The sequence below is a fragment of the Podarcis pityusensis genome, assembly GCF_964106645.2.
Source record: "Podarcis pityusensis genome assembly, chromosome: 8".
In the NCBI taxonomy this organism is placed as follows: Eukaryota; Metazoa; Chordata; class Lepidosauria; order Squamata; family Lacertidae; genus Podarcis; species Podarcis pityusensis.
In genome coordinates, this window is record NC_138033.1 from 13,967,115 (window position 1) to 14,107,531 (window position 140,417).

The 140,417-nt window shown below is 46.3% G+C and overlaps 4 protein-coding genes across 12 annotated transcripts; 1 reads left to right on the forward strand and 3 right to left on the reverse strand.

Moving 5' to 3' along the window:
- The first annotated feature begins 17,467 nt into the window (after window positions 1-17,467).
- Window positions 17,468-57,156, forward strand: PHLDB3 (pleckstrin homology like domain family B member 3). Of its 4 annotated transcripts, none has more exons than XM_081018862.1 (16): window positions 17,470-17,644; window positions 31,795-32,066; window positions 34,458-34,598; window positions 35,006-35,146; window positions 37,633-37,761; window positions 38,489-38,644; window positions 39,461-39,571; window positions 40,483-40,569; window positions 42,479-42,577; window positions 44,758-44,851; window positions 46,050-46,218; window positions 47,621-47,708; window positions 49,211-49,267; window positions 51,729-51,948; window positions 54,649-54,734; window positions 56,081-57,156. In XM_081018862.1, the coding sequence occupies exons 2-16, from the start codon at window positions 31,842-31,844 to the stop codon at window positions 56,213-56,215; spliced, it is 1,938 nt and encodes a 645-aa protein (XP_080874988.1). In that variant the 5' UTR covers window positions 17,470-17,644; window positions 31,795-31,841; the 3' UTR covers window positions 56,216-57,156. The 4 variants fall into 4 exon arrangements, with proteins under 4 accessions (XP_080874991.1, XP_080874988.1, XP_080874990.1 ...); XM_081018864.1 differs by having other exon boundaries at window positions 17,471-17,644; window positions 35,009-35,146; XM_081018863.1 differs by lacking the exon at window positions 17,470-17,644 and adding an exon at window positions 17,771-18,059.
- A 3,159-nt stretch (window positions 57,157-60,315) lies between these two features.
- Window positions 60,316-64,505, reverse strand: LOC308484304 (chemerin-like receptor 1). The gene is made up of 2 exons (XM_081019123.1): window positions 63,989-64,505; window positions 60,316-61,755 (listed from the first exon to the last, which is right to left on the reverse strand). The coding sequence occupies exon 2, from the start codon at window positions 61,745-61,747 to the stop codon at window positions 60,704-60,706; it is 1,044 nt and encodes a 347-aa protein (XP_080875249.1). The 5' UTR covers window positions 61,748-61,755; window positions 63,989-64,505; the 3' UTR covers window positions 60,316-60,703.
- A 12,819-nt stretch (window positions 64,506-77,324) lies between these two features.
- Window positions 77,325-92,816, reverse strand: LOC308483017 (ly6/PLAUR domain-containing protein 3-like). Its single transcript, XM_081016548.1, has 5 exons — window positions 92,638-92,816; window positions 84,026-84,157; window positions 83,401-83,571; window positions 82,419-82,559; window positions 77,325-81,646 (listed from the first exon to the last, which is right to left on the reverse strand). The coding sequence occupies exons 1-5, from the start codon at window positions 92,699-92,701 to the stop codon at window positions 81,117-81,119; spliced, it is 1,038 nt and encodes a 345-aa protein (XP_080872674.1). The 5' UTR covers window positions 92,702-92,816; the 3' UTR covers window positions 77,325-81,116.
- Window positions 92,817-105,883: 13,067 nt separating this feature from the next.
- On the reverse strand, window positions 105,884-127,682 carry LOC308484330 (ly6/PLAUR domain-containing protein 5-like). Of its 6 annotated transcripts, none has more exons than XM_081019181.1 (6): window positions 127,454-127,621; window positions 109,934-110,054; window positions 108,789-108,926; window positions 107,740-107,925; window positions 106,872-107,000; window positions 105,884-106,357 (listed from the first exon to the last, which is right to left on the reverse strand). In XM_081019181.1, exons 2-6 carry the CDS (start codon window positions 110,010-110,012, stop codon window positions 106,071-106,073), a joined length of 819 nt encoding a protein of 272 aa, XP_080875307.1. In that variant the 5' UTR covers window positions 110,013-110,054; window positions 127,454-127,621; the 3' UTR covers window positions 105,884-106,070. The 6 variants fall into 6 exon arrangements, with proteins under 6 accessions (XP_080875307.1, XP_080875305.1, XP_080875304.1 ...); XM_081019179.1 differs by lacking the exon at window positions 127,454-127,621 and adding an exon at window positions 115,878-116,135 and having other exon boundaries at window positions 106,872-106,997; window positions 109,934-110,050; XM_081019178.1 differs by lacking the exon at window positions 127,454-127,621 and adding an exon at window positions 115,878-116,010 and having other exon boundaries at window positions 109,934-110,050.
- Window positions 127,683-140,417: the final 12,735 nt, after the last annotated feature.

Genomic DNA, 140,417 nt, shown 5'->3' on the forward strand with positions numbered 1-140,417 from the left:
ATATCTTCCCATGAAACATTTGGTCATTCCACACTCATCAGTGCATTTCCTCATTACTTTCCAAATCACAAAAAGTCTGAGTTGTTTATTTATTGTGTTTACTCTAGTGTATTTAAATATTCTTCCATTATTAGTTCTGGAGGGGAGTTTCCAAAAAATCCCCTATTGTCAACATAAATGTCTTTGTCAGTCTGGAGAGGCAGAATTGCTAACTCACGTACAGTGGTACCTCGGGTTAAGTACTTAATTCGTTCCAGAGGTCCATTCTTAACCTGAAACTGTTCTTAACCTGAAGCACCACTTTAGCTAATGGGGTTTCCCGCTGCTGCCGCGCCGCCGGAGCACGATTTCTGTTCTCATCCTGAAGCAAAGCAAACCTGAAGCACTATTTCTGGGTTAGCGGAGTCTGTAACCTGAAGCGTATGTAACCTGAAGCATATGTAACCCGAGGTACCACTGTACTTACAAATTTCTATTTTTGTTGTGATATATGTAACATTTTTATCTACAGAGATTCCCAGGCCGATGGGATGCTTTCTGTGTTTGCTTACTCGTTTCAAATTAGAATATGTCAGCATCTTCCAGGGCTGCTAAATATTGTGGTGCAGCATGTAAATATTACCAGGGAATAATTTTAGCAAATTCACAATTTTGCTCTCTATGCCCTGCAATACAATTACCAATCCGTTTATTGTGATGGGTATCTGCTTTGTTTTGTTTGGTATTATTTTATATATTTATACAAAGTTTCTGAATATTGGTCACAGAATAGACCATTATAAATAAATGGACTGTCATTTTTTAAAGGGATTGGTTGTACTTTAAGAAACCAGCCCTGGTCACATATACACCAAACATTTCAAGCACATGGCATCCTTCAAAGAATCCTAGGATTGAAGCTGGTTAAGGCTGCTGGGCATTGTAGCTCTGTGAAAGGTAAACTGCGCATTTATCCTAATATTCATATTTTTGCAAGCAATTTTGCCCATTTGTTCAATCAAGCAATCTCCCCCAATTCATGTTTTCTATTCATTAGCACGTGCATTTTTCTGCAGTCTTCCCCCTAATGTATGCACCTTTATACACTGTTCTTGGTTGGAGAACAGCATCACAAAATTCTGAGAACTGCAATTTTCAAAGGACGGGTGTGTTACAGTGAAGAATTAGGCCACCTCACATGAAAATGCAAACCCTATTCCAAGACACTCATCCATGCCCAAAACAAAGCTCCATTAAACAGCGTGAGACTTACATCTGAGCAAGGTTTTGCACTGTGCACCCTACGTTAATTGCTCCCTTTGAACAGCGCAGCATCCTTCAGAGTGCTTTTTCTGTTCTCTCTTTATTTCCCTCTCCACGTTACCATTTTGGCCATGGAGACGAATTTGTCTGCCAGCTTCTCACTCCATAATTCCAGCGGAACCACCCAGTGTTGTCACCCATGGGGCAATTGGGGAGAGTTGTGCTTTTGCATGCCGACGGATGTCCCGATTGTATCTCACAAATGGATTGTTTTGAACATGCAGAGAAGTGTGTCCTGCCAGCACGGCTCCCATTCATTCCCATGGGAGGATGGGCAGAGATGACCACCAACTCGGATGGCTGTTAAAGGAGGTTTGGACAAATGCATGGAAGATTATGTTTCATTTCACTTTTAACTTGTATACCACCACCTTTCTATATTACTAAACGCAAGGCGGTTTTCAAGTCAGAGAAACAACAAAATACAGTGGTACCTCAGGTTAAGTACTTAATTCGTTCCGGAGGTCCGTTCTTAACCTGAAACTGTTCTTAACCTGAAGCACCACTTTAGCTAAGAAGCAAAGTTCTTAACCCAAGGTACTATTTCTGGGTTAGTGGAGTCTGTAACCTGAAGCATATGTAAACCGAGGTACCACTGTAGACAGCAAAGATCACACACCTAATCACAATCTGATCCAATACAAAAAAGCCATAATAAAAACATAACTTTAAAATAAACAACTTATATCAAAAAAGCAATATACAATAATCCATTAGAATGCAATTGTAAACAGTGGCTGTCTTGTCTATGATGGCTATGTTCTGCATCCACAATGGGAGGCAGCTATGCTTCTAAAATACCAGTTAAATGAGAGGGCTCTTGAGCTTGAATCCTGCTTGTGGGATTCCCACAGGCTGGCCACGCTGGAAATTTATGCTAGTTTAGGTGGGTCATTGGCCTCATCCAGAAGGCTTTTATGTTCTTATGCTCAAAACCCAGATTAAGTGCAGGGGGTAGTGATGAAGGAACTGAAGGTAAAATCAACAAGGTTTGCTTTTGTGATTGGTGGCAATTTGTTTGCCTGAGTACTGAAAGCGAGTGTGCTGTGCTCCTTGCCTCCTTGCCTGGTTTTATATAAATATATATAAATTAGAAGCTGGTGGGAAGCTGTTTCTCTCCCCGCCTTCTTCCCCACCTGCACAACTTTCCCTAGACAGGCCCGAGTTTCCCAGCCATTTCCCAAGGGAAACCAAAAGGCAGCGAAACAAGAGCAAAACCAGGCAAGATCTGGCATGTTTCGATCTGCCATCAACTCAGCGTAGCTGGCTTGAGAAGGACGCGAGTTTTCTGTTATGTTTTGGTTTTTTCCCACAGCCCAGGCGGTGAGATCCTGCAATGCCTTGCGAAATTGTTTCAGGGTCTCATTTCCCCAGGGGCTGGAACGAGAACCTGGGATGAAGGTTCCCACCTTTGATCTGCACCAGTTGGCCTGGGACAGGGATGAGGAATCTGTGCCCACCCACCCCCCAGTTAATGTTGGACTACAACCCCCATCAACCCTGGGACTATGGGTCATTGCCATGCTGGCTGGGGCTGATGGGAGTTGGAGTCCAACGACATCCGGAGCGCCGCCACAGGCTCTCCATCACTGGATTTGTTTGTTGCTGAAGCTAAAGAAATCTGAGTGGTTTAACAGTTCATCTGTCTTCCCAGGGAATTGTGGGAAATGCTGCTGTGTGGGGAGACTAGGGGCCTCCTACCAACTCTCAGCATCCTTAACAAACTACATCCATACCCTCCAACATTTCTCCAGTGAAAATAAGGACGTCCTATTCAACAACAACAATTTTACTCCACCCTAGGTAGTCCCAGCCACTCTGGGTGGCTTCCAACACATATAAAAACACCATTAAACATTAAAAAAAACCTTCCCTACACAGGATAACTCCATACCCTCCAACTTTTGTCCAATGAAAATAGGGACGTCCTAAGGGAAAAAAGGGACGCGGGTGGAGCTGTGGGTTAAACCACAGAGCCTAGGACTTGCCGATCAGAAGGTTAGCGGTTCGAATTCCCAAGATGGGGTGAGCTCCCGTTGCTGGGTCCCTGCTCCTGCCAACCTAGTAGTTTGAAACCACATCAAAGTGCAAGTAGATAAATAGGTACCACTCTGGTGGGAAGGTAAACGGCATTTCCGTGCACTGCTCTGGTTTGCCAGAAGCGCCTTAGTTATGCTGGCCACATGACCCAGAAGCTGTACGCCGGCTCCCTCGGCCAATAAAGTGAGATGAGCAGCGCAACCCCAGAGTCGGCCACGACTGGACCTAATGGTCAGGGGTCCCTTTACCTTTACCTTTAAGGAAAAGCAGGACATTCTTCTGGGATTGAATCAGAAACCAGAATGGCTTCTTCTAAGTCCAGGACTGTCCCTGGAAAATAGAGTCACTTGGAGGGTCTGTACATCACCCAGGATTCTTTGGGGGAAGCCATGACTGATTGAAAAGGCATGATACTGCTTTAAAGGAATGCTGCCTGCAGCTGATGAAGTCCAACAACGTAAGAACATAAGATGGTCTTGCTAAATCAGGCCAATGGCCCACCTGGTCCAGCATCCTGTTCTCACCTTGGCCAACCAGGTGCCTGTGGGAAGCCTACAGGCTGGACTTGAGAGCAACAGCACTCTGCCCATCAGTGATTCTCTGCAACTGGTATGGAGAGGCATAATACTTCTGACACCGTGGAACATATTCATCATGGCTAGTCGATAGTTTGGAGGGCCATAGTTCCTCTACCCCCAGGTTAGAGAAATTTAGCTTTCTCTCCCCCCCCCCCCCCAGCAATCCTTTTACTGTGATGGCTAGTGTTATGTACTGAGTTGAATAGGATCCAAAATGCCACAGTCTGATTGGTCCTAGAACAATAGGATCCAAAATGCAGCAGTCTGATTGGTCCTAGAACAATACGATTCAGAATGCAGCAGTCTGATTGGTCCTAGAACAATGCAGCAGTATGATTGGTCCACAGGAGCCACCCAATCCAGCTCCAGATGGAAGTGAATCCACAACCTGATTGGCCTACAGGAGAATCCCGGAATTAGCCAATCACGTGCAGCCCATTGTGTAACTAATGTATATAAAGCAGATATTGTGGGGGAACTTCCATTCCTCCTCACCACTATGAGCTGAATAAAGAGCATGAAATCCACTCTCGACTCTGAGTATATTTCAGCTAGGAATGGAGCTTCCATGTTCAGGGGTAGTATACCACAGAGGACCAGACATTTTCCTGTTCCTCACGCATCGTGGAGAGAGACAGCAGGAGACAGATGTCACCATCATGCCCTTGGTGAACTTTCTGGGGTGCGGTAAGCATTTGAAAGCATTGCTGGGTATCGTATTGGCAATCGGCTCACAAACATTCAGTCGAAGGGCGGCTCAGGGCTCTGCAGACTGTGAGTCACATTGCCACTGGGATGGTTGAACGGGAGCAGCGGGGTCACGACCCTGATTGCCGTGTCGCCTCCAGGACTTCCATGAATTGGGAAAGGGCCGTCGCTCAGCAGAAAGGCATCTGCTTTGCATTCGGAGATCCTGGGCTCAATCCCCGATGGCATATTGGAAGCAGCACTGGGAGAGAGTCCCAACCTGGAACCCTGGAGAGTTTCTGCCAGTCAGTGTAGGCATCACTAGATGGACCCAATGGCCTGACTCAGTATAAGACATGCCCTAACTGTGGCCAAGAGACTGGTATTGATGAATTGGAAGAATAAAGATATGATCCCCGTTAATCAATGAACTGACGGCATGACAACACCTGCACCATGTGAACGGATCGCTTACAGACTTTTCTGAAAATTTATTTATTTGGTTTTTCAAATTAAAATTTTACAGAGGTCTATCAAACATAAATCATAAAAACAAGATTCCAAGGAATCTTTTGGACTTCCATCCTGCCCTTTGTGGGTCCTATTATTAATCATTTCCTCCCGCGTCTTTTATGATATAAATCCATTATGTCCTGAATTCAACCTACAAGTGAGATTCCAATCCTACTAACGATTTTAGCTGTTTACAATGGTATTTCAGATGTCATAAATTATTCTCATTCCTTATTAAAATTTTGGTCTTCCTGATTTCTAACTCTTCCGGTCATTTTAGCCATTTCAGCATAGTCCATTAGCTTCATCTGCCATTCTTCTCTGGTAGGGACTTTATCTTCTTTCCATCTCTGGGCCAATAACATCCATGCAGCCCGCTTATAGGCTTTCCCAGATAAATATATTGACATTTGGAATGAGTTTATACAGAATATACTAGATTATTAATAATCATATATGTATTAGGACAGTAATATTATTCATCTATCTATATATTTCTCTATGGAAATGCAACTGATTATAGCTACTGCTTCATATTATATATTTCTTATTTTTTCACTTTTCTTCTCCCTCTTTTTTCCTTTTTCCTTTCGCCACTTTATTTTCTAAAACTGAAACTCTCTTAATAAAATATTGATATTATTAATAAATGCAGCTGCCAATGTTACATGAATCACAGAGTCACGGGCTTGGAGGAGATCTTGTAGACTCTCTGGTCCAATGTCCATGGTCGATGCACGAGATGCTGAGCTAGGGAACCCGCAACGGACGGCTGCCCTCCCTGTGCCTGTAGGCTGCCAGCAAGGGAGAGCCCATCAGCCCTGTAGCTAATGAGTCCCATTGTCAAACTGCTCTCACCATCTTCAGATGGAATTATTACATCCTGGGACTTACCGGGTAAGGAGGGACCACAGGAGTCAGCCAAGGAAGGGTAGTTTGAGAAACATTGACTGTAATGCACCATGGCTGGGGACAGAGTTAGTTTAGAAGGGCAGGGAATGTCTGCGCTGACCCGCTGTTTGGGGGTCAGCCCCAGCAGGGAATTAAAATTCAAACTTCCTGACAAAATATTCCAAGGAGACAGGAAATGGTGGAGTTGAGATAACCCACAGTGAGGCTTTTGGGTGGGATGGAGAGGAAAAGAAAGCAAGTCTCCGCCTGCATGTACCTGTTGTCATTTTAAGCACTTGTTTTCGTGTCCTGGCTGATCCTGTTCGCCAGCATGCTTACTGCAATGCTCTCTACGTGAAGGTGAGCCAGAAACTACAACCAATCCAGAATGTGGCAGCTAGACTGGTGACTGGGAGTGGTCACCGAGACCATATAACACCGGTCCAGAGAGACCTACATTGGCTCCCGGTACGTTTCCAAGCACAATTCAAAATGTTGGTGCTGACCTTTAAAGCCCTAAACGGCCTCGGTCCTGTATACCTGAAGGAGCGTCTCCACCCCCATCTTTCAGCCGGGACACTGAGGTCCAGGTCCGAGGGCCTTCTGGCAGTTCTCTCGCTGTGAGAAGTGAGGTTACAGGGTACTAGGTGGAGGGCCTTATTGGTAGTGGTGCCTGCCCTGTGGAACACCCTCCCATCAGATGTCAAGGAAACAAACAACTATCTGACTTTTAGAAGACATCTGAAGGCAACCCTGTTTAGGGAAGTTTTTAGTAGCTGATGCTTTTTCGTTAGTTTTGTTGGGAGCTGCGCAGAGTGGCTGGGGAAACCCAGCCAGATGGGTGGGGTATAAAAAAGAAATAAATTATTATTATTATTACAGTGGTACCTTGGGTTAAGTACTTAATTCGTTCCAGAGGTCTGTTCTTAACCTGAAACTGTTCTTAACCTGAAGCACCACTTTAGCTAATGGGGCCTCCTGCTGCCGCCGTGCCGCCAGAGCACGATTTCTGTTCTCACCCTGTAGCAAAGTTCTTAACCTGAAGCACTATTTCTGGGTTAGCGGAGTCTGTAACCTCAAGCATATGCAACCTGAAGCGTATGTAACCTGAGGTACCACTGTATTACAGCTAGAAATTTTTGGAGCAGTGGGCGATGAAGAGCTTAAGGAACCACTGAGGGAAGAGTTAGTACAGAAACCCTACAACACACAAGCAGAAGAAGCGTTAAAAAATGCATTAAATACCGTAGTTCTAATGGGCTGCAGGCAACTAAGTCGTCCTCAGTGTAGACGCATTGAATCAAATGCTAGTCATCTCCATTACTTTCAAATGTTCTGCTCTAGGTATGACTACAGTTGCAAACAACCCATCATATTTATTTTTAATAACTTGGGGCTGCTACTCCTGCTCGATAACTGCACTTACCCCGTTGCTGTTTGCCCCACTTACCTCCCTTTACACCCCACCTGCCCCTTACCTTTCTCCCCGCAACTTTCCCCAAGCCCCTCCCCTCTCATCCCTAGCCCCACCCCTTTTAAAGAAGTGAGGAGGCACTTGACAGAGCGGTTTGCTAAACTGCTGTGTGAAGCGCCTCCCCTCCCTCCATTAAACAATTTGCATAGGCTGGCTTGCTGTTTCTCACACCTCTTCATTCCTAGCTTGATGCCCTAACATTATGCTGGTTAATAGGGTGGGTGGTTGGGGGGCATGTCAATGCTTTTCCAGAGAAGCTTGTTTGCCATGTCCCACCTAGTGACTGAGGAACGCTCAGATAAAACTCTAAGGAACCTCTCTAGGGTTCCCCGCAGCACAGTTTGCAAGCGCCAACATGCGCCTCAAAACAACACAGGGACCTAGAGCTATTCACGGGTGCTGTGACAGTTCCGGTTTCCCTGACTGCTGGGAGTTCCACCCAGCATTCCATCTCTGCCGGAAGGATTTCTCTGTCTGCAAAGACATTGTGCTTCTTGAGCGGTGCAATGCATTGTTGTGACAGAGAGGAGTGGCTGTTTTTGTTCAGGTATTATTTCTGGGTTGGAGGCAGACAGGGCGGAGTGCTCTCCCTCTTTGTGTGTTTGTGTGTGTCCCACAGGGCGATCTCTCTGTATCAGCAGAATACCTGCTTTTACTGACATTTTCTCAGGTGCGATGGCCCTTAGGCCCCAGATCTGTTTTTCTGACCAGCCAGTGTTTTGGTTTTAGCCATGGACCGTGCTGTGAGAACAAAGATAACCGAACATGAAAGGACAACAAACAAGACTCTGATATTATCCCAATGAGTCTGCAAAGAACACAGGAAGCACTAAGTCAGATGACTTGTTCATCTGGTCCAGGACTGCCTAACACACTGACAGGCAGTGACTCTTCAATAGAGGTCTTTCTCATCACCTGCCTGTACCGCACGGTTGGGGAACCTGTGACTCTGCAGGTGTCTCTGGAGTCCTAATTCCCATCAGCTTCAGTGTGCATGACCAAAAGTAAGGGATAATGAAAGCTGCAGTCCAACAAGATCCAACAGGTAAGATCTGTTCAGCAGTGGAACAGTCTCTCTCGGGAGGTGGTGGACTCTCCTTCCTTGGAGGTTGTTATGTACTAAGCTTGGATCCTAGAACAATAGGCAAGTAGGATCGTAGAATGCAACAACTGATTGGCCTGCAGGAAAAGACCAATCAGGCTCCAGGAGGGAAGCAGAATCAGCCAATCAGACGGGACTCAATGTGTAAATAATGTGTATAAAAGCCTGAGGTTCGGGGGCAATTCAATCACTGTTTTGCAAGCTGCAATAAAGAGCATGAAATCACTACACGACTCTGAGGTTCAGAGGTTTTTAAGCAGAGATTGGATGGCCATCTGTCATGGATGCTTTAGCTGAGATTCCTGCATTGCAGGGAGTTGGGCTAGAATCTAGATGACCCTTGGGGTCCCTTCCAATTCTGCAATTCTGATTCTAAGTTCTGGAGAGCCACAGTGCCTCTGTTCCCTGTTTTTACTGAATCCATCTAACTGGAGATGCCAGGGATCGAACATGGGACCTTCTGTATGCAAAAACATGCACTCTACCACTAAGCTACCTGCATCACTGTCCACAGATTTGCTCTAAAGGTCCCTACTCCCCAGACAGAGCTACAGTTCGCAGATTTCCTGTAAAGAGGGATGCATTGTTAAGGGACTCTGGAAATTGTAGCTCTGCAAGGGGAATAGGAGCCTTGCAGAGCTACAAGAAGTCTCAGCACCCTTAACAAATGACAGCTCCCAGAATTCTTTGAGGGAAACCCATGACTGTTTTAAGTGGAACATAGCGCTTTAAATGTGGGGTGCCAATAAACTCTACTCTCTGCCCTCTCCCTGAGAATAGGGGTGGGGAACCTGTGACCCTGCAGCTGCTGCTGTACTCCAATTCCCATCAGCCCCCAGGCAGCATGGCCAATGGCCAGGGATGATGGGAGCTGTAGTCCAGCAAATGTATGGAGGACTGCAGATTTCCCATCCCTGCATGTCAATCTTTCCAAATGCCAAGCCTAAGAACAAATATTATTTCAGCCGATATAGCTTCTGGCAGAAGAGTTATATAATGAAAGAAGACAGCTTGAAAATGTACACACACAGAAAACCCACTTCAGGAAACTGACAGACATTTATGGCACTGAGGTTTATCAACTCGATTTCCCACAGGCTGCAAGACTCAGCCAATAGGCTACCAGTTCTGCCATCAACAGAATCAAGTGGTTCAGCACTTCCTGGATTGTACTACTTTGGGTGGCGGGGAGTTGCATATTTGAATACTCCCTCATTTTAAAAATTATTATTCTCTTTAAAAAAAACCACAAAAAACTCGTCCATCTGGAAAACCAAAATGTCAAGGACAAGCCTAACAGCACGCAAGTTTTCTATGTATGTTTTCTGCCCTCCACCCTATAGATGAGCAATTCCAACATGCCACTCCCCCGCCATATGATCTAGTCTGAAGTGGTAGAGTCCAGGCAAGGTTTTCAAACAGTGGGAGGCTGTAACGCTTCTGAATACTAGTTGCCAGGAACCACAGAGGGGGAAGAGTGCTCTTGTGTTCAAGTCCTGCTTACAGGTTTCTCACAGGGAACTGGCTGGATTAGATGGGCCATGTGCAGTTCTGCCATTTGCAAACTGTTATGTACTGAGTTGAATAGGATCCAAACTGTAGCAGTCTGATTGGTCCTAGAACAATAGGATTCAGAATGCAGCAGTCTGATTGGTCCTAGAACAATGCAGCAGTATGATTGGTTGGCAGGAACCACCCAATCCTGCTCCAGATAGAAGTGAATCCACAACCTGATTGGCTTACAGTAGAATTCCAGAATTAGCCAATCATGTGCAGCCCATTGTGTAAATAATGTATATAAAGCAGATACTGTGAGGGGACATTTATTCATTCCTCCTCACCACTATGAGCTGAATAAAGAGCATGAAATCACTTTGCGACTCTGAGTATATTTCACTGGCGACGAAGGTGGGATCCCGCTGAGCTGACCGCCAACTGCCGCACCGCTGCCTCGCACCGTGTATCCAGGCTTCAGCTCCGGGGCACAAGGAACTCAGAATGGCAGCCAACAGCAGCTTCTCGCCATTCAACCCAGCATCTGGAGACTGGGAAGCGTACGCCTCCCGTTTCACCTTCCTCCTAGAAGCCAAAGGGGTCACCGACGAAGAAGACGCCAAGAAGAGGGCGATATTCTTCAGCGTCTGCGGAGAGGAGACGTTTGAAATCGCCCGGGCTCTCCTTGCGCCTGAAGACGTCGCTACTGTTCCATACAAAACAATAATGGAACAGCTGAAGGGGCACTTTTCACCGCAGCCCTCAGTGGTGGCTCGTCGAAATGCCTTCTACGCAAAGCGGCAAGCCCCTGGGGAAACCATAACTGGGTTTGTGACCTCTCTCCGCCAAGCCGCCCGGTTCTGCAACTTCTCAGAGCTGGAGAACATGCTTCGTGACCGCCTCGTCGGTGGCCTGAAGGATGAGAAGCTGCAACGACGCCTCTACGCTAAGAAGGACCTAACGTTCCAGGTCGCTCTGGAGGAGGCCCTGGCAACAGAAGCTGCCGAGAGGTCGACCCAAGAGGCACGGCCGAGCCTACCATCCCAACCGAGGGTCCACCATGAAGACCTCACCGACGACTCAGGATCCGACAGGGAGGAGGTGCACCGAGTACAGCAGCGCACTCAAGCAGCGCACAGACCACAGCTGCCTCGACGAGAAGGAGGGAACTGCGCAAGCTGCGGGGAGAGTCACGAGAGGAGGACCTGCAGTTTCCGCAACGCAGAGTGCAGGCAGTGCAGAAAATCGGGACACATCGCCCGGGTGTGTCGGGCTCGGCCCACCCGACACCAGGCATCAGATGACCAATCCAAGAGCCCCAGGTCCCGGGGCCCAACGCACCAAGGCAACTCGACGGAGCTCACGGACTTCCAGGTATACCAGTTGCCCCACCCCAACGTAGAGAAAATTTATGTAGAGGTACAGATAGAGGGGGCCCCATGCCGCATGGAGCTTGACACGGGTTCAACTCTATCCATAATCTCGGCAAGGACCTTAAGGAAACTGTGTCCCACTGGGGGTCCCAAACTCAGGCCGGCCCCATTCACCCTCCGGGACTTCCAGAAACGTAAGGTCCCCACAATGGGGGTGGGGACCTTCAGGGTGCAATACCGAGGGCGGACGCGGCAACTGGACTTGCTTGTGGTCAAGGGCCCCTACATTAGCTTACTGGGATTGGCATGGTTTGGACCACTGGGGCTAGCTGTCACCGGGGTGAACCACACTAGCTTACAAGTGGACGTGGACGCCATATGCAAGGAATTTCCAGGGGTTTTTGATGGGAAATTGGGACAGTATACGGGCCCCCCCATTGCGCTACAGCTTGACCCCGCAGTACGACCGGTCAGGCTCAAGGCCCGCCGGGTCCCGTTCGCCTTGAAACCCCGTATAGACGAGGAATTGGACCGACTCGTAGAGCAAGGAGTGCTGGAGCCGGTGCCTAATGCTCCCTGGGAAACCCCAATCGTCACACCCGTCAAGCCTAATGGTTCGGTCCGCATCTGCGCAGACTACAAATGTACCATAAACAAGGCCCTCACGGCCCACGCATACCCAGTGCCAGTGGTCAGCCATGTCCTTGCCACCCTGGCTGGGTCGAAAATTTTTGGCAAGCTGGACTTGGCCCAAGCATATCAACAGCTGCCAGTAGATGAGGCCACAGCAGAGGCACAGACGATTGTGACGCACAGAGGAGCGTTCAGGGTAAAGCGGCTGCAATTCGGTGTCAGCGTGGCACCAGGCATATTCCAGAATATAATGGACTCTCTCCTTAAAGGGATTCCTGGCGTCACCCCCTTCTTCGATGATGTGTTGATTGCCGGCCCCACACTAGAGGAGTTTGAGGACCGCCTCCGCACCGTTCTGCACCGTTTCCAGACGGCGGGTCTCAAGGTGAAGCGGGAAAAATGTCTACTAGGAGTGCCTCAGGTGGACTTTCTGGGATTTATGGTGGACGCAGAAGGGGTCCACCCGACTGGGGACAAGGTACGGGCCATTTGTGATGCCCCAGCGCCCAAGAGCAAGACTGAACTTCAGGCCTTCTTGGGACTATTGAACTTTTACCATTCCTTCCTTCCCCACAAGGCGGCGGTAGCGGAGCCCCTACACAGACTCCTGGACAAGCGGGCCCCTTGGGTGTGGGGCCAGCGCCAGGAGGCCGCATTCCAGGCAGTCAAGGACTTGCTTGTCTCAAACTCGGTCTTGGCACACTTCGACGAGAGGCTGCCGGTGGTGCTAGCATGCGACGCCTCACCCTATGGCATTGGAGCTGTCCTGGGGCACCAACTCCCGGATGGAAGAGAGGTACCGGTGGCGTACTTTTCCCAGACACTCAACACAACCGAGCGGAACTACTCGCAAATCGACAAGGAGGGTCTGGCAATCGTAAAGGGAGTAAAAAAATTCCATGATTTCTTGTACGGGCGGCCCTTCACCGTGGTGACTGACCACAAGCCGTTGCTTGGCTTGTTTGCCCCCGAAAAGCAGACCCCCCAAGTGCTGTCTCCTCGCGTCCTCAGGTGGTCAATTTTCCTTGCCAGCTACCAGTATGCACTGATTCACCGACCTGGGAAGGCGATGGGCCATGCGGACGCCCTCAGCAGGCTACCACTACCGGAAACAGGCCCTGACCCAGCACCTGCACAAGAGGTTATGAGCCTGGAGCTGCTTCCCGACCGCCCCATTCAGGCACAAGAAGTTGCACACCATTCCAAGAAAGATAGGGTCATCTCCCGGGTCCTGGACTGGGTGTGGAGGGGATGGCCCAGCAGCAGCCCCGGGCCAGAATTCGCCGGCTACACAACCCGCAAACATGAACTGTCGGCTCACAAGGGGTGCCTGTTATGGGGAAGCAGAGTCGTTGTTCCCCAGCCCCTCTGCAAAAGGGTCCTCACAGCCCTACACGAGACACATCCAGGGGTAGTAAGAATGAAGGCCCTTGCCAGGAGTTATGTGTGGTGGCCGGGGATCGATGGAGAGATAGAGGCCTGGGTCAAACACTGCCAGGCCTGCCAAGAATCCCGCCCAGATCCCCCAAGGGCCCCAGTCCAGTCCTGGGAGTCCGCCCGAGCACCATGGTCACGCCTGCATGTGGATTTCGCTGGCCCCTTTCAGGGGAAAACATTCTTCATAGTGGTGGACTCCTACACCAAATGGCTGGAAGTCGCACTGGTACCGTCCACTTCCACGTCCGCAGCCATCCGGGTACTACGCAGGCTGTTTGCAACCCACGGGCTCCCTGACACTCTCGTCTCAGACAACGGGACTGCATTTACGTCAGGAGAATTCCAAACCTTCACAGCGCAGAACGCCATCCGCCACATCCGTTCGGCGCCGTTCCACCCTGCCACCAATGGCCAAGCAGAACGCATGGTGCGGACCACCAAGGACACCCTTCGCCGCATGACGCAAGGGGACTGGGAGTACCGCCTTGCCACATTCCTTCTAGCACAGCACCCCCAGCTCAACGACTGGCCGGAGCCCCGCTGAACTACTAATGGGTCGGCGCCTTGCAATCAGATTGGACCGCCTTCACCCCGATAGAGCTCAGGATGAGGTAGTGGTGGGGGAAGGCAGGAACCCCCGGACCTTCGAGGCCCAGGACCCAGTGTACGCAAAGAATTTTGGGGCAGGCCCAGCATGGGTACCCGCCACAATCACCAGGGTCACTGGCCCCGTGTCGTACGAGGTGCTAACGGATGGGGGGCAATGCTGGCGCCGCCACTGCGACCAGATACGGCGACGATTCCCGGGAGAAAACCAGGAGGAGGACAGGTCAGAGGAGTCCCAAGGGAACAGCGGGGCAGTGAGGCCCATAGAGCAGGAGGGGCCAGCAGGAGAGGCAGAATCAGTAAATACAGAGAGGACCCGTGAGGCCGAAAGGACACCGGAACCAGAACCACGACTGAGCGAGCCGGTTGCACCAGACCAAACAGCCGCATCACAGCCAGCATCCTTGGAACACGAGCCAGAACCCGGAGCCCGGACCAGGGAACACCCCAGGCCACAACGCACACGTAGGCCGCCGGCATACCTTGAGGACTATGAATGCGACCTCCCGGGCAGGACTGGAACTTAGAGGGGAGGGGTGTTATGTACTGAGTTGAATAGGATCCAAACTGTAGCAGTCTGATTGGTCCTAGAACAATAGGATCCAAAAGGCAGCAGTCTGATTGGTCCTAGAACAATAGGATTCAGAATGCAGCAGTCTGATTGGTCCTAGAACAATGCAGCAGTATGATTGGTTGGCAGGAACCACCCAATCCTGCTCCAGATAGAAGTGAATCCACAACCTGATTGGCTTACAGTAGAATTCCAGAATTAGCCAATCATGTGCAGCCCATTGTGTAAATAATGTATATAAAGCAGATACTGTGAGGGGACATTTATTCATTCCTCCTCACCACTATGAGCTGAATAAAGAGCATGAAATCACTTTGCGACTCTGAGTATATTTCACAAACAAACCAGCTCATTAAATAGACCACATTGTCCAATCGCCTTGCAAAGAAATCAGGATGAATTTTTAATTTTCTTTTTATTAATGCATTTATATGCCACCTTTCCTCCAAGGAGCTCAAGGTGATGAACAAAGCTCTTTCTCCCCTCTTGCTATATCCTTGCAACAGCCCAGTGAGGAAGGTTACGCTGAGACATTGTGACTGGCTCAAGATCACACTCTAACCACTACATCACATTGCCTCTCCAAAACGTTTGCTTGCTTGTTTATTACATTTGCATCTCTGCCTTTCCTCCATGGAGCTCAAGACGGCAGAATTGGTTCCGGTGCTATTTTTCTAGAAAAAGGGATGCCAGAACTCACTACGAACACTTTCTTTGTTCTCTTAGAATGGCAATAGCACCTACCTGAGAGGTGCCGGAACCGAGTTCTGGTGAGTTCTAGCTGAAAAAAAGACCTGCTTTTATCCTCACAACAACCCTGTGAAGTAAGTTAAGCCAAGAGACAAAAATGCCTGGGCCATGGTCACCCAGTGAGTTTTATGTCTGAGCTGGAATTTGAACCCTGGTCTCTCAGAACATAGTCCAATACTCAGTCTGCTACACTATGCTGGTTATGAGTTGTTGTGTATTTTAAGGACTGTGCTGGCATCACACCAAAGCAGGCTTTGTTGTGTATTTTAAGGACTGTGCTGGCATCACACCAAAGCAGGCATTTACATGGGTGTAAATGATCAGTAAGACATAATGACTGAAATGTGTCTCTGAGCACAGACAGAGTGCCTTTCCCCTGTGCATCACTGTGCAAAACTGCCAGCAGCAATCTGAAGGGGAGGGACAGGTGAGTAAATGAGAGGGTGTTGCTTTCAAACCACCTTCTGCCCTGGCATAATTGGCATCTGTCTCATTAGGAAATTAACCACTGTGGAGCGAAGGGAACGGCAAGACTGAGAGGTACTCCAAAGGTTTTGAACTTACGAAGCTGCCATAGCGTCAGGCAGACTGTTGGTCTCTGTCTCTAGCAGACGGTTGGGAACTCTCCCGGCAGGGATAGCCAACCTGGTGCCCTCCAGACTTTTGTTGGACTACAACCATCCTGGCTGGGGCTGATGGGAGCTGGAGTCCATCAATGTCCAGAGTGCATTACGTCATCTGTCCCTGCAATCTAACCCTCAACTCTCTGAAGTAATGATCTTTAAGCCAGGGATTCAATTTGGGAGACTTGGGCACAAAAGACTCGCACTGCCATTCAACCACTGTCTCTTCCTGCAAAAACAAAACAAACCAGCTTAACCTGTTGAACGTCTTCCTGCCAAGCAGTGTATTAACGGACAGCTGCTGCTAAATCTTTGTGCTGGAGATTCTGGAGATAAATCTGCGAGCCTTGGGCATACCAATGACATGTTCCACCACTGCACTACAAGAGAAGCTTCACCTGCTGAACGTCTGCCTGCCAATCAAGTTATAGAATCATAGAATGGTAGATAATTATGAAAGGCCCTGTGTGAGAAGCAGGGCAGAGAGAATCTTCCAGGGTGGGAGGCTGCGGTAAGAGGGGGGAAGTGCCCAGATGTGAGCTGGGATGGCCTGCCTCCCTTTGTGTGCATGAAGAGTAAAGATACAATCTTCATAGAGGGTTTTGTATTTTACTTTTCTTCTTCTTCTTCATTTTCTTTTCCATGCTCTTTCTTTCCAATTCTTACTCTCTGTTTTGCTTTTATTGTATTCTGAAACTTTTAATTAAAAACCGATCATATATATATAAAAAGAAAACAACCAAGAAATAAAAGGGTTTTGGCACAGCTGGGAAGGAACAAAAGAATAGTAGATTTTACTAAAATTCTGCTGCTGCTGTTAATAATAATAGTCAGGGGTTGTTGTTGTTTTTAGCAGAACTCAGGGGAACTGAGTTCCCTTACCTTTTAAAATTTAAATAATAATTATCTTTTGCCTGCTGAGGCTGGAACCCAATGCCTGAACCAAAAATCCACCTATATCTGTAATCAATAAAGTTGCGGCCATTTCTAATCCAGATCATTGTCTGCTTGAGTTTATTAATCACATTTTACACTTAGCCACTACGGGGTGTGTGTGCCCCCCCTGCAACAAACGAACTAACTAACTAACTAACTAACTAACTAACTAACTAACTAACTTCTGGTGAGTTCCCCCACCATTTCTCCCAGAAAAAAACCCCCACTGACATTAGTAATAATAAAAGGGGCAGCTGCTTTCAGCTGGGAAAGCTTCAAACTTCTGCACTCGTGGGATTTTCCTGGTTTCATTATCTCAAAGCTGGTTCCCTGCAGACCGGGTGCCCCCCCCCAACCGCCCCGCTTCTTTCGGCCTCTGATGTCACAGCTTTTGTTTTTCCAAAGCAAAAGCCAAAGCCAGCGAGCAGGGTTGTAAAACTTGTTTGAACACCAGGAAGGCAGGAGGAGAACCGCTTGCAGGCTCGACATTGCAAGCGGAAAGTCAGCAGAAGAAGCCGTTCCGGCAGCTCAGCGCACGAGGGGTCTGCGCGCCCGCGCGCGCCTTGGAGCCGGAGGGGGTCCTCTCTGTCCAATAGCCCGAGAGCATCGGGGGAAAGCCTCCCCGTCAATCCAGGTGAGTGATAGGCAGCTAGCTGTTAGAGTTAGCAAGGAGCCAGGGTGGTGCAAAGAGGAAGGCAGGAGCTGGGTGACATAGGCAAGGGAACGATCCAGGATGGGGGCGGAGCAAGGGAGGGACACTCAGGGAACCAGGAAGGACATTAGGACAACCTGGGAGAGACACCCATCATCATCTTCGTCACCATCATTTTTCCCTATCTGGAATCACAAGGGACAGCATCTGTTTGGACTGCGGGCGCCCTCAAACTTGGGATCTTGTTTTTCACTTATCTGTGGTCTCTTTTCCTGGGATTGACTGAAGACCCAGGCGCCGGGGTCACCCCCTGCCCTCCACCCCAAGAAACTGAAGGTTTTGCTTTGGGACAGATCCCCCCTCCCTACACCCCCGGAGTGACAAGGCCCAGAGGAAAGTGAGTGTCAAGAAGTGTTGACCTTGGATTAGTGGGGAAGGTTGTGTGGCTCCCCCCCCCCCCCTCCCGGGGAGGAATAGGGAGCAATGTGCTTATTGTTGTCGTTTTTCTGGGTTTGTTTTCTCTCCAAATGGGGGGCATTTTTCCTGCTCCCCTGCAGTCAAGTTTAAATTTGGGGAGAGGGGCAGGAAAGGGCAAGCAATAGGGGGCTAGTCCCCCCCCCCCAATGTTTGGAATCTTATCAAATAAAGGCTAAAATGACTTTCAGGACAGACTGAAAGAATCTGAAATGGTGGGAAGCTGGTGGAAGCCAACTTTTTTCTTTCTTTTTGAACTGTGACAAAACTTTCGATTGGTGCACGGATTGTTTGTGGGATTTGCAGTCTGCAAACACCATGGGGGGGGGAATCCATATAGGAATTGGGGTGTGTGTGTGCAGAGGTTAAGAGTGTCAGTTCTATGGTACGCAAGAAGGGTCTCACAATATGGGTTGTGGGAAGGGATTGTTTTTAGAAGCGAGTGGGAGTGCTTTTCCTGGAAACGTTAGGACCTGGTGTGTGTTTGTATCACTTGGGTGGTGCAGATAGGGGTTAATTTTGGAGGGGTTGAAGATCAAGAGCGTGCCAGGTACAGGGAAAAGGTCACCGGTGTTGCGCCATAAGGAAGTGGGGTTGGACGTGAACCAGAATAGGATCTTTCCTGCTTGTCTGGTGCAGTGTACACACTATACCATGGGTAGGCAAACTAAGGCTGGATCCGGCCCAATCACCTTCTAAATCTGGCCTGCAGAGGGTCTGGGAATCAGCGTGTTTTTACATGAGTAGAATGTGTGCTTTTATTTAAAATGCATCTCTGGGTTATTTGTGGGGCATAGGAATTCGTTCATTTCCCTCCCCCAAAATATAGTCCAGCCCCCCACAAGGTCTGAGGGACAGTGGACTGCCCCCCTGCTGAAAAAGTTTGCTGACCCCTGCACTACTTGCACCACTTCCTGCACTTGGCAGAGAGTCCTGGGAGCTGTCGTGTACTCTCTGCAGTGCTATAATTCCCAGCACCCACAACAAGCTACAGTTTCCAGGATTCTTTAATGGGGTGGTGGGATGTACTTTAAATACACAGCAAAAATCAGGTCAGTGCAGCCAAACCCTTATGTTGTACTCCACTGTTAGTTTATGGCAGGCGTGGGCAGCCCATGCCCAAATGTTATATGGCCCTCGGTCTGATTTTGGAAGCTTCTTTGCAAGTGGTCAGCTCAGACCTCTGACAAGTGCAATCTGGCCTTCCCCTGGACATTCACTGGATGCGGAGGGGTGAGAGAGAAGGGGTGGCAAAAGGGGTACCCCTGCCTCCACTGGCTTTGGCCCTGTCCACAGTTGACATGCAGCCCCCTACAAGGGGAATGCACAACCTCCAACATTTCTCCGATGAAAATAGGGACGTCCTATTCAGCAACAACAACAACTTTATTATTTTATACCCTGCTCATCTGACTGGGTTGCCCTAGCCACTCTGGGCGGCTTCCAACATATATAAAAACATAATAAAATATTAAACATCGGAAAACCTCCCTATAGCAGGGCTGCCTTCAGCTGTCTTCTAAAGGTTGTATAGTTAGTTATCTCCTGGACTTGGGAGGGTCTCATAACTCCATACCCTCCAGCTTTTCTCTGATGAAAACAGGGATATTCTAAGGAAAAGCGGGACATTCCAGAATCAAACAGAAACCAGGATGGCTTCTGTAAATCCGGGACTGTCCCTGGAAAATAGGGATGCTTGGAGGGTCTAGGAATGCGGCCATCGGCTCTGACCCACCTCTGCTGTCAAAAGCAACATGGCACTGAATGCCAGTTGCTGGAAATGGCAAGTGGGAGAAAGCAATGTCCCATTTTTCCCAGGAGTCTTGCAATGACGAAAGCACACGGTACACAGTTAAACATGGAAATCGCTCTGATGGCTTTGAAAGAAGACTAGACGGATTCATGGAGGAGAAGGCTTATCAGTGGCTACTAGCCACGATGACAGTGCAATGCCTCCACAACCGAAGGCAGTCGTGCTTCTGAATGCTAGCTGCTGGAAACCACAAGAGGGGAGAGATGCTGTTGTGCTCAAGTCCTGCTTGAGGGTTTGCTACAGGCATCTGAGTGGCCACTGTGAGCACAGGAAGCTAGATAGAGGAGCCATTGGCCACCCAAGCCAGGGCTATTATGTTCTTAATCAGCTAGGATCTCCCTAGTGGGACCTACAAAAGAACATAAGAAGAGTTTGCAGGATCAAGTCAATGGCCCATTTAGTCCAGCAGCCTATTCTCACAGTGACCAGCTAGATGCCAATGGGAAGACCACAGACAGGTCCCTTTTAGTTCCACAATTCCATGCGTTGCAGGCAAGTTTCTCTCTTACACAGAAGGAAATCCTTTCTGACACTTGATGTGCCGTGACACACAGATAGATGGATGCACCGCTGGTAAACTGGGAAGTGTTTAAAAAAGGAAAATCCGGACGGCTGTGTTAGTTGATATGCAAATGCATGCAGATTTAATGAGTGAGGACCCCATTCAACAAGACGCATGATTAATTGACCAAGCTGTCTTCTGTCAAGCAACAGCCAAAGCAAAAGCAAGCACACGTAACACTCGTTCTCTGCGGGTTTGGCAGAATAAACTGGGAGGTTGGATGGTGGGTTTTCCTTCTTCCAAGGGCTAAGGGAGTCCAAGGGGTGCCGTTTAAGACTCCAGGAGAAGGCAAGGAGAACCCTTTTGGGTTATGTTTATTTATTTAGAGCATTATTATTATTATTATTATTATTTTATTTTAAACCTGCTTTTCAGTTTTAAAAGCCTTCCAAAATGGGTTTCATGTGACTGCTTAAAATACCATGGTGCCTGCTCACAAGCTTGCCATCTGAAAGATAAGTGATGAAAGGAAAATGGGTTGGAGAGGGAAGGGGGCGAAGCAGTTTTTATTGCAGTTATGACAAAGAGTGTGTGTTTGTGTGTGTTTTAAGAGTATTTGTTAGGATTTCTTTCTTTTTTTACTTGAACCCTTCTAGATTTTGAGATATTCACCTACAGTAGTGTTTCCCAAACTCGGGTCTCCAGCTGTTTTTGGACTATAACTCCCACCATCCCTAGTTAGCAAGACCAGTGGTCATGGATGATGGGAATTATAGTCCAAAAACAGCTGGAGACCCGAGTTTGGGAAATGCTGACCTAGAGGGTCTGGCTCTGTTGTTGTTGTTGTTTATAGTCATTTCGTCGTGTCCGACTCTTCGTGACCCCATGGACCAGAGCACGCCAGGCACTCCTGTCTTCCACTGCCTCCCACAGTTTGGTCAAACTCATTCTGGTACCTTCAAGAACACTGTCCAACCATCTCATCCTCTGTCGTCCCCTTCTCCTTGTGCCCTCAATCTTTCCCAACTTCAGGGTCTTTTCCAGGGAGTCTTCTCTTCTCATGAGGTGGCCAAAGTATTGGAGCCTCAGCTTCAGGATCTGTCCTTTCAGTGAGCACTCAGGGCTGATTTCCTTAAGAATGGATAGGTTTGATCTTCTTGCAGTCCATGGGATTCTCAAGAGTCTCCTCCAGCACCATAATTCAAAAGCCTGGCTCTAGGCTTCTTCTTTGTCAGATATGAGGCAGAAACCTAGCAGGATAAGGGCCCTGTTTGCTATGAACCCCTTTTCTCTCCTTAAATAGTCTGCAAGGCAATTTCCTTGTGGATTATGAACAAACAAATATTTAAAAATTATTATTACTCCTCTGGGTTTTGACCAAGCTCTTTCGCACCAGAACACTTAGAATTGCCAGATTTCCCATTTAGCCCTGCTCCGGTGCCTTCTTCAGCAGTGTACAGCACAATCCTGACAATATTCCTTATTTATTGATGTGTAATTTTTGCTGTCCTGACAGACGCCTCATTACTTTTATTTTCTCTGCACTGTTCGTACGCAAGTCATTTTCTGCTTCAGACAGCCTAGAGGCAGTAAGGCTGCAATTGTTTGTAAACTCAGAAGTAAGACCAACTGAATTACTCCCAAGGAACTGGGGTTAGGATTGCAGCCTTAATTTGCAGGCATTAGCAGGCGATAATGCTAAATCTTAATGCTGTGAAAGCCTTGCCTTCTTTCTGCAATTCAACCTGCCACTCAAGCCTCAGGAGCAAGATAATCTGTTTTCCCCCCTCCTGTTTAGTTGCCAACCCACCTTATCTGAGGCTGCGCACAATGCTGCACATTTAAAGCACATTCCCCCTCCGCCAAGAAGCCTGGGAACTGTAGCTCCAGCTCAAAGAACTATAATTCCCAGCTCCCTTGACAAACTTCATTTCACAGGTTACTTTGATGGAAAAATGTGCCTTAAATGCAATTTGAACGTATGGCGTGCACATAGTCTGCATTGCCAACTGTTCTTTGTTTTCATTTTGGTGTCTGTGCTTTTGTAAAAGGGTTTACAGTATGTATGATGTTGCTACCTTTCTAAGCTGCCTTGAGGGCCCTTTGTTCGGAAAAGCGAGGTGAAGAAAAGGATAAATCAATATCCCATAAGAATAATTATACTCAAGCCATCAGCACAGATTAAACATTCACCTACAAACACCGCCTCCCCTTGTTTCTTAAGCAGAGGGATTTATACCTTTGCCACGCATGCAAACAACATGGGGCCAGTTTTAATCCTTCATAACAAAACGCTCTGTCAGCATGTAGATCGAATCAGAGTTGGCCAAAGATGCTTCAGAGCCATCGTCACATGCAAAGGATGCTGTTGCAGCTTTAGAATTGTGGTATCTTGCCACTGAGGAAAGAGAGGGAGGAGAAAGATGAGCTAAGAAGGAGCATGTGGAGGAACACATGTGAAAAACTGTACAAGTGTGTCTAGTTCAGCTGACATACAAGTTCCTATTCAGCTCAGGACCAGGTTGCTTGAAAGACTGCCTTATACACCCTGCAAATTGGAAATTGCAAGGCCGCTCCACAGTGACTCAGAGCAGGGCTTTTACTGTGGCTGCCCCTGTTCTGTGGTACAGTGGGACCTTGGTTTTAAAACGTCTTGGCTGTCAAACATTTTAGAAGCCAAACGTCAAAATCCCGGAATTGAATGCTTCCTTTTTCGAACATGCTTTGGAAGTTGAACGGCTTCCAAGGCGCGTTTCTCAATTTTTTTCAATTGAATTTGCCAACAGTCCTTTGATCCTTGGTTTTCAAACGTTTCGGAAGTCGAAAGTTCTTCCGGAATGGATTATGTTCAAAAACCAATGTTCCACTTTACAGCGTTCCTGCTGAGATAACAACAGGTGGCTGCTATCTGCACTTTCCAGAAACTATTAAAAACAGTTTTGCTAAGACAGGCTTTCTCAACTGGATAAATGGGTCCTTACCATGATTGCCCAATTGTTAGGGCTGTAGTCTTGTTTTAAATGTATTTAATAGAATCGTAGAATTGAAGGGATCCCGAGGGTCATCCAGCCCAACCCCTTACAACGCACGAATCTCAACTAAACCAGTGTTTCTAACTGCTTTTAATTGTCTCGTATGTAAATCATATTGAGATGGTGGTTTAGAAAACTTTAAATAAATTATTATTATTATTATTAATAGCAATAACTATTTATGTATCCAGGTGCACAGATTGTAATGTGGGAACACCCTGCGAGGGCTTCTGGCACCCAGGGATTGTATCCAATTAAGCAGAGCTGCTAAAAAATTACTGGAGCTAAATTGGCCATGCCCATTGATTCCAATGGGTCTTCTCTGAGTATGACTAATGTTGGACGCAACTCCAGGCTTCTGCCCCATTTTCATGTAGTTTCTGCCGAGTCCAGTCTCCTTCCTCTCTGTTTGATTCCACTTCTTCCTTCTGGAAAAACAGGACTTAATAAGGCGGGCCCCACCTAATTGTGGGTGAGGCACTGAGCGAGATTGCTGACAGAAGAACTTACATAAAACAATTTACGTTTCTTACCATATAAAAGAAGCCGTGGAGGAGGAATGTTTGGGAAGGGTTAGCAACTTGCTACATATGTATGGACTAGTCTGCTAAGACTGTGCCCTCTGCCAGCCCTCACCCACCTGGCTCTGCCTGTCTGCCTCCTCCGCCTTAATCTCAGTTTTGCCCAGCTAAAATCCCCATGCTATTTTTCTAGAAAAAGAGGGGCCAGAGCTCACCATGAACTTTCCCCTTGTTCACCTAGAATGGCAGTACAGTGGTACCTCTGGTTGCGGATGGGATCCGTTCTGGACCTCCGTTCGGATCCCAAGGTTTCCGCAACCGGAGGGATCGCTTTTGCGCATGCGCGGGTGGCGAAACCCGGAAAAATACTCCTGGGTTTGCCACATACGTATCCCGAAGGATATGTAACCGAAGGTGACCGTAAGTAGAGGTACCACTGTAATGCCCACAGAAAGAAATTGATGTAGACCGATTTTTGAAAACAAATGGATTACAAAAAATCTCTCAAGAAAATAAATTAATGCTGAACTATAAAATAACTGAACAGGAGGTAGAAGGCGCCGTTCAGAATATGCAATTAGGTAAATCTCCAGGACCAGTAGGTCTTTATATCTTATCCAGACATTAAACAATGCTTTCCTGACAATATGATTTTTAAATGCTTTATGTGCTTTGACCTTATCATACCACAAATATGCATGCCATCCAAATACATTATTAAAACCTTCTAAGTCCAAAATGTCTGTGTTTTCAAGAAGCAGCCATTCTTTCAGCCAGCAAAAAGCTGCTGATTCATAATAAAGTTTAAGGTCTGGCAGGGCAAATCCACCTCTTTCCTTTGCATCCGTTAGTATTTTAAATTTTATTCTAGGCTTCTTGCCCTGCCAGACAAATTTAGAGATATCTCTCTGCCACCTCTTGAAGCAATCCATTTTGTCCAAAATTTGCAATGTTTGAAAGAGAAATAACATTCTAGGCAATACATTCATTTTTATCGCAGCAATACGGCCTAGCAGTGAAAGCTTCAAATTTGACCAAATTTCTAAGTCTTTTTTCACTTCAGCCCAGCATTTTTCATAATTGTCTTTAAATAGATTCCCATTTTTTGCTGTCATGTTAATCCCCAGGTATTTCACTTTCTTAACCACTGTTAAACCTGTCTCATTCTGAAACCTCTCTTTCTCAATCACAGTTAAGTTTTTCTCTAAGACCTTTGTTTTTAACTTATTCAATTTAAATCCTGCAACCTGACCAAATTCTTGAATCAGTTCCAAAACCCTTTTAGTACTAGATTCTGGCTCCTGCAATGTCAATGCTAAGTCATCTGCAAATGCTCTCAATTTGTACTGTTTAGCTCCGACTTGTATACCTTTAACCAATTGGTCCCTTCTAATCATATTCAGCAGGACCTCCAGGACCGATATAAATAGCAATGGGGAGATTGGGCAACCTTGTCATGTCCCTTTTTCTGTCTTAAATTCCTCCGTCACCACGTTATTTACAATTAATTTAGCCTTTTGTTCTGAATAAATTGCACTTATACCGTTTTCAAAGCCTTGGCCTACCCCCATCCCCTGTAGGTTCTTCTTCATGAAACTCCAAGAAATATTGTCAAAGGCTTTCTCCGCGTCCACAAATATCAAAACTGCCTTGGTATTTATATTCACTTGTAGTTTTTCTAAAATATTGATTATGTTTCTCACATTGTCAGACAAATGTCTACCCGGGAGAAAGCCTGCTTGATCTTTATGTATCTCTTCCATTAGGACTTTTTTTAGTCTTTTAGCCAAAATGTCTGCAAAGATTTTGTAATCCACATTGAGCAGTGATATGGGGCGGTAGTTCTTAAGCTGGGTCTTTTCAGTCTCTATTTTCGGTACAAGTGTAATATACGCTTCTTTCCACGACTCTGGTGCCCTTTTCCCACCCATTATTTTGTTACAGACTTCCTTTAAAGGTTGTACTAGCCATTCCTTCAAGGATCTGTAGTATCTAGAAGTCAGTCCATCCGGTCCTGGAGATTTACCTAGTTGCATATTCTGAATGGCACCTTCTACCTCCTGTTCAGTTATTTTATAGTTCAGCATTAATTTATTTTCTTGAGAGATTTTTTGTAATCCATTTGTTTTCAAAAATCGGTCTACATCAATTTCTTTCTGTGGCCCTTGTGTATATAGTTGTTTAAAATACCTCTGGAAACAATTTCTAATCTCAACTGGGTTCTGTATATTCCTTCCTTCCACTTCTAAATTTGTGACAGTATTTAGTTTTTGTCTTTTTTTCATTTGCCAAGCCAACAATTTCCCACATTTATTAGCCGACTCAAATGTCTTTTGTCTCATTTGTTTAATTTTCCATTCTATCTCCTGATTCATCATTTTCATGTATTGTACTTGATATAACTTTATTTCTCTCAAAATCTCTTGCGACTTTGGTTTTGCTCTCAATTTCTTTTCACTTTCCTTTATTTTCTCCAATATTTTATCCTTCTTCTCATTTTGGATTCTCTTCTTTAATGCATTCTGTTGTATCAAGAACCCTCTCATAACAGCTTTGCTTGTGTCCCAGATTACTCTTTTTTCAACACTGGTGTTCATATTTATCTCAAAATAGTCTCTCAAGGTTTTTTGGGCCTTCTTAATGACTTCTTCATCTCTAAATAAGGCATCATTCATCCTCCATCTGAAGGAGCCGGTTGGTGTTAGTTTCATCTCCATCTTAACAGCATTATGGTCGGAGCAGGTTTTTGGGCAGATTTCCACTTTTCTTGTCTTTGGTGCCATTCCTCTAGTTAGCCATATTTGGTCAATTCTTGTCCATGTCAGTTTGGCTTCAGAAAAGAAGGTTCCCTCTCTGGCCAGGGGATTCTTTGTTCTCCAGATATCAACTAAGTCCAAGTTGTCTGTCATCTCAAAAAAGGTTTTCGGTAGTCTACCATCCATGTTGTATTTTCATGCTGTGAACCACCGTGTGATTTTCAGATGAATACAAATAATAATAATAATAATAATAATAATAATAATAATAATGACAGCACAATCATTAACTCTGCAGCAGGTTTTTGGGGTGAGGGGGTGGGGTGGAACGGCTACAGGCCTGGCCCAAGATTATTCCCAATTTCCCAAACTCCAGCTCAAATCCCGCTTTCAGGCCCTCTCTGACCAAATGCAAGCAGAAAGACGTGTCATTACAAAGGCTGGGAAGAGACTCAGCTTCTTCCTCCTTAACCTCACTGCTGCTTTTGCAGAACTCAGCAGGCAGGGGAGTTGGCTCTGCTTATTATTGGCCCTGTCTCCATCTGCTGTTGACCTCCCTACCTTCCCCACTGCCTGTCCCCACGGGGACTGAACCCAGGATTTTCTGCATGCAAAGGATGCCCTTCCACAGTGCCCTTCTTCATTTGTGAGCTGGAGCGATGAGAAACGAAGTGTCTCTGAAGGCACACTCTGGCTGTCGGCAAGCCCTTGTGCTGCCTCAGCAGACCTCCTGGCTGTGTTCAGTTCCTTTTCACTGGCATCTTACCCGCTTCTGTGGAAAAACCTGACCTTGCTGTTATTTTGGTCCGATGTGAAAGCGTCTCTTAGCGAAGAGGGAAACAAGCCGGGAGGGAGAACTAGGAGAGATAAGTGGGCTGCTGAAGTGGTGGGTCTCTGCCTCCGCATTCCCACTTGAGGTAGTGACAGCCCCAGCTTGGAAGGCTTTCAAAGGGCACCAGACAAGTTCATGGAGGAGAAAGCTATTGGATGACTACCAGCTGCAATGGAAATGCTCTCCACCTCCACTGAAGGTGGCACTGGGCATTTGAAGGAGGATGCAGCTGTGCTGGGGGGCTTCTTGTGGGCATCTGGTTGGCTGTTGTGAGAACAGGATTCTGGACTAGATGGGCCTGCGGCCTGATCCAGCAGCCAGACTCTTCTTAAGTCGGGCACCCCCAAAACTCGGCCCTCCAGATGTTTTGGGACTACAACTCCCATCATCCCTAGCTAGCAGGACCAGTGGTCAGGGATGATGGGAATTGTAGTCCCAAAACATCTGGAGGGCTTAAATTCTCTCACCAGACATTTAAAGCAAACTTGATGTTGCTATTAGGTCATCAGTTGCATACCCACCAACATTTCTCCGATGAAAATATGGACGTCCTATTCAATCATCATCATGACCACCACCGCTTTTTTCTGAGGGGACGCATACCCCTAAGCATTTTGTGAATCTAAGTTTGGCCTCAATGAGGGACGGTATTTGAATATGAGTAGGAAAATGAGAGTACCCCTAAACATTTTTAAAGAAAAAAAGCACTAATAATAATAATAATACCCCGGCCATCTGACTGGGTTGCCCTAGCCACTCTGGGTGTCTTCCAACATATATAAAACCATAATAAAACATTAAACATTTAAAAAACTTCCCTAAATAGGGCTACCTTCAGGTGTCTTCTAAAGGTTGTATCATTACTTATCTCCTTAGCTTAGGGGTCCAATATCACTCCATACCCTCTGATGAAAATAGGGACATCCTAAGTGAAAGTGGGACATTCCGGGATCAAATCAGAAACCAGGATGGCTTTTATAAATCCAGGACTGTCCCTGGAAAATAGGGACACTTGGAGGGTCTACAGTTATCTAAGAGGTTCATACCTTCCCCCCCTCCCCCGACCCCACATATCTTGCAGAGGAAACATCTTTATTATTCTCACACCAATGAAGACTTGGCCAACCAGAGTTCCTCCTCTGCTATTACACAGGAAGCTGCTTCAGACTAGGCCAGACTGTCTGGCCCAGTGCTGACTACTCTGACTGGCAGCAGCAGCTCCCGAAAGGTGTGAGGCTGTGACACTTTCCCAGCCACTCTTTTCAACGAAAGCGGCTGCTCATGTGTCACCAAAAAATCGGAAAGGCGTCACCAAAGAAGATGCCGAAAGAGGATGCAGATTTGCATGGAATGTGCGCGTGCTGATGTTTATGTATGGATGCAAATCTAGAAATATTTAATAGACTCGAATGAACAGAAACAATTTCATTTTCTGCCTCAGGCAATGAAATATCTTAAGCCAGTCCTGTCGCCGATGTGGTGTGTAATGTCCTGCCCTGTGTACGTGAGCACAATATACCTGTCAGGGATAGGGTGTCCCATGTCTGGGGTGCAAATGTGGCCCTGCAGGACTCTCTCTATGGCCTCCACAGCTCAATCTAGGCCACACCTCCTTTCCTCAAACCACGTCCCTCAGTGACCCTGCTTCCAGAAAGTGGTGTTGGGGGATGAGTGTTCAGACCCCTGGGCTCTCACTTGTGGGGTGCCTCAGGGTTCCGTCCTCTCCCCCATGTTTTTTAATATCTATATGAAGCCGCTGGGAGAGATCATCAGGGGGTTTGGGCTGGGTGTTCATCAGTATGCAGATGACACCCATCTCTACCTCTCTTTTAAATCAGAACCAGTGAAGGTGGTGAAGGTCCTGTGTGTGTGCCTGGAGGTGGTTGGAGGATGGATGGCGGCTAACAGATTGAGGCTGAATCCTAACAAGACAGAAGTACTGTTCTTGGGGGACAGGGGGCGGGTGGGAGTGGAGAACTCCCTGGTCCTGAATGGGGTAACTGTGCCCCTGAAGGACCGCAGCCTGGCAGTCATTTTGGACTCACAGCTGTCAATGGAGGTGCAGGTTAATTCTGTATCCAGGGCGGCTGTCTACCGGCTCCATCTGGTACGCAGACTGAGACCCTACCTGCCCATGGACTGTCTCGCCAGAGTGGTGCATGCTCTAGTTAGCTCCCGCTTGGACTACTGCAATGCGCTCTATGTGGGGCTATCTTTGAAGGTGACCCGGAAACTGCAATTAATCCAGAATGCGGCAGCTAGACTGGTGACTGCGAGTGGCTGCCAGGACCACATAACACCGGTCCTGAGAGATCTGCATTGGCTCCCAGTATGTTTCTGAACACAATTCAAAGTGTTGGTGCTGACCTTTAAAGCCCTAAATGGCCTCGGCCCAGTATACCTGAAGGAGCATCTCCACCCCCATCGTTCAGCCCGGACACTGAGATCCAGCTCTGAGGGCTTTCTGCCGGTTCCCTCATTGCGAGAAGTGAGGTTACAGGGAACCAGACAGAGGGCCTTCTCAGTAGTGGCGCCCACGCTGTGGAACACCCTCCCATCATATATCAAGGAAATAAGCAGCTATCCTATTTTTAAAAGACATCTGAAGGCAGCCCTGTTTAGGGAAGTTTTTAATATTTAATGCTGTGTTGTTTTTAACATTCGATTGAGACCCACCCAGAGTGGCTGGGGAAACTCAGCCAGATGCGCGGGGTATAAATAATAAATTATTATTATTATTATTATTATTATTATTATTATTATTATTACATGTCTGTTCCTTTGCCTTTTAACCTCAGGTGGCAAAGATGGCCAGGAACCACCAACTCCAGTTGTTGCCCCCGTGCAGGGGCACCATCTGGAGGGAGGCAAGACCCCCCTAAAAAATTCAAGGAGAGGATCAGGGCCCCTCAGTATTCCACAGCCTGTCAGGCCCCGCTCGGCTTTCCCACAGCTGTGTTGGGCCTTGCCAGGCCTACCTGCAGCCAGCAGAAGGCTGCACTGGCCTGCACTGTGTCTCGAGATGCCAAGGGGACCAGCGGGCATGGCGCAAGGTCACACTGGCTTGCACAACATCTCCTGACACTACGGGGACTGGCACAGTTTAGTGGAAGGTGGCACCGGTCTACCCAGCATTTGGAGATGCATGGGACGTCACAGGTGACATGTGGCATCGCATGTGCATGCTGGGCCCCTTAGGGGCAATTTGGCATTGGTGCATTCAAGGTAAAATGATGCCCAGCCCTGCCACTGGATTATCTTGGGCAAAGGAAAGGCGACAGCAGGCTGAGAAGCAGTTGGGATTCCCTTGGCCTTTGGTGCAATGGGAATTTCCTTTCCTTTCCGCTTCCAGGCTCCTGGTAAGCTTTTCTCCTTCTTTCCCCTAAAAAGAATGAATTGCAGGGAGTCCATTATGGGATGCTGACTTTGACATATGAAGTCCCTGATGGCTTGGGCCCAACTTATGGTAATGAGTTGCAATAAACAGGGCTTGCCTTCTACCTTTGCGTAAGACAGGAAGGGGAAAATACTTAGCATTCATGGGGTGTGTTTCAGAAGTTCAGGGCATTACACCTGTTTTTCATGCCTTAAAATACTTGTACCACACCTTTGGGGTCCAGAATGTACTAAATGACAGATAATGCTTTTTAAAAAAAAATTACACAAAGAAAAGAATGAACAACAGCAAGCTAAAACCACACTGCAACAAAAGGCACCCCCTCACTGTCGCCAAATCCGCTTTGGGCTTGGGGAAAAACTCAGGACAGATTTATGGGGTGCCTGGAGGGGAACACCGCCCCCGCCATGCAGTAGAAATCGTTCTGCTCATGCAAAGCGCATCTTAGCTCTACATTAAATGCAGCCCTTGGTGACACCAATCCTTTGGCAGTTATATATCAGGCAAAAACTACCTCTGTGGCACCTGTTGAAGATCATTTCAAGCAGAGATCTTTATCCCTGTCTGTACCTGTGTTGGATTTGAAATTGTTTTCATGCATGAAAGTGTTTCGAGTTGTTGTTTTTATATACACGGAACTGTTTCTCCGTTGCTTTTCGCATGCGGGATTATTTTTAGCGTGGCTCTTTCCTGCTACGAAACCGCGGGAAACGATTCCTAAACAGAATCACAAGTCAGTAAAGAAATAGACGACGCTGGTGACTAAATAACAAGGGGTCTTTGTTATTATTGTTTATCCTCGCAGCGGATATCATGCCTTGTTGAGTGGTGGTGCTACAGAACTCGGATGCCATGGGGGTGCTGAGCCAAGCAGAGCTGTGCCCCTTTTCAACCAAATCGGAGAAGGATCGCCTGGAGGATATGCCCAAGTGCCAGTCACCAGACAAGGAGGGGTCCCCAGCTCAGTGTAGCATAGAAGATGCCCTTTCTTTGGAAGGCGGCTCCAGTCCAGGTGGAAACTCCAGTGACGGGATGGAGGAGGATGAAGCCAGCAGCACAGAGAGTGCCCAGAATGGGGTGAGTGGCAGCAAATGTCTAGGGTCTCATTTCTCATCTGAGGCTTAATTGGCTTTTGAGCCTTTTCCTTCATCAAGTGGGAGAGGGGTGTTTTTAACAGAAATGACAGGGGTAAATATGCATATGTATTTGCTAGGGTTGCCTCCTCTGCTTTCTCTGGTCGCCAACCCCATATGCTTTGCAAGCAGAAGGTCCCAGGTTCAATCCCTTATATCCCCAGGCAGGGCTGGGAATGTCCCTTGCTCAAAAACTTGGACAGCTGTTGCCAGTCAGTGTTGACAATACTGAACTTTAGACGGACCAGTGGTCCTCCTTGGGACAAGGCAGCTCCCAATATTTTTCTTTTAATCAAACAATGGGTAGAGAAGTGCAATCGTCTCTAAGCGGAGCACAAGAAATGCAATACAGAAAAGGTAGTTAAAACCACTCAATCAGATACTCTGGTTTCTCTTCAGATTGTACAAATCTTTCACCTTTTACTAAAACGACACAATCATACTTCAGCTAATGGGGGGAAAGTCTTCAGTAGACGCCGGAAAATCAACAGGGATGAGGTCTGCTAACCCCAACTAGAAGGGAGTTACATAAATTTGGGCCCACAATATTAACCGCACGGCTCCCAATGAATACAAACCATGCATCCAAGCCATAGGGGCCACAAACAGTGACCCAGAAGATTCAGTGTTGGGGCAGAGATTGGGTCTGCCACTGCAAATTTTTGAGCATTAGAGTTATATAGTTTGGGAGGAACCACAGCTCAATGGTAGAGCATCTGCTTTGCATGGCTACTGTGAGGACAGGATGCTGGACTTGGTGGGCCCTCAGCCAGATCCTGCAGGACTCTTCTTAAGTTCTTATGTGGCAGCTAACCACAAGCCCTTTTGCCACTGGTGCCTAAAAACCATTTGTCTGCGTGTTGCTATAGAGAGGGAAGTGAGCAGGTTTTTCATCCTCCCTCTATGAAGCTCATCTGTGTGGAGAATGGTCAACACCTCCTCTTAGTTTCCTGCTATAGTCGTACCTTGGTTCTTGAATGGAATCCGTTCCGGAAGTCTGTTCAACTTCCAAAAACGTTTAAAAACCAAGGAACTTCCTGCACTCAATCGGAAACCACGGAAGCCGTGTCGGATGTTTGGCTTCCAAAAAACGTTTGCAAACTGGAACACTCATGTCTGGGTTTGCGGCGTTCGGGAACCAAAATGTTCAAGTTGCAAGGCGTTCGAGAGCCAAGGTACGACTGTATGTAGTCACTGGAAGGATTCCCAAGACAGAAGTTTTTTTTTTCCAGGTATGGTTAGGTCTTCATAGCTCCTAGTTAAGTACCAATTGGACAAAGGGGTAAAGGATGGGAGCAGGGCTGGGAGGAAGAGTTCAGAAAGAACAAAATCTCTTCTCTTGCGAAGGGACTAGTGTTAATCTCTAGCCTTCCAAGCTGACTTTTTCAGTTTCAGTTTTGCAATCCTGGTAGGGAAACTCAGCCACACCTTTTAGCACAGTTACTGGGATACACCTTAGCTCAGTGCTGGAGCACCTCATTTGAACAAAGATGCAAAGATGGTCACTGTTTTGATTTGCACCTGGTACCTCCAGTGAAAAGGAAGTCCATGGTTAGATGCAGCAGCAATGCTTCTGAATACCAGTTGCTGGGAAACACAGGAGGGGAAAGATGCTCTTGTGCTCAGATCCTGCTTGCAGGCTTCCCAACTTCTTCTTAAGTTATTTATTTATTTCATATTCTTTATTGAAAAATAAAAAAGTACAAAATTACAAGTGCTCAAAGTAAAAGAAGACACAAAAAGAAGAAACAAGAAATAGTACCCATGTAGGAAACAAAACAGAACAGCAACAACAAAAGATATTGTGTACATTACAAAAAAAGGGGGGGGGGTTGTTATTGTAATTAACCAGACCTTCATCTAATATGGCATTTATAACAAATATCATTAAATTTGGCCATGGCAAATCTGTGTTTGTACACAACTTGCTCATGTGCAGCAAGTTTGTACATATCTTCAATCCAATCATTAAAGGGAGCTGCATTTTTATTTTTCCAGTTCATCAAGACCATTCTTTTTGCCGTAGTAAGGGCACATAGAGTCCCTTTGTTAGATTCCATGTCTTGCGTATATAATTCAAAAAGATATGTTTGTCTGCAAATTTAAGATTGCTCCATACAGTCATGTTGATTGGCTCTTATTACCTCCTGCCAGAATTTTTTCAAAGTAGGACGCTGAAGCATTATTCTCGCCACATCTCCAGCAGCTAGATATAGGCCCTTCTTAAGCTCTTACGGTGCAGGGTTCAGAACCACCCACAGGGTTTCGTTTGTGCGAACGCAGCCTGCACGTGTACACGCAAACCCTGATTTATATATTGTGTTTCCCTTTCCAGTACGAGAGTCCCCAAACAGGAAGAATCGGCTGCAGCACGAAGGAGAAGCAACTGCGGCCAACTCATGCTGTGAGCAAGATCTCGGCTCTTGAGAATCGGATCAAGGAGCTGCATCACCGGAAGAAGGAGGTGAACATTGAGGTACGCCTCAGTCTCCTACAATCCCCTCCCTGTTTCGCGAGGAAAGGGGTGTCTGATGGGTGACAATTGGCACCTGTAAAACCGGTATGGTGGAGGCACCACACCCAGGCAGGTGGGGAAAGGCTTGAGGCACGTCACAGATACATAGAGAGCAGGACCTGCTGGTTCCACAGAACGGGGCATCCCTCGCCGCGCGGTGTTTAGTTCCCAAGGTGCTCTCAGGAGCGTTCTCTAATGGTCAGATCAGATCAGGGGAGCCTGGAAGTTAGAACTTCCCCTGCATTCCTTGATTGCTCTTATCCCATGATTCCGCTTGCCCGTCTGCCCCCTGGTGGTTGTGTAGAGGTTGGCTGGCCGCCAGTCAGGATGTTTGGGCACCTCGCCTCTGACATGGCCCCCTTCCCCAGCAGATGGACCTGGAAGGAGCCTTGCTACAAGGAGAACTGAAGGAGGAGAGGCAGGAGCTGAGAAAGGAAGAGGAGAAGCTGCTTGAGCTGCAGAGGCGCCTCGTGGAGACGGAGCGCAGGTGCCACGCCGAAAGAGAGAAGGTGAGGCCTCCTCTCTTAAGTCTTTCTCTCGTCAGCCTCCAGGAGCCTCTTCAGGCTGGTGATTTATTGCGGGTGTGTTTTGCAACATGTGGATTTCTCCTGCTTTTGTTTGTTCTGAGGTGCTCCTTGGATGCCTCTGCATGATTGCTGTCCAGAAGGGTGGAAGTGCAACAAAAGTGGGGCAAAAATCAGCCGGGACATAGGATTGCAGAGTTGGAAGGGACCCCGAGGGTCATCTAGCCCAACCCCTCCTGCAATGCAGGAACATTTGTTATGTGATTTCAGTAGGAAGTTACAGGGTATGCACTGATTGGAAACAAAACTGCGAGTGCAAACAGTATTGAAAGTCAGATCATGTGTGGTCGCCCAGATAGCATCATCCTGACCTGAGGATGAATGGCACAGGTAGGATGAGTAGGATCACACCCTTTCTCTGCCAGCTCTGTTTTCCCTGCTGGGTAACTCTTCCAGTTGGATGAATCTTCCCTCCCATGTGATGGTAGGAAGGTCCATCAGGACTGTGGGAAGGGGAGGGAAGTTTTGCATTCTTCATCTCCCTCCAATCCCCCTTCTGCTGCTCAGTTGATTGGTGAACAGGTGAAAAAAGCTGGTGGAGGATGGACTGCAGAAAAAAGTTAACCTGTATCTGGAGCTTCCTGTCCTTCTTACTGCTCTGCTGATCAATGGGAGGGTATGTTGTGGGTCATGTAAGATCAGGCACTGGTCCGGAAGCAGCCCGGGCAGTGGACCGATTGCACACCTCTGATCAGAGAATGTGCAAAACGTAGTCGACATATGCACATTCCCCAAGGGCAGTTGGCGAGTATGTCTGTTGATGGAAATGTACATTATTCTCTCTTCCTGGAAAGATTATATGCACATTCCCCATGAGGCCTGGTGAATGTGCACAATGGCCAGTTGCTATGCACATTAACCTCTCAGTGCACATTCCCTTTAAAACACGCACACGCATGTTATGGATATATATACCTTCCACTCAAGGTAACTGTTTATACATCTGATGAAGTGCACTGTCGTCCAGGAAAGCTTATGCCATAATAAATTTGTTAGCCTTTAAAGTGCCATGAGACTCTTTGTCTGTATTTTGAGACTGAAACTGAAATTCAAAAGCTTTCTCATCATCCCTATTATTGTTCACTACTTTGGCCTTTTAGTGTTATATAATACAGTAAAGCAAAGCTTAAGTTGACAGAAAAGTGGTGTTTGGTCAAACGAAAACAAAACCCCACCACACCTACACACAGAATGGAGGAAGGACTGTAGCCCATTAGTAGAACATTTGCCTTATAGGCACAAAGTGCCGGGTTCAATTCCTGGCATCTCCAGGTAGGGCTGGCAAAACTCCTGCCTGAAAGCCTAGAGAGCCACTGCCAATCAGTGAAGACAATACTGGGCTAGATAAACCAGTGTAAGGCAGCTGTCTATATTCCTCCTTATGTTTTTTCTTGTCCTAGACTCAGAGAACTTAAAGTAGGAAAGGAACCCAGGGGTCATCTAGCCCAACCCCCTGCAATGCAGGCCACCCCCACTGTCTCCCTGCTTGTCTTAGGTCTCTCAGCTTTTTGTGTGTGTGGTAGGGGGAAGAAATGGCAAATGTTTGCGTCCTGCCCTGATGTCATTTATGATGACAGGTGCAATAGATATTTTCTTCCTATATGAATAAAAATGCAATGCTGTCATCAAGTAGCCCACATCACAGGACTTCTGCATAACAACAACAAGCTGTCGCCAGGAATATATATGCGTAAAAAGCTGTCCTTCCGAAATCTTCATAAGTACCTGTAATTAAATAGTGCAAGGAACTTAACAGGTAGCTGACACACAGGAGGGTGCTAAATCTCCACCTTAATGTCCAAAGTCTGCTCCTAGCAGAGCACAACACCTTGGTGATGGGCTGGGAGGTCAAAGTGCCTGAAGCAGTGAGGAATAACAGCACAACAAGAAGGAAGAGAACACAGGGAAGGAGGAAAATATTGATTACTTAGCAATTAGTTATATCTTTCCATTCCGCAGTGGGAGAAGAGGAAGGGCCATAGCTCAGTGGTAGAGCATCTGCTTTGCATGCAGAAGGTCTCAGGTTCGAATCCCAGCACCCTCAGGTAGGACTGGGAGGGACACCTGGAAAACCACTGCTGGGCGGTGTCACCAATGTGATGGACCACTGTGTCTGACTTAGCACAAGGCAGCTTCCAATCTTCCCATGCTGGCAAAAGTGATGGGTAGACTGAATCCAGGTGACCCTACCCTGAACTGCACTCCTGCCTGCACTCTGAAGTGTTGCAGCCTGGACTTCGCCTTTATTTCATCAGTGAGAACTTGGCCTCCCAAGCGGCGCTTATCGCAGCGCCGATCACAGTTGGGAAAGGAACGCCTAATCTGGTAACTTGCTAGGTGGAGCAAAAGCGGCTGGATATTTGCTGCCCATGGAGATGTAGTAATGCTCTCCCTGCCCTCTTTTTCGGCAGGAGAAGGCGCGGCTGCAGAGAGAGCGTCACAAGGTAGAGGAGCTGCAGCGGCAGCACGCTGAATCACAGATCCACCTGGACAACCAGCCCGAATCCATGCGGGAACGGATGCAGAAGCAGCTTCAGGAGGTGAGTGTGCAGCAAGGAGCTGCCAGAAACAGGTCTGGTATGGCAGCAGGTCAGATTGTGTGATTTCTCTCTTTGGTTGCTACCACTTCAGATTGCAAGTGGGGCAGATGGTGAGATTTGAAGGCATGCATCAAACTCTCTGCTTATAGGAAGATAGGCATCAGGGAGAGAAGGGCTGTAGCCTAGACTTTTAGGGAAGGGCAGTGGTTCACTGGCAGAACACATGCGTGCAAAAGATCACAGGTTCAACCCCCAGTGTCTCCAGGTACAGTTGGGAGACACCTCCTGCCTTGGGGAGCTGCTGCCAGTCAGTGTGGGTCGTGCTGAGCTTGATGTATAAGGCAGCAGCTCCTTGTGTTTGCATGTTTCTAATAGGGTTCTCTGTGCCGTGTGCACTTCAAAATGTGGTTTCTCCCAACCTACGATCTCAAATGGTGAAATCTAGGACAGGCTCCCCTAATTAGGGGGCTTTGAATTGCTATCAGCCCCCAATACCACAGCTGGGTTGGGTGGGAGTTGTGGTCCAAAACATCTGGAAGGCACCAGGAGGTTGGGGAAGGCTGGTCTCCACAATGCAGGCCTAAAAAAATCCAAGCCAGGAAGAAACTTCTACTGGCTTGCAAATTGTGGGAATCTGGCAGGTAGCATAAGTTCCCTGACCACTGGGTCCTTCTGGCAATAAGCAATGGGACCCAGAAGTCTATCTTGACTCTGGTTCTCTACCCAGACATCTGAGATGCTAGATGGAGCCCTGAGATGCTATGAAGATCTGGAGTTCCAGCAATTGGAGCGGGAAAGCCGGTTGGAAGAGGAGAAGGAGGCCATCTGCCAGGCTCTGGCCCAAGAGATCACTCAGCTGCAGAACAGCATCAACCAAAGGAAGGTAAGTGGCAGTCCTGATGACCCATAAATACAGTTCCAGGGTTTGTCTCACTCTGTAGTAGCCTTCTCTGACCTGGGGCCCTGACAGTGCTGTAGTGTTTTTCTTTTCAGGATGAGGAGGGACATTCCTATCCTGCCATTTTCATGTGCGCAGCATTTATTTCTTACACATTTATTCTTTAAAAAGTAGCATGGGTGGTTTTTTGTGTGCTCCAGGCTGCTTTTTCAAGGCAACGACAAACGGATCTGGTACTTCTGTTTTCCTTTTGTTTTCTTTTGACTGCACACTTAAATCTGGTCCAATCAGTAGATCAACAAACTGAAATTTTAGTTGCTCAATTGATGCAGGAGTCACCTTTGAACTAGTGGTGCCAACTTTTAATCAGAGGGATCAAGACTTAGAGGCTCTTAAGTATATTTTTGAAGGGTGTTATCTGTCTTTTTTTCCTGCTGTCATACGTATAAAATAAAGGATGAAAAAGAAGATGGCCTTTCCTTTCAATAAAGGAGCATTGTTAAAACTGTAGGTTAGCACACAATTTACCTGTCCATCTTTTGCTTTTGCTTTTTTTTAAAAAAACAAATGTTTAGCTTGGGGTATTCTGCACACGTGATAGTTAAATCTTTGAAAAGGGAGATGAGTCATCAGCTAAGCGTTATTTAATTAGTCAGTAACCTTGGGGTTGTGTTTTTGCTTCTACTGCACCTGACCACGACACAGGAGGGGCTCCCTGTGTATAATTATCCTAGGTGCAATAGAGCTCTGTGTTGCCCTGAAGACTGAGGATTCTAACCAGGTTCTCTCCCCCGTATCCAGAGGACGGTGCAGAGGCTGGAAGGACAGGCCCGTTTGACACAGGAGCAAATGGTGGGCGAGAGCCAGCGATTTGCGCAAGAGAAAGGCGAGGCCGTCAGGAATCTCAACGTGGTAAGGAATTCCCAGGAATCTCAGTGCAGCAAGGAATTTCTGGCTGAAAGCCAGGAAAACACCCAGGATCCCAGGTTCCCTCTCTTCCCACACCAGTCCACTTGCCATGCCCAACGCTAACAACTAATGCAAAGTCTTGCTTTCAGTTCCCTGCCACTAAGCTTCTTTCTGGGGTTAGAAACCAGAGGTTTTGGCTCCTAGACTTCAGTGGTGGCTGGTTCCCATTGGGACGGGTGGGGCAGAAGACAAGGAAAGCCAGCCAATGGCAATGGAGGAGACCAGGGGCTTTATTGTGAGGAGGGAGGGCACTAAAGACACCGAGATGCTATTCTCATACCTTCCAACACATCAAGGTGAAAAACCAGGGTGTGTGTCCACGCCGAGTCACGTTACGTGCATGAGATTGGGCCCCTGAAAGACACAGTTTTTCCAGAGCTGTGCTCCTGCATGGAAGCACAGTGCCCCGAAATGCATATTTTGGGGTGCTGAGTGAGATCACGGCCCCCCAAAAGCATTTTTTTGGGGGGAAGCAAGATTATGGCACCCAAAATGAGCACTGTGTTCTCACATGAAAAAAAATGGGTATTCCAGTTTTACTGGGACAGTTGAAGAGTACCTATTCTTTGTGGGTGAACCGACAGTAGGAAGACGTGGGGTGGTGGGAGGAGGGGAAATGAATGGGGCACCAGATCCGTTTATGGGTCAAGCTGACCTGAAGCAACATTTGCAACTGTCTGACAACATGACTTGTTGTCGAAACAAAATAAAAAAAATTCTTCCAGGAGCTCCTTAGAGACCAACTAAGTTTGTTATAGGTATGAGCTTTCGTGTGCATGCACACTTCTTTAGATACACTGAAACAGAAGTCACCAGACCCTTATATATATAACTTGTTGTCGTTCTTGGTGTAGGAGAAAAATCGCCTAATGGACATGGGCCCGGAGTATTCGGAGGAGGGTGGAGAAGACTCCTCTGAAAGTAAGCAGGGTGTCACTCAGGTAAGCCCTTTCAGGTGCTCCCTTTTGTCTCTCCATCCACCAGTGCCCATCTAAGACCAAATCCTCTTCCAGATGACCTGCTTATTGAGTGGTCATCCTGATTTGTGTGCATAAATTTTTGTGGGGAGGTTATAGGGTTTCTTGAGCATTCATTCTGATTTATTTTACAGGGATGTTTTGCAACATTACCTTGAGCAAATGTTATTTATTCCCCGCCTTCTGGTGCATTTCTTCATCATTTTCCTTACTGTAAAAAGTCCAGTTGTTTTTGGAAAAGGGTTTGTTTTACAAGAGCTCCAAATCTATTTTAATAGTGCGACTGGTGATGGGATCCCACCTGCAAATTAGTGACAGTATGAGAGTGACCCAAGTTTCCCATCAACCAGGATTGTGTGGTTTTTTTGTACCCAGGTGGGTGCACAATTCACAGGGGTGGCAGAGGGGGACCCCAGATCTCAGCTCTAAAGTTGCTGCTGTATAACAGGCAGAAATTCAACATTCCTCCAGCCTAGCAATCCCACATTTTAAAACATTGCCATTGAAGTATTTGCGTGGCTGTTTTAATTCCTGCTTTAATCTGTGCATTGTGTTAATGTATTTCTTTTAATTGATCTGATCTTACGTTTTTATTATTGCTGTGTTTTAGATTGCATTATAAACTACTACAGGATGAATATTATTATTTATTCAAAGTTACTTATTTATTCATTATCTATCTGTGCACCCGACATCCTCAAAGAAGCCCAGGCCTGCAAGCAACCATGCAGTAAAACAATGCAGCGTAAAATAGAATAGAATAAAATGGAATAAAATAAAATGTATTTAAAACAATCTGAAAACATTTAGAAAGGAGTGGCCTATAAAAAACTTGAATAAATGAATGGTGCAAATCTAAGGGAGGCTGTGCCTGTTGAATTTCTGCCTGTTGCATACAACAGAGAAACCAGGGCAAGAGAGAAGGTGCCACTCCTAGTTAGCCCCTTTAGTGCATGAACCAAACACAAGTGTCATGGAGAGGGGGGCAGCCTTCTGAAATTTAAGACCTGGTGCTCATTTTTTTTAGTACTCCCCAAAATGCCATCCTTATATTCTTATTCCCTGTTCAATCTGGACTCACCATTTCCATGTGCTGATCTGATTTTCTGCAGAAATGGTAAATCCATGTTAAATGGGAATATACAACAGAAAGTCATTTTGAGGAGTATGTTGTGTGGGCACCAAGCAAACCTATATTCAAGGGCTAGGGGTGACCTGGAAACTACAACTAATCCAAAATGCGACAGCTAGACTGGTTACTGGGAGTGGCTGCCGAGACCATATAACACCGGTCCATTGGCTCCCAGTATGTTTCTGAGCACAATTCAAAGTGTTGGTGCTGACCTTTAAAGCCCTAAACAGCCTCAGCCCAGTATACCCGAAGGAGCATCTCCACCCCCATCAAACAGCCCGGACACTGAGGTCCAGCTCCGAGGGCCTTCTGGCGGTTCCCTCCCTGTGAGAAGTGAGGTTACAGGGAACCAGGCAGAGGGCCTTCTCGGTAGTGGCGACCGCCCTGTGGAACGCACCTCCCATCAGATGTCAAAAAGATAAACAACTACCTGACTTTTAGAAGACATCTGAAGGCAGCCCTGTTTAGGGAAGTTTAACCAGGTTAAATTTGTGCGAGTCAACTCGGCCTCTCCAATCTTGCAGGGGAGGAGGGCAGGGGAGTCATGTAAACTACCGTGTATGCTGCCAGACCACATGTGAAAAGCTTGCTGGGACTGTGCTGAAAAATCTCACACCTTTTTGATTGGTTCTGGTAGTAAAAGCAACAGAGGATTGATTTAGTATTTCAGGGAGGTTTTTTTTGGGGGGGGGGGAGAAACACCGCTTCCATCCTTTTATCTGTGTCTGTCTCTCCTTGCAGCTCACTTTCACCCAAAAGACGGACCGGAAGGTCATTGTGTTGGGTTCCGACCAATCAGACTCCTCCTCCTGTGTCTTCTCCGTCCGCAGTTCTGTCAAGGTCTGTCTTGTCCTGTTGGTCTGTGTTGATTTTCAGTGTCTTATCTTCCTTTTATGTGTACAGACGTGATTCTGCAGCTGCGCTTCCCCCACCCACCCAACCTAGTGCCCTCTGGGTGTTAGCAGACTACAACTCCCAAACATCCATATGGCACCAGGTTATGTGAGGTGTTTGCTATAGCTCCTTTGGATCTGCATTGTCTTTGATGGGAGAGGATGGGGCATCTGCATCTTTTCAGGGTGCTTTGGATCATGGACCAGCAGTAGAGGCAGCAGATATCCAATGGCTTTACTGCTGCAGTGGAGGTCTGTTAGGGCAAATGGGACACATTCAGCAATCTCAGCCTGCCCTCATCCAATCCTCACATACCTGCCTTCTGACCCTGGCTGTGGTTCCACTTCCTGTTGCCCTCCTGCCCTACCAGTTCCAATGGGCACCAGCCACCACTGCAAGGTAGATTCTGGAACAAAGATGGCGTGTTGGCATAAGAACACAAGTAGAACCGGCTGGATCCAGCCCACCTTCCTGTTCTTGCAATGGAACAAAACCTGCAAACAGGAACCGAGCGCAAGAGCACTCTCCCCTCCTGTGGTTTCCAGCTGCTGATGTTCAGAAACATTACTGTCTCCGACTGTGGAGGTAGTGCATAGTCATAGTGGCTAGTAGACATGGCAGTGACTCATGGGGCAAAAGGACAGAGACTTGGGAATATGAGATTGCCCTTTGCTAGGGGAATAAAGAAGGCTGATCGCCGAAGAATTGATGCTTTTGAATTATGGGGCTGGAGGAGATTCTTGAGAGTCCCATGGACTGCAAGAAGATCAAACCTCTCCATTCTGAAGGAAATCAGCCCTGAGTGCTCACTGGAAGGACAGATTGTGAAGCTGAGGCTCCAATACTTTGGCCACCTCATGAGAAGAGAAGACTCCCTGGAAAAGACCCTGATGTTGGGAAAAATGGAGGGCACAAGGAGAAGGGGACGACAGAGGACGAGATGGTTGGATAGTGTTCGCGAAGCTACCATCATGAGTTTGACCAAACTGCGGGAGGCAGTGGAAGACAGCAGTGCCTGGCGTGCTCTGGTCCATGGGGTCACGAAGAGGTGGAAACGACTAAACGACTAAACAACAACAAGGGGAATATTTGGGCTGAGCCTTGCAAGGTAGTAGCAGGTGAACCAGGAGCCATGAGATCAGTCAGTCAGTCACGACTAAAGAGCAAATCGCAGCCAGAGGGCGAACCAGAGTCAGGTGTGAGGAGCAAGCTAGGATCAACAAATAACCCATAATTCAGGAATATGCTATTGCTCGGGCCCTGAGGAACTCTTGTTGCGAGTCTCAGCTGGCAAAGGAAACTCTCTCCCTGGCCAGAGGAATCCAGTGGTCAACCAGGGTAGGTGGAGTCAAAACCTGAAGGCATCTTCACCGCAAAGCTGTCCCCTGGGGTTTTAATGGATCATTCTATGGGGGAACTTCACACACAAAGCTGCAGCACCTCCCTCTGGCAAGGAATCGTTAACCAAACAACGAGAAAAGTAGAAACAAGGGGTTCTTTTCAAAGCAGAAATTTTTGAAGGCCTTGCCTTGGGGAAACAATTTGTAAACATTGGTTTATCTGCTGTGGAAGCCCCTGCACACTGTAAAGGATTTGGAGCAAGGGCACCCAGTGGGGTAGGAGAGCTGAAAATAATGCCAATATATTTCACATCTGGCACCCAATGCGCCCCCTTAGTTTCAGGTAGTATGTGGGCAGACAAATTTAAAAAGCCCAGGGCACAAATTTTCTTGGCCTTCTAGCAGCTGTTGTGCCTCATTTAGCAGAAGTGATTACTTGATTCTGACCAAACCAAGCCTCCTGATGCACAGTATATTTTGCTCTAAATCCTTCCATTGAAGGAACAAGTTAAGTTAGATGCCACTTGTGGCTAATAGACCCTTCTTCCACGTTGTTGAATCATTCCCTCTATTTCTGGTGCTCAACAGGTAAGTGCTGTTGCTTATGTGTGATGGATTTTACTGGATGTAATTCTCATAAAGTTGCCTAAGAAATTACCAGACAAACAGACAGACAAACGAACAAACAAACAAACAAACAAAAACCTGGCTCTTTTCAAAGCATGAGGGGAGAAGTGGAGTGGGAGCTCCGACCCTAATTCTTACCTTCCTGTTTTCTCTGCCCAGGGATCAATTGGATTGCAGAGGACCGCAAGTCTCCCCCGTAGGAGAGGAGAACGCCTCACGGCCAGGACTGCACAGCGCCCCCTCTCTATGCATGGTATGGATTATTATTATTAATTACCCTTCACCCTAAGGTTCTAGGGTGGGTTACAACAATCAAAGAAGGAGGTGGTCTTTCAGGTATTTGGGGCCTAAGTCAATTACAGCTTTAAACATGAATGTGAGTATCTTGGATTGGGCCCAGAAATGAGCTAGCAACCAGTTATTTGGAGTGGGCAGAAAGCATGAGACAAGGAAAAGGGGAAAATTCAAGGAATACTATTTTTGGAGGTGGGTGGGTAAGGTTCATATACATGACATTTTGGTTGCAGAGGTTGTTGTTATCACGTTAGCACAAAACTGACTTCTATCCAATGAAACGAAAAGTACAACACCCATTCCAGTAAACAGTGAATGTTATCCACCTTACCCATTGATGTGAAAAGCCACTTTCTCCTCCAAAAAGTATGGGCCAGCGGTAAACTCACCTTTGCAATCTCTTAAGACAGCTTTCCCCAACCTGGTGCCCGCCAGGCATTTTAGAATACAACTCCCATTAGCCACAGCCATCATGACCCTTGGTAGGGATGATGGGAATTGTAGTCCAAAACAACATGAAGCCATGATTTTTCCAGGGGGAGTCAACTCTTAGCCTTTAGTCAGCCATTCTTTCACTGATGGCATGGTTTGAACTTCATGGTGGCTGGCAAACAAACAAACAAACAAACAAACAAACCACACCTAAGCAGTGAACCAAGAGGTTTGAAATAAGATGTTTTACAGGAACTCGGTCTCTTTTATCTAAATGGTGTGGCAGGGAAACAAATGGACCTGTTATTTGTTTAGTACATTTATACTCCACTGTTCCTCCAAGCAGCTCAATGTGGTGTGCGCATGGTTGTCCCCTCTCATTTTAACCTCACAACAACCCTGTGAGGTAGGTCAGGTTGAGAGATAGTGACTGGTCCAAGGCTCTCCAGGGAGCATCCTGGCTGGGTGGGGATTTGAACCCTATGTTGTGGCCAATTATATCCAAAATTAGGATTTCCAGAGGGGGAGGGGTTGGGGGGTTATTGGGCCATAGCTCAGAGAGAGAGAGCATCCACCCTGCATGCAGAATTTCCCAGGTTCAAGTCGTTGCCAATCAGTGTACTGAGCTAGAGGACCAACGGTCCGTTTCACTGTCTTCTGATGAGGACCTTTTGGGAGATGCTGAACCAATCACTTTCCTTGGATTTCCTCCTCTCTCCCTCCAGGTGCTCTGGATCCCAGCATGCTGGCAGCACAGCTCTCAGGTGGGGGCAACAGGCCCTACCTAGGCAGCCCAAACCTGCAATATTCACGACTCAACAACCCCCTCTACCAGCTGCTGGCCGGCCAAGGAGCTGTGGGGCAGCTAGGAGGGTCCAGCCAAGGAGCCTATAGGTGAGCACATCCATTTTTTCTTAATCTCAGCCTGTCCCAACAAACACCTCCCCAGTTGACAGCTGCATTTTCCTTGGCATGCCGGCCTTCTCCACTCGGCAGGCGCCATTCCATTAGTACATTAAACCATGGGAGTCCACATGAGGCAGTGATGGCCCCAGACTTAGATGGCTTTAAAAGAGGATTGAATAAATTTGTGGAGAATGTCAGCGGCTATGTTCTTTTTTAAAAATATTTTTTATTAAATTTTCTGTTTTACAATTTAGAATATTCATTTAAACAACCTTAAAATATCAATGACTTCCTTTCTTCTTTTTCTATGGTTCATTTTGCATAACATAAATCCCTGCATATTTTACATAAACCTAACCTTTCAGTATTCCATTATTACATCCATATTTAAACTGTAGAATTTATCTTAATGCTGCCAACATTTTCAAGTGTATACAATTCCCCCCCCCCAATATATTCAATAAGCATTTTCCAATCTTCTTTAAACGTATGTTCTTTTTGTTCTCTTATTCTATTTGTTAGGTCTGCAAGCTGTGCATATTCCATCAGTTTAAGTTGCCATTCTTCTTTAGTTGGGACCTCGCTCGTTTTCCACTTGGGGGCTGACAAAATATGGGCTGCAGTGGTGGCATACATAAATAACTTTTTTGGACACCTGGGAAATTCCGTCTGAATTATCCCCAATGAAAAGGACACTGGGGTTGTTGTTGTTTTTTTTGGAAAAGTTCTTTTCAACATTTTTTTTCAATTAATTATGAATTATTTCCCAATCCTCTTTTACCCTTTTTCAGGTCCAACACATATGAAAGAAAGTACCCTTAACCTCATTGCATCTCCAACACTTAATCTAATTCAGTCTTACACATCTTAGCAAGTCTACTTGGCTTGATCAGTGAATATGTTCTTCCCTCCATCCTTTGAGGCAGTATGCCTCTAATACCAATTGTTGAGAATCGCAGGAGGGGAAAGAGCTGTCACACTCATGTCCTGCTTGTGGGTTTCTCCTTTGGTTGGTCACTGTGAGGACAGGATGCTGGACTAGACGGTCCTTTGACCAGATCCAGCAGGACTCATGAAATCTCCCACTTTCCCTCCTGCGGAAGAGAGAGAGAGGTGGAGAGAGGCACTGTGTCTCTTGAAATACTTAGAACTGTGTGTGGCCCTCCAGATGTTGATGCACCACCGCAGGGCAGCCAATGTGGTCCCCTCCAGATGTTTCTGACTACAGCTACAACATTGGCCGTGCTCTCTAGGGCTCATGGGAATTGTAGTCTAGTGACATCTGGAGGGACTAAGCATGTCAGCCAGTCCTGAACTACAGGCTCAGGCCGACACCCTTATAACTGCTTGTCCACTTCCCCTATCACTAACCAGAAATGTCTCCCGACAGCCTTGGGAACTGTGTCACCCAGTTGGCCGAGATGGAACGGAGGGTGCGGGAGGCCATGGCCGAGAGAGAGCGGCTGCTGCAGGAAAGGGTGAGAAGTCAGATCAACGAATTCCAGGCCAAGATTGTTGGCCTTCCTCTGGTTTCAGAATAATCCCTGGTATTTGGGGTGGGTGGGAAGATGTCATCCATGTATACATACCACAAGTCTCTCCAGCTATCGCAACACAAACACAAACATAAACACACACACACACACACACACACATTCCCCAATGTGTAAGAGCATGAGGACCAAGCTAAACATTATGTGCTTTGCCTGCATTTTTCTCTAATGTAAAAAGAGCTTGGGGGTGAGACAGAATTTGGTAGGGACCAAGGCCCAATTTGGTGGGGTGGGTGGGTTAATAAACTGACATGCATACTCAGGTCCAGGAAATCTACTGGACCTGATTCCCCTATTAGCAGCATTATGGGGTTCCGTCGCACAATATCACCCATATACTCTTTGCATATGAGGCCATAAATGCTAAAGCACCTAAATGCAATTCAAAGTTGTACAGTGGCAGAGCATCAGGCCAGGGTTGGGGAGATCAGGGTTCAAATCCTCACATAGCCATGAAGCTCAGGGGGAATCAGACTGCTCAACTACCACTAGATCTGGGTATGCTAATGGGTGTTGAAGTTGGGAACAGTAGAAGGTAGCAGTTTTCCTTCCGACCTGTCTCTGTCGCAAGGGACGGCCTTTCTGTTCTGCTGCAGTTCGGTTTCTGCCAGATGTGGCTCTCATAGCCTGCTGTTTCATGTAATCTGGGGAATTATTTATGCTAAGCTACGCAACTTTACAAATTTAAAATAATTAATGATGTAATGCTTTCTCTGCTATTCGTTTCAATGTAGAGGAAATCATAGAATTGCAGAGTTGTGGAAGGGACTGCCAAGGGACATCTAGCCCAACCCCCTGGAACGCAGGAATGTCAAAACATTGTTTAAAAAATGACCAGGAGTTGCATATTGGTTGCTATTCATTAGATAATTAATGAATGAATAGGCCTGTTAGCCACTTGTTACCGGAAGGGCTCCAAGCAACTTGCGGCACATTAAAAAAGAAGAAGAATAGGACTATAAATATATTGTGCCATGAAAACAAAACAAACATAACACAAAACTCCCCAGTAACAGCTGCAGGAAGTCTTGGCGATAGACCGTCAAGTCCAGAATCTAACATTAAATAACAGCATCATTGCTCTGCTCAACTCCCTTTTCTTTTCTTGAGACGGAACACCACAACATCTTGTTAGTAGTGAGGTCTAGCCGGTGGGCAGGCGGTGGGGGAAAGCGAACATAAATCAGAGTAACCTCAGTTGCCTGCCATGTGCCTCCGAGGACAAGGAAGTTGCAGGTTTCACTATGTCAGCTCTCTGCTCACGGAGAGAGAGCGTGAGGGGAGGAGTCTGGGAATCCGTTTGGTTTTTATCTTTTGCGGTTTGGGGTTGTGTGCATGTGCCCGTGTGATGTTTGTCTTTTTTGGGGTATGCCTGTGGCTGCTGGCGCTTCGCTGCCTATCACCCACTCAACACTCTTTCCTTGCAGGAGGCCAAGAAAGCAGCCGAGGAGGCAAAACGCATGGAGGTGCCCCCATCCACCAAGGTAGGAGAACTTCTGCAAAATCAAAAATGAGCTTTTACGATCCCTTTTCGTCTTTGGATCCCAGCGGGAAGGTGGCTTGCGCTCAAACGGGCTTTGCCAGGTCTAAGCCTAGAGCCTGTTGCAAATTTGCTTCTGGTATGCATCTTGTGAACTGGGAAGGACTTTGAGCATGCACAGAGCGCATTCCGGACAGCTATCCTACACATCAGGGGGATGGGGAAATGATTTAAGAATAATAATACTTTTATTGTCAATGTACAACCTGTGTACAATGAAATTAATCAAGCCTCCCTCCCGCAAACACTCAATCTCATTGCACTCTGTGTGCTTGTCGCACAACAATTCAGCTTTTTGATCAGAGGAGGTAGCTTCTGTGAACATGTGAGCAAGCCCGTGCTTCTTCCTAAGAGCTGAGTCAAACCAAAGGCTGATCTGCTCTTTGGCATTCTGTTTCCTTCAGTGCCCAAGCAGGCTCTTACGGGAAACTCACAAGAAGGACAGGAGTGTAAATAACACACTTTCATTCTTGCTGCCTTGCAGCTGGTCTTCGGAGCCGAGCTGGAGTTAGCAAATAGAGATCATGGGATCGTAGCCATGAATAGCCTTAGTTTACGTCAGGGGTTCCCAAACTGTGGTCCGTGGACCATGAGTGGCCCACAAGCATCCTTCAAGTGGTCCATGGCATGCCCTCATTAAACGCTCACATTGATTTTTCACTATTGCTTCTTTCATTTCTTACATTGTATTTCATGGGATTGCAATTTGAATTCTGTGAAATCAATGTTTCTGTGGCAGATGCTTTATTTTATTTTATTTTTTAAAAAATATCTTAATTGGCTTTTTATTTAAAAAAGTTTCCCAGTCCTGCTTGAAGATGCCAGAAGCAGGGATATTTTAATTAAGTATGTTTTAATGCCCCAATGGAACTATGACTGTATTTTAATTATTTATTGATTTTATAGTATAATAATAATAATAATAATAATAATAATAATAATAATAATAGTTGCCCCAGCCACTCTGGGTGGCTTCCAACATATAGAAAATCATAATAAAACTATAGAATGCTTCCCTAAGCAAGGTTGTCTCCAGATGTCTTCTAATGGTTATGTAGTTAAATATGACTTTGAAGGCATTTGGCATGTAAGTGGTATGTAAATCAATACATAATAAGAATAACGATAGTAATTTATTGCTCCCTTTGTTTCTTTTATTGTATTACAGTTTGAATTCTATTATAGAGAGATAAACAAAAGTACTTCTTCATGCAGCACATAGTTAACCTGGGGAACTCTCTTCCACAGGAGGCAGTAATGACCAACAACTTGGATGGCTTTAAAAGAGAATTATACAAATTGTTGAAGGAGAAGGCTATCAATGGCTACTAGCCATGATGGCTGTGCTCTGCCTCCCTGGTTGGAGGCAGTAATGCTTCTGAAAATAATAATAATAATAATAATAATAATAATAATAATAATAATAATAATTTATTTATACCCCGCCCATCTGGCTGGGTTTCCACAGCCACTCTGGGTGGCTTCCAACAAAATATTAAAATACAATGGTCTGTTAAACATTAAAAGCTTCCGTAAAGAGGGCTCCCTTCAGATGTCTTCTAAAAGTCTGGTAGTTGTTTTTCTCTTTGACATCTGATGGGAGGGCGTTCTGCAGGGCGGGTGCCACTACTGAGAAGGCCCTCTGCCTGGTTCCCTGTAACTTGGCTTCTCGCAGCGAGGGAACCACCAGATGCTAGAGGGGAGAGTGCTCTTTTCCTTTGGTCCAGCTTCCGGGTCTGTCACAGGCATCTGGCTGGCTGTTGTGAGAACAGGATGCTGGCCTAGATGGGCCTGATCCTGCAGCCAAGCTCTTCTTAGGCTTGTTCATTGTTAAGTATGTATCTCTGCTTTGAAAGGTGCTGCCAATCAAGGTAGGCGATGGTAGGTCAGGTGGGCTAACTCCAAAAGAAAGCTGGTGGATATATCTGTAATGTTTCACTTAAGGCCAGAATTTCATACCCAAAGTAACATCCCCATTCCGCACCAGAAACGCCGTTTGCATATAGGAAGTGGGGAGAGATGTGTTCTACAAGGCAGTCCAGCTTCAAATGCAAATTCTGCTCAGCTCCCACCCACTAGCCTGAGAACGTGAGGCTTCATTATAAGATTGCAAGAACAGCTCTGCCAAAAGTCCATCTAGCCGGTTTCCCGCAGTGACCAGATCAGATACTTACAGTCAACCTTTGCTCACATGCATTTCAAGCTTCTCTTTGCCTCCATAAGGACTAGAAACTTGCTTTGGCGAAAGCATAAAGCCGAGAACCTTAGGAAACTGAATTCTGTGCCCGGTTTGGCTTCTTGTGCTTACATGGTGCAGTCGCAGAGTATAGGCTGCTCCGAACGCACCCCCCCCAAAAAAAACCCCACTTCCAAATTTAACCCTTGCCATGCTTGCTGTCCTGCAGGATCCTAACCCAGCTGAGATCCAGGAGCAAAAACCAGCCACATTTGACCTGCGCAAACACCTGGAGGCATCGGGGCACAGCGTGGACACCTGCTCCCAGGTGCGGGTGACCAACAAGTCCTGCAAAGGATACCTGGTCAAGATGGGTGGCAGGATCAAGACCTGGAAGAAGCGGTGGTTCACCTTTGACCGTCAGAAACGTGTCCTGGCTTACTATGCAGGTGAGAAGGAGAGTCCACAACCGACCGCCATGTAAAAAATGCAAGGGAAGCATTGCTGGATCATGCCAGAAGCCCACCTAGATCAGCATCCTGTTCTCACAGTGGCCTGATCCAACAGGCTGGTCCTGTGAGGTTGCTCCCACTTTTTATGGCTTGGGTGGGGTGGGGTGGAAGAAAGGCTTTCTCACCTGGGAGCAAAACTCCCAAACATGCATGCTGTTGCGAATCTAGCAGTTTGAAAGCATGTCAAAGTGCAAGTAGATAAATAGGTACCACCCCGGCGGGAAGGTAAACGGCGTTTCCGTGCGCTGCTCTGGTTTGCCAGAAACGGCTTAGTCATGCTGGCCACATGACCCAGACAAACGCCGGCTCCCTCGGCCTATAGAGCGAGATGAGCGCGCAACCCCAGAGTCGTCCGTGACTGGACCTAACGATCGGGGGTCCCTTTACCTTTATTTCATTTGCATGCAGAGGTTTAAAAGACTCAATAAACACACAAGACGTAACCGGCTGTACTTTTGAATGAATAAGGTATACTATTCATTGCATCAAATTGTAGATTTCAACGGAAGTCTCATAAAGTTCAACGAAAAAAGCAGAAGAGCTTTTGTTACAGTTCCACAGAATCCTTTCACAGAGTCTAAGGCAAGGATTTCCGGAATATTAGCGTTGTTTCACCATCCATCAGTAGAACAGAGCCAGTGTGGTGTAGTGGTTAAGAGTGGTAGTCTCGTAATCTGGGGAACCGGGTTCGCGTCTCCGCTCCTCCACATGCAGCTGCGGGGTGACCTTGGGCTAGTCACACTTCTTTGAAGTCTCTCAGCCCCACTCACCTCACAGAGTGTTTGTTGTGGGGGAGGAAGGGAAAGGAGAATGTTAGCCGCTTTGAGACTCCTTAAAGGGAGTGAAAGGCGGGATATCAAATCCAAACTCTTCTTCTTCTTCTTCATCATATATAACCACTACTATACTATAAGATCCACTATCCTGTAATATTGCCCTTCATGTGGATTATTGGACTCTATGAACTGGGGACGTGGGTGGCGCTGTGGGTAAAACCTCAGCCCCTAGGACTTGCCGATCGTATGGTCGGCGGTTCGAATCCCCGCGGCGGGGTGAGCTGCTGTTGTTCGGTCCCAGCTCCTGCCCACCTAGCAGTTCGAAAGCACTCTTAAGTGCAAGTAGATAAATAGGTACCACTTTCTAGCGGGAAGGTAAACGGCTTTTCTGTGTGCTGCGCTGGTGCTGGCTCACCAGCTGCAGCTTCGTCACGCTGGCCACCTGACCCGGAAGTGTCTTCGGACGGCGCCGGCTCACGGCCTCTAGAGCGAGATGAGCACGCAACCCTAGAGTCGGACACGACTGGCCCGTATGGGCAGGGATACCTTTACCTTTACCTTATGAACAGACAGGTGGAATAGACACTTATACCTGTATGGACCTTATGCATGAACTGACTAGAGAATGAACTGATCCACTGGGTCTTCTGCTTTTTTTTGTTGAACTTTATGAGACTTCCGTTGAAATGAATAGTATACCTTATTTATTCAAAAGTACAGCCGGTTACATCTTGTGTGTTTACTGAGTATGTTTCATGTAATCATAGGTTTGTTGTTGAGATTTAAAAGACTGGCACCTTTAGAGGATGGGGTAATTTGGGGTTTTGATTACAGTAGGGTGAGCCTGCTTATCCCCCAATTAGCTACTTGGGTGGGGGGGGTGTGCTCATCTGTTATCGGAACCTGCTGCTCGTGATGGCTCTTGGCTCCCCCAGTTCTGAAAGCTATGTACTGTTGGAGTACAGTTGCTCTGCCTGCAGAAGGTCCTTGGTTGAACTCCTCCCTGGCTTCTCCAGTCAAAGGGGTCTCAGGCAGCAGAAATAGGAAAGAGAGCTGTTGCCAGCCAGTGCAGCAAGTTTAAGTCTCAATGGGCAGACTTAGAGCCAAACTGCATGTGGCGTTAATCATACGAGCAGCCTTTTCTTCTTTCAGAAATTGACAGTGCATGGCTCCAAACTGGATCAGGACCTTGGGGTGGGCTTTACCCCTTTGACTCTGCCACAGCACTGATCCAGATCCTGCGCAATTTGTGTTGCAGGGTGGGGTGGGGTGGCAGAAGCATCCATTTATTGCAACAAAGCACCTTCCTTTGATCTTGAAAGTCTGTCCACAGCATTAATCTCCCCATGCCGATTGAAGCTCAAACCGCTGGTATGTGTAGAACATACAAATCAAGTCTGTTTGCATATTTCTTATTTGGATGTGAGAATTTGCATATAAGTATAAAAAATGAAAATCATCATCATCCATGGGGAAAGCAAGTTGCTAACAAAAATGAAATCTACTGGAAAGCATATTCATCTCCCTCTCAGGCTCTTAAATTTCACCAGGCTTCCTCTCTTAAGCCATAGCCATTCACTTGTTTCACATCCATAAGGACTAGAAACTCTCTTTAAAATAAAAAAATAAAAATGAAGACATTAAAGTTTTGCAATCTGCAACCCAGTACTATTTTCCCTAAGGAATTGCAGCTGGCACCCAATCCTGGAATGTCTGATATTCCCTTAGAGAATGCCTCTATGCTTGTGTTGTGGAGGGGTCAATGTGATACACCTGAGAAATTCATGCCTATCCTCTGTTTGGTATTTCCCCTGCCACTCTCAGCTTCCTAATGTGCCCCTCTGCTTCTTTCTCGTTGCAGACAAAGAGGAGACCAAGCTTAAAGGCGTCATTTACTTCCAGGCCATCGAAGAGGTGTACTACGACCACCTCCGCAGTGCTTTCAAGGTACCCAAAAGCACAGACCCCCCCCTTAAAACTCTCTTCACCATGAAATCCCCTGATGCAGAGCATAGTTGGAACTAGTTGCCACAGGAAGCAGCAATAGCCACCAGCTCCGATGGCTTTAAAAGGGGATTAGACAAATTCGTGGAAGAGAGGGCTATTGATGGCTTTACTAGCCATTTGGAGGCAGTAACACTTCTGGAAACAGCAGGAGGGGAGAGTGTTTTTGTGCTTGGGGGAATCTGGCTGGCCCCTGTGAGAACAGGATGCCGGACCACATGGGCTAATGGTTCTTATGTTACTAAGTTCCATCACGGGCAAAATTCTGTGGCCCATATGCCAGCGTTGGGCAGGACCAGGGGGGCAAAAGTGTGTGGAGCCGCAGATGTGACCCTTAACCTTTGCATACAGTAGCCGCTGGCCTCTCTCCATTCAAGCAAATGGCCGGTGGCCTCTCTCTATTCAGGCAAATGGCGGCCAAAAGCATGTCAGGAAGTCACGGAGCAGGGGTCATTGAGGAGTGTAGATCTGGGGGTGAAGGTTTGTAAACTGGGAAGAGTTGTCCTTTGCCACCCTAGGTTCCTTTGGGCAGGATAATAAACAAATAACCAAACAAATGGACACATTCCAGCTAAGCAAAAACCACCCAAGGACAGTGTGAAGCAGGGCAAATGGGGGTGAGGGTGACCTAGGGAGAATCCCGGGGTGAAATAAGAGAGGCTAGGTGAGCCACTTTCAGTTCTCTGCCCCTTATCTACCCCAGTGTAATCTGGAGTAGGCTAAATTTATCATTATGGGGAAGGATAGCTACAGTAAAGATGACTGTGCTATCGAAAATGTTGTTTCTTTTTCAAACAATCCCAGTAATAAGTGGACTAAATTGCTTTAAAGAATGGCAGAGAGATTTGGCAAGATTTATATGGCAGGGCCAAAAACCAAGGATAATAACGGATAACGGAAATAAAAGAAAGAGGAGGGTTTGCACTACCAGACCTCAAATTGTATTATGAGGCAGCATGCCTAGTATGGCTTAAAGAGTGGATGATATTAACAAATGCAAATATATTAGATCCATTTTTTTATGGAGCTACAGAAATTGGGTTTGTGCAATGCATCTGCTCTAACCACTGAGATGTGGTTGCTTTGCAAAGCTGCTCTGCTGTAATTGAGCCTAGCGCTACCCCACAAAATGGCAATGAGGATAAAATGAAAGTGGGGGTAGGGAGGTGTTGAAAGAGACCACATGCCCTGCCTTGAGGTCCTTGGAGGAGGAAGGGTTGGATTTCGAAAAAGCGCATCATGAGAAAGTTTTGTGTTTCCATTGTTTTTTCGACTCTCCTCTCTGCCAGAGCCCCAGCCCCAAGATGACCTTCTGCGTCAAGACTTACGACCGCCTTTTCTGCATGGTGGCACCCAGCCCGGAGGCGATGCGTATCTGGATGGATGCGATTGTCACAGCAGCAGAGGAGAACGTTCGCTACTGATGGGCTGTGATTGCTGTGGACACGTGGCTCCCCATGCTTGAGTATGGGGCCTGGCACTTCTTTCCAAGGAGGACTCCTCTACTGTAAAATATGGCTCCTCCCCAATACAGAGACTGATAGCAAGACAGGAGAGGCCAAGTGTTTTCATGTTCGGTCAGAAGGCTGTGTGGCCTATCTGATCTTTGGAACAACAGGGTGGAATCCAAGTACCTTATAACAGGGTAATCAGTCAATAAGAATGGTTGGCTGTGCCTGTTTTGTTCATACAAATTGCCTGAATACTGTTGTTTGTTTTTTAATGGATCAGCTCAAAAGAGAGTTCTGAGTATCCCCTCTATCAGAAAAGACTTAGGACAATGTCTTGGCAGATGGAAATTCTTCTATAAATAAAAGTGACTTCCATTCCGAAGGATAAAAACCAACTTCTCTGGAACTTGTAGCTCCTGCCGAACAAAGCAAATCATCTGGACTTCATGTGGATTTTATGAGTTGGCTGGACGTTCCATGAGTCACAAGTAGACTCCTGCTGGTTTTGTAGAAGTCATGGCTTGCACTAGCCCCAACCAGCTGAGATTTGGTTCTGGTTGTAACCCTTAGGAGTACATCTTATTTCCATCATTGCTACTTGTTTAGACTCGATCAACCATGTGGCTTTTCCACCCCACCCCAGTAGTGTTTTTGTCACACTACGTTCACGTGGGTTTGACTGGATTGTGGAAGAGGTTCTTAATATGTGTGTTTGGGGGGTAAAATTCTGCTGCACCCCCTATGCGGAAAAGCAAGGCATCTTGCCCACGCTGTATAGACCTCCTAGTATTTATTGTGTGCTTTGGTCTTTCTTTCTTTTGTTGGAATACCTGGGACACTGCTTAAAGGGGCAACCATGTATAAAACTCTGGGCTATTTATTATGTCAACCTTTAAAGTGGAAACAGATCTGAATGTCACTCAAGTTATTCCCTCCTGCAATAAGAAGGTTTCACTCGTGATAATTAAGTTGCCCAGCCTCCCTCTCCCTGCAAACTTCTCTGTGTCGAATCCTGCTCTCCTCCTGCATCTGCCTGGAAGTACACCAGGCACTAGCTAGAGCCTATTTTGGTACCTACTAGGCGCTGTGGGTTAAACCACAGGGCCTAGGACTTGCCGATTAGAAGGTTGGCGGTTTGAATCCCCGCGACAGGGTGAGCTTCCGTTGCTCGGTCCCTGCTCCTGCCAACCTAGCAGTTCGAAAGCACATCAAAGTGCAAGTAGATAAATAGGTACCGCTCCGGTGGAAGGTAAACGGCGTTTCCGTGCGCTGCTCTGGTTTGCCATAAGCGGCTTAGTCATGCTGGCCACATGACCCGGAAGCTGTACGTCGGCTCTCTCAGCCAATAAAGCGAGATGAGCGCCACAACCCCAGAGTCGGTCACGACTGGACCTAATGGTCAGGGGTCCCTTTAGCTTTACTTTATATGGAATATCCAGTTGTTCCCATGACTACGTATCTGCCGTGCACAAGTGAATTATGAGACACCTGCCCAGGCCCTCTCCCCAACAGTGGGCTGCTAGTTTTGCTCCTCTTCAGTCTTTTCTGGTGCCTGGTCAGCTGCTTTCTTCAAGCACAGTGACAAGGAGAAGGAGCAGCAGCAGCTGAGGAAGGAGCGTAGCTCAGTGGCAGAGCATCAACTTTGCATGTACAAGGTCCAATCTCCAGGTAGGAGTGGGAGAAACGCCTTCCTAAGTGTTGGAGTGGCAGCAGTACTGAGCTGGATGGACCAACGGCCTTATTCAGTATTTATTTATTTCATAAAAGTAGTACGCCTCTTGAAAAAGAACCCCAAAGCAGTTTATAAGACAGCTTCCCACATTCCTGTGAGTGTCTCTGCCTCCCATGGCTCCTCTCATACCTCTCAATTGCCAGGTGTCTCAGTGATGCCTTTTTCCTGCCCATGCGGATGATGCTGCAGCTTGTGAAACACCACACATGTCACTGTGCAAGCCTCAGCAATCAGCTGATTGTCACTGTTTGCAAGGTCCACAGATGGCATGTCGCAAGCCCTGACAAACAGCTGATTGTTGGCCCTTGCACAGCACTGCACAGAGGGCCTGCAAACCCCCTTTGGCTCAGTCACATCTTTAACTGACCCCAAACAGCCTCGTTTATAGGCAATTTGCTTTCGCTCAACAGACTTTGCCCCTTCTCCCTCCTGCCCTCTCTTCGATCACAACTCCCTTCATCCCCCAATATGAGCCAGCAAAAGAGCTTCCTTCAACATTCCGAAAGGTTGGGGAGGTGAAAAATGTATTTTCCCTGAACTGTCGAAGAATTTTCATCCACCTCTGAAGAATATTCAGTGAAATGCATATACCCAGCACATAAAATGTCACCACCTACATATAGTGCCGAGAAATGGGGATGGTTTAGTCCAGGCATAGGCAGACTCGGCCCTCCAGATGTTTTTGGCCTACAACTCCCATGATCCCTAGCTAGCAGGACCAGTGGTTAGGGATGATGGGAATTGTAGTCCCAAAACATCTGGAGGGCAGAGTTTGCCTATGCCTGGTTTAGTCATAGGCCGCATTCACACCAAATTAAAGCACTATGATACCACTTTAAGCAGTTATGAACTCCCCAAAGCATTATGAGAGCTGTAGTTTGTTAAGGTCCCCAAGTCTCTTCTCACAGAACTTCGATCCCCAGAGTTCTCTGTGAAGTGGGATTGAATGTTAAACTGTGCTTGAGAATTGGTAGTTCTGAGAGGGGACTAGGTTCCTCCAAGCAACTCTCAGCACCCTTAACAATTTCCAGCTCTCATAATTCTTTGGGGGAAGCCATTACTGTTTAAGGTGGTATCATCTGGCTTGGTGTGAAGGTGGCCCTGGTCACTTGACTAGTTTTCTCTCTCCAGTAGCCCATTGCTGTGGGACTTGAACCCAGGCCTGTCCAATGAAGCTGAATGTTGGGAGATTCAGGACAGACTAAAGGAAGCTCCTTCATATATAGCGCATAGTTAAAATATGGAATTTTCTGACAAAAGGTGTGGTGGGTACCCAGCCACCAGCTGGGTAGCTTCAGTAAGCAATTAAGACGGTCAAATAGGTTTCTAGACATGGTGGTTATATTGGAGCTAGGTTATACTACCTATATATCACTGTGAAACTATGGTGGACTAGGGCTACTGTCCTTGCATCCTTGTTGCAGGCTTTCCTTAATAGGCATCCGGATGGCCACTGTGAGAACAAAATGCTGGATTAGATGTGACCCAGCAGCACTCCTTGAGACAGCAACACCTACAACAAAACAGCTCAGAAACAGAGCCTGCATGATTAAGACTGCCTGTCTCTCATTTGGGCTGGGGAAGCTGGATGAATAACGTGTTTTGTGCGCTAGGAAACCTTGAGCAAAGCCGTCGCTTAATCCTCGGGAGAGGTGTGTCTCTTTTGAGCAACTTCTACAATCCCAGGATTAGGAAGCCTGTTTGATGACTGTATTTAATAAATTTTTGCACCATCACAGGTACATTTTTAAATCACCCCCCTCTGAAGCAACTGTACTTTAAACCTGCTTAGCAACATGGCACGGAGGAGAGAAGAGGAGCGAGGTGCTGTTCAAAAAATCCAGATGCCAGCAGAAGTTCTAAGCATCCTTCAGGGGTAGGTAGACACCGCCCTACTTCAGACTGCAGCTTCAGACCACATGCGCTTCTGTCAACCAGAGCAGGTCTTCCAACTTTTTGATTCTGCAGGGCTGTTGTTGCAGGCATCTATTGCAAAAACACCTTAAGTCTCCAATGCTGACTCACCTAAACCCAGGAAGCCCTGGTTCCCTGGATAGTCTCACTGCTCAGGGAAGGGGGGGGGGAGTCTGCAATATCATGCAAACATTCTCCCCAGGTTTTTAAGGTTTTCTTGGTTTTCCAGCTTTGCTAAGCTGAACTTTGGAAATTTGTCCTCAATCCATTTCCAGAGCCTGGTTCTCAAAAGCAGAGCTCTGTTTGTCCCTCAAGTGACTCCACGTTTGCTTTCAGACCCAATGATAGGGCAAAAGACCACAAACAACCACACACACAAGTTATGTTCAGAGACCTGAGACTGTAAGAATCAGCATTCAGACTAAGCTTAGTAGGTATAGGGATTTATTCTAGAGTTCCTTCCTTGCCCCAGGGTGCACTCTCATTCTTCTTTCCAGAACTGCCCTTGCCCTGTCAGTCTAGTATAAATCCTGGGGTGGACTTATCTGTGCTTAGTCCAGGACATTATGAAAAACCTGACCTGGATAAAGAAATGGATCTGCCATGAACCTCACACCTGCTATCCCCAGTTGAAAGTGTTCAGAAAACATCACTGTGTACCACAAGATTAAATTTCATTCTACTCCGCAATTTGGGGGCAGAAACGGGCAGTCCAAAATTTGATTTGGTAAGGAATGTGATGGATTAATACTGTTTCAGCAAATGATGACTCATGGACCTCACAAGCCAACAAGTCTCCAGAACCTTGAATTTGCTCACAACACTCTATCAACCACCGTGGATTGGACCGGCTCAGCGACGGATGAAGCAGCTTCCTTCTGGTACCTGCTAGGCCTTCTGAAGGAGTAGCCGCTCTCTTCGAGCAAAGTTCTCCTGAAAGCCCCAGCCAAGTTGAAACGGCCGAGCTTCCTGCGGAAGTCCAGGCCCAGGAAGAAGTAAAGGATGGGGTTGGCACAGCTGTTGAGGTAGGCCAGAGAGGATGTGAGGGGAAGGCCAATGGACATCCCTTGACCCTTCACTCCCACCAGCTTGAGGATGAGGAATATGTGGTATGGTGCCCAGCAGAGAAAGAAGGTGACCACAATAGCCAAGATGACCTTGAAGGGTTTGTTGGAGCGAAAGGTGGTCTGTCGCTTCCTCAATTTCACCGTGATGATCCCATAGCAGACCACAATGATGGCAAAGGGAGCCAGGAACCCACAGACCAACCTCAGAAGATACAAGGCCCACTTCACTGAAACCTGGTCCCCCAGGGCGAGGGAACACTTGGTGCTCCCTTTCTCTGCTACCACTCTTCGGTAAAGATAGAAGGGGAGGCTTGCGGCAGTAGCCACAAACCAGGCCCCAGCAGCAGCCAGCCACGCCATGCGGGGCCCCCGGTGGTTTTTGAACCACACCGGGTAGGACACGGAAACTGCTCGGTCCAAGCTGATAGCAGCCAGGAGGAAGACGCTGCAGAACATGTTGAGGTACTTGATGAAGCTGTTGGCTTGGCACAGGAAGCTCCCAAAGGGCCACCCCTCGTAGAAGGCGTTCTTCAGCAGCGGCACTATCCGGCTGACTGAGAACAGGAAGTCGGCCAAGGCAAGGTGGAAGAACCAAACACAATTGACAGTACGTAAGACCTGGCGCCCTGTGATCCAGATCACGGTCCCGTTGCCGAGGGAGCCAAGCAGGAAAACCACGCTGTAGAAGAAGATCTGGATCGCGTCCATTATTTTGCTCTCTTCGCTTCTAGCTTTGGAAGGCAGCTGCAAGGAGACACTGGTAGGCCACAGGGCAGTGGCGTTGACGTCCATGATGGAACCTTTGAAAAGAGAGAGAAATGGGAAGTCAGGTGTTCCTGAGGCAGGTATGTGAACCTCGAAAGGAGAGGACTTGTGCCCCAGCAACATCTGCAGGGCCACAGATTAGCTGCCCCTGCTGTAGGTAACTTGAGAAAGAGACTTTTTAAAAATGTTTTTTATTATTTAAAAAAAATGGAAAAAGAGAAGAGAGAAGCAGAAAGAAAGAAAGAATTATCCTTGCGAACGAATGCTGAGTGAACTCTTCACGGATTCAAGCTTGCCTGTCAAGCTATGAAAGCCAATCAAAATGCAGCCCACACCTCAGATTCATTTCTTCAAATTGCCCCCCCCCCCTTGCCAATTCCTCAACCCCTCTCTGCATTAGGTAGGAACTTTGAGGAGCAGGAACAAATCATGGCAAGAAGGAGGAAGGTCTCCCCTCCCCTGCCCACAGCCCTCCATCATCTGAAGGGCTTCTGCATTTCCCAGGGACTGCATGCAGTCCAATACCCCAAAAAGCAGCAAACCCCAGAACCAGAAAAGGAAGTTTGATGAGAGACTTCTCTCCCTTCCTCTCACTTGCTATGTTGCATGGCCTTTGTAATAATAATAATAATAATAAATAAAATTTTTATTTATACCCCGCCCTTCCCAGTTCAGAAAACCGGGCTCAGGGTGGCTAACAACAAATTTAAAACGCTTAATTGATGCAACAAAAAACAGCATAAAATACAGTATAAAACGTGAATAACAATAAATTCAGAATTCAAAAATCAATTTAGGGGGGAAATCCATCCAATAAACATTAGATGATCACCAGGGCTAGCTGACTAAATTAGTCCTATTTGGGCCAGCGAGGAGACCAGGGGAGAATTAGCTGTGCGATCTAGAGCGGGTAATTTCTGTACACATTACTTGGCTGAAAAACTGCATAGCAAAATTCATATAAGTGCGTATCTAGAAGGAGAGCTGCATTTTGTTTTTCGTATTGTTTCACAATGTGCAAATTTGATACAATTTGCCTGTAAATGTGAACTGAATTTACGTCCTCACCCAGAAAACCAATTCAGCTCACATTTCAAGATGAGCCTACCTAATCTGCATTTTCATAAACAACATACAAACCCAAACACTACCATCCTTTGAAATTTATCTGAATTTTGCAATGCAGTTTTTCAGGCAAGTAATGCGTACAGAAATGCATATGCTAGGATAAGGGTGTGTGTGCAAATGCAGAGATTAATGAACACCAAATACCAAAATCCATTATAGTAGGCAAAATGACTTTGTTAGGGGGGGAAAGTGTCTATTGAGTGAGATTCACACTAAAACGCTGTTGGATTTTTAGAAGTTTTTTGTTTTAATCACATACTGATGTGGAAATGTGGAGAACTCGTGATAACAGAGGGAAATGACTGGGAGGGAGGGGCCTCAGGAAGAAAAGTGGAGGAAAAAAATCTGCCACCTGAAGTGTCTGTCTCACCTTGCCAAATGGTATCTTTCTTTTCCCAGAAAAAGGGAGTGCCTCTGTTGCTAGAGTAGTGGGAAATATCCATCTGCTTTGATTGACTTAGGCTGCGTACACATCATACATTTAAAGTACATTTAAAGCACCTCCCCAGTAGCCCTGGAAGCTGTAGTTTAACCCTGACAGAGCTAGAATTCTCAGCACCCTTCAAACACTACAATTCCCAGGATTCTTTGGTGGTGCGGTGCTTTAAATATATGGTGTTCATTCAGCCTATGGCTCCCCTCTGTCTCTGGCACAGATCCTTCCCAGTTCCGCCATATGAGGTTGTTTTTAATTGGGAATGGCAGGATTGGAACCCCGGACCTTGTTGCTGCCTCCACTCAGCTGAGCTTTCTCTACACGAAAGTATGAACCACATACAGGGAAAGTGAGAGGCAAACACTCCATCCTAAGCACACCGCTGAGGCCACACACCTAAATCACATTGGGATGCCAATATGACACACATTGCGATGCAAACCACAATGCAGACACAGCACAATGTTGGTGGCCACAGACCACAACAGAGGTGCAATCTATGCAGGGAAGAAACAATCTCGCCAGATGGACGATAAAAGCACATTTACCTTGCTTCAAAAGACCAAAACAACTGGAACAGCCGCAGAGACGAGAAAGACCATTGTGATGTGTTTTCCCTCACACTAGCTTCCATCTGATCTGAAAATGTAAGCTCTAGCAGGACAATGTCCAAGGAGATGAAGCATCTTGGACCCAACCCTTACCTGTCAGAGGTTGCAGGACTCTGGTCTTCTATGGTCCTTCGTTGGTGTCCTTGTGCATGAAACTGGAGACTTCTTGGTTGCTGCTTGTCTTCCTCGCCTGGCTAAGACCTTGGTCTCTGGCCAAGACAAAGATTAGCTCCTGATGAAAAGGGGAACTCGGTGATATGTTTACTTCATTTTGCGTGGAAGAGGGGGGAACACAGAGGCTGGTGTGTGTTTGGGAAGCTCTGCTTGTAGACCGAGATAACAGCGGCCAATTGACGCACCAGGAAAGGCAGGAAGCCCTCTAATGAAGAGTTCTGTGGAAGCAAGGCGAGGCATCAATAAAAAGAAAGAAAAAATCCAATTGCTCTCCTAAAGCTGCAGGGTGTAATGATTCATGGGAGACAGAGATTTCACCCGATGCTTGTCTTGAAGAGGAATTCTTTCTCTCAGGAGTGAGCTGTTCCTTTTGTAGTAGAGCGTGGGTTTGCAGAGTCGACAGTGGGCAGGGCTGGATGTGCACTCTTTGCAAAAGTTCAGCCAAGTTCTGCTACATGAAACAGCTGAATTCTGCAACCGGAATGCGAGCACATTTGCCTGATTTATTCCGTGTTTTTTTTTCCTTCTGCAACAAGGAAAAGCTGGATTCTGCAACTTGAATGAAAGCACATTTGCCTGATTTATTCTGTAATTGGTTTTTTTTTAGAAAACATTTTTTGCAAAATTCCCCCTAGCTGCTCTTAGTTATGGGCTGGGGAAGGTCCAGCCCTCCAGATATCACACATACAGAGACAATTCTTGCACGTTTCATTTTAGCTCACCCCTCCCCATAAGCAAATGTTGCTGAATGTGTCTGCATTGTACATATCCTGTAAGGAAACTCCTGAGTTGCAGGGGGTTGGACTAGATGACCCTAATGTTCCTTCCAACTCTACGATTCTATGACAATCAGGCCTCCAAGGAGGCAAAGCTGTCTGAAAGATATCGTACAACCCCCCTCTGCACTATACATTAAAAGCAGCATCATTCTAAAAAGTCCTAGCTTCCCTCAAAGAATTCTGAGTTCTGGAGTTTCTTAAGAGTGCTGACAGATGTTAGGAGACTTTATTCCCCTCACAGAGCTACAGTTCTCAGAACAGTTTAACAGTTCCCTGGCAAATGTTGGGGGTTGCAGCTTTCTGAATAGGAGCTTCCTAGCAACTCTCAACACCAGTATATCTGAAGGAGCGTCTCCCCCCCCCCCCATCATTCAGCCTGGACACTGAGGTCCAGCTCCGAGGGCAGTTCCCTCCCTGCAAGAAGTGAAGCTACAGGGAACCAGGCAGAGGGCCTTCTCAGTGGTGGTGCCCGCTCTGTGGAACACCCTCCCATCAGATGCCAAGGAAATAAACAACTATCTGGCTTTTAGAAGGCATCTGAAGGCAGCTCTGTTTAGGGAAGTTTTTAATGTTTGATGTTTTATTGTGTCTTCAATATCCTGTTGGAAGCTGCCCAATGTGGCTGGGGAGGCCTGGTGAGATGGGCGGGATATAAGTAATAAATTATTATTATTATTATTATTATTATTATACTGCCCAGAATAAATTACAGTTCCCAGGATTCTTTGAGGAGAAGCTATGACTCTTTAAAGTAGTATGACACTGTTTTCAGTGTGTTGGGCAGATGGGGCCAAAGAAACACTTGGTAATTTTACTAAAACTATGGTGCCAACACAAGGTGGCAGTTGTAGATTCAACAAATGCAACGTACACCAAATGAACAACCAGGACAGGAGTGTATCTGTGTTAGTAATGTTTGGTATGTCCCATTGATCCAGCAGCCCCTTCGTTCGCTCGGATACTTTATGGAAGAGGCGATGCTGCTGTTCCATTACATAATGAATGCATTGGAGAGAGCGGACTCGGGCTCTCTGCTAGAGTGCTTATTATTTTTATTTTAACATTTTAACATTTCAATGAGTTATACTGAAGGCCTCTGTGGGCGACTGATGTTTCTGCAGATGCCATTTTGATGAGGTTCTCCCATTCGTCCTCCCAATTCCTGGTGTCATAGCAGAGTCCTGTTGCCACAAATTCCTGCGATTTCAGTGTTTCTCGTTGCCAACGCAGTTTAAAGTTGCGTGTGTCCACTTCCCTGAGTGCACTAAACAACGTTTTTCTCAGGACTAGGTCGACATCTTGGACGCCCCACATGTACTGGGATGCAGCATGCATCAGGCAATTCCCATCCCCATTTGTCTTCAGGGGCACCAGTTTTTTAACTTCTCGACACCAGTTCAGTTTCTTCTGACGTTCTAGTGAGGTTTGAGTTGCTTGGTCAATAAGGGCCTTTTGAAGAATCTCCTGGAACTGTAGGCAAAATTGACACATTCGACATTTCAATTTTAAAATTTATTTCAAGGAGTGTGTCACAAACACACCATCGTTTCAAGCATTACAGATTTACAAGTATAAACTGTCAGATGTAATTCAATGCAGATAAGGACGACCCTAGAAAAGCAAACCTCCTTTTGACAGCTCTCACAGGAAACCGAAGCCGCTATCAAGTTTGACTGATAATGCAGCTAAATTGAATAGGCAGTCAAACTAGATAGCAGCTCCTCTTTCCTGTTCCTGTAATAGCTGAAGATTAGGCTGCATGTTAGAGCTATGAGGTCTGCTTGCAGTCTGAGGCTATGCACACATTTGTAACTTAAAACATAACTCTGTTTCCCCCCACTGCATTTTGAGTTTCTATTTTTAATGTTGCTATACGCACCGGAGAGAAAGTCAAGGATGTCTTCACTCGCTGTGCATTACCTAATTTGTTTTGTTGAGTTGAACTTCCTTCATTGAAGTTGTCCTCGGCGTTTGTTCATTGGCTGTTTCAAATGTACACACCTTAGCTTAACTGTGGCTGACATTTTCAAATCAGATGGAAGCTGGTGTGAGGGAAAACACATCAGACACGAGTCAGCCTGGATAGCTCAGTTGGTTAGAGCATGGTGCTTATAATGCCAAGGTTGCAGGTTGGATCATCCGTATGCGACAACTGCATATTCCTGCATTGCAGGGGGTTAGACTTAGATGATCCTCAGGGTCCCTTCCAACACAATGATTCTGTGATATAGAGTATTTCCAAGCAAACTGCAGGATGCACATGGGTTGGGGTCAATGCCATGTGTGTTCAGACATCATCACCAGTGTAATAAACAAAAATCTGCCCTTATTCCCTTATGGGGGACACAAGAGCCCTTTGTAGGTTCTCCATCAGTCGGAGAAAATAACAAAGGCCAACCAGAGAATATTGAGAAGCAAAGCAGCTAGTAAGTTTGATCTTTATTGATCTGTTGCAACAGGGTGCTCCCCTCACACGCAGGAAAGGAGGAGGACCCAGAACAAAGGTGTGCCTGCCCTTATATAGACATTTTAAATTCCCAGCCCTGGAGCTCAAGACCACCCCTCTATGCATCAAACATACATCACAGAAGGGGTGTAACCCATGTGTAACCCAAGACCACCCCCCACAAACACCATACCTACATCACAGAAAAAGTGGTCTACAACAGACATTTGAATGTCGTTGTTTTTCCTGTCTGTCAGGTTATCTGATAATGCCTTATCTGATTGCCTTTCCTGGTAGTCTGCCCATTCCTTTGAGATAGTGATTTCCCAATTCCTTAGACAATGGGAAGGCTCCCTGACCCCCTCCCTCCTTGCAGAGAAAACATTTGGTCAGTTTGGGAGTCAAAATGGTTTCAGGTCGGTCTTCCTGTGCTGATCTATGTACGTGCTTGGTTGGTACATTTATGAACATTTATTATATATATAAGACCTTAAATTTTATTATTACAATCAGCAACACACTGGAGCTGGAGTAAACGGTAATGGAGATTGTCTAAGGTCATATTCACACAATCCATATAAAGCACTATGATACCACTTTTAAGCAGCCAGGGCTTCCCCCAAAGAATTCTGGGAGCTGTAATTTGTTAAGGGTGCTGAGAGTCATAAGGAGAGTCCTATTACCCTCATGGAGCTAGAGTTCCCTGGAAAGAGGGATTGACTATTAAACCACTCTGGAAATTGTAGCTCTGTGAGGGGAATAAGGGGTCTTAGAACAACACACGGCACATTTTGCACATGGAAGGACATGGGAACAGTCCCTGACACCTCAGTGTGGCATGAAGCTCACTGGATGACCTTGGGCCTGTCACAGTCTCTCAGCCTAACCTACCTCACAGGGTTGTTGTGAAGGGAAAAAATAGTGGGGAGGGAGAACTGTGCATGTGACCTTGAGCTCCTGGTGGGATATAAATGCAATGATAAATAAGGGTGATATCTAAAGCTAGGAAAGCTTTGGTGCAGCTGCCTGAGCAAAGTCCGGAGCCCCCTTCAGCTGTTATGGAAGGGAAGGGGGAAGACCGCTAGTGCACAAGAGAAAGCTTTCCTAGGGTCTCTCACTGTTTATAAGAAAGTGTCATTGCATAGAGGGCTGATGCCCAAAAAACTGCAGCTGTTTACTTTTAGGATGTTTTGCCACAAACAAATTAAAACAAGATTACTCAGAGGTCCCCCGCCCCAGCATTCCCATGAAATGCCAACTTTTGGAGCTGGAGCTGGATGGCATGTGTTTGCAGGTGTCTGTGACTGACAGGCAGACTTGCCATGAATATGTGATTCACCTTGATTGTATTGTTCATGAGGATGTGGGTGGCACTGTGGTCTAAACCACTGAGCCTCTTGGTCTTGCCAATGCGAAGGTCGGTGGTTTGAATCCCCATGACAGGGTGAGCTCCCATTGCTCTGTCCCAGCTCCTGCCAATCTAGCAGTTTGAAAGCATGCCAGTGCAAGTAGATAAATAGGTACCTTTGTTACAGGAAGCTAAACGGCGTTTCCGTGGGCTCTTGCTTCCGTCACGGTGTCCCATTGCACCAGAAGTGGCTTAGTCATGCTGGCCACGTGACCCGGAAAGCTGTCTGTGGACAAACGCCGGCTCCCTCGGCCTGAAAGCGAAATGAGCGCCACAACCCCATGGTTGCTTTTGACTGGACTTAACCATCCAGGGGTCCTTTACTTACCTTTTAACCTATTGTTCATGATCCAGAGCAAAGCATCAAACTACAAAGGGGTGGGGAGCATGTGCCTTTTAAAACCTTGGAGATAAAATCTCCAAAGGGCTAGCCCACAACAACTTTCACGTACAGAAACTGGCTCAACTGACAGTTAAATATTTCTTCAATATTGGCAATAAGGAAGCATCCTTCATTGTGCCTGAAGGCGACAGGCTAGTTTAGAAGGTTGCTGGGCAGACCGAGTGACAGCCCTCTCCTTCAAGGCTTTGCTTCTGATGCCCAGCCCCCTTACAGTTACCACCTGAGGCAGCCACCTCCCTCTGCCTAAGGACAGCTCTGCCTTCAGTTGGAGGGATCAGATAGCAGCTGTTGGAAAAGACCCTTCTCTTCCTCAGACTCTGTGGGACTGCTGCCAGTCAGAATAGACAATAAATACCAGACCTGGAAACTCAAAACAGCCTCTGGTGATGTGGAAGGAAGGAGGTGGCAGCGCTCTCTGAAAGTTCTCTCAGGTCTGTAGAGAGACGCTCAAGAAGAAATGAGATGTCTCATTTGGTGGGCATCCAAACAGCATCAACCCATGCATCTTGGCAGGGGGAAAGAGCGGGGCAGTAAAATGGGGTCAAAACTGCTGGTGCTTGGCAGCAGCAGGTAATATTTGTAAATGGCTCCACCTCACCGGAAGACAGTGGCAATGGCTGCCTGATCATTGGAACATGTACAGAGAGAGAACCCAAAATTTATCGCTCTGCCAGAGCTAAGTAAGATAATTCCCAGCATGCCCTGCTCTAGGGCAGCCCTGCGGAGAGAAGATTCCCAGCATGCATTGCTCTTTCTCATACACACTTCTAGGCTCACAGTGCTCCAGGAGAGCTAAAGCTCAGTAGGAAATGAAACACCTAAGCAAGAAGCGCTCTGGGTTCAAGTTCACCTGCAGATCCTTTGCCCCTCATCACAGAAGTGATGGGGCAGGTTGGAGGCAGCCAGCGAAGACAGAAAGTCACTCCGCTTGTCCTCAGGAGTACTCTCATTGGACAGGGCTTTTGTTGGCCTGGAAAACAGGTCATAGGGTCAAGCATTGGCTTGAATTAACCCCAGACTGGTGTGCATGCAAAACTTGATCCCAAGATAAAAAAATAAAAAAAATCCCTTCCAGTAGCACCTTAAGTAGCACTAAGTTTGTTATTGGTGTGAGCTTTCATGTGCATGCACACTTCTTCAGATAGCGCATACCAATAAGAAACTTAGTTGGTCTCTTAGGTGCTACTGGAAGGAATTTTTTTTATTTTGTTTCGACTACAGCAGACCAACACGGCTACCTACCTAACTTGATCCCAAGACTGAGGGTTGGGGTTTTTTCTGGAAGGTTACATCTGGTACCCTGCTCATGCAATACCAACTTATTTTTGCTATCTTTTTCTGTGGTTCCGCAAACCTTCCAGGTAAAGAAAAAGGAAGTCTGGTTGCTCCATCACACTCTGTGAAACCTTCACCATCCAGGAAGCTGCTCCGTAGTTACTTCCTTTTTCATGTCCTGAGAAGAAAGCTCCTAGCTACCCTACAGTTGCGCCTCACAGAGAGATGCTGTGAACTCAGCGTGACATCCTCCCCTGGCCGCCCCATCCCAAAATAGCAAGGAGACTGCTCAGCTCTTTCTACTAATGGAGAACAGAGATGAGGGGGGTGTCAGTCAGACATGTGGGTTTGGTTGCTGGCTTCAGTCCTATATGAGCTTTCTGCTCACATGAAAAATCTACACCCAACTGATAGAGTAAATTGATAAAAAGGAGGAGCCCATCCAAGTCATAGATTATGATTTATTACACTTATTAGTCTCTTTCTCTTTTTACAAACAGTAAACAATACAAAAATTAAAACAACTATAATCTCAGAACATTCATGTACATAAAAGCCGATCTAACACATGCCACCCATTAAAGGAGGATGCAGTATCTAAAATTATCCAAATGTTTGGCTGAATAGAAATGTTTTTGCCTGGTGACTCAAAGTTGGAAGTGATGGAGCCAAGTGTGTCTCCCTGGGGAGAGCATTTCATAAGCAGGGAGCCACCACTGTAAAGTCCCCCTTTTTGAGTTGCCACAAACTGAGGTGGAAATGTGGAGAAGTGGACTTAAGATGGGGGGAAATGAGAAACTGAGAGAAACAGAAATGGTTGGAGTCACCCATCCATACCTGAAATTTCTGAAGATTGAACCTGAGAGCTACATACAGAGCAGATGGTCTCCAAGCAAGCTACAGCCCTTCTTGACCTTTGCCCTCTACAAATTGGAGCGGGACGGGGATGGTGACCAAGGGATGTTGCCTAGCACTCTCTCTCTCTCTCTCTCTCTCTCTCTCTCTCTCTCTCTCTCTCTCTCTCCTTGCTTGGGTGTAGACTTTTCACAGGAACAGAATGCCCAAAGACGGCTTTTGTTATGGCAAAGGCTTAACCCTAGGACCTTTTCCTAATGCTAGGGCTCTGCTCTGGGAGACATAATATATAAATATTACCCTTTCCATCTCATCACTACTGAGACGATTAATCTCAAACTACGCATGAGAGTATTCATATCAGATTCCCCTCCCTGTTCTCCCCATCAGTGTTTTCTTATCTCAAGCAAGGTACCCACAAGTCCTGTCGATGGTGGTGGTGTTTTAACCCTTTTCTCTCTGCCAGCACCAAACCACCCCTAAGCTACTCTTGAGTCAACTGGTACCCATTATCGTTCTCCCCGTGTAGCAGCCAGAGATAGAAAAGAGATGGAAGGGAGAGGGTTGAGATGCCTCTCTATCAACCCTCATCCCCAGATTAGTCTCTCAATCATGACTGCAGCCTAGGTGACGGCTTCAAGTAAGAGAGAGAAAGACAGAGAGAGACCAGGGGGAAGAAGAAAAATCCCAACACATGACTGGAAGTCCTGCTGAAGTCATGTGTAGTTTGAGCTTGTGTAACAACAGCCAGCCCATACACATCCCTATAAATAGGATGGAGAAGCACTTCTAGATCAAGCCAAGACAGCATTGCAACTCCCCCCCCCCATCATGCTTTGTTCTGTTTTGCTGGCCTTTTCTCTTCCTTCCTCTTTCTACCCCAGTTAGTACAGGGACATGGGAAGATTCCTTTTATCCAATCAGGCCAAGGGCGCATCTATCTCAGCAGTGGCCAAAGTGACTGGCACCACCAGTTCTGACTGCAACCAGTATTGGGGTACCCAATAGGCAGGCTAAGCAAGTGCTTAGGGCACCAGCAAGGCGGGGGCACACTCACACACATCCTTAAAGAAGAAGAAGAAGAATTTGATGTATGATATTTCAAAACAACAACAACAAGAAATCCTTATATAATAGCCATCATGGGAAAAGCCAGAACTTTGTCAGTTGTTCCAAGTTTCCCTATTTTCCAGGGACATTCCTGGCAGGGGTGCCAACCTGAATAAAATATTGTGGGGGGCCAGGTAAGCCCAGCCCCACATAATTGATTACATGACACAGTGTGCACACAGTATTTGAATGGGAATACCTATCAACCATGGGGGGGGGGTCAAAGCCCCCACGGCCCCTAGGAGTTGTCTCCAATGATTCCCGGATTTACAGAAGCTGTCACAGTTTCTGATTTGATCCCAGGATCTCCTCCCTTTCCTTGGGACATCCCTATTTTCATCAGAGAAATGTTGGAGGGTATGCTTTGTTAGACTTCATTACAGTGGTACCTTGGGTTAAGTACTTAATTCATTCGGGAGGTCCGTTCTTAACCTGAAACTGTTCTTAACCTGAAGCACCACATTAGCTAATGGGGCCTGCTGCTGCTGCTGCGCCGGAGGAGCACGATTTCTGTTGTCATCCTGAAGCAAAGTTCTTAACCTGAGGTACTACTTCTGGGTTAGTGGAGTCTGTAACCTGAAGCATATGTAACCTGAAGCGTATGTAACCCGAGGTACCACTGTACACTCTTCCCGCATTTCGCTGCTCTTCTTTTATAACTTTCCCCACATAAACTAGGAGGTGTCCTACTACCATAAAATGAAAGAATGTGAGGAATTCGCTCAGCTCCTGCTTGCAGGCCTTCCCACAGGCTGACCACTGAGACCAGGATGCTGAACTAGATGGGCCTTTGGTCTGATCCAGCAGGTCCCTCCTGACAGCCCCCTAACCACCTGTGTCATACATAAATCAAGCCAATCAGAGAGCCTCCAATGCTTTGCTTCTTTTCCAGATGAACCAGATTGTGGTAACTGGAATCATACAATTAATGCAGTGGAATAATGACAAATATATCTGCCAGTCCCTGCCTCAGGGATAGTTGGGGACAGGCAATACTAGGGCCATTGTTGGCTATGTCATGAGGGCTGATGTAATGCACCATATTATTTTTTTGGGTGGAAATCTGTGGCCCTCCAGATCTTGTTCGACTCCAACTCCCATCATCCCCGATTGGCTGATGGGACTTGGAGTCCAACAACACCTGGAGGATCATAGGATCCTCTCTCCTCTGATAAAGGGTTGTGTGCCGGGTGTGTTTCTCTGTCATTGTAAGCTCATTGGCTCCCTCCATTGGTGGACAGCATTTGGGCAGCAGCAGCAGCACAGTCTCTGATTGGTTGGCCCTGGCAGAGTTTCCAGGTACGTTTTTGGCATGTCATTCATTTTTACCCCCTTTTTGTATTTACCTTGTTGTATCTTTCCCTCTTCCTTAGCTAAGCACTCTTTTGATATTGCAGCCAATATGTTAGCTGATCTCCATTCCTGGCTTAATGTGAGCCTGAGATTGTTCAGCCCTCTTTGGGAGCTATTTGAATCTTGCCAATAATTCCTGCTCACCTTAATCCTTGTAAAAGTCATATAAATCAGGCTTGTCCTGTGAAGAATCACCCTGGGATTTGTTTAGTTTGTCTTTACCGGCATTTGACCCCATGAAAGGTTGTTGTGACCAAATTTGGAATAGCGTGCACAATTGGGAACACCCCATCCCAAGCTGTAAAGGTGCTGAAAAGAGCAAATCAAATAATCAGGGGATTGTGGAGCCTTCGCCATGAGGAATGCAGGAGTCTTGTGGGCTTTAACCTATGGAACTCCCTGCCACAAGATGCAATGGTGACTAGTTCCATTAGTTTTCAAGGGATTAGACAGATTCATGAGAGCTCATTGGAGCCTCTAACTTCAGATACAATATGTGGTGGGGTGGGGGCTATTTTTGTGGACTCCCTGGAGGCACCTCATTGGCTACTGTGGGGAGCAGAATGGTAGAGAATGGATCTTCTTATGTATTTTCCCATACCCTCGTTCTGTCATTAAACAGGGCCATTGAGGGATCTGGTGGCACCTCCCACTGGTGACCAAGGTGGGCTCTTTGGGGACCTTAATGCAGCAACCCTTGGTCAAGGTAAGCTGGTCCAGTGTCTGATCAGTGCCTGGTTGGGAGACCAGCCAGGAACTCTGTCTATGTTAACTTGAGTTCCATGGTGGAAGGAAAGGAAGTTATAAGCATAGTAAATAAAATGAAATTGCTAGTCCTTACTTTAGAAGCACTAATGGGACACACTGGGGTTGCCAACCCTTTGCGGACCATGGGCACACCTGCAAACTGTAGAAACTGTTAATGGAGGACACCACACATGTGTGCCACAACTAAATATGGACAAATTTGTCAATTTTATTTGTTTCCTTTTTTCCCAACCCGCACCAGGAGATTGGTGTGAGAATTACGGGTGGGTGGGGCATTATTTTAAGCCTTTCCTCTCTGCCAGCTCCGAATCATCCCCAAACTACTCTTGATCCAATGGGAAAAAATGACCAGTTCCCATTTCCACATCAGCTGCTTGCTAAAACAAAACAAAAAAGTATGCTTCCTGTGTTTTCTCTATCTCATTTTCCTACTCATATTGAAATATTTCCCCTCAATGAGGCCAGACTTAGATTCACGAAATGTTTAGGGGTATGCGTACCCCTGTGTCCCCCCAGAAAAAGCACTGTGTGCTTCTACCCCTTTCAAAAAAGGACCCAGCACCTGAGATCTAGCTAAACTTTTCTTTTTTTGATGATTGTGTTTGTGTCTCTGTGTTTATTTATATACATATACTAGTTAAACTCATGTCGAGACCTAAAACTTGATCAGGAAGTGGTTTGAATAGTCTTCTCTATTCAGCTTTGCTGGCTTGTGTGAAGTGTGAGGACGCAGCAGGGGTCTGGCAACCACAGGCCACATTAAAAGTGTTATGTACTGAGTTGAATAGGATCCAAACTGCAGCAGTCTGATTGGTCCTAGAACAATAGGATCCAAAATGCAGCAGTCTGATTGGTCCTAGAACAATAGGATTCAGAATGCAGCAGTCTGATTGGTCCTAGAACAATGCAGCAGTATGATTGGTCGGCAGGAGCCACCCAATCCAGCTCCAGATAGAAGTGAGTCCACAACCTGATTGGCCTACAAGAGAATTCCGGAATTAGTCAATCACGTGCAGCCCATTGTGTAAATAATGTATATAAAGCAGATACTTTGAGGGGACTTCCATTCCCTCCTCACCACTATGAGCTGAATAAAGAGCATGAAATTCACTCTTGACTCTGAGTATATTTCAAAAAGCAAAAGGTTTGAAACTGAACCTTGAGTGGGGGAGGCAGGTTTGCACTGGAACTGGATATCTGCAATTTCTACCTCAAGGAAATGGATCCAGCATTGCTCCATTTGCCAAGGAACTGTTCAAACCCCACTCCCATCCTGAAGCTTTGGTGTGTTTCAGGGGAGAACTGACAACACCTTATCAATGATGGTGGGGAACTTTTTTCAAGCCATTCCATTCTCTTCCATTCTGGACAACCTTCCAGGGCTGGTGAAGGGGTGTGGCTGAGGAGGGGACGAAGCCTAGGCCAGATCGATGTCTGCATTTGGACCCTGGGCATAAGATTCCTCACCCTGTTCTAGAACATAATCAGCACTCCCCTCTTTCTGTTCATTTCAGGTAAAAGTCAAGGAGCACTTTCTTTCAGAGGTGACTGCCCACCAGCACTGATCCTCTTACTGAGCTGTTCCTGATAAGCTTTTGAGCCAATGTGGTGTCGTGGTTAGAGTATCTGGCTATGACCACAGAGATCCAGATTCAAATTCCCAATAAGGCAATAATAATGCAGTGGTACCTCGGGTTAAGAACTTAATTCGTCCTGGAGGTCTGTTCTTAACCTGAAACTGTTCTTAACCTGAAGCACCACTTTAGCTAATGGGGCCTCCTGCTGCCGCTGCACCACCGCTGCACGATTTCTGTTTTCATCCTGAAGCAAAGTTCTTAACCTGAGGTAATATTTCTGGGTTAGCGGAGTCTGTACCCTGAAGCGTATGTAACCTGAAGCATCTGTAACCCAAGGTACCACTGTAATAATAATATCTTGGGCTTCTCTCTGTGAATCACCCTAACCTCTCTTACAGTATAAAATGAGTGTGTATATTGTCCTTGACAGCATAGAGGTCAGGAAAGACATAACATTGTTATAAGATTTCCGGGTGGGGTTTCTTCCCATGAGTTTCTTCGAAACCTGTGATCATGTATCTGCGAGTTTAGAATCTATGAGGAAACCTACTGAACCAGTCCAACTAGCTGTAAGATAAAGGCCCTAGCTGGCTAGTTAAGTACCACCATTTACATGTCCAAAAGCGTTGCCCTGTTGCCATAGAGACAAATGGCTGGGCCTTTTCCCACCTCACCTGTCACATCGTCCTAGGATGGAGAACAATAGGATGGGAGGCAGTGTGTGAGAGTTTGAGCTGTTGTTGGAAGCTGGAGACACATAAGCTTGTCTTCCTCAGTCCTGGACCCACACTTGTGGCTTGGAGATCTCCTTGGGAATGTATAGTCATGGGAAGCCAAGATCTACTGTGATTCCCCTCTATTCTATGCTCAGGCTGTATGTATGTATGTATGTATGTATGTATGTATAAAAGCATCACAGTCTCCATGGACCTTCATTCCATGGAAACCATGGGTTTGTTCTGGTCCCCCCTGGAGTCTCTAACCACTCAGAGATTGGGGTGCATGGAACAATACAAACAAGCTTCTCAACATCATTTCACCAGCCCATCATGTGAAAACCACTCTTTAGGACACAGGTGAGCACCCCGTGGCCTGTGCAGGCCTTCCTTGAAGTCTGATGTTGATTCTACCCAGCTCCCTTCCAAAATTGCTCCCTCAACCTGACCTGCCTTCAGCCTGCCACAAGTGGGCAGTCCTTCCTTGTAGCTTGATATGGGTCTCCCAGCTCCCCACACCTTTTATTTTTTTATTTTTTTAAAAAATGGTAGACTGCAGACTTCCATCAGCCAAAGTGCAATATCTTTATTTGTTCCACCTTCTCCAGCTCATGCTTCCCTTGATATTCCCAACCTTGACAAGAGAGGAATCAGAAACTAATTGCAATAGAAGACAAGCTGCTGATTCATTTACATGTCTAGATCCCTGAGGATCCCAAGAAACTGAGATCAGGAAGGACTGTGTTACACAGCAAAGGGTTGTCAGAGAGATTCAACAAGTGGCAGATATGACTTGCTGAAAGCATTATTTAAAAAGTATCGTCCAGGAGCTTATGGTTAAAATACTTATTCAGTACAATATTTCTCTTGGATGTGAGCAGCCCTTTTTGAAGAGGCAGCTTGGAGGTCCTTAGGAAAGTTATCTTAAGAGTCTGAGGGCTTTATAGCAAACGGAACAGTAGGAGTGGGAAACCTCTGGACCCCCAGCTGTTGTTCGACTCCAATTCCCATCACCCTTGAGCATTGGCCATGTTGGCTGGGGCTGATGGGAACTAGTGTCCAAAAGTCACAGCTTTCCCACCATCTTGTGTGTCTTGCCTGGCCCCAGTTTGGTGCCTCTCTCTTCCATTTCTGTGGTGTTTTCTTGAGAGAACTTTCTGATGTGCCGTGTGCCTACATTCCTTCCAGTCCAGACCCTCCAATTGTTCCTGTTTTCCAGGGACAATCCTGCATTTACAGAAGCCATCCCAGTTTCTGATTTGATCCCAGAATGTCCCATGCTTCCCTATTTTCATCAGAGAAATTTTGGAAGGTATGATGTTATCTGCCCCCCCGAGCCATCTGAAGGCAGCCCTATATAGGGAAGGTCCTTTTTTTAAGTTTAATGTTTTATTATGTTTTTATATATGTTGGAAGCTGCCCAGAGTGGCTGGAGCAACCCAGTCTAATGGTTGGGATATAAAGAGTAAAATTATTATTATGGAATAGGACATCCCTGTCTTCATTGATGAAATGTTGAAGGGTGTAGTCTACCACCCTTAATGGGCTTACTCTGCATTTATCTATTTACTATTTATGTTTATAATCTACCCTTCAAATACACAATGTGAGACTTGCAATAATATTTATATATATTAAAAAACACCACAAAAACATAAAAAGCTTTCTACATGTGGGAGAAAGGAGCAGCAACCTTTCCTACCACTTGGAGCAGGGCTGGGTAGCGTTTGGCTGTCCAGATGTTGGCAGACTACAACACCCACCATCACTGATCACCAGCCATGCTGGCTGAGGCTGATGGGAGTTGGAGCTCCACCACACCTGGAAGGTCACAGGTCCCCCCATCCCTGACTTATAGCTATGAAACTGGCTTCATTTTAAAGAACTGCTGGAAATCTGATATGTTTCCCATGAGAATATGGCATAAAACAGTGTTCCGGAAGAGACCCTCAAACATTTTAGCAGAGACAATTCCTAAATTAAGGGCTACTGTATGTGTATGTGAGTGAGGTGAGGTTGGGGGTGAGGCAACTATCTGAATCTCCTCCAAATGCAACTGATGGTCTGATCCGTTGATCTGGTGCTGCACTGACTTGGTCTGGGTTTAAATGTGTTTTTTGTTGGTTCATGTTTGAATCCAACAACAACTGGAGTTGAGTGGACTTTCCCCCTCAGCACCTCACAACGACCCTTCAAATCATAGAATCGTAGAGTTGGACGAGACACCAAGAGTCATCTACTTCAACCCCCTGCAATGCAGGAATCTTGCCCAATGATGATGATGATGTATATTCTCTGGATGTGAAAATATTTAATAGTCAGTATGAGTTTCTGAAAATTCTGCATTGTTATCATCATCATTTCAAATATACCCACACTAGTAGCAGCAGCACTCAATTCGGTGGCCGTCAGTATTTGACAGCCCCTGACTTCACTTTAGCAAAATTTAGATTAGCGTCATTAATTGAACCAGTCAGGAAAGTTTCCCTTGAACAGGTGAGAAGCTGAACTCAATATATTTCATATTATGATTTGCGAACTTGTCATATTTCAGGATCAAACCCCCAAGAGAAAGTGCTCCTAATTTTGAAATCTTGCTATTTATTTATCTCAATCTTTGCCAAGCTGTTGCCCTCCAGCTTGGATTACATGTGCTAGCTGAGGCTCATGGGAATTTCTACCCCAAACATCTGGAGGGCACCAGGTTGGTGAAGGCAGCTTTATTGTTTCAGCCCTAAACTGGGCCCAATCCTCTCTGCATCCAGGATTACAGATGTATTTTGAAATCCAGGATTAATAATAATAATAGTTAAATCACTGGGTCCCATATCAACAGCTCAGTCTTTTTCATAGCTTTGTGTTTTTGTTGTTAACCCAAAACATATTTTTTCTGACCTCTGTCAAATGCTAAAAAGATAAAATACTGGGAGGGAAAGGAAATGGAAACAGTGGCCCTTTGATCTAAATTATTACTGCTACTATGAAAGATTTCCATAGCATCTAGCTGAACATAAGAAGAGCCCTGCAGGTACAGGCTAAAGGTCCATCTGCTCCAGCACCCTATTCTCACAGTGGCCAACACTGGAGGCAGAACATTACCTTACCCTCCATGAAGTTGTCCAGTTCTCTTTTGAAGCCATCCAAGTTGGTGGCCTTCGCTAGAGATAGGGAGAATATATGCATGAGAGTGAATGGGGATGCACTGTTACTCAGCAATGCACAGAATTGGGAGAGGAAGGAAGCAGTCGCTCTGGCTGGTTCCTAGCCCAACTGATGCTCAAACGCTAAAAGTTGGAAGAGTTCATCATGGTTTAGGGCTGGGCGATATCTGGTTTTCAACATCGCAATACATCACCAAGTAGACATTGCGATATACGGATATATTCCAATGTCTGAAATAAGGATGGAGCTATGTAGAGGCATTGGCTGGCTTCACGGTTTTCCCCCCATTGCGATTTTTGCATAACACACACACCATGATTTGCAATATATTGCCAGATCAAAAACTATGAAGCTGATATCATGATATGGACTTCAAGCCGGTTTTGGATTATATATTGATATATCGCCCAGCCCTAGAATGGTTATATATAGACCTCCAGGAACTATTCATATCACACTCTGGAAAAGGCAAATTATCTTCATGGATTCCAAGGAAATCTGGCAGTCCATCAGACTATCTTGCCTTAAGACTTGCATTTGTCTGGACACAGGAGGCCAGCTTAGCAGCCGTCTGTCAGCCCCCAAAGCCCATATGAGATAATACAGCCCTTTGAAAACAATCTGATACTGTAGACTGATACAGGTGGAGCATAGGAGAGAGCAGTGCCCCTTGACCATGAGAGAAAACTTATTTGGTGAGCTAAAGAATGACTCAAGGTAAACACCATCGAAAAAGATGGGTACAAAATGGCTGCCATTGTATTGGCACCAAACACAATGTCATGAGCCCACGAAAAGGCTCGCACACAAATGGAACTCGACTTTGCTTTCTCAGTGCAGAACTGTCTTAGGATACACATTAAGCATAACACAGAAGAACTTTGCCTTGTAAAATGGCTGCAAGTTCCAGCTACCCCAAGTCATGGGCTACAAGGCGTCTGCCAGGAAAGCAAGGTTAAAAAAAATACGAAGGAGAAGTGTGCAAATAAGGGCATGCTTCCAATAAGCAAAGTGTGTTATGCAAGAGCATTTACCATGTGAACTGCAAAACTGGTGGTTTCAAAGCATGTGTAGGCAGAAGCCTAATTCGAGTGGGGGAAGTTGTATGAAAAGACAAGGGCCAAATGTATTTGGGCAGGACTGAAACAGCAAGGGGGAAAGGGAGGAGGTTGAACACCATCTCTTCTCCTTTCATTCAAAGGAGCAACCCAGCCAGCAACAAGGACAGGAAGACTGACCCCCCCAAGCCTGCAGCATCCCCCTTTGTATGATGTTGGCTCTGACGCCCTTCAACTTTCACAGCAGTGTCTCTGTTCCCATCTCTCACTGGGCTCTCACTGTGGTCATGATCATGGTCGTGGTTGTGGTCATGGTCGTGGTCATGGTCATGGTCGTCATGACTACTTGAAGGTGGGCTCACAGCAACGGAACGGATTGGCTTGCCGACCGTGGAAGGGGCTGGCGCACTGTTGCGAGTGTGTGCGGAAGTTGTGGTGGTGGTGGTGGCAGTGGTGGCAGCCACAGTGGCGTTGGTACCTTGCCCGGGCATGACTGCAAGTCGTGGGATCTTGGGAGCGAAGTAAGTTTTGTTGGAGAGGTCGACATTGCAGAGGCTTCCAGAGCAACAGGAACCCACGACAGTGATAGCTGGGCTACCTTTCGTGACCTTGGTGCAGTCCTCATCTTGGACGCAGCCCTTGAGGGGCCTAGTCAGTGAGAAGTTCCCTGGAAAAGATCGCGATGTTACTCATTTTGAGTTGTGTGTTTTTTTTAATATTGTAAACCACCCTGTTTTTCTCAGATGAAGAGTGGCATAGAACTTCAATAAATAAATAAAAATAACGGCAGCATGAAGAGGGGTAACTGATCTCTTTTGCACATGCTTGATTCAGCCCAAATCTATCCAGTCCAGTGTCAAACACATCATGAGGTCTGACCCTCTTACTCCAGTGTTTTTCTCTCACCCCAAAAACAAGAGGCATCAGTCAAGTCCTCCCTTGCTCTGGGGTACAACATACCCCTTAAACCAGCAAAATCAAGAAGATTGCTTACAGGTAAGAAACTCCAGCACTTGAGAGTTTTATGGAAACCCTCTTACAGAAACTCCCAGGCTACTGGATGCATTTTATCCCTTTTTAAAAACTCATTTCAGATAGGAATAATGCATCCACTCCTTCCAGGGTGGCTAGATATTGTACGGCTGCATGTAAAACTTGCCAGGGACTAATTCTAGCAAAGTCATAATTTTGCTTTTGATGCCTAGTGTTCTATTACATGATGCAGTTCCTAGTAATTGTATTGTTATGGTCCCGTTTTGTTTTGTTAGGTACTATTTTTATAGTTTCATTTTTGAATACTGCTGGTCCTTGACTGTCACAAAGAGATTGATCGATCAAAGCTCCAGCATCTGACCTGCCAAATTTCACCAGGCCCATGCAAATGCACAAAGGACCCAGATTCAATGATAGCTAGATTAGATCCCCGACGGAGCCCTTACCTGCTTTCATTGTGACATTTCCATGGAAACAGCCCCGGAAAGAGTCATAACATTTGACTGTGGTAGAGTTGTCCAGTGAACACTCATTGCCGTAACAGCTGTAACATTCCACGCCATTCGCAACCCTGGCACTCTCGTTACCTAGAAGCAACCAAGGATGCATATACATATATTTAAAAAGCAACAGGCACTAGCATGGATGAAACACGTGGCTGCATACTGTAAATCAAGCTTTGCCAACCTGGGACTACAACTCCCATCTGCTCCAGCCAGCATACTTAGGCGCTGGCCTAGCTATTCCAACAATTGAATCCTTGCTGGATCCAGGAATCAGGAATACAGCCTAACCCCAGCGGCATAGCTAGCCGGGTCAGGTGCCCACAGTGTCGCATGTGCCCTCTGCCCGGGGGCGGGGCAAGCCACCCATTGGGCGGGGCGAGCTGAGGCAGGGTGTGCTGCATCAAGTCTCGCCACTGCCCCCCCAGCTGCAGGGTGGCTGAGGGAGAGGTGGCAGGTGGATGCAAGCCCCATGCTGCCATTTTGGGCAGCGTGGAGCCTGCAGGTGCCCGAGCCACTGCGTCACTCCCAGGAAAGACGTGTGGCTTGGGCACGCTGCAGGCCCCACAGTAAGTGCTACCCCCTGTGGTGTGGCACCCAGTGTCTTTGCTCTTGATTCCAGCAATATAGTTTGTTGTTCTGTTTGGCATTCATTTTGGGCTGACTGCTTCTCTGAATTAACCTGAGAGGTAAAAATGCCACAGACTCACATAGCTCATAGCCATTTTGTCACCCCCTCAGAGATGACACCCAGGGCAGTCCGCACCCACCACACCTCCCTTCCTACGCCACTGCCTAACCTCCCCTCCCCAAACTCACAACAGTATTCTGACTCAACTCCTTGTCCCAACAGGATGAGAAGGTATAAGCTCCATTTCTCATCCAAAGGAGGACCTTCATTCCTGCATGGGGCTCAGATTCTCACCGATGGGTTCTAGCTCCAGGTTTTTGATGTCCAGTTTGGTGTTGCAGTGGCTGCTGTTGCACTGGTGCAGCTGAGAGAAGGCCAGAATGCCGTGCACATCTACTGCTTTGTCGTTGGTACCTGGCATGCCCAACCCACAGCCTTTTTCGCCAACCGAGAACTTCCCATGGCCTGCAAACGGGACAAGCAGAGGTTACACAGGGAGACAACAAAGAGGCACTTCCCAAAGGCTGATCTACTCAGAGGGCTAAACTGCACATTTCAAGGGAGCAAAAGGCAGGACTCTGCAACCTTGGGTGTCCAGCTGAACCAATTACTCAAATCTGAGCCAGTAGTTAGTAGTTCAGATTTCACTCCAACAGCTTCTCCCTGGAAGGTGTGAAATAGCTTGGTTCCTTTGAGCATGGAGCAATTACAACCAGCACCTCCTGTCCAACTTGGAACAGAGGAAAGGGACTGGAGTGCAGAACTTTTCTGGCGCTTCTTCTTTTGTGGAAGATAGAGATATCATCCTTGACCATCGCCATGCTGTTGGGGTTGATGGGATCTGAAGTCCAACAGCAGGAAGGTCACAAATTTCCCCGACCCTGGTTTAGAGACTGAAGATGACGGGCTGCCTACTCACTCCATTCCACAGCTGCCACCGTTTCCACGCAGACGTGGGTAGATGCCGGGCACTCCACTTTCTTCATATTCTCTGCATTGCATCCACCATCGCCCAAGTCGACGCAGCTGTGGCACTCCAGTGCCAGGGCATCTGTAAAGGAGAGGGCAGGGAGGGGGAAGATGCACAAAAATAAAAGTAGATTTACGATTCTCCTGTAGCAGAACTAGGATGTCTCTTAGACTGAGAGGATTACCAAGCCAAAAAAAAAAAAAAAAAAAAGAGTCATTTGATTTTCTCAATGGAAAACAAGATTGGCCCAGGTCATTGGCCCATCAAGTCCAGCATCCTGTTTTCACAGTGGCCTACCACATGCAGGACCCAGGAAACACAGCACTCTCCTTCTCCTATTGTTTCCAGCAAGTTGTATTCAGAGGCATTACTGCCCCACAACAACAAAAATAATTGATATCAAGCATTTCTGAAGAAATGATGTTTGATGAAAGAGATGGTTGTGAGATAACATTGCAACAGCACAAAACGATCCCTCCTTTGGCCAATGTAATGCTTATTTTTTTATATATTAAAAAACACACCTCCAGCTCTGTTGGTATCGGTTTCCCACACTACAAAAACATGTTTTTATAATTTGCAGAATGACTGGTGTTAAAAGAGCGGGACCCTTTACGCTGACATCTGACAACTTTCATATGTTCTGCCAGAAGACATTTGGCAAGAAACTCTGAAACAGATCAGATATATGGCTAGCTATAAAACTCAAGTACTCCCAAAACTTTGTAAGTTGTAAGACGTACTATGTACTTTAGCAATATTATTTATTAGGTAAAGGTACCCCTGACCCTTAGGTCCAGTCATGAACAACTCTGGGGTTGCGCACTCATCTTGCTCTATAGGCCAAGGGAGCCGGCGTTTGTCTGCAGACAGCTTCCGGGTCATGTGGCCAAGCATGACTAAGGCACTTCTGGCGAACCAGAGCAGTGCACGGAAACACAGTTTACCTTCCTGCCGGAGTGGTACCTATTTATCTACTTGCACTTTGACATGCTTTAGACCTGCTAGGTGGGCAGGAGCTGGGACTGAACAACGAGAGCTCACCCCGTTGTGGGGATTCGAACCAGTGACCTTCTGATCAGCAATCCCTAGGCTCTGTGGTTTAGACCACAGTGCCACCCACTGTCCCTAATATTATTTATTATTTATTAGTTCTGTGTAATAAAGAAGTGAGGAAAGTACAGCTCCAAGTGTATAATTAATTGATCTGTTCCTGTTTTAATACCAAACAGAATTGGACACCGATACAAATGATTGAAGGAGCATCTGGAGCAGAGCTTTTAAGATCTGATACAAAGTATTTGGTGGTGGTGGGGGGGGAAGCATACAGCACAGTCCTCTGTGAAACTCTGCCATCTTAGAACATGCACACATGGTGGAACAGGACTTCATTGTTGCTGCAACTGGGTCGCAATGTGTCCAAAAGGCACCAGCCTGAACCTTTCTCCCTGACGCCTGTTTTCTGTGTGCTGGAAGAGTCGATTTCAAACTTGCAAACCTCAGCATACTACACTGCCCTCTGCAGTGTGAAGTGGTACAGGGCAGGGAACATCTTACCACTTTACGGAACAAATAAACTAGCTCGTGTCTCTCCTAGCAAGCAAATTCCAGTGACAGTAATAGGGAGGTCAAAGGGGGACTGACAATAATCTTAATGGATTTTTTTTTTTTTTATCATAGAGACTTTCATCCAGCACAATTTGCAGATGGTTTTAAATATCTTATTCTCTGAGAGAGTATTTTGTTTGGTTGGTGAGGGTTTTGACAACCTGTGCTGCTTTTGTTCATTTTATATATTGGAAGGCACAATCCAATACTCCAGGGATGAGGAACCTGTGGCCTTCCAGATGTTGCTGGACTCCACCTGCCATCATCCCTGATCATTGGCCATTCTGGCTGGGGCTGATGGGAGCTGGAGTCCAGCAACATTTCCTGTATTCCCTGCTATACCCACTGGCCCAGGGGTAAGGCCCATTGTACTCAATGGGATTTACCTGTGAGCAGACCAGACATGTTGCCCTTGTAATTGTTTTGCTTTGCTTTACCTCATGTGAGGAACAACAACAACAACAACTTGATTTCTGTAGCACCCTGTGTCACAGGGAAGGCTAGGGCAGTGATAAACATGCACTAATGTGATAAAGAGGCAGCATAACAAATTGTACTCATTCTTTTATTTATTCTGTGGTTTCTTCTCATGAGCTGCCTCTGGAAACTGGGTTTATTGGCTCTGATAATAAACAGAGATCGGGAATTATTTTCTGCATAACAGCTCTGTTTGTTTACCAAGCTGCAACCATGTTGAGAATTCTCCTAGATGATTCTCTGATACTGCTAGCTCAGAGGTAGCCAAATGTCATCCTGATGTTTTGGACTATGATTCCCACCATCCCTGCCCACTGAGTTGGCCGGCTGGGGCTGATGGGAACTGGGGCACTAGGAGGGCCCCAGGTCAGCTTGCCCTGCCCTAAGCCTTTCCGCGGAACAACAGTTCCCTGGGAAAGGAAAATGGCCAATAAACAAACCAAGCCTGTGCTGTAGTTTGTGCTCTGTGTGGACTTTCCTTTTTTCTTCCCCACCCCTCTCTCTGGACAGGGCGCTAACACCAGGCAAATAATGTGCAGCTGAGCAAGTGCAGATTTCGGTTCCACGTCATGGGTGGCGCCAGTAGTCTGCCAGGTCAGGCACATGCTCAGGCCCGCAAAAGTGTGTCAGTGTGCTGCCTTTGTGTGCATACTTCCCCAACCTACAATCTGAGGAGGGTTGTTGTTTTTTTAAGTGTCATTTCACTTTATGCCTCATTCTCCTGTATTTTTGCCCCTTCGTCGGTCTCGGCTCTGCCTGCCCCTGCCCTCCCTGCAACGACCACCTGCAAATTGATCCTGCCTGCATTGCAGTCATCTTCCCTATCCACTCCCTTCTCCCAGCTCCTTCTTCCTTGTCTTTCCTCCATCCCTCTTCCTGCTGGGCCATGTCTGCTCCGGTTCTGAGAAGACCCCACCCTAGGGTGGGGCTAATATTAATAGAGACGCTCCCAGCTGTGTAAGAGCACCCCAGGGCCTGCCCGGATAGCTTTCAGTCACAAGCTCCACTGCACTCTCTGTTCTCCCCATGGCATCCACGGCTGCTCCTCCAAAACTCCAGGCCTTCTGGAAGGATATGAAATATGCAGGCCTTCCAAGTATCCCCATTTTCCAGGGACAATCTGAGATTTATAGAAGCCACCCCGGTTTCTAATTTGATCCTGGAATGTCCCGCTTTTCCTTAAGACATCCCTATTTTTATCAAAAAAATGTTGGAGGGCATGGAGTTATGAGTCCCTCGAGCCAAGGAGATACAACCTTTAGAAGACATCTGATATTGTGTGTGTGTGTGTGTGTGTGTGTGTGTATTCAGTTATTTTTTTCTAAAATAATTGGATGTCCCTATTATCATAGGAGAAATGTTGGAGGGTATGAATATGGGGTAGCTTGTCTTTGAAGGGGCACATTCCCAAACTCCAACCAATTGCACCTATCCCCTCAGGAGACACTCCTCACTGGCTGTGGCTTTGAATCCTCCTTTAGTGTTTTTGCCTGGCCGGAAGGTGCCTTTGAACCCTTTGGTTGACTGGATGGAGGACCAAGAGGCATGTGCTGAGAGCGTCCACAGAAACTGGTCCACTGCCCAAAGGTTAAATTATCATTTGTTGCTCTGCCCCACTTCTGCTTCTTGCAGCCCCACCCATCCTGGCATGTGGCTAGAAGGCTGCCTGGAAGGGAATGCGGCTGTCAGGCTGGGGAAAATTCCCCAGCTCCTGGTTTACTGGGCAGCTGGGTGTGTGTTGCAAAACATAATACCAGTGAGACTTGAATAATCCACCACTGTAATTCTCCCAGAGGCAAATTAAGCCCTGAGAGCAAAAGCCACTGTTTCCCTCTCTCTCTGAAAGCCAGGCTAAACATGCAGCTTTCCAGTTTTGTGGGACACCCTTTTTTTTGAGGGGGGGGGGGGAAGAAGAAGAAGAAGAAGAAGAAGAAGAAGAAGAAGAAGAAGAAGAAGAAGAAGAAGGAGGAGGAGGAGGAGGAGGAGGAGGAGGAGGAGCTGGAGGAAGAGTGGGTTAAGCAACTCCTCCTCTTACTGCTTCTCCACGCAAAAACTCCCCCTTCTGAAGCAGGTTTTGTTTACAACAAGCAAAATCAACCATCAGTCAAATGATATTGACCCTTAGTAAAAAAATTAATTAATTAAAAATTGAATGAGAAGAAACAGTTAGCATCAGTAAACCACAACCCCTGTCAATAAAGCCTCAAATGGCAACATCAAACTTTCTGTTCATTAAATGCCCAGTCAAATAAAACTCTTAGTCTGGTGCCTGAAACTCATCAGATTAGACACCAGGTGAGAAGCCCCCGGGGAGAGCATGCAGACAGGTTTATTTGTAATGGCTAGTGAAGAGCCAGTGCAGAGAAGTGGTTAGAGTGTTGTGCTGGGGCTTCAGAGAACAGAGTTCCAGTCCCCACTCAGCCATGAAGCTCACTGTGTGACCTTGGGCCAATCAATCACTCTCTCCCACCCTAGCCTACCCTCTCCCACCCTAGCCTAACCTACAGGGTTGTTGTGAGAAGAAAACTCTGTATGCTACCTGGAGCTCCTTGGAGGAAAGGTGGGGTATAAATGCGACAGATAAATACATGTTTGGCCCCATTTAATGCCAGTGAGATTGGGCAGCTGCTGAGAACCCACATTGCAGCAGGAAGGCCACTGGCAAAATGCTTCTGGACTCCCTCCGTCTCCTCCTCACCATAGTGACCTGATTTGTCACCTGCCTCTCACTCAGGCCCAGAGGTCAAGAGCAAGCAAGGGGTGAGGAAGAAGGGATGCAGTTGCCACTGCCTGGCGGCTCATTGGCTCTACTTGGCAAGCAAACAGTTGGCAGCAGTGAGGAGGTAGAGAAGCCACAGCAGCTGGCAACAGTGAGTCTGTAGACATGCAAACTCAGTGTGGCCCATGGAAGGTTCCTTTTCTTGGGAAAAAAACCCCTGGAACTGTCAATAAAAATGCTGCTTTCATTTTTTATTTACAAATAATCTATTCAAACAGGCCACAGGCGTAATTATAGACTTCCTTCTTGACCTTGACTTTTTCTCTTTGACATTTAAACAGAAGAGGACAGGCTGGGTTTGACCATGAGTGGCCTAAGCTGAAAGCTGTCCTCAGCTGTCTCTCTCTGTGTGGCACTCAATACAAATGGCCAAGCTGTAACTTACTGAGGGGCAGGGCAGGTCCTTTCATGAGGGAAGCTGCAACAGTTGCCTCGGGTGGCAAGTACAGTGGTACCTCGGGTTAAGAACTTAATTCGTTCTGGAGATCCATTCTTAACTTGAAACTGTTCTTAACCTAAGGTACCACTTTAGCTAATGGGGCCTCCCGCTGCCACACCAACACCGCACGCTTTTTGTTCACATCCTGAAGCAAAGTTCTTAACCTGAGGTACCATTTCTGGGTTAGCAGAGTCTGTAACCTGAAGCGTACCACTGTATCTGAACTGGCACCCCACCCCAGGACCTCCCAATTGCTTGCATCATTGACTTCCGGGCACTGCTGCCCCCGCCCTCCACCAGTGTCTGTGCTGCCATTGTGGTTTTTTTCAATGGTCGCTATAAACACTCTTTAAACATAGGGAGGGGAAAGCCTCAAGTACCATGTAAACATTGGAAGGGCACAAAAGGTCTCCCAGCCACCTTGCCCAGAATGCCTCACACTGTGGAAGGACCCCCATGGCCCTTCTTGAAGCAAGACACGGAGGGAGGGAAGAACCATCATTGGTTCTTTTGTGATGGCAAAAGCAGGGAAGGGATCAGGAGAGGAGAGGAAAAGGAGGGGAATAGGGCAGAGACAGAGGTAGTGCAATGCCTTGCACTTGCCCTGTTGAGGAGAGCCTAACTTAGCCATGTTGGGAGCTGTAGCTTCTGCTGGTGAGGAGAATCTTGCCAGGCTTTCGCTCCTCCAGATGTTTTGTGGTAAAATTCTCCTCACACATGGATGGACACTACAGATGTTCAGCGCCCTTTTAGGATTGTTAGGTCCAGCCTGATAAGCTCAGGTATTTCCTCCCTTTCATTTGTATCCTGCCTTTCTTCCATCATGGAACCCAAAGTGGCAGACATGTTGTTTCTGAGGCAGACTCCTATCCATAGCTGTCAACGTTTCCCTTTTTAAAAGGGAAATTTCCTTATTCTGAATAGGATTCCCCGCAAGAAAGGGGGAAAGTTGACAGCTATGCTCCCATCCAGGCCCTGACCAGAGGCAGACCTGCATAGTTCCAGCAAGGAGGTGGCCTTGGGTGCCTTCAGACCGTACACTGGAACAAGTCTGCGCTTGTTTCATGGCTTCCTGCTTTCGCCACACCTCTTGGCGTTCCCAAAGATGTGATGAGGATAAAATGAAACCCTTGGATGGATTCACAACCAGCCCCGATAGGCCTTTGTGATGGGTTGGGAAAAGAAACCTAAGCCAATCGTCTCCATATTGTGCCCTCGGTCAGGGCTGTTTAATTACCAGCCTTACGTTCCACCCTTCTTTTAAGAAGCTCATGGTGACAGACATGAGGCAATCCTCCCAATTTATCCTCACAGCAACCCTGTGAGGTAGGTTAGGCAGAGAAATTGTGATAAGGCGAGGAACTTGTGGATGTTGTTGAACTCTATCTCCCATCATCCCTGAGATTGACTGAGATGGCTGAGGCTGATGGGAGCTGGGAGTCCCAAAACATTTGAGGGCAAGGGACTGGTTCCCTGCCCTTGGCCTAATGCCTCACAACAAGCTTAAGAGCTAGGAGAGATCTGAACCCAGGTCTACCAAGTCAAACTTCAGTAGCCACTTACATACCATCCTTGAGAGCAGACAACAGCTTCTCCTACATCAAGAAGAGGTTACATAAGACTAGCCAAGGGTAATTATGGCCCAGACCAGAGCCATAATTAAGGATACAAGTTCTCCTGTGAGGTGGTTAGACTCATTGGTGGCTAACATTTTGAGAGGTTAAAAAGGTGCTCCCAGTTCATAAGGCCACATGCTTTTATTTTAACAAGTAAATTGTGTTAATGTGGCTGTGGGCTGCAAGCTCCATCTTATGTGTCCTTCAGTGGTGTAGTGTTAAATGATGAAGTGCAACAACCTTATTATTCTCATCAAGTTTTCATGACAGAGTAAAAAAATGGAGCAGAGAAGCTTTATACAGAGTGGGACCATTGGTCCATCTGGCTCAGCATTGTCCACACAGGCTGGCAGCATCCCTCCAGATTTTCTCTCCCAGACCTACTTGGAGATGCCATAAAATGAACCCAGGAACCTCCTGCATGCAAAACAGATGCTCTACCACTAAGCCACAGTCCTTCCCTGATGCAGGTCTTGATCCATGATAGACAGGTTGGTATAGATGCGTGTGTGCATGTTGCATACACAGCAATAGCATAATGTCCAGTGGATTATTATGCATAGTCTTCATAGAGTAAGACTACATAGGTTTGACTTGTAAAACACAATAAGCGTCCACAAAAGACCCCTATTCAGCTGCAATGAAGTGTTTAGCTCATGCTCAAAGCAATGAAACTGCTAGCACGAGTTAAGAACCCCACAGAAAATAAAAGAAATATCTGTTTGAATCTCGTTCTCTGACTTCCTCTGTGCTAATCTGTCACAAACAACTTGAAAGCCTTGTTATCGCCTCATTCACTTGTTGGAGCAAGGAAAGTCCCTAGGTTACTCTGGTACCCAGGTGACAGGTGCCATCATCACTCCTGCTCTGAAAAAAGTCCCAGATCTGTGCTTCCCTGCACCCCCCCCCCCGCCATTACTGGAGGCGTTATCTTCCTAAACAGGAAATGCGTCGTCTAAGATAAAGCTTTCAGTGTCGCATGTATGCGTTATCTAAACACAAGGTGTGCTTTATCTTTAGATTGCCATGATTACAACATGCTATACCATGATTACTATTAGCTGCCTCCTCTGATTACCAGTTTCAGGAAGCTACTGGAGGGGCAACTGCTCAGTTCCTGCTTGCCAGTTTCTCACAAGTATCTGGGTGGCCACTGTGAGGCCAGGATGCTAGACTACATGGGCCATTGGCCTGATTCCCTCAGGCTTTTTATATTATTGATGCAGTGTTTATCAATGAATCAACTGAGTCATATGATTATTCAGCTGAAATCTGGAGGGTTTCTTTAGTCCTCTGTAGGATTTAGGCATGTAAATAGGCGTATGTGATGTACAAATGCAGGCAATGCACATTCATGTCCCTCAATCGCATCTTCCATAATACAGGCGATAGGCTCTTTCTCCTTCTCATGCCAGACACTCTGCTATTGATATTTTCAATTCCTATTTCCCCCTACAGAGATCATGATGAAACATACACTTTTCACAGATCCTACAAGAGAGACCCTACCTGACTTCATCATCCTGGGCCCCCCATTCTAGAGCATTGCCACCCATCCAGGCCCACCCCAGATTCTATGGGGTTCCATGTTGGCATGATCCTGTTGTCACAGCCAAACGAATGAGTCTTCTATCACCCCTACCTTTCATGAAGAATGTCACCGCCACTAGAAAGACAGATGCATGGAGGAGAAAGTGAGTGCCCATTGCTCTGCTCGGTAAGTCCTCCAGGCCTTGTTTCAGATCTTCCCCACCTGTGCTGGGTGCGTCTTGCTGCCGTCAATGTCTGAAAGATGAAGCTAAGACATTAAATATGAGCAGACAGCTTGGGCGGGGCGTCTCAGGCTCCCCCATGAGACACACCTCCTCTAAGCTGCGTTGCTCAGTATTTCGATGATGGCCCAAAGCATCTCCACTCCACCCCGCCCTCCGCCCTCCTTTCTTCATGTTTCCTCTCCAGCCCAGGGCCCATCACTTCCCTTCCTCAGCATTTTAAGGCCGGTTATTGGGAAGGTGTCTCCATCGGGGAAACCTGAAGAGCCAGTTGTGGGATCTCTTTTGATGCTGTTAGCCCAGGGCTTCGAGGCAGGGGAAGATAATTGTGGGCAAGTCTGGGCAGTGAGCGGGACCTGGAGAAAGCACCGCTCTTGCAGAGGTTACAGAAGATGCTGTCGTAAGGCTACCCGGATAAGGAGTTCCACTGTCTCCTTGAGTGGTGCAGCATTGGGAGAGGGGGGCGGTTGGAAGGTCTGTCTGCTGGGCCCGGGGGTAACCCATGTAACGCGATCCAGGTCCGGTCCCGAATCCAAGGGTTCCGTGAGGAGTCAGTCCGACAGGGCCAAGGCAGGACACGAGGCAGGAAACCAGGCAAGGTCAGGCACAGGATCACAGGCAGGTTCTGGCAAACAGCAACATTGCTCCCACAACCTGGGGCGGGGTCCAGCAGCTTTTTATCTCTGTCAGGGTAACGGCTGGTCCTGGTCCCCCGGTGACTCACCTCCATGTCTTGCCCGAAGACAAGCACTCCTCCTGCGAGTACTCAGGTCTCTCCTTCTCTCAGACCTCAGTCTCTGCAGCTCGGGAGATGTCGGTGGGTTACTAGACCCAGGGGCCACCTCAGCCTCTCCTGACTGGAGCAGCTGTAAGTGATTGCCCAGCTGAAGGCAATGAGGTAATCCCCTCATCTGGAGCCAGGGCAGACTCAGGCCCCTGACTCGGCCCAGCTGGTGCTTGTTGCAGGGGAACCTGTGCAGACTGGAGCTCTTCGGAATCAGGCCCCAGAATAGGTTCAGATGCCGCCTGGGGCAAAGGATCCAGTGTGGACTGAGACTCCTCTGTCTCCGAATCCGAACCCGAGTCCCAGGCCATCACAATCTGCTTCCATTTGTGGCAGGGGCTTCTGACAGGAACATAAGAACCTGCTGGATTAGGCCTATGGCCCGTCTTGTCCAGCATCCTGTTCTCACAGTGGCCAACTTGCAAGCAGGATTCGAGCACAAAAACACACTCTCCACACACTGCAGCTTCCAGAAACTGGTATTTCAGCTATAGCATACCCTCCAACATTTCTCAGATGAAAATATGGATATCTTATTTAATGATGATGATGATATAGATATACCCTGCCCATCTGACTGAGTTGCCCCAGTAACTCTGGGTGGCATCCAACCTATATAAAAAACATAATAAAACATTAAACATTGAAAAAATACTTCCCTATACAGGACTGCCTTCAGATATCTTCTAAAGGTTGTATTACTATTTTATTATTCTATTATATATACCCCGCCCATCTGGCTAGGTTTCTCCAGCCACTCTGAGCAGCTCCCAACAGAATATTAAAAACACAATAAAACATCAAACATTAAAAACTTCCCTAAACAGGGCTGCCTTCAGATGTCTTCTAAAAGTTAGATAGTTGTTTATTTCCTTGACATCTGATGGGAGGGTGTTCCACAGGGCGGGTGTCACTACTGCGAAGGCCCTCTGCCTGGTTTTCTGCCTAGTTACTTATCTCCTTGGCTTGGGGGTTGCATAACTCCATACCCTCCACCATTTCTCCGATGAAAATAGGGATGTCCCAAGAAAAAGCAGGACATTCTGGGATCAAATTAGAAACTGTGACAGCTTCTGAAAATCCAGGAATCAACTCTCCTCAGCTGCTCCCCTGCTCATTCTGAATTTAAGTGATAAAAAGGAGGGAGGGAGATAATGTTGGAAAGGTATAGTTCTGATTTAGGAACAGCTTTATCTGCAGAAGCTTCCTAGTGGAGCTTTTTGTAGTATAAAGAGAAAAGTTTGTCTTCTGCTAATGCCTGTAAATGAAACAGTTTTTTAGAGGTGCAGCAAAAACCATAGGAAAAATTGGCAACTCCACAATGCAACAAGGTGACTCAGGTGTAGGAGTGGTCCCTTGTTGCTAAGGTGGTCCCTGCTCCACCTCCAGGATTAGTGTGGATGATTCTGCATCATGGAAAGAATGGGGCTGACTGCGTGTGACTCAGCACAGTCAGGAACTGTGATTCAGCACCTAATCTGATTGAGCACCTAACCTGATTCATTGGCCTCCACCTACGACTTTGGAGCATCATGTGACATACCGAACATGCCAGAACACATGCAAACACAGACCATCGCAGCACTCCCCCATGTGGTTGGCTGAACATACGTGATGCATGCCAATCTAGTGTGAGAAATTGGATGTGATGGGTGAACTGGGTGGACAAAATGAAAATGAGAAGATGAGTCAGGACAAGACAAAGGCAGTGTGTCTCTCTCTCTGTGTGTGTGTGTGTGTGTGTGTGTGTGTGTGTGTTGTTTAATAGTGGTTTTCACTTTTTACTGCCAAGGCTCTTACGCTTTAACAAGGACTCCTAGCCATGATGGCGATGGTTTGTCTCCATGATTGGTGGCAAGGGGGATGTGGGGTGTGTGGTCCACCCCGGGTGTCATGCCTGGGGTGTGTGTGACAAAATTCCCCTGGGCAAAACGGCATGGCAGCACTCGCCCCCCCGGCGGGTGGATTTTCGGGATTGGCGTGTTCATTGTCATGTAAATCCGTCCACTGTTTCGCAAATATGGCCAGCGATCAGACTGGCAGCCCCAGGCGGGTGGCGCTCGCATCCCCGGCAGGCAGTTTTATGCGATCGGTGGTTGGATTTTCATGATTGGCAGGTGGCACTAGCACCCCCGGCGGGCAGTGCTCGCACCCCCAGCTGGCCCTCCCTAAAAACAACCCTCTCTAAAAAGAAAAGCTCAACAACGTTGGTCAACATTCCCAAAAATTGCAATGTGTGTGGAGGGGGGTGCCAAAATTTTTTTTTTCACCTGGTACCACCTGGCCTTGCTACGCCTCTGGGGGGAGGAAGTAGTGCTTCTGAATCCTAGTTGCTGGAAACTACAGGAGCTCTTGCAGTTGGGTCCTGCTTGAAGGTTTCCTGCAGGTATCTGGATGGCCTCTGTGAGAACAGGAAGCTGGACCTGATGGGTCTTTCTCTTCATCCAGCAGGATCTTCTTATGTTCTCTTGCAGAAGTTTATAAAAATATGTGTTGGGTGGAGAAAGTTGATAGAGCCTGGTTTTTCTCCCTCTCTCGTAACACCAGAACTTGTGAACCCTCAGCGAAGCTGAGTGTTGGAAGATAAAAGACAGATAAAAGAAAGTGCTTCTCCACACAATGCAAAGGAAGCCGTGCTGGCCACGTACTTGGGCTGTATCTACACTGATCTGTAAAAACGTTATGAAGTATAACATTATATAACTTTCAATGAAGTTTTCCATTGTCGAAGGCTCACTGCTCTACAGCACCGTCTGGTGTCACATTTTAATACAGTGGTACCTTGGTTCTCAAACTTAATCCGTTCTGGAAGTCCGTTCCAAAACCAAAGCATTCCAAAACCAAGGCGCACTTTCCCATAGAAAGTAATGCAAAATGGATTAATCCATGGGTAGGCAAACTAAGGCCCAGGGGCCGGATCCAGCCCAATCACCTTCTAAATCCGGCCTGCGGACGGTCTGGGAATCAGCGTATTTTTACATGAGTAGAATGTGTGCTTTTATTTAAAATGCATCTCTGGGTTATTTGTGGGGCATAGGAATTCGTTCATCCCCCCCCCAAAAAAAATATAGTCTGGCCCCCCACAAGGTCTGAGGGACAGTGAACTGGCCCCCTGCTGAAAAAGTTTGCTGACCCCTGGCATTAATCCGTTCTAGACTTTTATAAACAACCCCTAAAGCAGCAATTTAACATGAATTTTACTATCTAATGAGACCATTGATCCATAAAATGAAAGCAATAAACAATGTACTGCAGTCACACAATCAATCAATCAATCTGTAGCTGAACTGGGTTCCACACAGCCACAAAAACAAAACAAAAAGAGCCACAAAAACAAAAACCCAAAATAAATAGCAAAAACAGGTTGACCTCAGCGTAACACTCAAAACAGAAGTGTGGCCCTCAAATCAAAAGCGTAACACTCAAAACGGAGCATGTTTGGCTTCCGACAAAGGTTTGTAAACCAGAACACTTACTTCCAGGTTTGCAGTGTTTGGGTTCCAAGTTGTTTGAGTAACAAGGCGTTTGAGAACCAAGGTACCACTGTAACACATTTTTAATGATATAAACAACCAGTGTAGATCCATTGTTGGGTGGCTTTAAAAGAGGATTGGACAAATTCATGGAGGAGAAGGCTATCAAGAGTTACTCGCCATAACGACTATGCTCTGTTGCTAATAATAATAATAATAATAATAATAATAATAATATATTATTTGTACCCTGCCCATCTGGCTGGGCCTCCCCAGCCACTCTGGGCGGCTTCCAACAGAGATTAAAAATACATTAAAATGTCACATATTAAAAACTTCCTTGGACAGGGCTGCCTTCAGAAGTCTTCTAAATGTCAGGTAGTTGATTATCTCTTTGTCATCTGATGGGAGGGTGTTCCACAGGGCAGGCACCACTACTGAGAAGGCCCTCTGCCTGGTTCCCTGTAGCTTTGCTTCTCGCAGTGAGGGAACCGCCAGAAGGCTCTTGGCGCTGGACCTCAGTGTCTGAGCAGAACGATGGGGGTGGAGATGCTCCTTCAGGTATACTGGACCGAGGCTGTTTAGGGCTTTAAAGGTCAACACCAACACTTTGAATTGTGCTCGAAACGTACTGGGAGCCAATGTAGGTCTTTCAGGACCGGTGTTATATGGTCTTGGCGGCCACTCCCAGTCACCAGTCTAGCTGCCGCATTCTGGCTGTAGGCAGTAATTCTACAGAAGGAATGCTTCTGAATACTAGTTGCTATTCTGCATACCGGGAAGGCAGAGTGCTCTTGCAAGTTCCCCACATGCATTTGGTAGGCTACTGTAGTACTGTAAGAACAGGCTAGTAGACTAGATTGGCTATTGGCCTGATACAGGAGGATCTTCCTATGCTCCTATGTTCCTCTCCACAGGAGAGGAAGCTATTCAACAGGTGAAGCTGCAATTCCATGCCTGGGACAGGAGCACCTGTGGAATTTCAGCCTATCACAAGGCTGTTGACAAAGTACAGTAACTCTGACCCCCTGCTCAACAAGAAGCTGTGTTCCCAACAATTCCACAACTCAGTTTTGGGAACTCCAGGATGTAAACTGGAAGAAATTTACATCCTAGTTGCCTAGACAGGTACTGTTGTAATTATAAACCTATCTTTAAATTATTCACTTTAAGAAAAACAGCTGGAGAGGCTTTTTTATTATTGTTACGGGCCCTGCAGTTACCTGGCTGGCAGTTAAATCTGAACTGGTTTGTCTTGCATGTGTCAATGTGTTCCTCTGGGGTTGTGGGTGTGTGGGAGATAGAATGGGCCAAGGCTATAATCCTGTGAACTTTTCCCTGACAGCATATCCAATTAGACTCATTCAAGCTGACTTCTAGGCTAATCTCATGCCCTACTTAACAGAGGCAGGTCGTCTGTTTTGAAGGACTCTCAGAGGACAATTCTCTGCTTGAAGATTTCCTCTTAAACTGTCCAGTTTAGATCTTATTTAAAGAGAAGGATAGAAAGGAGCAAAAAATTATAGATAAGTGTATAGTATTGTGGAAAATATGGGTCCAGTGATAATCCAGTGGCAATCTGGAAATGCCTGACACTGTTGGATAAGTTGAAGAAGCTGAACTTGTATAGATCTGATTACAATTGGGATGGGAAGTCACTGACATCCCTAGGCACACCATGCTCAACACATCATACTGGGTTGTTTTCAAATTTAGACTCCTACTTAGAGTAGGCCCATTGAAGTTAATAGACATGTCTGACTTGGGTCCCTTAATTTCAACAGGTCTACTCTGAGTAGAACTTAGTGGACTACAACCCTTTGCCTTTATGGGCCAATCCCAGCTATGGTGACCTTTTTGAAGGATTTCCAAGCTGGAGGTGGGTTGTGGGGCAGTGAAGATGCCACTATAGCCAGGGGTGGGAGAGTGATTCTCCTACTGGCTTCTGCATCTCATGGGGCCAGGTGGGATCTTGGGAAGGTGTGGGATTGCAGGCCCTTTAAATGGGCTGGCTCTGCCATTGGCCTCTTGCAAGTGCTTCATGGATGATGGAAATGGCACATTAACTATCAGGGACTGGCTGGGTGACAAGGAGTGGTGGGAAGTTTCAGCCAAGGAACTCCCTAGGGAAGCCACAGAGGAAGAAGGGTCAAGCCAAGGGGAGGGGTGGTGGGGCACAGAAGACAGATCAGAGGAGGGTGGAAGTCGGGAGGTGAAAGAAACAGGGGGCTTGAGTGAAGAAGAAGAAGAGCCCCAGGCAGGGAACTGGATGCACAGGGCCACACTTTGAGCTCAGGAACTGAAGGAGAGGACAAGGAGGGGCCAGATGGTGCCACAGCTTCACAGCAGCTGCCTGGTCTCTCTGCATTGAGCTCCCTTTCCCCTTTGACTCCAGAGTTTTACATGTGGCTGAAAAGAAAGGTAGACAAACTTGAGGCCCCCTCCCTCCACCTGCTGGAGTTTGTGCCTGCTTGGAAGACATCTGGAAGAGGAGGGTTAGGAGGAGGAGGAGGCGCCAAGAGCCAGTCTTGGGAACATCTTCACGGAGGCAGCTGTGCCTGAGTGATCTCTGCTGTATGCTAATTTCCTGAACAAAACTGCTGGCTTTACTTCGAGTCACTGAGTCTCCCTTCTGACCTGTGGATGAACCCACTTTCCTGCCAGCCCCTGACATCAACTCAACATTGACCCTTCATCAGTTACCAGTTACCATTTTCCCCATCAGTCAAGAGATTAAGGGTTGAGACCAGCAGGGGAACCTGTTGGACAGCTTCTGCAGCACCCAGAAAAGCACTCTTGCTTCCTCTAGCTCCTTCCTCCAACTGTTTTGCATCCAAGGCTATTTCCAGTAACTTGGTGTCTTCCTTCCTTCCTGATGGAAAGGTAATTGTTGTAATTAAGAGTCATTCTATCTGTTATACAAAACAGGAGGAAGTAGACCCGGGCTGAGGAACATTTCCCAGACACATTCCTTTGTGAGCAAACTTCTGGGGGCTGCATTCCAGTGGTGGGTAGGATCAGATGCAGTGGTGGTTATTGGCTATTCAGACTGATAGGACAGAAGACAGGGAGGCCATCGGTAGATGGAGCCAATGAGAGGCAAAGCCAAGTAATTCTATTTTTTCTCTCCTTCTCCTCCTTCTCCCTGCAGAGTTCTACAAGTAGCAACACTGAGCAAGTCTAAGAGAAATGTGCTGCAGAGAGTGCTACTCCCTGGGCTGGTTGTAGGTGGGAAGGGAGGCAGGTGGGGGCTCGCTGAGGGCAGATTGAGGTTGGTAAGGGATTGGTGCATTCCTCCTTATGGACTAGTCTCCATTGGTCAGATGTAAAAGTGGGCAGAACGATAGATGTGAGAGCATCAGTGTACAACCTCCCAATACAGGGTTGACTTCAGGTGTTTTCTAAAAGTTGTATAATTCTTTATCTCCTTGGCATTTGAAGGGAGGGTGTTCCACAGGGAGGGCACCACTACCTAGAAGGGCCCCCTCTTGGTTCCCTCTTAGCAAACACGTTCTTTCTTACTACTGTGAGGTACAACTCATCTCTTGCCAGAAGTCTGTCCTCAACAAAGTTAAGACCATGGTCCAAGAGGCCAAAGCTTTCCTGATGGCAGCACTTGCCCAGCCAATGATTTAATTTCAGTATTTCCCCCTCTCTTCCTGGACCACAATCTTCAACAGGAAGGAGTGATAAAAACCCACCCGTGCCCCAAGGCCCTTCAGCTTCCTGCTCTGTCTCATTTGCTATACATTGAAAGCTCTATCTGGCAGTATCATTTGTACCTACATGAATCAGTAGGAAGGGGTGGTGGTCAGTGGACTTTATAAAACTTGAGAACTTCTCTGTCTCAGTCCCTCTCAGTCACCTACCACAATCACACATCTCTTGTGCAGAAAAGGCAGGCGACTGAGTTGGATGGGACTGAACAATGCAGCATAAGATTTATAGGAACAGTATTTTCATTCTGACATCACAGATCCTTTGATGTAGTAGGAATGGGGAATCTGTGGCCCTTTGGATATTGCTGGGCTACAAATCCCATCATCCTCTGACCAATGGCTGCCTTGGCTGGGTTGGAGACCAGCAACAACTTGGCAACCACAGGTTCCCTGTCATTGCTTTAATGACTTTAAATCCACCATTGGATGGAAGAATGTTTTTAACTTTAATTACTTTTAGGGTATGTTTTTTTTAAAATAAAAGTGCTTTTAGGTTTTTGTCATTTTTAAAAAGAATCTTTTAACTGTTTTAGAATACTGTTGCTTTGTTTTTATTTTAAAATGGTGCATTTGTTGCCCTGGGCTGCTTGGGGAGGATGGGCAGGGTATAAGTTCAATAAATAAATATATTTAAGCTCAAAAAACAATATAACTCAACAGATGTGTCTTGAAATGGTTGCGTCTAAATGAATGTTTTGTTGTTTTTCTTTAAAAAAATACACTTTAATTAGTTTATTAAGGCACTTCATTAAACCAATTAAATATTTATATTGTAAGTGGTGTACAAAAAGCAGTGAAGTAATAACTGTCAATTATAAAGGGGGAAAGATAAAATCAGCAGACTTTGAAAACAGGTATACATAACCAAATGCCATTTGCTGGGAATTACAAGTAGGGAGAGTTTCAGTGCTCAGGTTCTGCTTGCAGGATTCCCAGAAGCAGCTGTTTGGTCTTGATTAGATGGACTTTGGGCCTGATCCAGTGAGGCTCGTCCTATGCTCTTAACTAAATTCTATGTCTGGACAGGCTTGCTGAAGTAAAAAAAAATGCTTTTAGCAGGTGACTAAAACAGGGCAATATTTTTTTAAGACATGTGCTCTGCTTCTTTTTCAAGTGGACACCCAAAACAAAAAAGAAATTAAGATACATGTGGAATAATCTGTTTGCTAGTAGCATCCATTAAAAAAACAAAAAACCTGCCAGTGAGCCATAGAATGTGGGTCAAATTAGATGTGATATTGGTCTCTGAAGCTAGTTGCTTTTTTCAATTCCATGCAGTTGTTAATTAAAAGAACAGGAGCCCCTCCATCATCCTTTGCATCACTATTCAAGAATGTGCTGCATGCATTTCGGGGCAGGTGTGGCCTGTCATGCAAGAAAAAGATAAGCTACAGAACCATTAGAAAACAAAAAAACAGGAGCCTTTTTCCTCCCTGTGCCTCTGGCCGCCACATTTCTCTGTGACCCAGACTCACCCAGGTAGTACAGGAAGCTGCGCAACTTGAAGTATGTCCTCAAGGAGCCTGTGCGAAAAGGACAGGTTTGGATTGAGTCACTTCTGTGCCCAGAAGCTGACGTGACGAGGAAAAAGAAAGGCACTGTTGTTTGAGATGTTAAGTAAGAAAGCCCAGCCAGAACTAACCTCCCCCACCCCCATGATGAGTGTGTTCCAGTGGAAAGCAAAGCCAAGCAATTGTCAGTCCGGAGGCGGAAGGAATGAATTGGAAATGTCTGGAAAATAATACAGCTGAAACCAAGTAATGCAATTATTCGAAATTTTGTGCTGCAAACAGGACTAATGAGTATGGCTGCTTGTCCTTGAGCTTCACAGTTTATTCTAGTTTTAATTTCTCTTGAATAGTTTTAAAGTCAGTTGTCTCGGCAGTTAATGTTACTTGCATACAGGCAAGAAGCATATCTGTTTTATCTGCTTTACTTCAACGTGGGCTTAAAAACCGTATATTTTAATTGGAGAATGGGAGCCGGGAAAGCAGCTGTTTTGGCTCAACATTTGTAACTAATAAGAAACTGGTAAGAAATTCTTAGAAAGTCATCTTTGCCAACAGACACTCTGCAGTTTTAACATGGCTGTTACATGAGCACAGGCCTGTATCGCTTCAGTCAAAACATCCAGAACTCCATTGCCAAATTTCGTCCAGAAATCTATGCTGGACTATTGTCACTGAACAAGGAAGACAGAGGTAACGGCAAAATGATTGTGGTAAGATGAAATTAATATGTCCTACATGGACAGCCCTGGTCCTTTACTTTACATGGACAGCCCTGGTCCTTTACATTGTGAGCATTCCAGTAATGGGGCTGGAGAAGCCTTATCCCAAGTACTGTATTGGCCCGAATATAAGCCGCACTCCCCCCCCCCCCCAAATTTCACCATGAAAAGTTAAACTGTGGCTTAAATTCGTGACCTTACAAAAATTGGCTTTTACGATACTGCTCCCATCCTGTCCCGTCTGGAGCTCCCCCAGCCTTCCCCAAAGCGGGGTAGGAAAGAAAGTGGGGAGGGGGAAGACCGGCGGCATCGTGGCACAGCTCCCCCTCAGACCTCAGGTTAAGAACTTTGCTTCAAGATGAGAACAGAAATCGTGCTCCAGCAGCGCGGCAGCAGCGGGAGGTCCCATTAGCTAAAGTGGTGCTTCAGGTTAAGAACAGACTTCCAGAACAAATTAATGGCACATGACCCTCCGAACGTGGTCAGGATAAGGAACGTTTCCTACCACTCCTTGAAGGGCTATTAGAGGACAGTGATATACCAAGGATGTTGGTGTTGTTTAGTCAATTAATCGTGTCCAGCTCTTTGTGACCCAATGGACCAGAGCACGCCAGGCACTCCTGTCTTCCACTGCCATCTCGTCCTCTGTCGTCCCCTTCTCCTTGTGCCCTCAATCTTACCCAAGATTTTTTTTCCCCCAGAGAGTCCTTTTTTTCTCATGAGGTGGCCAAAGTATTTGGGCCTCAGCTTCAGGATCTGTCCTTCCAGTGTGGATTTCATTCAGGTTTGACCTTTTTGCAGTCCATGGCACTCTCAAGACCTACCAAGGATGGGGAACTGCAAACATGGACTGTCTTGTGCAAGTAGGAACAGTTGGGGCATATGCTTCCCTGTTGGATTTCCACCTTTCACATCACTCAACATTTGTGATCTTCCAGATGTTGCTGGACTCCAACTCCCATCCGCCTGGGCCAGCATGGCTAACAGGAAGGGAGGATGGGATCTGTAGTCCATTAACAGCAGGATGGCCACAGCTCTCCACCCTTGCTTTAATGAAGAGCACTCCCAGAGGGTAACATTCAGATCAGGCTTAGAAACCCGCCCGGTAAACTTGAGAAATAAACTTGCCTGCAAGTGAAACCTGTCTCTTTCGAACATGCCGCTGCATAACTTGTGCAACCTGACATCTCAGCCAGCTGGCCCTCTTTCAATCAAATTAAAAGTGCTTGCTTTGATGGATGGCTTCTGGTTTGGAGCTGAAAATTCTGAAGACATGGCTAGGGAAGGAAGACTGATCTTGCACCATGACCTAGCTGAGTGGGACAGAGTTGGGGGACCCCTCCTGCTGCCCCAGAACTGTATTCCTTAGAAGGCAGTCTGGGGAGGGATTTATACCAGTGGTGGGTGGAGCCAGAGGCAAAGAAGTGGGAGGAGCAAGGAGTGTGAACTACATTCCAGCTGTGCAAAAGTCATTCAATCTCCACATCCCTGTATACACACATCTCCACCTTTCCTCCAGACAAACAAGAGGCATTTCATAGTTCAAGTTACATGTCATTCTTGCAAAATCACTTGAGGAGGGTGCAAGTTAAGATCAACGAGGGCTGCAACTTGAGGATAAGGAGTACAGCCTTTGGAAAGTCCTGGGGGCCACATAGATACATTTGGTGGGCCGCATTCAGCAACCGGGCCTGAGGTGCCCCATGTCCAAATGCTGCTCCCATCATTGTAAACCCCAGTTGGTCAGCCAAACATTTCCCCCCCTCTTGTGGAGTTTTATTTGCCAGGCATTTGCAATTATTTCATTGCATCTGTTCCTCTTAACAACATTGTATTATTCTCGTCTCTTAGTGTTACTCCTGTTTGAAGAATATGATGTAGTTTTTATTACATTGTGTTGAATGAAGAGTGGATTATTCAAGGAAGGAAGGAAGGAAGGAAGGAAGGAAGGAAGGAAGGAAGGAAGGAAAAGAATTCAGGGGACAACTGCCATGTGTTACCTTTGCCCTCTAGTGGCAGGAACATAGAATCACAGAATTGTAGAATAGATTACCATTGATGGAATGGATTACCATTCTTGATATTGTCACAAAAGTTGTCCGTCCCCCCCCCCCCCCCATCTGCCAAGCGGTGGCAAGAACCCATGGGGTTCCAGGCATTGACTCACTGTCTGTGTTCCTTTGGAGAATTGAGACAAGACGGAGATTGTTGCAATTTTAATAAATATTCTTAATTCACCTATTTACACCTTAAATCTGCATGGAGGGAGTTCAGATCTTACAGAAGAGTCCTTTCAAGAGGAAGACCAAGGCATCTCTCTTCCCCTGCCTTTAGCCAGCCTGCCGAAGATGGATCCCAGTCCTTCTTCCTTCTTCTTATTCCCAGCAGCATTTGCTCAAAATTCTCTTTTCCTGTCACTTCACACCCGGTTCCCCTGGCAACTTTCCAAACCCCCAGTCTCTGTTCACACCTCAGGGCAGGGGAGAAGGATGGTTCTCTTGTGATGACAATGACCCTCTAGAGACCCCTATTGTTCCTTAATGGCTTTAGTTTGGCCAGGTCATTTTGCATAGGCTAGTCCAGGAATTCCTCTCTTCATATTTCAAATCTCAAATAATTAACATGCTAGCATTTATTAATTTCTAGAGTTTAGGGGTCCCCCTAAATCTATAACAATATTATTATATTGAAGATGTAGTTTATGGGTTGTCTCCAATGCCAGTCCTATGGAGAGTAGTCCCATTGAAGTTAATGCACAGGGCTAACTTGGGTCCATTGATTTCAGTGGATCTGCTCCGAGTAGAAGTTAGTTGGGTATAGCTCTTAGTATCTTGCCATCACAGCCCAAATCTGTGGGGTCTTGGGAAGCAAACAAATAGCTTGGTTTTGGGAAGAGAATCAGACCCCAGGGAAGTGGTTATCCAAATAAAATTTTATTTTATAGATATGAGCCATACATGCAATTGGTTGGAACAGGATACTGTCTTGGAGCCCTAACTCCCCGCCTTCCTTCCTTCCTTCTTTCCTTCTCCACAACACAGCCCTTCCAAACCCAAATGCAGGTTCCAGCAGTTCAGGTGCTCCCAAACCCCCTTCCTCACCCCCATATCCCGAGGATGGTGGTTCCTAGGACTGCCAGGAAAGGGCAAAGTTGAAGACTGAGCCCTTGGAAACCTGACCCATTATGATCATAAGACAGGTGTGGGTTGGTGGTGCTCCTCACACCATAATTGGTTGGGTTAATTCTATTGCTATTGCAATTGCTGCTGGAGCAACACGACCCCCACTCGCTGGTGATATTTATATTACTGGTGAAATCAGTTCTCATATCAATGCAGGCTGGGCGCTGGCAGGTCCTGAAGATCATTGATGTTTGGAGGCCTCCTGTTGATGTTTGGAAGGAAGGGAAGAAAAGAAAGGCACAAAACGTTAGGCATGAGGGGTGTTGCCCCTCTTTTCCCAGCATGCAGTGGAACACCACAGGGAATCGTGAAGAACACGGAGCCTGAGGCGTAACCAACATCCATGAGTTCTTAGGGGGCAGGGCCCCCTACACCTCTGAAAAAATGGCCTGTTTTGCCTTAGATTGTCAATTCTGAGGGGGGAATCTGTGGGAGGAAGTTAAATTCTTCCAGGGAGCAAACTCTGAACTGACAATAACGTTTGGTTTTAAAAACTATTTTAATTATTTGTTTTAACTCTGTAATGTATTTTATAATCTTTTATGTATTTTATCTTCTGTAATGGCTTTGGCCACACACTCATAAATCATATTTGCATAGGTTGGGTGGTTGAACAATTAATTGCAAAGAATGCTTCCCAACAAGTCCTGTTCAGCAGGGGGCAAAATGTTTTGTAGGCCAGGAGCTGTGGAATAAATTTCCTAGGGTGAACTCACCTACTGAAATGACCTTACTGCCATTGTAACATCGGTTGTAGCCCCTGCCGCATCTCATAGTCTGGAGTATTCCGTAGTAGGTATGATAAAAGCCTGAGTAACACTGGTTGGAGCTGCTTATTTCAGCTGCTGCAAAAAGAAAGCAAAATGAAGATCAAGGGGCCTGTTGAGCATCACTCACCCCATTAAGCTGCTAATGTGGGGCTGGGTTGAAAAGGGTGGCTCCCCTTTATAGGAGGCTCCCCCATTATTCTGTCTCTTCAATAATGATTGGGGGGGGGGGGAATCTTTCGGTTTGCTTTGCATATCAAAGTGAACCTACTTAATTTTCCCTTTACAAAGCAGTCAGTACCTTAATTGTACTCAGGGTAAACCCACTGAAATGAATACATATGAGTATAGGTGAATACGTGAAGGAAAAAAGCTATCCTTTGAAACCCAAACTTTCTCGAATTTTGCATTGCAAAGAATGTGTGTGAATGTTTGCACATACTAGGAGCTGCTGCCCTTGCCTTTCTCCACTTGCCAAACCTGCCAGACTCTTTGTCAAACCCCACACCTGAGCACGTCCCCTCCCTTTACCCCAGCTCACCCCTCCCCTACAGCGCACCCCATGTTCCCACTCCGCCAAACCTTTCCCATGCTCTTGCAGCTAAATTACACCCTAAAGCACACCGTCCTGTCCATTTCTTGAGAAGCAGGGTTACCTTTTCTTTGGCATAGGAGCCCAAGAGTTGGGGAACAGGGCTGCTTGCCTTAGAAATCTCCAAAATTGAATTCTTCAAGCCTCCCTATTGACAACCAACCACCCAACAAGTGAAACTGTAAGTTCTCACTTAACGGTCAGGTGGCCTTTTAAAAAAAATACCTGTGTCCTCGATAGGGGTCTTGGGAACCTTCCACTTTATCGAATGCCTGTTGCAAAGGTCACCAAGACAGTAGCTCTCATCGTACTGGACGGCAAAGTGTCGGTCACCAGAGAAACTTGATATAGGTCCATCCCAAAGGTCCTTGCTGGCGCAGCCTTTGTAGCCCATTACCAAAAAGCCTTTATCTAAAACGAGCGTGGGTGGATACATATATACAAACAATAGATTGATGCAGTGGTAGGGTGTTCCAAAGATCTTACCTTGACCATTTTTACTCTGGGGGTGAGGTGATTTGGGTTATTGAGTGCCCCTTGAAACTGCTGACACAGTTCTTCCTGCTTTCTGCTTATGCCTGTTTTTTTGGGGGGGGGAGGGGGCACACTTCCTGGCTGTTGTTATACCTCAGAAGCCTAATAATGGGGTTGGAAATCAGCCCACAGAAAATCAGCTAAGAATTTTCTTTATTAAAAAAGAAAGAAATGGAGTACAGGGATTTGTACAACAATCTGCACATAGAAAATAAAATGAATCAAAACATGTTTTGAGCTCCTCAATTCTGAAAGCATGCAAAGCCCCAGTTAATCCCGCTGAGAATTTGAGGGGTTGTAAGTAATTTCATGAGGGAGGCGGGTGGCGCTGTGGGTTAAACCACAGAGCCTAGGACTTTCCAATCAGAAGGTGGGCGGTTCGAATCCCCGCGACGGGGTGAGCTCCCATTGCTCCTGCCAACCTAGCAGTTCGAAAGCACGCTAAAAGTGCAAGTAGATAAATAGGTACTGCACCGGCGGGAAGGTAAAAGGCGTTTCTGTGCACTGCTCTGGTTCGCCAGAAGCGGCTTAGTCATGCTGGCCACATGACCCGGAAGCTGTATGCCAGCTCCCTCGGCCAATAAAGCGAGATGAGCACCGCAATCCCAGAGTCGGTCACGACTGGACCTAATGGTCAGGGGTCCCTTTACCTTTACCTTTAAGGTAAAATCCTCTCAAAAATCTATTCCTCTTAAAAATCTAGCAGCCACACAGGATCCATCTGACAGAGCAGCACTTACCTATAGTTAATGTAAGTTGTGCAATTATGCACACATTCTCAGCACTGGAGCAGTTTCTAATGAACTGCTTTGATGAATAGAACTTGAATGTGGGATGATCTATATAGCTGTAGTGATAACACTCCAAGGCAGAAATTCCTGAAAAGAAGTTTGGGGAGAAAGGGTATGAGATCCGGGAGAAGCTATTAGCAATGTCTTTCTGCCTTGAAATCATCAGGGACTAGAAATAGGTTTTCCCCTTTTAAAGTGAAAGCAGAAATTCTTAGGGGGCAGAAATTTGTGCCAAGTGCCTGTTCTGAACCGCAGGCCCAAAGGAGGGGCCTGAGTGAGTGGTTTCATGTGTAGATATCAAAGGAGGATGCGAAACTATGCCAGAATGGTCAGTCCTAGAGCTTTATTAAATCATAGAGGTGGATGGGACTAGGATGCCAGATGTCTAGCCCAATGCCAGATGTTGGATTCCAACTCACACCAACACCAGTCAGATGTAAACTGACAAAACAGAACAATGACAACCAAATAATAGGCATTAACACCCCCCCCAAAAAAGGTATTGTAGTTAACCAGAACTTAACCTAATACATTATTTATAAAAATGGGGGTGGGGTGGAGTTTTCTACATGGGTATTCATATTTTCTTTTCCTTCTTCTTTATTGTGCCTTATCTTACTCTGTGCACTTGTAATTATGCACTTTATATCTTTTAATGAAGAATATAGAAAATAATAATGGAAAAAACCTACAGCACAGTGTAGGTTTGAAAGTAAAGTTTGAACAAATAAAAAATAAAAAATGGGTGGAGGCAGACAGCTCCATGGGGACTGCTTTTACTGCCCTTGCTTAGAGGCAGGATACAGATTCTTGGCTGACAGCTGTCACTCAGCAGAAAGAGCTGAAACATCCCCTCCCCCCTTCTCCCTCTTCAGCAGGGAAGGGAGCAGAAGGCTCAGGTCTTCTTCATTTCCTGCTTCTCCATGAGTAAATTTTCCCACAATTTTAAAAAAACACTACACTAGGTTCCCCCTTTCTGAACTTTTTCCATACACCTTAGGATTCCTTCTTGTTTCTCCGTGCAAATTTAGTTGGCTCCCACCCAACCACCCAGGTCTGCAACTAGAGGACATCCCAATAGCAATAACTGGTACCTGAAATAAGAAAGGTCATCGCCAACAGTCCTTGCAGCACAACTGTTGCAGCTCTCCATCTCAATGCGACACCCTCCATGCTCTGAAGCCGAGAGGCCCTCTGAGCCAAAGAACCAACTTTCTGATGGAGGAAAAGCAGTCAAAGATCTGAGAGAGTTGGGCTGTTTGGTTATATATATATCAGGCACAAATGTGCTAGCTAGAGCTTCGCAGGAGGAAATTCCCGAGGAGACAGGAGCAGTTCTGGCAGGATTACACAAAGAAGAAGGCAGCTGTGCAACAGGGGTGGACCCATATTTTCATATTTATATGGAGCCCCATTTGAGTGATGGCCAACCAGCTGCACTGGTGCAAAGGGAGGCTGGTGTCTCTTGCTCTCCTCTCCCACTCCTCCCATCCTATCTTCCTCTCCTTTTTCTTCATCTAATGTTCTCTCCATGGCAGAAAGAAATTAAAAATCACAAAAACAGTCAGGCGGATGTCTAGGGGTTCCCACCCCCCTTTCCCTCCCTCCTTCCCCCTTTCTATCTACCGGTATTTTTCTCAAGCAGAAAGACAAATTCAAAGCTTCAGAAATCCTCCCCTCTCTTTCCTCAATCTCTTTCTCCAAAACAAAAGAAAAGCAGTGGACTTTTAAGACATAGGACGCTACAGAAGGAAAATATCAGTATGAAATGGCATTGCCAACAGGAACTGTACGTTGTAATCGTTGGACTTGACAATCTTTGGACTTGACTATCCTTGGACTTTACGACAATAAAAACATATAATAGTAATATGATATGTTATTGCCATCAGGAACAGTGCTTTGCAATTTTTTGGTATGACGATTAGATTACAGTTTCATTATATATAATGTTATGTTACTTTACAGCCAGTTACGTGTTTGTTGTGGTATTCTGAACTTGATTTACGCAATGAGGCAATTGTGGTATGTGTTGACCTAGTCATTTGCCATGGCTGTTTCTATTGATATAATTTAGGTAATCAATGAGGTCATATATTAATAGTTTGATTATTACAATATAAAAAGTGGAGACAGCAATGACTATTTAGCAGGTGGAATCTATTTATGATTAATTTACACTGGATAAATCTTTAAAAAGCTAAGAAATACTAATGAAGATGTAAAAAACTTAATGTACTAGATCTCTGCTAGTTGGATATCATTGTGATTATGTTCCTTTAAGAATGGTAGATTCTAATTGCCTGTACCTATTGATTATTACTTAGAATATCTTTGATTGACTTTGGTGTTCCTGGGGTATGCATTACTTACCGGTATTTCTTCTATAGATATCCTGTGTTGTCTGAATTACTGCAAAGAAGGTATCCTTTCTTGTAACAACAGGTGTTTAGGTAATTAATGATGTTACAATCTCCTAAGATTAATTTATACTTTTATGTTCAACATTAGGAAGTGGAGACCGCAATGACCATTTGCCATATGGGATCCATTGATGATTAAGCCTCACTGAATAAGTTTGATAAAGTTGTAATAGTGTATATAAATGAAGATGTGGAATACTTATTTTAAACGTTGTGAGTTTTATTCTAGAGTCTTTCTGTGTTTACAATGGTTCTCTATATATGATATGAATTTACTCCCTTCTCTCTGGAATGCTTGGTCACTCTTGTTCCGGATTCTCCCGGTCAGCTTTGACGGTTCCGCATATTTCGTCAGCATCGTCTGCCATTCTTCAATTGTTGGTAACTCCTGCTGTTTCCATTTTTGGACTAATAAAATTCTAGCAGCTGTTGTGCATACATAAACAATTTTTTCATCAACTCTTGATATTTCCCCACCTACCATTCCTAACAGAAAAGCTTCAGGTTTCTTTGGGAAGGTGTACCTGAACATCTTTCTTAATTCATTGTAAATACTGTTCCAAAATAGTTTAACTTTATCAGACGTCCCCCACATATGGTAAAAATCCCCTTCTTTAACCTTACATTTCCAAAAATGCTTATTACTCATTCTATACATTTTTGCTAGTTTAAATGTAAAGGGACCCCTGACCATTAGGTCCAGTCATGACTGACTCTGGCGTTGCGGCGCTCATCTCGCTTTACTGACCGAGGGAGGCGGTGTACAGCTTCTGGGTCATGTGGCCAGCATGACTAAGCTGCTTCTGGTGAACCAGAGCAGGGCACAGAAATGCCATTTACCTTCCCGCCGGAGCGATACCTATTTATCTACTTGCACTTTGACGTGCTTTCGAACTGCTAGGTTGGCAGGAGCTGGGACCGAGCAACAGGAGCGCTCACCCTGTCGCGGGGATTCGAACTGCCAACCTTCTGATCGGCAAGTCGTAGTTGGTAGCGATCAAATACCATCTATATATCATTTTCATTACGGTATATTTTCCTTCAGTGTCATGCCTGCAGTAAATTTCATACCCGTATTCCATAACCTTGACCATTTATCAAAGTCAATGTTATGGACAATGTCTATTGGCCATTATATCATTACTTCCTTAGTTTCCTCATCTTTTGTATGCCATTCTAGAAGTAACTCGTACATTTTAGATAGGATTTTTGTTTTACTTTCCAACAATTCGCATCTAAATGTCTCAAAGCCATTCTTCCTTTTGTCTTATTCAAATACATCATTAATTTGTTGGTACTGTAACCAACCTGTTAGCTTATCACATGTTTCATCATATGGTTTCATTTTTAACACTTTATCCCTTTCTGTTAGCAACTCCTTATATGTGGGCCAATTACCTTTCATATTTAACCGCTCGACTGAAATTGCTTCTGCTGGTGAAACCCACCATTGGTGTTTTATGTTCTACTCTCATCCATACCTCATACAATGGTTTTCTTATTGCATGATTCAGGAAGCCTCTGTGAACTCTGACTTTATCATACCACAAATATGCATGCCACCCAAATCTGTTTCCATAACCTTCTAAATCTAATATGTCTGTATTTTGTAGTTTCATCCAATCCCTTAACCAAGTCAAACAAGATGCTTCATAATATATATTTAAATCTGGCAGTGAGAATCCGCCTCTTTCTTTTTTATCTGTAAGAAGTTTATACTTTACTCTAGGTTTCTTCCCCTGCCAGATAAATCTTGACAATGCTTTTTGCCAAACTTTAAACTGTCCTGTTCCACTGATCATTGGGATTGTCTGAAATAGAAATAACATTTTGGGTAGCACATTCATCTTTATCACAGAGATTCTTCCCCAGAATGACAATTTCAGTCTATCCCAAATACCATCTATATATCATTTTCATTACGGTATATCTGGCATTGGAAGGGGTATATCTGGCATTGGAAGGGGCCGGAAGCCAGTCGAGTCAACTGACTCTGACAGTGAGGACTGAGTTACAGATAGGTAGCCGTGTTGGTCTGCCATAGTCAAAATAAAAAAATTCCTTCCAGTAGCACCTTAAAGACCAACTAAGTTAGTTCTTGGTATGAGCTTTCGTGTGCATGCACACTTCTTCAGATAGTGAGGACTGAGTTGTGGGAAGCTCAGATTTCTGAAAGCCAGTTGTTGAGAAATAAACCTCAACTATTCAAATTGCTAGCGTGTCGTGTCTTGTGTGAGAGAGGCGCTAAAGAAGATTGATCTTTACCTTTAAATTCCAAAGTTATGGAATTATGATCCAAAAATGTCCTTGGCAATATCTCTGTACTTATTGTTCTTGAAGCTCAGTCCTTGGGAATCCAGACATGGTCTACTCTACTAGAACTTGATTTGAATCAGAGAAAAATGTGAATTGTTTTGTTAATGGGTTTTTAAGTCTCCAAATATCAATTAAATCATGATTTTCCACCAATGAAAAAAGAGCCTTTGGGAGTTTTCCCTCCCTTTTGCTTGACATTCTGTCCATTTCTAACAACACAACTCCATTTAAATCACCCATCAAAATTACTTTCTGGTCCATATAGTCGAACAATTTTTCCTCCAATTCTTTATCAAAGTCTGATTTCCTCTCACTTGGTGCATAGATCCCAACAATGATAAAGTTGTTGCCTTGCAGTGTGACTTAGACCCCTATCATTCCCCACTCATTGTCTTTAAACAATTCTTTTGCATTGTGTTTTCCTTTAATGTACAAAACCACTCCCCTTTTCTTATTTACAGCTGAAGTTACAAATGCATTTCCCAATCTTTTATTTATTAGAACGATTCTGTGTGTTTTTTAGCAACATTTGTTTCCTGTAAACAAATTATATCCATTTTTTAAAAAATCAATAAGTGTTTGATTTTCTTTCTTTTCACTTTCTAATTAAGTCTATTAACATTCCATGATAATGCTTTCACCACCATTTCTATATCCAATTAAAATTAAAATAATTTTATTATTATGATTGGGATTCTTCCTCTTCCTGTTTATCTTCTTCCGACTGTTCTCCAAGTCCAGGTCTGTCCTCCTCCTTCCCAAGAATGATAGATTTGAGACTGGGTGATAGTTGGCCATACTGGCCAGGTCTAAAGATGTTTTTTTAAGAAGCGGTTTAATGACCACCTCTTTCAGCGCGTCTGGGAATGCTCGTTTCACAGAGGGAAGCATTCATCACCCCGCAGAGCCCATTGCCCAGCCCTTCCTGGTTAGCTTTTATTAGCCAGGATGGACAAGGAATCAGCTGAAAGGCCATCAGCTTGGGATAAAACATCCCCACCACTCTCTGGAAGCCAACTGGATCCATTAAGTGGCGGGGGTGGACCATCTGAATCGGTCCCACCTCCCTGCAGAGGGGAAGGTTTGCTGAGAAGTTTGCTGAGAAGTCCAGTTGCACCAGGAAGTGATCTGACCATGACACTTCTTTTATTTCGCTTTTACTTAGTGTCAGATCACCAACATCCGTAGAGGTAAACACCAGGTCTAAGGCATGTCCGTGGCTATGAGTTGGGCCAAACTTATTCAGGGACAGCCCCATGGAGGCCATGCTTTCCACAAAGTCCCGAGTGGCCCCTTATAAGGTCGTGTCGGCATGGATGTTAAAATCCCCCAGGACAACCAGACTAGGTGTCTCCAGGAGCACATCCGCCATCTGGTTTGGAGCGGAAGATTCTGCAGGGAATCCTTGGGGAGGTCGGTACACCAAAAGGAATCCTGTACTGCCCCTATTGCCCAACTTCCAGAACATGCACTCAGAAAACTGGGTCTTCCCAACGGGACGCCTGTGCAGACTAATGACTTCCTAAAAATCACTGCAACCCCCCCTCCCTGCCCACATGACCTGGGTGCTGCATGTAAGAGAAACCTGGTGGACAAGCAGCGGCAAGGACAAGCCCATCTGCTTCATCCAACCAAGTCTCTGCCACACATGCCAGGTCAAATTCTCCATCCACAATCAGGTCTTGGATGGGACTGGTTTTATTCATCATTGACCTGGCATTGCACAGCAACACTTTCAGGTCATGTGGGTTTCTCTTGCTGATTCCAGTATCCTTCCGGTCAGGACCAGACCTGGAGGCAGGGATACTCCTCAAACAATGACTAAGCCTGCCTCCTTGGTAATGACATGGTCTTAGCGTAACTCCTCTTCCCGCCCTTGATCACTGAGATCGGGTGTCCCAATACATCCCCCCCCGTGGAACCTGCCCCAGCCATTCTATTGGCTATGGCCCTCTCCCAGGGAGCCTTAACCCTTCCCCTTAAAAAGCAAAGTACAAACTATACAGTAACTTAACAAAATAATGAAAGTAAAAACAAAGCAAGAAACAATTACGCTATATTTAAACTACTCCTCACCCCAACTAAACATTTATCCCACCCCAAGCAGAAAGAAAATAATAAAATAATATAATACTGTAAAAAAACACCATTTGAGGTGCAGCAAATTAAGAACACTTAAAACATTTAATATCATTTTTGCCACTTGCTGCAGGGAGCTGCTCAGAGTATGTGTGAGTGTAGGCCCCGCCCCTTGGGCCCAATGGAATTGGCTTGCAGGGTGGAGTGGTCTTCCCAATACTCACCAGAGCAGCAACAGCAGCAATGTCCCAGAGGCCTCTCTCTCGCTTCTTAAGCTGTGGTGGTGGGTGTAGGCCCCGCCCCATTTGCCCGATGGAATTGACTGGAGGAGGGAGCGGTCTTCCCAAAGACTCACCGGTGCAGCAACAGCAGCAATGTCCTGGAGGCCTCTCTCTCGCCTCTTAAGCTGTGGTGGTGGGTATAGGCCCTGCCCCTCCGATGGAATTGGCTGGAGGAGGGAGCGGTCTTCCCAAATGCCCACAGAAGCAGCAACAGCAGCAGAAATAAACTGTCTCTTATGAAAAGGACATTATGTAACTAGTGCAACCTGACATCTCTGCCAGATGGCCCTGTTTTATCAAATTATGGCTTCTGATTGATGGCTTCTGGTTTGGAGCAGAAGATTCTGCAGACGTCGCTGGCAAAGAAACACTGATCTTGCACCGTGACCTAGCTGAACGGGACAAAGTTGGGGGACCCCTCCTGCTGCCCAGAACTGTATTCCTTAGAAGGCAACCTGGGGAGAGATTTATATCAGTGGTGGGCGGAGCCAGAGGCAAACAAGTAGGTGGAGCCAGGAGTGTGAACTACATTCCAGTTGTGCAAAAGTTATTCAATCTCCACATCCCTGTATACACACATCTCCACCCTTCCTCCAGAAAAACAAGAGGCATTTCATACTTCAAGTGTACCTGTCATTCCTGCAAAATCACTTGAGGAGGGTGCGAGTCAAAAACCTGAGGATAAGGAGTACAGCCTTTGGAAAGTCCTGGGGGCCACACAGAGACATTTGGTGGGCCGCATTCAGCTACTGGGCCTGAGGTGCCTCATGTCTGTAGTGGAGCAATACTTGTCTTGCCTAAAATCACTGCTGAACAGAGTCTGCTTCTATCCCCCCTTGGTGAGTAAACAGTTTGTCCCTCTTGTGGGATTTTATTTGCCAGGCATTTGCAATTATTTCATCGCATCTGTTCCGCTTAACAACTATATTATTCTTGTCTCTCAGTCTTACTCCTGTTTGAAGAATATGATGTAGTTTTTATTGCATTGTGTTGAGTGAAGAGTGGATTTTTCAAGGAAGGGAGGAAGGAAGGAAGGAAGGAAGGAAGGAAGGAAGGAAGGAAGGAAGGATTCAAGGGACATCTTCCATGTGTTACCTTTGCCCTCTAGTTGTAGGAACATAGAATCACAGAACTGTAGTATAGATTACCATTGTTGGAAAGGATTACCATTCTTGATATTGTCACAAAAGTTGTCCCCCCCCCCCCATCTGTCGAGCAGTTGCAAGAGCCCATGGGGTTCCAGGCACTGACTCAGAGTCTGTGTTCCTTTGGAGAACTGAGACATGACGGAGACTGTTGTAACTTTAATAAATATGCTTAATTCACCTATTTACACCTTAAATCTGCATGGAGGGAGCCCAGATCTTACAGAAGAGTTCTTTCCAGAGGAAGTCCAAGGCATCTCTCTTCCTCAGCCTTTAGCTAGCCTGCCCAAGATGGATCCCAGTCCTTCTTCCTTCTTCTTATTCCCAGCAGCATTTGCTTAAAACTCTTTTCCTGTCACCTTATACCCGGTTCCCCTGACAACCTTCCAAACCCCCAGCCTCTGTTCACACCTCAGGGCAGGGGGGAAGGACAGTTCTCTTGGCCCTCTAGAGCCCCCTTTTCTTCCTTAATGGCCCTAGCTTGGCCAGGTCATTTTGCATAGGCTAGTCCTGGAATTCCTCTACAGCTTCTATTCTTCCATCATATCCCAAATAATCAACATCTTAGCATTTATTAATGTCTAGGGTTTAGGGGTCCACCAAAATCTATAACAATATTATAATATTGAATATGTAGTTTATGAGTTGTCTCCAATGCCAGTCCTATGGAGAGTAGTCCTATTGAAGTTAATGGGCAAGGCTATTAACTTCAGCTATACCAGAAGGAGCGTCTCCACCCCCGTTGTTCAGCCTGGACACTGAGGTCCAGCGCCGAGGGCCTTCTGGCGGTTCCCTCACTGTGAGAAGTGAGGTTACAGGGAACCAGACAGAGGGCATTCTTGGTAGTGGCGCCTGCCCTGTGGAACACCCTCGCATCATATGTCAAGAAAATAAAGTTCTATCTGACTTTTAGAAGACATCTGATGGTAGCCCTGTTTAGGGAAGTTTTTAATGTCTGAAGTTTTATTCTGTTTGTAATGTTCTGTTGAAAGCTGGGGCTGGGGAAACCCAGTCAGATGGGTGGGATAGAAATAATAAATTACTATTACTATTACTATTACTACTATTATTATTATTATTATTTATTTCCGTGGATCTGCTCTGAATAGAATTTAGATGGGTATCGCCCTTAGTATTTTGCCACCACAGCCCAAATCTGTGGGATCTTGGGAAGCAAACAAATTGCTTGGTTTTGGGAGGGAGAATCAGACCCCAAGGTGGTAGTTATCCAAATAAAATTTTATTTTATAGATATGAGCTATACATCCAATTGGTCACTGTCTTGGAGCCCTAACTCCCTCCCTCCCTCCCTCCCTTCCTTTCTGCTCCACAACACATCCTTGCCAAACCCAAATGCAGGTTCCAGCAGTTCAGGTGCTCCCAAACCCCCTTCCTCACCCCCATATCCCGAGGATGGTGGTTCCCAGGACTGCCAGGAAAGGGCAAAGTTGAAGACTGAGCCCTTGGAAACCTGACCCATAATGATCATAAGACAGGTATGGGTTGGTGGTGCTCCTCACACCATAATTGGTTGGGTTAATTATCTGACTATTGCAATTGCTGCCAGAGCAACACGACCCCCACTCGCTGGTGATATTTATATTACTGGTGAAATCAGTTCTCATATCAATGCAGGCTGGGCGCTGGCAGGTTCTGAAGATCATTGATGTTTGGAGGCCTCCTGTTGATGTTTGGAAGGAAGGGAAGAAAAGAAAGGCACAAAACGTTAGGCATGAGGGGTGTTGCCCCTCTTTTCCCAGCATGCAGTGGAACACCACAGGGAATCGTGAAGAACACGGAGCCTGAGGCGTAACCCACATCCATGAGTTCTTAGGGGGCAGGGCCCCCTACACCTCTGAAAAAATGGCCTGTTTTGCCTTAGATTGTCAATTCTGAGGGGGGAATCTGTGGGAGGAAGTTAAATTCTTCCGGGGAGCAAACTCTGAACTGACAATAACGTTTGGTTTTAAAAACTATTTTAATTATTTGTTTTAACTCTGTAATGTATTTTATAATCTTTTATGTATTTTATCCTCTGTAATGGCTTTGGCCACACACTCATAAATCATATTTGCATAGGTTGGGTGGTTGAACAATTAATTGCAAAGAATGCTTCCTGTTCAGTAGGGGGCAAAATGTTTTGTAGGCCAGGAGCTGTGGAATAAATTTCCTAGGGTGAACTCACCTACTGAAATGACCTTACTGCCATTGTAACATCGGTTGTAGCCCCTGCCGCATCTCATAGTCTGGAGTATTCCGTAGTAGGTATGATAAAAGCCTGAGTAACACTGGTTGGAGCTGCTTATTTCAGCTGCTGCAATAAGAAAGCAAAATGAAGAGCAAGGGGCCCGTTGAGCATCACTCACCCCATTAAGCTGCTAATGTGGGGCTGGGTTGAAAAGGGTGGCTCCCCTTTATAGGAGGCTCCCCCATTATTCTGTGTCTTCACTAATGATGGGGGGGGGTGTCTTTCGGTTTGCTTTGCATATCAAAGTGAACCTACTTAATTTTCCCTTTACAAAGCAGTCAGTATCTCAATTGTACTCAGGGTAAACCCATTGAAATGAATACATATGAGTATAGGTCAATACGTGAAGGAAAAAAGCTATCCTTTGAAACCCAAACTTTCTTGAATTTTGCATTGCAAAGAATGTGTGCGAATGTTTGCACATACTAGGAGCTGCTGCCCTTGCCTTTCTCCACTTGCCAAACCTGCCAGACTCTTTGTCAAACCCCACACCTGAGCACGTCCCCTCCCTTTACCCCAGCTCACCCCTCCCCTACAGCGCACCCCATGTTCCCACTCCGCCAAACCTTTCCCATGCTCTCGCAGCTAAATTACACCCTAAAGCACACCGTCCTGTCCATTTCTTGAGAAGCGGGGTTACCTTTTCTTTGGCATAGGAGCCCAAGAGTTGGGGAACAGGGCTGCTTGCCTTAGAAATCTCCAAAATTGAATTCTTCAAGCCTCCCTATTGACAACCAACCACCCAACAAGTGAAACTGTGAGTTCTCACTTAACGGTCAGGTGGCCTTTTAAAAAAATACCTGTGTCCTCGATAGGGGTCTTGGGAACCTTCCACTTTTTCGAATACCCGTTGCAAAGGTCACCAAGACAGTAGCTCTCATCGTACTGGACGGCAAAGTGTCGGTCACCAGAGAAACTTGATATGGGTCCATCCCGAGGGTCCTTGCTGGCGCAGCCTTTGTAGCCCATTATCAAAAGGTCTTTATCTAAAACGAGGGTGGATACATATATACAAACAATAGATTGATGCAGTGGCAGGGTGTTCCAACGATCTTACCTTGACCAGTTTTACGCTGGGGGTGATTTATACATGATTTGGTGGGGTGGAGTGGCTGCCAAAGCTGCCTGCTTTTCTCTGGTTTGTGGCTAGTTTTGTGCTGAGGTGGAGGTAATTTGGGTTATGTGAGTGCCCCTTGAAACTGCTGGCACAGTTCTTTCTGCTTATGCCTGTTTTTTGGGGGGGAGGTGGCACACCTCCTGGCTGTTGTTATACCTAAGAAGCCTAATAACGGGGTTGGAAATCAGCCCACAGTTGTGGGCAAACATCGCGGGGCACCTGACGCAAGAGGCAGAAGGAATTCTGGATGGAGCAATGGGTGCAACTTGTCCTGTAAGAGGCTGGCCTACATCCCGGCCATGCAAAATCCAGAGCTTTTCTACACTCTCACATTTGTCAACCCCCCCACTGAAGCACACAAAAGGCACATCATATTTCTATCATGCAGACCAGCCTAGCAAAATAACTCAAGGAAGGTATGCACCAGCCTCCCTTGTCCTTTGTGTTCACTTGTGCCACAAGGAGATAAAAGGTTTCTGCTTTTGTATTTGAAATAGGAATACTTCTCTGCAATGTCAAAACCCAGGGAAACTTATGGAAGGTTGCTCTTGTAACACTACATTGTGGACAGGAATCTGTCCCTCCAGATTTCACAGATTTGGATGGGACCACAAGTGTCATCTAGTCCAGTGCCAGATTCTGGATTCCACTCACATCAGCCCCAGCCAGTATAACCAATGGTTAGGGATGGTAGGAGTTGAGATCCAACAAAATCTGGGGGGGCGGGCAGAGGTCCCCTGTCACTGCACTAACCTATGGCTTAGTCTTACATCTGAACTGGGTTGTGTTAACGCTCAGAAACAGCTAAGAATTTTGTTTATTAAAAAAGAAATAAATGGAGTGCAGGGATTTATACATAAATCAGCAAATATAAAATAAAATGAATCAAAACATGTTTTGAGTACTTCAATTCTGAAAGCATGCAAAGCATCATTTCAGGCCCCAGTTAATCCCGCTGGGAATTTGAGGGGTTGTAAGTAATTTCATGCTATTCCTCTCAAAAATCTAGCAGCCACACAGGATCCATCTGACAGAGCAGCACTTACCTATAATTAATGCAAGTTGTGAAATTGTGCAAACATTCTCAGCACTGGAACAGTTACTAATGTACTCCTGTGTTGTATATAACTTGAATGTGGGATGATCTATGTAGCTGTAGTGATGACACTTCAAGGCAGAAATTCCTGAAAAGAAGTTTGGGGAGACAGGGTATGAGATCCGGGAGAAGCTATTGGCAGTGTCTTTCGGGGACCTCCAGGTATCCCACCTGAGGGAAGGCAAAGCCAAGCCTATGCTGATGGGGCTGCTCCAGATCCAGGGCTGCGCGCGTCCACGCAAAGGGCGCCCCCCCCGTTTTAAGCGGGGAGCGGTCATTCTGCCTTGAAATCATCAGGGACTAGAAATAGGTTTTCCCCCTTTAAAGTGAAAGCAGAATTTCTTAGGGGGCAGAAATTTGTGCCAAGTGCCTGTTCTGAACCGCAGGCCCAAAGGAGGGGCCTGAGTGAGTGGTTTGATGTGTAGATATCAAAGGAGGATGCAAAACTATGCCAGAATGGTCAGTCCTAGAGCTTTATTAAATCATAGAGGTAGATGTGACTAGGAGGGGCGTCTAGCCCAATGCCAAATGTTGGGTTCCAACTCACACCAACACCAGTCAGATGTAAACTGACAAAACAGAACAATGACAACCAAATACAGTGGTGCCTCGCAAAACGAAATTAATTCGTTCCGCGAGTTTTTTCGTCTAGCGAATTTTTCGTCTTGCGAAGCACGAAATCCCATAGGAATGCATTGAAATCCAATTAATGCGTTCCTATGGTCAAAAAAAGTCCAAACAAAGCCAAATTTGGTACAACAAGAGTTTATTAAGTGCTCTTTAAAGTCACACATACTGTAAAGAGCATTTCAAAAATTGAAAGAACAATAAATTAAGTTTCTAAACATGACAGGAAAAACATTTAAAAATCAACAAAGTGTACATTACATTTTCTAAGACTCTGGGGGACCACTCGAAGAAGGTTCCTCTTCCACTCTTTGCTTCTTGCTTAAGAACCTGTCCATGGTCTGCTGCTTCATCCGCCTTTTCAGCACTTCCCTGAAAGGCGACATGACCGACGTATCAAAAGTGTTCGCAAGGTCATGTGCCATGTGCTTGTTAGGGTGGTTCCGCTCTGCAAAAGCCTGCACATCCTTCCACTTCATGCAAATGTCCCTCAGTTCTTTGGAGGACGGCCGTTCCTCAGTTGCTTCCTCCTCTTCCAGCGAGGCCTGCTCCTGCGCAGCCTCTGCCTGCAGTTCGACCAGCTCCTGGGTGGTCAGCTCGTGGTCGTGCTCCTCCACCAGCTCGCAGACGTCCTCCTCTGTGACCTCCAGGCCCATGGTCCTCCCCAAGGCAACAATGTCCTGCACCACTGTTGACTCTGGTGCATCAGAGTCACTTGGTGCCACACAGTCTGGCCACAGGCTGCGCCAAGCGCAATTCAAATTTCTCTAGTTGATCCCTTTCCAGGCCGTGGTGATCATCTTCAAGCAGGTGACGATGTCGAAGTGGTCCTTTCAGAATTCCCGCAGGGTGATGGTGGTGCAATCAGTCACCTCGAAGCATCGCCTGAAAAGCTCCTTGGTGTAGAGTTTTTTGAAATTGGCGATGACCTGCTGATCCATCGGCTGGAGCAGTGGCGTGGTGTTAGGCGGCAGGAACATGATGTTGATGAAGCTGAACTCCTCCAACAAGTCCTCCTCAAGGCCTTTAGGATGAGCAGGAGCATTGTCCATCAGAAGCAAAGCCTTCAGCGGCAGGTTGTTGTCCAGCAGGTACTGTTTGACAGCAGGGCCAAAAGCAAGATTGACCCAGTCCACAAACAGCACAGGTGTGACCCAAGCCTTACTGTTGGATCGCCACATGACACTCAGCTGCTCCTTGTCGACCTTGTGTTTCTTGAAGGCCCGTGGGTTCTCCGAGTGGTACACCAGCAGGGGCTTGATCTTCAGGTCGCCACTTGCGTTGGCACAGAAGAGCAGGGTCAGACAGTCCTTCATGGGCTTGTGGCCAGGCAACTTGGCCTCCTCCTGAGTGATGAAAGTCCTTTTGGGCATCCTCTTCCAAAACAGCCCGGTCTCGTCGCAGTTGAAGACCTGCTGTGGAACGTAGCCCTCTGTCTTCACAGCCTCCAGGAACTCCAATGCAAAGTCTTCAGCCGCAGGAACATCAGAACTGGCAGCCTCTCCATGCCTGACCACGCTGTGGATTCCAGATCTTGTCTTGAACCGGTCAAACCAGCCTCTGCTTGCCTTGAAGACTTCTGGCTCGCCTGAGGTTCCTGGCTGTTCCCGGACGAGGTCTGCGTGCAAGGCCTTGGCCTTCTCACAAATCACGGCCTCAGTCACTGTGTCCCCTGCACGTTGCTTCTCTTCTAACCAGATGAGCAGCAACTTCTCGACCTCCTCCAGAACAGCTGGGCGGTTCTTCACGATCCTGGTGACTCCCTTGGCTGCATCAGTCGCAAGGATCTTCTCCCTCATCTTCAGGATGGTGCCGATGGTCGATGGGTTCCTGCCATACTCCTTGGCGAGGTCTGTCACACGCATTCCACCGTCGTGCTTCCGGATGATCTCCTTCTTAATTTCCAGTGTCACCTTCTCCTTCTTCCTCTCGCCGGCCTCTGCAGCAGCAGTCTTCTTGGGTCCCATGGCAGCACAGCTCCTAGCTTCGTAAACTCAGAAAAAAAATAATAATCAGTGCTTCACACCCAAAAAATTCAAAAGCACCCAGCCACCCACCACACAGGAATTCAAACCCAGAACCAAGTCCTTGAATTCCAAACACCCAACCCAAAATCCAAAACCCCCCAAAAAAGTTTTAAAAGTTTAACTTACGAAATGACTGCAAATCACCAAAGTCTTCAAAATCCTCAAATGGCTGCAAAAGAAGTTTTGGAAAAGCTTTAAAAATCACCAAAGTCTTCAAAAACCTCAACTGTTCCCCCAGCCACCCACCCACCACACAGAAATTGCAAACCCCTCCCCAACTGTTGCAAACCCCTCCCCAACTGTTCCCCCAGCCACCCACCACACAGAAATTCAAACCCAGAATTTTTTTTTTAAAAAAAACAACATGGCCCAATGGTCACAGAAAATCATAAAAATGCAGAAAAAAACACACAAGCTCCCAGATTCTTGCAAACCCCTCCTCAACTGTTCCCCCAGCCACCCACCACACAGAAATTCAAACCCAGAATTTTTTTTTGAAAAAGAACAACATGGCCCAATGGTCACAGAAAATCATAAAAATGCAGAAAAAACCCACACAAGCTCCCAGATTCTTGCAAACCCCTCCTCAACTGTTCCCTCAGCCACCCACCACACAGAAATTCAAACCCAGAATTTTTTTTAAAAAAACACAGCAGAGTGCCCCAATGGTCACAAAAAATCATAAAAATGCAGAAAAAAACCACACAAGCTCCCAGATTCTTGCAAACCTCTCCCCAACACCAAGTCCTTGAATTCCAAACACCCCAACCCAAAATCCAAAAACCCCAAAAAAAGTTTTAAAAGTTTAACTTACCTAACGGCTGCAAAAGAAGTTTTGGAAAAGCTTCAAAAATCAGCAAAGTCCTCAAAAACCTCAAAAAAGGCTACCACACCGCGTGCAATGTGTTGCTCCTCGAAGTCAAGTCGCAACTGCACCTCTTCAAGCAATGCACCCTGGGTATTAACGGTTTTACGAAAAAGGAAACAAACTTGCAAGACGTTTTCGTCTTGCGAAGCAAGCCCATAGAGAAATTCGTCTTGCGAAGCAGCTCAAAAAACGGAAAACCCTTTCGTCTAGCGAGTTTTCCGTCTTGCGAGGCATTCGTCTTGCGGGGCACCACTGTAATAGGCATTAACACCCCCCCCCCAAAAAAGGTATTGTAGTTAACCAGAACTTAACCTAATATGTTATTTATAAAGATGGGGGTGGGGTGGAGTTTTCTACATGGGTATTCATATTTTCTTTTCCTTCTTCTTTATTGTGTCTTATCTTACTCTGTGCACTTGTAATTATGCACTTTATATCTTTTAATGAAGAATATAGAAAATAATAATGGAAAAAACCTACAGCACAGTGTAGGTTTGAAAGTAAAGTTTGAACAAATAAAAAATAAAAAATGGGTGGAGGCAGACAGCTCCATGGGGGCACACTTCACAGTTCCTGGTCTGACTGCTTTTACTGCCCTTGCTTAGAGGCAGGATACAGATTCTTGGCGGACAGCTGTCACTCAGCAGAAAGAGCTGAAACATCCCCTCCCCATTTCTCCCTCTTCAGCAGGGAAGGGAGCAGAAGGCTCAAGTCTTCTTCATTTCCTGCTTCTCCATGGGTAAATTTTCCCACAATTTTAAAAAAACCACTACACTAGGCTGCTTAGTCATTGCCTCTCTACTGAGTGCCAGCATATTGCAAGTCAAACCACATTCACTTTCTGGCAAACCTCCTGGGGGACATGACTCCTCCTTCTCTTACCCTGGTGCAGCCCAGACCTCCTCTTCCTTGCAGACAGGGCTAAACTGATGTCATAGAGACACTCCTCCCCACCAGCATTCCCAAAAATGTGAATTAAGCAAGTCATAGCACATTCACTTAATGGGAAACCTCCTGAGTAGGATTGCAATATGTCCTCTTTTTTTCCTGGACACACCCTCTTTTTCAGGATTGAAATTTCTGCCTGGGTGGATTTTTAAATGTCCAGGTTTTTGTTTATTTACTTGTTTACAGTAATCTCAAAAAATAATAATAATCTAGTGTATTAGACTCAGATTTAAGGCACCCGGCTAAGAGAATCACAACAGAGCAGCAGCTTAAACTAGCTACATACTCTATCAATCCTTTCTCTTAAAAAAATCCTTCCAGTAGCACCTTTAAGACCAACTAAGTTAGTTCTTGGTATGAGCTTTCGTGTGCAAGCACACTTCTTCAGATACACATGTGTATCTGAAGAAGTGTGCTTGCACACGAAAGCTCATACCAAGAACTAACTTAGTTGGTCTTAAAGGTGCTACTGGAAGGATTTTTTTATTTTGACTATGGCAGACCAACACGGCTACCTATCTGTAACTGAATCCTTTCTCTTGTTGCTGATCTAAAAGGATGCTGGCTCAGCTTCAAGATCTTGAAGAAGGAATCTGGGAGGGCAAGAGTTAACATCCCTCTGCCCTTAAGGAGAGTCCTTATGTACATGTTAAATGCAGGAATCCTTTGCCCAACATGGGGCTCAAACCCATGACCCTGACATTAAGCTTCTCATGCTCTACCAGATGAGTCATTAGACCCCATTGAACCCTTTTGGTTGCCCCTTTCTGAACCTTTTCCATTTACCTTGGAATTCCTTCTTGTTTCTCCATGCAAATCTAGTTGGTGCCCACTCAACCACCCAGGTCTGCAACTCAAGGACATTCCAATAGCAATAACTGGTACCTGAAATAAGAAAGGTCATCGCCAGAAGTCCTTGCAGCACAACTGTTGCAGCTCCCCATCTCAACGCGACACCCTCCATGGTCTGAAGCCGAGAGGCCCTCCAAGCCAAAGAACCAGTTTCCTGATGAGTTGTGGAGGAAAAGGAAAAGCAGTCCATGATCTGAGAGAGTTGGGCTGTTTGGTTATATATATATCAGACACAAATGTGCTCGGTAGAGCTTCGCAGGTTGAAATTCCCGAGGAGACAGGAGCAGTTCTGTTGATGGCAGGATTATCCAAAGAAGGCGGCAGCTGTGCAACAGGGGCGGACCCAAATTTTCATATTTATATGGAGCCCCATGTGAGCCCCTGAGTGATGGCCAACTAGCTGAGATGGTGCAAAGGGAGGCTGGCGTCTCTTGCTCTCCTCGCCCACTTCTCCCATCCTATCTTCCTCTCTTTTTCTTCATCTAATGTTCTCTCCATGACAGAAAGAAATTAAAAATCACAAAAACAGTCAGGCGGATGTCTAGGGGTTCCCACCCCCCTTTCCCTCCCTCCTTCCCCCTTTCTACCTATTTTTCTCAAGCAGAAAGACAAATTCAAAGCTTCAGAAATCCTCCCCTCTCTTTCCTCAATCTCTTTCTCCAAAACAAAAGAAAAGCAGTGGACTTTTAAGACATAGGACGCTACAGAAGGAAAATATCAGTATGAAATGGCATTGCCAACAGGAACTGTACGTTGTAATCGTTGGACTTGACAATCTTTGGACTTGACTATCCTTGGACTTTACGACAATAAAAACATATAATAGTAATATGATATCTTATTGCCATCAGGAACAGTGCTTTGCAATTTTTTGGTATGACGATTAGATTACAGTTTCATTATATATAATGTTATGTTACTTTACAGCCAGTTACGTGTGTGCTGTGGTATTCTGAACTTGATTTACGCAATGAGGCAATTGTGGTGTGTGTTGACCTAGTCATTTGCCATGGCTGTTTCTATTGATATAATTTAGGTAATCAATGAGGTCACATATTAATCGTTTGATTATTACAATATAAAAGGTGGAGACAGCAATGACTATTTAGCAGGTGGAATCTATTTATGATTAATTTACACTGGATAAATCTTTAAAAAGCTAAGAAATACTAATGAAGATGTAAAAAACTTAATGTACTAGATCTCTGCTAGTTGGATATCATTGCAATTATGTTCCTTTAAGAATGGTAGATTCTAATTGCCTGTACCTATTGATTATTACTTAGAATGTTTTTGATTGACTTTGGTGTTCCTGGGGTATGCATTACTTATTTCTTCTATAGATATCCTGTGTTGTCTGAATTACTGCAAAGAAGGTATCCTTTTGTCAGGGAACTGCCATCGGAAGGAAGGGAAGTGAAAGGGCTCACACAGGTTGGGAGAGACTCAGCAGCTGAAGAGGGAACCAGTAGGGGGAGAGGAGCTGAGCTGAGGGAAAGGGAGCTGGAGGGATGGCTCAGAGACACTTCCAGCGAAAACAGTGGGGAGGTTTCAGGACCTCCTGTAGGGACACCCACTCCTCGCCGGAAACTGTCACGCAGAGAGTCCAGAAGACGTGTTTCCGTTAAGGAGCTTTTATGTTGGAAGCGATTCCGAAAGCAACCACTGTCGGAATCTGCCAGCGACTGACGGAGCCATGTTTAAGGGGCTCCGTTACAGACAGAGGTTTGCAAACTTGACCAAACTCTGAGGGACTAGGATTTTACACACAAGCAGCTCATCGTCCCATCACAGCATTCCGACAGTCTTCGTGAGCAGCTTGTGCAGGAGAAGGCATCATGAGCAACCCAGCCGGAACCGGAGAAGCAGGAGCTGGAGCGGGTCCAAGCCTGGAAGAAAGGTACCGGGTGTTGGAGGTCCAGCTAGCGCTGCAGACGGCGAGGCTTGAGGAGAGGAGGGCTCAGGATGCAGACAAAAAGGGGAAAAACACCCAGCTCGTCAGAAAGGTACCAGGATTGGTGCAGAAGTTTGGGGGGGAGCCCAAAGACTATCATGGCTTTCGGACAGAGATGCAATATGCCCTCAATCTGCAGTTTGATGAATTCCCTGACGAGGAATCACGAGTGGCTTTCGTGATTGGGCATCTTGAAAAGGGGGCGAGAGACTGGGTTAGACCCCTGATGGCAGCGAATAGTGACGTCCTAAAGGACACGATGAAGTTCTTTCGCGCCATGGATCTGATGTTTTCCAGCGATATTGAACAGGGAGTGGTCCGCAGACAGTTAATGGCTTGCAAACAGGGGAGCCGATCTGTCCGTGAGTACTGGACTGAGTTCACCATGTTGATCCATAAATTGGGGTGGGATCTATCGGCGGAACCCATTCAAATGCTCTTTGAAGAAGGGCTTTCTTCGGCTGTGAAAGACGAACTTTCCCGGGCGCCCAGGGCGGAGTCTATGGACCAGCTGACCAAATCAGCGCTGACCATAGGAGCGCGCCAGGAGGCGAGAGCATTGGAGAGGCGGGAAGGGAAGGGGGAACGTTGGAAGGAGTTCCGCATTCCAGACATTCCAGAGCCAACTTTCCCGCCGGCAGAGCCGATGGAAATCGGAACAGCGCGCGCGCGCGCAGTTTCAAAGCCCAGTGAGGGGGGAAAGAAGGAGGGAAAAGGCGCCTGGAAATGCTATCTCTGCCAACAGCCAGGTCACTTTGCCAGAGTCTGCCCCCAGAGGAAGGAATGGCAAGGGATGGTAGGAGCTGTGGAGGGAAGAGAGGAAGAAATACCGAAGCAAGTAAAAGCCAACGCCTGGCTGCCACCGTCGGGGCACAGCAGCCAGGCCAAAGAGCAGTGAAAGTGCCCACGCCAGAACCTCCTAAACCCGCCCTAGTGATAGAAGTGGCGCTAGAGCTGCCAAACGGACACCCTCTAAAGATAAAGGCGCTGTTGGACTCAGGCAGCTCCTGCAATTTCATGAGCAAAGAGTTTGCAGCTGAACACCAGATACAGACGATCCCTTTAAGCAACCCCCTGCAGGTGACCACGATCGATGGCAGGGAGCTGTTGGGAGGAGAAGTCAGCTTGCAGACCGTCCCAATGATAATGAAGGTGGCAAGGCACACCGAACTGATAGCGTTTAATGTGGCCACCTTGGGAGGAGCTCCCATTATATTGGGGATGAGCTGGCTAGCGTTACATGATCCGCTGGTGGGCTGGCATCAGAGAGTGGTTTCTTTTGGTTCAGCACATTGCTTAGAACACTGCAAAGAGGGAAAGGGTTTGGCAGGGGCCCAAGCCACCCTAGCAGGGACTGAAGTAACGGAGAACGTGAAGGTACCACGACAATACGCAGATCTCCGCGACGTCTTCAGCGAAAGGGAAGCTGACCAACTACCCCCGCATAGACCCTTTGACTGTCAAATCAATTTACTCCCTGGGGCACAGCTCCCTGTAGGCAAGCTGTACGCCATGTCAGACAGAGAGATGCAGGAGCTAAGAGAGTTCATTGACAAGAACCTGAAGAGAGGGTTCATCAGAGAGTCCAGGGCGGTGGGGGGCAGCCCAGTGTTTTTTGTGGATAAAAAAAACACGAACAAGCCGAGGCTTGTGTGTGACTTCAGGGCCTTAAATGCAGTGTCAGAACCAGTGGCTTTCCCTATGCCCAGGATTGACGACATTTTGACAAGGGTCAGGAAGGGAAAGATTTTTACTAAACTGGACCTAAGGGGGGCGTACAACCTGATACGAATAAGGAAGGGGGATGAATGGAAAACCACCATGTTCACCCCTTTGGGGGCATTTGAATATTTAGTTATGCCCTTCGGCCTACAAGGAGGCTCCGCGTGCTTTCAATCGTTTATGAACCACGTCCTGGGGCCTTTGCTTTACAAGAATTGTGTGGCCTTCTTAGACGACGTGTTGGTGTATTCTGAGAATGAGGAGCAGCATGTGAGAGACGTCAGAGAAGTGTTGAGCAGGCTGCAAGCCAACCAGCTGTGGGTGAAACTGGAGAAGTGTCAGTTTCATACCAAGGAGGTGGAATTCCTGGGGTATCGCCTGTCAGACAAGGGATTGGCCATGGATCCCGGCAAGGTCCAGGCGGTGCTGGAATGGAAAACACCCAAAACAAGGAAGGATGTGCAGAGGTTCCTAGGATTTGGGAACTTCTATCGTAAGTTCATCCGAAACTTTGCCCACCTGACGGCGCCCATTACGGACTGTCTCAGCAGTAAGAAGAAGTTCGTTTGGACTGAGGAGGCGGAGCGAGCATTTGAGGAACTAAAAAGGGCCTTCGCCTCGGAACAACAACTCCTGCATGTGGATTTACAAAAAACGATGAGAGTGGAAACTGACGCATCAGACAGAGCTATTGGGGCGGTGCTTCTGCAGCCAGGGAAGGAGGAGTCAGAGTGGAGACCGTGTGCCTTTTTTTCGCGAAAGCTGAACAAATCCGAGAGGAACTACACGGTGTATGACCGAGAACTACTAGCCATTCATGAGGCGTTCCGGAGATGGAGGCACCTGCTAATTGGCGCACAACATAAGGTGCAAGTGTGCACTGACCACAAGAACCTAGAGTATTGGAGGACGGCACGAGTGCTCAACCAACGGCAAGTGAGATGGGCCCAGGAGTTCTCCAAATTTAACTTTGAGATTTGTTACGTGCCAGGCCCAGAGAACATTAGGGCGGACGCTCTCTCACGCAAACCTGAATATTTGGAGGGGGAGGGAGCACCCGAAGAGAGACATGTCATTCCAGAGGACCGCTGGGTGTGTGGGGCGGCATTGGTGGGACAAAGAGAACTGGTAGAGGAAACAGAGAATGATGAATACGCCCAGAATAAGCTCAGAGGTCTTAGGGGTGAGGGAGAGGAACCAGGGGGTTTCGAGGAAAGAAATGGAGCTTTGTATTACAAAGGGGCACTGTATATCCCTGAAGGAGACTTAAGGGGGAGGGTACTCAAGCAGTTGCACGACAGCCCCACGGCGGGGCATTTTGGACAACACAAAACCATGTGGTTGGTCACCAGGGAATTTTGGTGGCCTAAGGTGAGGGAAGATGTACGGGAGTATGTAAGAGGGTGTGAGCAATGCCAGCGAGCCAAAGGGGAGAGGCGGGCACCGGCGGGGCTATTAGAACCCTTACCAACCCCAGAACGACCTTGGGAGGCAGTGTCGATAGATTTTATGACTGATCTGCCGAAGTCCAAGGGGAAAACAGCCATCATGGTGGTGGTAGACCTACTAACAAAGATGTGCCACTTTGTAGCCTGCTCGCATGCAGTCACGGCGGAAGAGACAGCGAAGTTATTTGTAGAACACATTTTTAGGTTGCACGGGGTGCCATTGAGGGTGGTCTCAGACCGAGGAAAACAATTTACTTCCAGGTTCTGGAGGAAGCTCATGAGCTTACTGCAGGTGGAGGTCAACTTTTCGACTGCCCGGCACCCTGAAACCAACGGGCAGGCGGAAAGAGCAAACGGGGTCCTCCAGCAATACCTGAGGTGTTATGTCAATGACAGAGAGAATGACTGGGTAGAAAAGTTGGCGCTGGCGGAATTTGCCTACAACAATGCCGAGAATGTGTCCACAGGGATGAGCCCCTTCTTGGCTAATTATGGGTGTCATCCCAGGGCTTTCCCAGGGGGAGAAGGGGAGAGATGGGGTGTCCCGGCAGCCGAGCATTTTGTAGAAGAAATGGAAGCAATCCATCGTCAGCTCCAACTCAACTTAGAAAGGGCGAAGGAAGAATACAAGAGGCAGGCAGACAAGAACCGAAGGGAAGGTGAAACCATAAGGGTGGGAGATAGGGTGTGGCTGTCAACCCAAGGGTTGCCGTTCAAAGGAGGTTGTAAGAAATTAAGACCCAGGAGATTGGGTCCCTTTGAGGTCATTCAACAGGTCAACCCAGTGGCTTTCAGGCTCCGGTTACCCAACCACATGAAACTGCACCCAGTATTTCACAGGTCGTTACTGTCACCGTATGAGGAGGGACGAGAAGGGATGGCCACTCGGGGACCGGTCATAGAAGAAAGGGAATGCAGCAGCCATGTGGCAGAAATCCTCGACGCCAGATGGAAGGGGGATCAGGTGGAGTATTTGGTAGCGTGGGAAGGAGAACCGGAGTCAGAAAACACTTGGGTAATGGCAGAAGATATCAATGACGAGGTATTGATAGAAACGTTCCATCAAAGGTTCCCAAGGAAACCTCAGCCTGTGGAGAGGTTCCGGAGGGAATACTTTGGGACCACCGATGAGGAGGAGGAGTTGGAAGGATTCTCGGAATCGGAAGGGGAAGGGGAGATGGACTCTGAGGAGGAGGAGTACTTCGAGACCAGGAACCGCAACAGGTGGAGAGAAGTGTTCGGGACATCGGAAGATGAAGGAAGTTCATTCCGGGGTTTTGCCTCCTCACCGCCCGTAGAGGAGGGGGTGAGAGGGGATGAAGGGGGCCCTGGAGGGGAGGTGGATGTCAGGGAACTGCCATTGGAAGGAAGGGAAGTGAAAGGGCTCACACAGGTTGGGAGAGACTCAGCAGCTGAAGAGGGAACCAGTAGGGGGAGAGGAGCTGAGCTGAGGGAAAGGGAGCTGGAGGGATGGCTCAGAGACACTTCCAGCGAAAACAGTGGGGAGGTTTCAGGACCTCCTGAAAACCTCCTGAAAACCCACTCCTCGCCGGAAACTGTCACGCAGAGAGTCCAGAAGACGTGTTTCCGTTAAGGAGCTTTTATGTTGGAAGCGATTCCGAAAGCAACCACTGTCGGAATCTGCCAGCGACTGACGGAGCCATGTTTAAGGGGCTCCGTTACAGACAGAGGTTTGCAAACTTGACCAAACTCTGAGGGACTAGGATTTTACACACAAGCAGCTCATCGTCCCATCACACCTTTCTTGTAACAACAGGTGTTTAGGTAATTAATGATGTTACAATCTCCTAAGATTAATTTATACTTTTATGTTCAACATTAGGAAGTGGAGACCGCAATGACCATTTGCCATATGGGATCCATTGATGATTAAGCCTCACTGAATAAGTTTGATAAAGTTGTAATAGTGTATATAAATGAAGATGTGGAATACTTATTTTAAACGTTGTGAGTTTTATTCTAGAGTCTTTCTGTGTTTACAATGGTTCTCTCTATATGATATGAATTTACTCCCTTTTCTCTGGAATGCTTGATCACTCTAGTTCCAGATTCTCCCGGTCAGCTTTGACAGTTCCGCATATTCCACCAGCATCGTCTGCCATTCTTCGATTGTTGGTAACTCCTGCTGTTTCCATTTTTGGACTAATAAAATTCTAGCAGCTGTTGTGCATACATAAACAATTTTTGATCAACTCTTGATATTTCCCCACCTACCATTCCTAACAGAAAAGCTTCAGGTTTCTTTGGGAAGGTGTACCTGAACATCTTTCTTAATTCATTGTAAATACTGTTCCAAAATAGTTTAACTTTATCAGACGTCCCCCACATATGGTAAAAATCCCCTTCTTTAACCTTACATTTCTAAAAAGTCTTATTACTCATTCTATACATTTTTGCTAGTTTAAAGGTAAAGGGACCCCTGACCATTAGGTCCAGTCATGACTGACTCTGGGGTTGCGGTGCTCATCTCGCTTTACTGGCCGAGGGAGCTGGCGTACAGCTTCCGCGTCATGTGGCCAGCATGACTAAGCTGCTTCTGGTGAACCGGAACAGCGCACAGAAACGCCGTTTACTTTCCCGCCAGAGCGATACCTATTTATCTACTTGCACTTTGATGTGCTTTTGAACTGCTAGGTTGGCAGGAGCTGGGACCGAGCAACGGGAGCTCACCCCGTTGCGGGGATTCGAACTGCCAACCTTCTGATCGGCAAGTCGTAGTTGGTAGCGATCAAATACCATCTATATATCATTTTCATTATATTTTCCTTCAATGTCATGCCTGCAGTAAATTTCATACCCGTATTCCATAACCTTGACCATTTATCAAAGTCAATGTTATGGATAATGTCTATTGGCCATTATATCATTACTTCCTTAGTTTCCTCATCTTTTGTATGCCATTCTAGAAGTAACTCGTACATTTTAGATAGGATTTTTGTTTTACTTTCCAACAATTCGGTTTCCAGCTTGGCTCTAAATGTCTCAAAGCCATTCTTCCTTTTGTCTTTTTCAAATACATCATTAATTTGTTGATACTGTAACCCTAACCTGTTAGCTTATCACATGTTTCATCATATGGTTTCATTTTTAACACTTTATCCCTTTCTATTAGCAACTCCTTATATGTTGGCCAATTACCTTTCATATTTAACCGCTTGACTGAAATTGCTTCTGCTGGTGAAACCCACCATTGGTGTTTTATGTTCTAATACTTCTTTATATCTCATCCATACTTCATACAACGGTTTTCTTATTGTATGATTCTTATTGCATGATCCTCTGTGAACTCTGACTTTATCATACCACAAATATTCATGCCACCCAAATCTGTTTCCATAACCTTCTAAACCTACCTGTGTTTTCTAGTTTCATCCAATCCCTTAACCAAGTCAAACAGGATGCTTCATAATATATATTTAAATTCAGCAGTGAGAATCTGCCTCTTTCTTTTTTATCTGTAAGAAGTTTATACTTTACTCTAGGTTTCTTCCCCTGCCAGATAAATATTGACAATGCTTTTTGCCAAACCAAACTTTAAACTGTCCTGTTCCACTGATCATTGAGATTGTCTGAAACAGAAATAACATTTTGGGTAGCACATTCATCTTTATCACAGAGATTCTTCCCCAGAATGACAATTTCAGTCTATCCCAAATTTCTAAATCTCTTTTAATATCTTTCCACACAGGTACATAATTGTCTTTAAATAAGTTTATATTTTTGGGAATCAACCAGATACCCAAATATTTTACCTTTTTGACCACTGTGATTCCTGTTTTATCTTGTAATTCTTTAATTTGTTCCTGATTCATATTTTTAACCATCATTTTTGTTTTGGCTTTATTTAATTTAAAACTTGCCTATTGCCCAAACTCTTCAATCACTTCCAGTGCTTCCATTACACTGGCATGTCGCTCTTCTAATGTTATTTCTCTTCTAACTATATTTCTCTCATTATCTTTCAATTGATGCCCAGGAAGAAAGTCCACTTGTCAGAGACATGGTTGGCAGAGAGGAATCTGCAGAGGGGGAGGAAGAGGCAGAGGAAAACAGGAACTTGAGTTGTTCTCACAACAAAAGTGAGATAACCCCTCCTCACTCTGGACTGCTGCCTGTAAGTTTTTGCAGCAGCACAGAGATGAAGGAGCAGGATGCAGGTGGTAGTAGAGGGCTGGATTCAACTCCAGAGGAGAAGGAATTGGCTGCACCTGAGTCTCCAAGAAGCAGGAGGTGGAGCAAGCGATTAGAACAGAGGAAGACCAGCAGGAAGTGGGGGTAGGCTTATTCAGTGAGGCTTAATCATCAATGGATCCCATATGGCAAATGGTCATTGCGGTCTCCACTTCCTAATGTTGAACATAAAAGTATAAATTCTAAAATTATGGAATTATGATCCAAAAATGTCCTTGGCAATATCTCTGTACTTATTGTTCTTGGAGCTAAGTCCTTGGGAATCCAGACTTGGTCTACTCTACTAGAACTTGATTTGAATCAGAGAAAAATGTGAATTGTTTTGTTAATGGGTTTTTTAAGTCTCCAAATATCAATTAAATCATGATTATCCACCAATGAAAAAAGAGCCTTTGGGAGTTTTCCCAGGTTTCCCTCCCTTTTGCTTGACGTTCTGTCCATTTCTAACAACACCACTCCATTTAAATCACCCATCAAAATTACTTTCTGGTCCATATGGTCAAACAATTTTTCCTCCAATTCTTTATAAAAGTCTGATTTCCTCTCACTTGATGCATAGATCCCAACAATGATAAAGTTGTTGCCTTGCAGTGTGACTTGGACCCCTATCATTCCCCACTCATTGTCTTTAAACAATTCTTTTGCATTGTGTTTTCCTTTAATGTACAAAACCACTCCCCTTTTATTATTTACAGCTGAAGTTACAAATGCATTTCCCAATCTTTTATTTATTAGAACTCTTCTGTGTGTTTTTTAGCAACACGTGTTTCCTGTAAACAAATCATATCCGTTTTTTAAAAATCAATAAATGTTCGGTTTTCTTTCTTTTCACTTTCTAATTACGTCCATTAACATTCCATGATAATGCTTTATCCAATTAAAATTAAAATAATTTTATTATTATGATTGGGATTTTTCCTCTTCCTCTTTATCTTCTTCCAACTGTTCTCCAAGCACAGGTCTGTCCTCCTCCTTCCTCTCCAATTCTTTGGCATATTTCCTCCAAAATTTGGCCGTGTCCTGTGGATTCCTGATCTTGAATTTCTTATCTTTGTAATAAAAGGAGATTCCTTCCGGTAACTCTAACCTTTTTGCAATTTCTGTAACCAGTTTTATTCTCACATCCTCCCCTTCCTGTCCCAGGATTCCTCGAAATTTCAAATTTATTTGTTTCTTTCTCATCTCGAGAAATGCAGGATTGTCTCTCATGACTGGTGTTATGTGGTTGGCAGCCACTCCCAGTCACCCGTCTAGCTGCCGCATTCTGGATTAATTGCAGTTTCTGGGTCACTTTCAAAGGTAGCCCCATGTAGAGCGCATTGCAGTAGTCCAAGCAGGAGATAACTAGAGCACGCACCAGTCTGGTGAGACAGTCTGCAGGCAGGTAGGGTCTCAGCCTGCGTAACAGGTGGAGCTGGTAGACAGCCACCCTGGACACAGAATTAACCTGCACCTCCATGGACAGCTGTGAGTCCAAAATGACTCCCAGGCTGCGCACCTGGTCCCTCAGGGGCACAGTTACCCCATTCTGGACCAGGGAGACCCCACACCTGCCCTCCCCCTGTCTCCCAAAAACAGTACTTCTGTCTTGTCAGGATTTAATCTCAATCTGTTAGCCACCATCCATCCTCCAACCGCCTCCAGACACTCACACAGGACCTTCACCACCTCCACTGGTTCTGATTTAAAAGAGAGGTAGAGCTGGGTGTCATCTGCATACTGATTAACACCCAGCCCCGTTTGCCCGATGGAATTGACTGAAGGAGGGAGCGGTCTTCCCAAACACCAACAGAAGCAGCAACAGCAGCAGAAATAAACTGTCTGTTATGAAAAGGACATTGTGTAACTTGTGCAACCTGACATCTCCGCCAGATGCCCCTGTTTTATCAAATTATGGCTTCTGATTAATGGCTTCTGGTTTGGAGTGGAAGATTCTGCAGACGTCGCTGGCAAAGGAACACTGATCTTGCACCATGACCTAGCTGAACGGGACAGAGTTGGGGGACCCCTCCTGTTGCCCAGAACTGTATTCCTTAGAAGGCAGTCTGGGGTTTTATACCAGTGGTGGGCGGAGCCAGAGGCAAACAAGTAGGTGGAGCCAGGAGTGTGAACTACATTCCAGCTGTGCAAAAGTCATTCAATCTCCACATCCCTGTATACACACATCTCCACCCTTCCTCCAGAAAAACAAGAGGCATTTCATAGTTCAAATGTACATGTCATTCCTGCAAAATCACTTGAGGAGTGTGCGAGTCAAGAACAGTGAGGGCTGCAACCTGAGGATAAGGAGTACAGCCTTTGGAAAGTCCTGGGGGCCACACAGAGACATTTGGTCGGCCGCATTCAGCCACCAGGCCTGAGGTGCCTCATGTCTGTAGTGGATCAATCTTTGTCTTCCCTAAAATCACTGCTGAACAGAGTCTCCAAAAGCTGCTTCTATCATTGTAAGCCCCAATTGTTCAGCCAAACCTTTTGTCCCTCTTGTGGGGTTTTATTTGCCAGGCATTTGCAATTGTTTCATCACATTTGTTCTACTTAACAACATTAGATTATTCTTGTCTCTCAGTCTTACTCCTGTTTGAAGAATATGTAGTTTTTATTGCATTGTGTTGAGTGAAGAGTGGATTTTTCAAGGAAGGAAGGAAGGAAGAATTCAAGGGTCATCTTCCATGTGTTACCTTTGCTCTCTAGTTGTAGGAATGTGGAATCACAGAACTGTAGAATAGATTACCATTGTTGGAATGGATTACCATTCTTGATATTGTCACAAAAGTTGTCCCCCTCTATCTGCCAAGCGGTAGCAAGAGCCCATGGGGTTCCAGGCACTGACTCAGAGTCTGTGTTTCTTTGGAGAATTGAGACATGGCGGAGACTCATAGCTTTAATAAATATGCTTAATAATTTTTACACCTTAAATCTGCATGGAGTGAGTCCAGATTGTACAGTAGAGTTCTTTCCAGAGGAAGTCCAAGGCATCTCTCTTTGCCAGCCTTTAGGCCGCCTACCCAAGATGCATTCCAGTTCTTCTTCCTTCTTCTTATTCCCAGCAGCATTTGCTCAAAACTGTCTTTTCCTGTCACCTCACACCTGGTTCCCCTGGCAACCTTCCAAATCCCCAGTCTCTGTTCACACCTCAGGGAGGGGGGAAGGACCGTTCTCTTGCCTTGCCACTGGCCCTCTAGAGCAGCAGGTAGCAGCAGGAGGCCCCATTAGCTAAAATGGTGCTTCATGTTAAGAACAGTTTCAGGTTAAGAACCGACCTCAGGAATGAATTAAGTACTTAACCTGAGGTACCACTGTATCTGTTTTCAAAAATGAAAGAAAAGCAATGGCCACCAGTATTTCTCCAGTCAGAAGAGGTGTCCAGCTCCTCTGCCTTAATTTGCAACACAGAGAGCAGAGCAGAGAACCCAGGAGTCCTGAGTCTCGCTCTTCCCCAGCCGCTAGTCTCCACTCCACTCCTTTCTCAACAAGTAACTTAGTGCCTGATTCAGTACTCAGAAGCAAGCCTTGCTTTGTTCAGTGGGACTTAATACCCAGACATCAGAATGTAAGAAAATGGCCCCATTGAGGCCAGCATCCTGTTCTCACAGTGGCCAACCAGAGGCCTGTGGGAAACCCTCAAGCAGCAGCCAAACAAAAGATGACTTTCCCCTTCTTCCGTTTGCAGCAACTTTCAAAAGAGAAGGTCCTCAGTGGTGTGGGGAAAGGCACTCTGTGTATGTTCAGAGGCGGTCCATGTAAAACTTCCCTAAACAGGGAGGAATCCTAGGCCAGAGGTCCAAATTCAGCCCTCCAGAGCCCTCTGTATCGGTTCCTTATGACCAAGAGTCGGCAAGGTTTACCTCGCCTGGGCCAGTTCACTCCAGCGGAGATCCTTCTGTGGGTCGGAATATGTATGTGTGTGTGATTTTCAGTGTGTGATTTTTGGCATCTGTGTCTGTGCAGACGTGATTTTTGGTGTCTGCGCAAGCGCAGACACAATTTCCAACAACATAGAAGTATGTCCCTGCTCCGCACTACGCCGGTTTACTGCAGCGCACGGGGACTCTCTGAGCAGGTGGCTTGGTTTGGGGGCAGCTCATGGGCCGGTTAAATAACCCCCATGGGTCGCTTGTGGACCATTGGCCTTAGGTTGCCGATCCCTGCTTGTGACTCTCCCCAGACGGCACTCCTCAGCAGCCCTGCTTCAAATTCTCCTTGGTAGAATCTACA

Excerpts from the sequence above, each read along its gene's own strand:
- PHLDB3 (XM_081018862.1), top strand. The coding sequence starts at position 31,842 with ATGGGGGTGCTGAGCCAAGCAGAGCTGTGCCCCTTTTCAACCAAATCG. Across the intron at positions 32,067-34,457 it reads CAGAGAGTGCCCAGAATGGG|TACGAGAGTCCCCAAACAGG; the intron begins GTGAGTGGCAGC and ends TTCCCTTTCCAG. Across the intron at positions 42,578-44,757 it reads CCGTCCGCAGTTCTGTCAAG|GGATCAATTGGATTGCAGAG; the intron begins GTCTGTCTTGTC and ends TTCTCTGCCCAG.
- LOC308484304 (XM_081019123.1), bottom strand. The coding sequence starts at position 61,747 with ATGGACGTCAACGCCACTGCCCTGTGGCCTACCAGTGTCTCCTTGCAG.
- LOC308483017 (XM_081016548.1), bottom strand. The coding sequence starts at position 92,701 with ATGGGCACTCACTTTCTCCTCCATGCATCTGTCTTTCTAGTGGCGGTG. Across the intron at positions 83,572-84,025 it reads GGTGGCAGCTGTGGAATGGA|GCCATGGGAAGTTCTCGGTT; the intron begins GTGAGTAGGCAG and ends TCCCGTTTGCAG. Across the intron at positions 82,560-83,400 it reads CCTGGAGCTAGAACCCATCG|GTAACGAGAGTGCCAGGGTT; the intron begins GTGAGAATCTGA and ends GGTTGCTTCTAG.
- LOC308484330 (XM_081019178.1), bottom strand. The coding sequence starts at position 115,962 with ATGGGGCGGGGCCTACACCCACCACCACAGCTTAAGAAGCGAGAGAGA. Across the intron at positions 108,927-109,933 it reads GATGACCTTTCTTATTTCAG|GAATTTCTGCCTTGGAGTGT; the intron begins GTACCAGTTATT and ends ACTTCTTTTCAG. Across the intron at positions 106,358-106,871 it reads CAGTAAGGTCATTTCAGTAG|GAGGCCTCCAAACATCAATG; the intron begins GTGAGTTCACCC and ends AAACATCAACAG.